The sequence below is a fragment of the Argiope bruennichi genome, chromosome 4, assembly GCF_947563725.1.
Source record: "Argiope bruennichi chromosome 4, qqArgBrue1.1, whole genome shotgun sequence".
In the NCBI taxonomy this organism is placed as follows: domain Eukaryota; kingdom Metazoa; phylum Arthropoda; class Arachnida; order Araneae; family Araneidae; genus Argiope; species Argiope bruennichi.
In genome coordinates, this window is record NC_079154.1 from 46,483,037 (window position 1) to 46,627,215 (window position 144,179).

General features: G+C 28.0%; 1 protein-coding gene across 1 annotated transcript; it reads left to right on the forward strand.

Moving 5' to 3' along the window:
• The first annotated feature begins 211 nt into the window (after nucleotides 1-211).
• On the forward strand, nucleotides 212-85,155 carry LOC129967136 (transcriptional repressor scratch 1-like). Its single transcript, XM_056081820.1, has 2 exons — nucleotides 212-572; nucleotides 79,889-85,155. The coding sequence occupies exons 1-2, from the start codon at nucleotides 416-418 to the stop codon at nucleotides 80,848-80,850; spliced, it is 1,119 nt and encodes a 372-aa protein (XP_055937795.1). The 5' UTR covers nucleotides 212-415; the 3' UTR covers nucleotides 80,851-85,155.
• Nucleotides 85,156-144,179: the final 59,024 nt, after the last annotated feature.

A 144,179-nucleotide genomic window follows, 5' to 3' on the forward strand; every position in this document is an offset into this window, starting at 1 on the left:
CCCTTCTCTTTTTTTTTATCCTGTTTTACACTTTCCCTGCGCAGGCAGAGACTCCTTTACAACCGCTTTCTCCCCAACACATCCAACGTTCTAGAGGGCGCCACCATCCAGCCTGACACCCTTCCACCCCCACCCATCGTCCTCTCTCCCCCTCTCTCGAACGGTATCACTCGTTCGACCCCCCTGAATCCACTCACAACTGCGCAAACCCCGTCGCCTGGTCGGCCAGTCCTCTCTCTATCTCTGCTCAGCCCCCCATTCCGGAAACGTGGTCCGGTTTTCCCGGACGACCAAAACCTTCCTTCCCCTCCACAAGCGAACAACGAAGAAGACCTTCTCCCGGATTCGGGAAATGCCGCCGCTGGAATCTGGAGCAGGAGTGGGGGCGTCTTATCCATAGCCGGATGCGGTCAACATGCCGAGATCTTTCCTGGTCAAGAAAGCCAAGTATCCCGTGGACCATGGTAACAGGTGGCCCTACAGGGAGCATTCTGGCCCCACTGAGGGGGCGACCGCCCCTCCGTGCTCCATGTCCCCGTCGCATAGATGCCTCACAGTCCATTATACTAACGGTAAGGCTGCTTTTCTTTTTTTGTTTGCACTTTTTCCTCATCTAGTAACGGTGCGTGTAAAAATCGAAGAATGAAGCCGAGTTTAAAAGAGAAGAAAGGGAAGAGCGTTCGTTTAAAAGCTGAGTTAATAGGTTCGCTCGCGAACGGTGGCAGTTTAAAAATGAATTTTAAAGTCTTTTTGTGACAATGCTTGCAAAATATAGTATTTTTTGGGGTAGAGAAATAAAATTTATAATAATAAAAATGAAATCAATTAGGTTAAAAACTAATATTTTTGACTACGTCGCATTATTATTTTCATCAACGAAACAAAAGTTTTTACCATAACTTTATTTAAAATTATAAAAAGAAATTTCTTAACTGATTGCTTACTAATAATTATAAAGTTAATGAATATATATTTACATCATTTTTAATTCAAATGAAAAGGTGAATGTTAATAATTTCTGTATCAAACCTACAAGGAAGGATTTTCTTACTTAATTTGTTATTTTAAATAGAAGTAGGAAGTGTGAAAGAGTAAATTACATAAACAAATTTCTGGTTCTGGCTTTTAATCCAGTTTTTATTAGGACAGATACATAAATCACTGTAAAAATATGCTTTAATTTTTCCCTAAAATACCCTGTATTTATTACATTTAAATAATAATAAATTATTTAATGAGAAATTAAATATCAATGCTTCGAGTATTTATTTAAACATGCAAAATATAAAGGAAGATTTAAATATGTTTATTCTAAAATGCGTAAACTATCAAACTAACTTCCATATTAGCAAAACATTCAGATTATTATTCAGGTAAACAAATTTATAATTTTTTAACAACATTTTTTCATAAAATCAAAAAATAATTGCAATAATATTTTATTATGTTTATTATGTTATTTATTTAACTGCAAGAAACTCCTGATATTATTGTTATTAAATGAACTAATAATTAAGTAATAATAAATTAGTCTATTTCTGATAAATAACTTTTTTATTATAATTCATTCTCCTAAATAAAAAAAATTGCTTCCCATTTTTTACATAAATTCATACATTCATTACTACAGAATTAATAATAAACTGTAATCAAGCTTTCGTTATTTTTGCATTAGTGAGATTTCAACGAAAAACCAAGTCAGACTTTTGCTTTGAATAACTTTCATCAAATTATTGTTATCAATTAAAACGATATCATTAAGTTAACTATTGAATGTAGTAAATGCAACAGAAAACCGTTACTTGATGGGAAAAAATGAGATAGTTTAATTATTTTTACTCTATATGAAATTAGTTATATGAAACTAAAGTTTCATGTCAACTAAATAAACTTTTTTTGTATTCTTTAGTCTTTACTAAAATGTCAATAAGCTTTTGCATATATTGCTGTAAATGCCGAAGGTTAAATCTTTGCTTGGATATTCTGCAATTAGAAATGTACATCCGAACTTTAATATTTGAAAATTTACCTTTTTTCCTGTAAACAAACAAATTATGAAGACTAACCATTTTCCTCTGCTTGTGTGTGAATCGATTCTTAAATGTTAACAAAAGCTGAAAACCGAGATAAATTTCACTTCAATCAATGATATAATCTAAATGTAATAAATGTTTGTAAAAAGTGAAAAATATAGGTAGCATTTTTACATAATAGCCCATGATACTTTAGTGATATACAAAACTCGTATTTCAAAAACAGAATACATCTTCTACTACGACGCAACAGTTGATTTTTGTATGCATTGACTTAGTAATCGATGTAACTGCAATAAAGAGATAATCATAATCGTTTTAACTAAATATCATTCTAGAATGCAAAATTTTGATTGATATATGTTGACTTTCATACATGATGAGTATTAACGCTTTTTCTACAAATTTTGATATTTTTAAATACTTTTGCTTTGTATCTAATTGTAACGTCAGACATAAAATTTTTCCTAAATTGGTTTATAATTTCATTTAATTTTAAATCTTTCTGTATAAAATACATTTAATTAAAAAAATAACCTGAAAGATTTATTTAATTTATCCTAAAGGTGAAATTATAAATAAATAATTGATGCATGTATAATGTACACACATTTTAAAATTTCATGTATTTTATTAAAAAAGCAAACAAAACAAATTTAGAAAACGATTTTTATAAGTAAGATTTATATCTATCTAAATCATCAATATTTATAAAATATTCATTATTTTTTATCGATGATGTGATTTGCATTAGTTTATTAGTTTTAACAATTACAGGCAGATCCAAAATCTAGTCTGTCTGAGAATTATAATTATCTGAATTTAATATATACTATTATAATTTTTAAGAATTTATATGTAAACAAAAGTATATTTATATATAAGTTATAAGTGATTTCATGCTTTAACATTAAAATATGAAATTCTCCTATTTCTTATAAATAAATAGTTATAAGAAAAAGCAAACTTTTTCGAGATGAAGATTTGAGTTAAATTTATTGAAACACTTTTTTTACATTGTTCACTCGATAAAATTAATTATTCATCAATTTTTACATTCTTTAATATTTTTTTCTAAGTTCATTTAACATCTTGATGAGCAATGCGATATTGTTAAAAATGTTAATATAAAAACTCTCTAGTGACCACCTTGTTCGTCCAGAATACTAGCTTTTTAAGATGTTAAACTAATAATAAGGAATATATGTGTTAAAATTTTACACGTTATTAATTAAAAATATAAATATGTGACTAAAATGATTAAATCTATAACAAATTATTTCTCAAGCAAATTAATAAGTGTATAAAGAACTGTTGAAGTGCATAATTCAATCATTTCATAGAACTTCTAATTATTTCATGAAATAACTTATCATATTGCATGAAATAATCGGTTTTATATTTTAATGACGCAAGTCATAGAGATAACCTATCTGACGACGGTTAAGCCTATTTTCGCGCTGTATTAAACTCTCTAACACCAGAATTGTGATTTCGTTTGCGTTTATTTTTTCTGACTTAATGGATCGAACTCTTTTCTGAGCAATTCTAATAATATTTTTTAATTCCATTAATTAGCCAAGCAAAGTGTTGAATTAAGAACAGCTGTAAAAGCGTTCAATGAAGAATCCAACAAGTTCGTACGATGGTTTATTTACATTTGACTGTTGCCATTTGGCAATGAGTAATTAAACCAATTTCTGTGCATACATTAACCTATTATTTAAACAGAATAAAACCAAATCCTTTTTCTAGTTTGATGTATTGTAAATGCATAATATTTCAGCATTATAATTTTTACATATTTGCATTTCTATTTGCAAAAAAATTTAAGAAGTAAAAAACAAACAAACTGAATTGAGCTATTTTACAATGCCAGTTATATTTGCAAATTCCTAAGCTTACTCTCAACAATTATTTTTATTTAAAAATAGGTGCAATGTTTGTTTTGGAAATAAAATCTATTATATGATATTCTCCTATTTTAATTCTTTTCTTTTATCTATAATAATTAATTTTAATGAAAACGTAAATGAGTTTTCTGAAAAAATATTTATGTAGCAATACGTTAAGCAGATAACAGATATAGGTTGCGTCAGAATTTATTTCACATTAAGGCTAATTTAGAATTAAAATGACATTGAAATTCATTTTCAATTTAAATTTTTTTACAATTCTAAGAAAGAGTCTAATTCGTTGGGGGGAAAACTGCGGGTGTTTAAATACTGTAAAAAATTACAAAAATTCTGTATCATCCAATTAGGTATCATGTTAAGTATTAGTTTTGATATTTTATACACAAATTTAAATGCAATGCTTCAGGCAGGAAGTAAAATACACTCGATAAAATAATTGAAAAAAGTTAAATCGATAATATATTTTAGGTCGTATGAAAATACTAATAAAGCATCACAATCAAAAAATTACTATCGAATAACAACAAATAATTATTTCTTGAAAAAATTATGTTCCAATTTTAATCAAATATTTTTTGATAATAACGATTAGAAAGGAAAAAAAATTTAATGACTTTACAAGTTTTAAAAATGTATTTAATGTATTGACTATTACAGTTATACATTTATGTATTTTACAGAAAATAAAAGTATGAAAAACTCTTCGAAATATTCATAACATTTTTATGGCAACAGTGAAAAGGATGAACATGTAAATTGTAAATACTCGAAAATAAAGCGCACAAGGACTAAACAATCTAGCCGTCATATTTTAATGTTCTAGACTAAATAGAATTATGCTTTAAAGAATAAATAAAGGAGGCTCAAATCTTTTGTCCGAATCATTGTGGCATTGCAATATTTTTGACAAGATTCATCTGATTTTATCTTATTTTAAAAAATTGTTGTTCCATCCTGCTATCATCCTACATAATGCAACTAATGTAGTCGGGATCCTTTTGAACTTAAAAAAATCCGGTAATTAAAACAATGAAAAATGCTGTTGCAAAATAAAAAATGATTCAAAATGTATTAATATTTTTAATATAAAAATTATAATTGTATTAAAGGAAAATTATAGAAGAATAAAACCAATGATTTTTCAAAAATCACTGATTTTTTTTTAACTTCAAAGAAGTGTAGAAATGGTTTTTGTGCAATTATATTCTCGGAAGTTATTAAAAAAAACCTGTCTGGAAATTTTGATTCAATATTTTTAATTAAATATCTAATCAAAATATTCAGAACCTCTTTGTTAATAGACATATATTTTCTAAGAAGGGATTATGCGCCAAATGTGGTAGCTGTAATTAAAATGTCCTCCTCTGTAAAGAGATCGAATGATTTAGTAATTTGCAGAGAATATGCCGAATGTTATTTTTATAGTAATAATATTTTGTTCATTCTTAAGCGTGTCCATTATTCGCATATTCCCTACTATTAAACTATTCAATCTATTCAGTGAAAAGATTGAATTTTTCACTGAATAATTTACTCTAAGACTAAGTAGAACTATCCAAAGACCTAAAATTTATTAAATTTAGAATGTTGCAACAGACATTTGCGCACAAGTTTTTTTTTTTTAATTTTTTAAAATCTGAATTGCAATGTCCGAATAATTAGATCAACAGCAATGTACAAATAATTTAATGAGAAACTCCATTTTCATTATTCACTAGATGCCTTTCTCCGGGATTAATCGTTGCTAAAAATTACAATTAAATATTTTGTGTAACAGTATCTTTCTCATTAAAATATTTTTAAGTTTCAAATTTTGGTAGTTCGATTTACAAGTCTTTCGACGTCCTGTTCATTGTGCTATGCATTTCCCTAATTTTCTGTCTGTATCTACTCAATCAGTTATATCACAGGAAAAAATATATATTTTCATAAATGGATCAACATTAGAAAAATTTCACAATCACATAATTCTGAAGGTAAATCTTAGTTCCGATCTGCATAAATTTCCAAGCTTTTATTAAAGAAAGCTCTACACGGAAAAATAAGACGATACGATTCTTCATATCTTGATCATCGATATTGTTAAATATAGCTTGAAATATTAAAATGGTGAAATCAATTTAAGTTTCACTCCAACGATGAAATGTACGATAAAAAAAGCGTTATATAATTTAAGAAGTAAAATGAAAGAATGCCGACCTCCTGGCATAGGGGTAGCGCGTCTTCTACATGATCTGGGCGTCCCGGGGTCGAGTCCCGGATACGGTATAGTTGTTTTTCTTCTATATTCTGTGAGGTGTTTGAATGTGCCCCCCTGTAAAAAAGGATTATGCAAAGGAATGTGACGCATAAATTAGCTAAGTCGTACTCTTGGCCCTAGTTGGCACTACTGAAAAAACAAGATACACTAACTCGGCTTAAATTGCTGACACATAACTGTCAGCGGGCTTGTAAAGTGCCATAAGTCACAACAACAAGAAAATGAAAGAATTATTTGGCAAAAATATTGGTACCATATAAAATATATTTCTTTGAATTTTAATTTGATATGAAATTTATATTAATAAATTCGGAATTTATCACCTAAAAATGCAAGAATTCCTAATAGTTTTTATTTTATTAAATTCTAATTAAAATAGTATAGATATCGTTTCCAGATGTATATTTTCACTCTCCGAAATATACATGTATTAATTTTGCTGAATTTAGGTCAAACTCTGTCTACCTCGCATGTGAGACATCAACACACACAGATACATTCTTCTTTATTATTAGTAGAGATATATTGTTTGAGTAGAATTCTTTGAAGCTTAGTATTATGTGAAAGATAGCATTAAGTGGAATCAAATAAAAATGAAAACGATGCAACTTTTAAAGCAAAAATATGAAAGATTCTTTTATTTGCAAAAGGCAAATATGTTATAAAATTTGAAAGAATTTAAATAGAAGTAAATATTGAATTCATATTTCCTTATGAAAATAATATCATTATTTAACTTATTCCATAGTAATATATACATCGTTAGATATATAAGTAAAACATTTTAGAAGCATTATAAAATCAACTAAAAATAGTAAAAAGTAAATTCATAAAAGTATCAGTAATAAATTGAGAAGATAATTTAAATACTTTTCATTCTTTAATTCTTATCCCGATTTCCAACTAAAGGTAAAAAACTATATAACTTAATATTTTGAGGATATCTTTTCTAAAATTAAATTTCTGTTAAAAGTGGATTTCATTTGAAATATAGCTACTGGGAATATAATTTTATAAAAGGAAAATAAGAACTTAGTAACAAGATTGGATTAAATATAGACGCTAGATGTACCTAATTAAGCTTTGTGCGTTGCAACTTAAGATTTTAAATCAGGAATCAAAAATTAAAATTAAATATATCCGTCCATTTAAGTTTAGCTTTAAATATGACTTACTAAATACTACGAATATATTTTGTTTTTACACTTTGGCTGCATTTATTATAAGTTGTAAATTTTTCAAGTTTAACAGACTTTTAATCAGAAAATAATTTAATGAAAACTCTAGTTTAATGCCTTTAACGAATTTTTTAAAGATTTCTTTATATTCTTTCCTTAATAAATTATGTAATTTTAAAATAATATTATTTAAATCAATTACAAGATGAAATAATCTTATTTGGACCAAGAACTAAATATCTGCATTTCTATCTGCATTCTGCAAAATCTAATTTTGTATTAGATATCTGCATTTCCCTTCGTTTTCTAATAAAACAAATTTTCATTTAAACAAAAAATATTATGAAATCACATTCAACAATATTTTTTCATGGTTTTCTTTGAGAACAAGTTATGATAATTTATTAAAATGAGGAATTGCGAAAATAAAACTTATTTTAAAAAACTGAACTTTAACTGATAACTGATTTTTACAAAATTGATTTTAAACTAAATTTTATAATCTTTAACTTTTTTTCTCAAAAAAAGAAAACTCTTTTCGTAACTACATATTTATTAAAATTTTAAAACAATTATAACTACGCATTTTATTGAAATGCACCTCTCTTTTAAGAAAATACAAAGATTTAGAATATAAATGATATCTCTTTTATTGGAAATTATAAATTATAAAACGTAAGATGAAAGATGAGTTATGTGACAATGACTTAAATGTAAGATTTTGAACGATGTAAGTATAAAAAAATATCTTTCATCAATAACATTAATTTCATTATTTATGTTATTTTTAAATATAATTTAAAAGCAAATATAAATTTTCCCCCATACATTTTGCAAAAACTTTCTTAAAGTATATGTGATATAAATTGGTTAAGGATAAGTATTAACTAATTTTTAAGAAATTGTACGATTGATTCGAATATCAAATATTATATTAATGCCATCAGGGATATTTTTTATTATTAGAAATAATTTTAATTGTTCTTGATTTCAATACATTTTTATTGGAATCTACAGATATTCGGAAAAAATGAAATGTTTCTAAATTTTTTTCCCAATGTTTCAGTACATTTTCACTAAAATTAATTGATAATTATTGAAAATAATATCAATCAAAAACGCGTCACAGCTGAAATTTGCAGGTGTTTAATATTTTAATGGTGATAAAGAAAAATGAAATAAATATTATTTTTACAAAACTTGCCAATATTTATATGGAATATTTAAAGCTGTCGTATTAAATCTATGATCATTAAAAGAAGAATTCTAAATTCTAACAGTACAGTCTTCTAACAATACTTATATTCCATATCCAAAAAAACAGTTTTCACAATCAAGAATATATTTTATTCTTATAATAAATAACTTCTTAATTTGATATTAAAAATAATTATAGTTTAGAAATGTCAATACAGAGTAATTTTTTGGAAAATAAACAGACACAGACTATGATTAATGGACAAAATAATCATATATTTGAGGCTCATTAATCATTTTGATAGCAACAATTAAACTCTCAAACCACACACTGATAAAATTTTATAAATGTAAGATATAAATTCGGTAGAATAAATCATATTTCTGAAACAAATTTAATACTGGAATGAGGGAATACGATAGAAATATAGCAACATTCTGAAATATAGTAATTACTGTGATATAAAAATTCGAGTTTAGATATAAAAGAAATAGACATAAATGGCAAAATATTTTGTGAAGCGATTTCATTTAATATGGGTTCGCAATTTCAATCATGTTATAACGTCATTGACAAATACCTTTTAATTATTTCAGAAATTGTATACATTACCAACCCTAATTTAATAATCCCCAAATAACTAACCTTTCCATGCAATATTAAACATTGGTGTTTTTTCATCCGTAATTTTCCCTCTTAAATGACTTTCAACTTAAACTCAGAATTGTTGTAATAAAATTTATACCTTTCGCATTGTTTAAACAAATATTCAGTTTTAGGAGTTCATTTCATTGTTGAGAACTGGAGAAGAGAGTAAAACTTATCTACGTAGTTTACATGGGGAATAAGACAATTTATTTTCAGAGAAGTGAAAGTTATGTTTTTCCGAGGTATTTTGATAATATGAGATCACGGTAATTGACTCTATTAGTTAAATTCATGCACATAATAACCAGAATAAGTATACGGCTATTAACTTTACACGACTTTGATGTCTATCATAATTTGATGCTTGAAATTACTTTGTTGTTTTAAATATTAACAACAAGTTATGCATAAGAAATTTAATAGTAAATAAACACAAGCAATACTTCCGAGTATCCAACTGTTAGTTAAAGGTGACTAAGTTCTATAGGCATGATAGACTATTATGCCAAAATAATCATGTGACAAGACAGTATATTTAACATTTCCGATAAACAGTGAAAAAAGAATTTTTCGTGATAATTAAAAGTGCAATTTTTCTCTAATAAGTGCAATTTTCAATAATTAAATTTAAATGCTAATTGGAATAATTAAAAGCAAAATTAAATGAAATTTATACTTAGAGCTAAAATAAGCGAAAGCAGTAGCAGTATCATTTTCTGTAAACTCGAATTAGTAATATCTATCTGTACTTCAGCTTTGAAATTAAGATATAATTATTTACTTATGCCGTATTACCGTGCTGTTTCAATATTTGAAAAAAATATAAGAACATTTAATAATCTTTCCAGTAACTAATTTTAATACATACAGCTTTAAAACGGCTTTTTTAATACATCTTAATACATACAGCTTAAAAATAACAAGAAAAAAAAACATAATTTCCAGATTATAAAATAATATTTGCTTTCAGAACATAGTTCATCATAGAAAATTTCAAGTAGATTAAATATTAAAATTAAACATTGCAATATTAGTGAAAATAAAAAATCATTTTATAATGTTCCATGTTTATTTTGTTAAGTAATAAAATCAGAATATGAATTCTTTTTTTCGAAATAATTAATTCAGCTGATAGTTAAAGATTGAATGAATGCTTGAAGCTTTAAAAAATAATTAATCGTTAAACACTGATTAAATCCGGAATAAATTTGGAATTACCTAATAACTAATCATAACTAATTAATAATTACATGAGAAAAAAATTTGCTAGTTATTTATAATTATTTTGTCGCCAATTTAAAGCATTAAATTATTTTTTAAATGAAAAATTAATAAATAAATACAAAATTTGAATTAAAATTATATTCATCATGAAAGTGAAAACATATCCATTTGTTTAAGGTGAAAAGATTTTTAATACATGATAAAAATTACAATCTGTGGCATCAATGGCAAATGAAGGTATCAGTAATTATTCAAAGAAATTACTTGTGATGCAGCTGATTCATTAAATTTAATGATTCTCTAGTTTTAAAAATAATATCATAATTCTTTCATAATGGTGTATCAAATATCAAATTCTCATAATCACCTTAACAATAAATGAAATAATATTTGCATAAAGATATGTTTCCATTTCCAAATTTGAGAGGAAGCATAGAATAAACTTTTAAAATCACATGCTTATTTTTGAATTTGAGAGCTAATTTCGACAAATATTAATTTAATTTCCGAACTTTCTTTCGTACCACATAAAATGTAGCTAAATATTACATTTTATATAGATATAATATAAATTAAAAGCAATTTCAAATATAATAATAATAAATTTCTGAAATCTGTTGACTTGAAGAAAATAGAAAATCTCAATTATCAAAGAAAAATATTACTTGGAAGTAAACCATAGCTTTCAAATATAATAAATGAAAACCTCCAAAAATCTTTTAAAATTTAATAAACATTTGTGCTGAAAATATATTCGTATCATACTCATGTTCAAATTTTGAAAAACATTATTTGAATAATCATGTAACCGTTTAACGTCCTTTAGAAAAATTAGGATCCTTGGAATTTTCATTCGAGATATAAACATTTTACTGTTAGAAATTTTTATTCAAAGTCAGAATCACTTCTTAATAATATCAAATTTCTATTCTTATTAATTAAATAATATAATGAAATGAGGTGAAAACTTTATGACAGTTAGAAAAATAAAGGAAAGTTTAAAAAAAAATTGGCCTTTAAACTCTAAAATATTAAGAGAAGATAGAAGGATTGAAAATAATTTAAATAAATCAAATAAATTGCAAACACTATGTCATAATAAATAAGGAAATATACATTTACGCTTATTGCTACTTTTTCATGCAGTACTTGAAAATTAAATATTTTAAAACTGTTTAATTATTCTATACTTCAAATGCTTCCTTATTTTTTTAAGTATTAATCATAATTAAAGACTTATTACAATAAAATTAAAACGAACAAATGATTTAAATTAAGATATTCTTTTTGAAGTAAATTTTTAATTGAGAATCCATTTATTCAATTTTGGAGCTAATATCAATTTAAAAGAATAGTATGCCTTTGAATTTAGATTCCAATGTTTTATTACATCAATATTTCTTCTGTTTTACATACGTCTACTTTTCCTTCTATTATATTTGTTTTACTATATATTGTTTGTGATACCTAATTTCACTTTTTTTTATCTACATGTTATAAGTAACCTTAAGCACATTCCGTTTAAGGAGATAATATTACAAATTTCGTATCGAAATTTATATTTAACGAGCCGTTTCTAGAAATAAATTTGTATTTAGAAAATATTGACTTTCTCTATTTTTAATCCATTAATGTGGAATGTATTTATTTAAAATGTCACTATATTATCCCATGAGACTGAAAAATATGAATTTGGAATCTATTCCAAATTACTACGTAAATTAAAAATATAAATTCGCTGAGAAATAAAAGTGAAAATAAAATGCTACTGGAGTTAAAAGCAATTAAATATTAAAAAGCGTGCGCTCTTCAATGTTAAAGGTAACAATAAATTAGGTTAAATTTCATCTTAACATGAAAATCAATTTTAAAAGTTTAGCGCCAAATTAATTTTAACTATAAAAAAATTGAGGTAAAATGAAACTCACATCAATAAAAATATAATGTTTTGAGCAACTATATGAAATAAAAGGTATTTCTGAGAATTAATATTTTCAAAGATATAATAATATGAAAGCATCCAAAATGTGCTTAAATTTTATCTAATATTTTGATAAACTTATGAACTTTAAAAAAATTAGTGAGACTTTTCTGCTGTCTTTAATAACATAAATTCTAAATTTCACCAATAAAAACTGTAAATTTATATAAAAAGACATTACAAAAATATTGATCTTCTTACAGATAAATTTAAAAGAGAGTACTTAAATTTTGCTTGAAAAGAATTGCATTTGACTATTTTGTTTTGTTTTATAATCTCCAGATTTTATTTTTAGTAGAAATATATCATTTGTTCAATAAAAACATTGCTGCTATTCTGTAACACAAGCCAGTTGTCTAAGAAGTCTAGAAATTCCCCCTCGGAAAATTAAACATCAGATGAGCTTTAAAAAGTGAACACATGCTACATCGACTTTAAGAAATGCTTTATAAAATCCCATTTCCTTATCATTGGTAAACAAGGTCAAAACTACATCTCCTGCAAAAGAGACTATGATTTGGAATTTCAAGTGCCTTTTCCCATCGATACCCTAAGAACGGAATACATCGGGGTACTTTTCCATCTCATTTCAAAATTCTTTATTGGCATCGGTAACATAAATCCTCAAGTGTCGTTAACAAATCCGTTCGGGTAAAAAAATAGAAATGTGAAATAGCAGACAAAAGCTGTGCATTTACTTCTGAAATACATTCAAATACATGTTGAATTCCTCTGAGGGAGTACAATATAACCCATTTTCTTATTCTTCGCAATCCAACAAGTCCTATTTTATTCATCCAGCGGTGACGTCACAGACAGACGATACATAAAATTTAGGAGCAAAAGTGGGCAACTGAATTTGTGAAAACGTTCCTCCTTTGAATAATTCAGGCGTTGTTGCATATATATTGACTGGATCCTGTTTTGTGTAACATGTGTTTCCCTTTTTATTGAATCTGAGTATTGCTTTTCTTATTGGTGAGTTTACGAACACACCTTCGAACGAAGAAATTTGTACGAAAAACTGTTTCTAAATAATGGCTGCAGTAATAGAGCATATCATTGAAAAAAATAAAATGTGTTGAAGTTGTTTGAAAAAATTATGAATTTTTAATCAGAATCTGTAACCGTATCGTGGATTCTACTAGAGCATAGATTTAGAGAAAGCAAAAGTTCATAGTATTAGGAATGAGTTCAATAAGACCTTGAAATATATTGTATATAAATGCAATTTTTTCCATTGCTCAGGATTCATATGCTGATCAAAAAGTCAGATAGATAAGATAAAAATATTCACTTTTGTTCAAATATAAAACTTTATCTGAAATGTGTTCAATTAGATCCTGTTAAATGCAGTTTTGAAGTATTAATTTATAATTAACCCTTATGTTCATTTTGTATAGTATACCATACATACAACTTTATAAAAATATACTACCACTATAAAATAATTTTTATAAAGTTGTATGTATGGTATACTATACAAAATGAGGTATACTATACAAAATATATAGCTACCTATATACATTTTTTTTATTTTCTTCAAAAAAGCAATCTTGCCACGATAAGGGTTAATTACCACTAATAATATCTGAGAATAATAAGATAATGTTAATTTCTTGATGCTTCATTCGTATAGTTTAATTCATTCAGATGATTTTTATATCTCAGTATTCATATTTGGATATGCTGATCAAATAATCAGTCAAGAGAAACATTCATTTTTGTTCACACATAAAAATTTAAAAATAAGAAAATTAAATAGATTGCATACTAAAAAAACGTTAGACTTTCTTGATGCTTCATTTACAAAATTTAATTCATTCAGATGATTTCTATTTCTCAGAAAGCATATTTGGATATGCTAATCGATAATTCAGACAGACAAGTGAAAATTGTTCAGTTTTGTTTATCTATAAATCTTTAAAAGATAGTAGATTAAACTAATTGTATACTAAAAAAACGTTAAAATCAGTTAACATTGAAAACTGTTGCTTGATTGGAACACAGCTACTTAAATATTGAGATAAAAAATGGACTAATAATGAAAGACATTTATTATTAACAGTAGATGGATTTTTAGAATTGACTTTTTTGATTTAGTCATTTTGAGTTTATATTATTTAGAGTTCAAGCTTTAGAATGGAGTATATTCGTTTAGTACAGCTTAGAAATTAATGAAAATCTTTAACAATAGTGTTTATAAAAGTAAGAATGTTTATAATTAGGTAATATTGAAAATTGTTTTATTATCAAAATTATTTTAGTAAAAAAGAATTTATTAATTATTTAACCATTGGTTAGATAAATGTAAAATAAGCATTATTAATAAATGAAAAGAATATTTCATTTATTCTTTTATTTAATAAATGAAATAATTAGATTTGAATCTTCCTGCAACACATTTGGAATAGTAAATCAGATGTATTAAATTATCATGCCCTTTTTTAATCCATTTTATTTGTCATTCCCTTTTTTAATAATAAATCAGACCAATTAAGTAAAAAAGAAATCAATCATTTTAAATATTATTCTGCAAAATTATTAATATTCCTATAATTTTTAAGCTTGGAATTGAATAAAATATTTAGTTTATCATATTCTTTAACAAGTATCAAATGTAAGAATTTTGAATTGATTTTTTCAAAGATAATTTTTTTTTCAATTTCTAGAAAACACGTATTTAGAAATTTGTCCAAAATTGGCAATATGTTATGCTAACTGCATTTGGCATCTATCTTCGCTGACACTAGTGAGAAAATTTAATGGGTTGCTTAGTTTTAACGCCCGTCTCATTTTACGAATGTAATTTTGAATTTCAAATTTCTATAGGTATTAAATCGTTCTATTTAAATAGCTTTGCGACGGTTTTGTTTTCAGCTTTAACTTAAAAAATGAAGTTATTAATCTATAATAAACCAATAACTTATTTGTCGAATCGAAGCGGGCTCAAGTTTTATTTAAGAAATTATTCAGCATCTTAGTTTCTTTGAGCGATACCAAAAATATTTCGTAATTTTTTCATCTTAAATTTGTGTTTATTGATTCAACAAGAAAACTGGATACATTACAAGAAGGTATCAAAATTTAAATCATATAGAGCAATAATAGAATTTGATACATTCCTTTATAATGACAGAAAACCGCATTACAATTTAGAAAGGGACAATTATAAAATGTCCATCATTGTTCATTTTTCAAGTTAATAATGATTTACAATTATAGTAAAAAAATAATAATCTTTTTACAAACTATAATATTTAAAAAGAAAATTTACTGAATATCCAAATAAAAGAATTTTAAAAAAAATACCAATAATGGAAGAAAAATTCCGGATAAAATATTTGTAACATTTGAAATAATTTATTAACATAAAATTGAAGTATGTATTCAAACAAAAATAAAAGTCTATCATTCGAAATCAAAACAAAAATTTTGTGTAGCACAGTAAATATAGAATTTATATGCTAAGGCTATCATATCTAGATATTTTAAAATACAAAGAAATGTTATTACTAGGAGCATTACTTTAGGTCATCTGAAAAAAAAGATAAATGATTTTTTTAGTACAAAATTGTTCCTATTGCAAAACTTTTTCTGGCAGTAATTAAGCCGAATAGACAATATAAAATTATTTTAACATTTTTAAAATGAGTTAATAAGTACAGAGCATTTTTGCAAATTTAATAATGTAATTGAAAGCTGCACAGAAAATGTTAATTTATAAGAATAATAAATTATCTATTAATTAAATTATTTATTTGATATTTATCTTTTACTTATTTGACTCTCATATTTCGAATAAAAATCATTTTCATCGCAGGAACTTAGAAGGACACCTCATGAATAAGGATCATTGTTTTTCATGCCCATCGAATACACGTTATAATTTCTTATATCGGTTGAAATGAAATACATGCAAATAGTATTAAACGTCAAAACTATATATTAACCTTTAAAAAATGTTTACTTTGATTACATATTATATACAATGAATTACAAGAACTGACATAAAAGGGTTAATCTCCTAGTGAAATCGATATGTATATTGTAAACAAAGCTTCATTCTCCTATAGTAAATAAAAGAACATTAGGCTTTTCTTTTGTACTTGAAGAAATGCTTAAAGAACTGTAGAAATTTACTAGGGACCTCATACGCCTTATTTTTTTAAAAAATTAACTTATATTAGAAAGTAATTAAATCATATAAAACATTTTGCAAAAACTAGATTAAAAACATCAGTGAAACTCAATTTAATTTAATTTAATTCATAAAAATCTGCCCTAAAATATATATTTCAAGAACCGAAAATATAAGCCAAGAATTTGTCAATGACCATATGGTTTAAAACCATTACGAAAGAGACAAGATTTTTAAATATAATATTACTTAAAGCAGAAAACTACCTTTGGCCTTTCTCATCGATGCGAGCTTTAGCTTGAAGGTGGTCCAAAAATAACTCAAAATTTAATGCAGTATCTTTTATATAATCGAAAGACTTTCAGACGTTTTTATTTCCTTAAGATACTATTTTTGATACTAAAATAAGCTTTGTCATTTTTGATGATCAGGAATATTTTATCATAAATTAATATTCTTAGCAAATTATTTTATATCATCAACCGGAAGATAGGAAGAATAGATTTTCAATCTATGCCTCACTTATTATTTTTAGTTTAACTTAGCTAATCACTAAAGCACAGTTTATTTTTTAAAAAATTATTTAATGTATAGTTATGAAAATTTTATCCATTTTGAAAAGTTTTCTGAAAGCATGAACTAAAATTTGGAGGATGAAAAAACAAATAAAAGAAAGCTAGCGAGTATGTAATAATAATAATAAAAATTCGAACAGCTTCAATTATGCTTGAAAAATTAGATTCATTTTTAAGACAATGCGGAAAGATAGTAGCATGCTGAAAATTATTTGAATTGAATTTATTATATTTTAAAAATACATTTTTTTTTTCAATTATAAAAGTCCTTAAATTCTTGAATATTATTTATAAATATAATTTTCATTTTAAATGAGATTATTAAAGATAGAAAAATTCTTTATCAGATGTTTTTGTCAAAAACTTGAAACGATATTATGAAAAGTTTGTTTCTTCTCAACTAAAATATTGCTCGTGCCTAGTTAAGAGCGGTTTTCCAAGTGTTAATGCATGTAAAAAAAAGTGCTCTGAAATTGTAGCATATAATAAATATTTAGTTTATTTTTTTATAGTTTTTGATGATGTTCAAAGTAAACTACCAAAATAGATATTCAGAAATTATATCTTTTGATTTATAAAACTTTTTCAAAATTATTGGAGTTCGTAATTTTATTTATTGAAGATATTTCCAGAATGTTCTTCTATTAAATTATATTCCGTCGAAGTCCTAAATAAATTTTTAAAAGTCGCAAAAGTCTTCCTAATGATGGGAAAACATAGGCAAGATGTTTAAGCAAGAGAAATATTATATGTGAATTATTGTCTACATTTAGAAAATAATACTGAAAAGAATCTCCTAATCACTTAAATAATTCATATGTTGAAAAGTCACAAGCAAATATCTGAAATAAATTTACAGAATTGAGTGAAATAATGCAATCATAGATATAAATTAGAATAAAATGGGCAAATAGTTAAGTCTTATCACAGACAAAATGCTAATATTCGAACCAAATAAAGAATAATGAAGTCTTATCTAGATTCTGGATTCATCAAGAACCATTTTTGGGTCTTTTCTAAATTTAAAGTTTGCCGACAGGAAAAAAAAATATTTGTCGATAGATAGGGTATAACGTCATCTTCACTGATTAAAGCAATTACTTATTGGTGAGTCATCAAATTGGCGCTGAAGGTAGACTCCGGCCTCAATAGTTTAAAAGCTTAATGATACTCGATAATGATTTCCAACTAATGACATTCAACGATTTTTTAATTATACGAAAAGCCATGAGCGCTAAATTCACCTGACATTTAATTATGAAGGTGACGCATGGATTCGCCTTTAATGACATCCACATACTGATGTTGTCTGGACAATGCTTTAATGCATGAACTAACAAATAAAAGATCAAATTCCTTAGAATTGTTGACTCAAACATGACCTCGAGATGAATTCTATTAACAATGCGGATGAAAATATAACTACTTATTCAAACACAGTTTATGGATTTTAGACAAATCCAAGCCTATTGATATACAACATAGCTTTTTTAAGTTAGATTCATTTATCATGTTAATATATGAAAGATATGCAAGACATTTTTGATATTTTGAAATGCCATTTGTCTATACATCGTATTTCTCTTAACTTTCGTAAAAAAATCATAAGAAGAAATCATTTATAAATATGAAACATTGAGATACTTTCAAATGGTATTCTATCTGAATAATTCCCTGATGAGTGAAGAAGCAAATAATGGATTGAAATGCTAAGAATGCTGATTCAAATGTTACTTATCCTGATCAAAATCCCTTTATCATGTTATATGTTCTGATTCAAATGTTACTTATCCTGATCAAAATCTCTATATCATGTTATATGTGCTGATTCAAATGTTATTTACTCTGATTATGAATTTAAGACAAATCTGAATCGAATGAGAAAAAAATCTAAGCTTTTTCAGTTAAATTTTCAATATATGAAAAATATAGAGAATTTTCATTATTTTCAAAGACAAAATTCACCAGAACTTTTATGATGAAAATGAAGGGCTGAAGCACTTTAAAACGATATTCTATGTGATTTTCTACCTGAATAATTCGTTGAGTGAAGAAACAAATAATGGATTGAAATGTTACTTATCTATACGCAGATTATGAATTTAAGACAAATAGGAATCTATGGAGACAATCTAATCTTTCCATTAAATTTATTAATATATCAAAAATATCGAAACTTTTGATTTTTGCAAAGTCAAAATTTACCAGACATTTCATCATGAAAACGAAGTTCAAGGTCTACTTTCAAACTACACCCATGTGATATTCTATCTGAATAATTCGTTGATGAATGAAGAAACAAATAATGTGTTGAAATACCAGGAATGCAGATTCAAACGTGACTCAAGATGAATTAGGTTAGCTATTCGAGAGAAAATATAGCAACTTATCCAAATGCAGTTTATGGGCTTAAGACAAATTGAGATGTATGGAAACAAAATATTATCTTTTTATGTTAAATTCGTTATAATATAAAAAAATATAGACAGTTTTGGCATTTCTTTTCTGAAAATCCATGCATCAAAATTAATCAAGTATTTTATGATGAAAATGAAGTGCAGACGTATTCAATGACGTGAAGTGTTCAATGATATCTATACAATGTTCTATCTGAATACTGTTTTGACGAGTGTAAAGACAAATAATAAATTGAAGTTTAAGGAATGTTCTTTCAGATGTGATACAAGATGAATTAAATTAGTTATATGAGGAAAAAATATAGCCATTTATCCAAACGCAGTTTATGAATTTAAGACAAATTTAAATTTATGAAGATTAAATCTAAGCTTTTTTTTATGTTAAATCCATCACAATATGAAAAATGGAGACAATTTTGGCATTTATTTTCTAAAATCGATGCATCAAAATTCACCAAGTATTTTATGGCAAATATGAAGTGCAGACGTATTTTCTATGACATTCATGTAATGTTCTATCTGAATAGTGTTTTGATGAATGAAGAGACAAATAATTGATTGAAATTTAAGGAATGTTCATTGAAACGTTACTCAAAATGTATTAGATTAGCTTTGAGAGAGAATATAATCACTTATCCAAACGCTGCTCAAGGATTTAAAATAAAAATCTAGTCTTTTTGTAATAAATCCATTAATATATGAAAAATATACATGATCATTATGAAAAGTCATATTTCAAAATCTATCAGGTCCTTCTATGAAGCTTAAGTGTAGAGGTATTTTCAAAGAGATCCAACTGGTGTTTTATCTGAATCACGCACTGACGAACGAACAAGCGAACAATATATCGAAATCTTAGGAATATTTATACAAACATAAAACTCAAGACGAATTAAATTATCTGTAAGTGTTGACATATACTTATTTAAATATAATTTATAGATTCAAAATAAATCGATATCTATTAAAATACGAATTAGACAAATCCGAAACAAAAACGAAAAATACACAAAAGGTTTTTGATTTTTTGGGGAGCCGTATATCAATATTCACGATGGTATGGTTATTTTATTTTGATCTATGTAGCTTTCTATCTAAATAATTCTATGTTAAATAACGACACAAAAAAATCACCCATAGAAAATGGGTAATTTAATTTCCATTCATCTAGAGGATACTTTAATGCATGAAGTAGTAAAGAGCATATCCAAATCTTTTATTCAAACATAATTAAGTTAACATTTATTTGTATGTATTATTAAGTTAACTATCCAAATCTTATATTCAAACATAATTAAGTTAACATTTATTTGCATGTGTTAGTTTGAATTTCAGTTTTCTAATTTTATTCTAAAGCATAAATGAAAAATAAAATATTTTTCAGTATAGAATTAAAATCAGAAGACATTTAATGATGAAGGTGGCATTTGAACTCGTCTTTAATTCCCATTTATCTAGAGGATACTTTAATGCATGAAGTAGTAAAGAGCATATCCAAATCTATGGAATGTTGATTTAAACGTAATTTATGTTCTGGTTAAATTGTCAGTTAAAGAGGATTAAAATATAGTTGCTATATATATATATATATATATATATATATATATATATATATATATATATATATATATATATATATATATATATATATATATATATATATATATATATATATATATATATATATATATATATATATATATATATAACCATGGTTTAAACACATTTCTGGGTTAGGATAAGCTTCGTTAACTATATATAAGCTTAAGTGCAGTTATTATATCATTACTACATTGATCTATGCTTCAGATACACTCTTGTATAATATAAGTTTCTTATATAACAGATTATAATATATTTTCTGAACTTAAATATAATTCAAATACTATGAGTAAGTCGAAATTAATTCAGTTCACTTCGTAGATTAAAATTAATTCTTACATTGCATTCATCATTATTTTCAAAAGCACCTGAAAGCACTTTCAGTGCGTCTTAAAACCTATTTTAAGTCATTATTAATGCATTAATGTGCAATTTAATTATGAGGGAAAAACGCAAAATAGTTTAATTAGATCATCAAATAGATTTAGATTATTTGAAACTTAAATACTTAAAATAATACTTGATGAATCCAAATAAATGTCATTTAAAAATGCATTATATTATGATTGATGAATTAACTCCACATTTAATTATGAGGTTCCACAAAGAATTTTTATTAGGAGGTATTTAAATTTATGATATCAAAAGAATGCTCAAATATTTAGACATAAGTTTTTGATTAGTGAAAATATACATATTAAAAATTAAATATAATTTATAGATTAAGTTAATTTGGTTAATCATATCAGAAAAATAAAAATCTATATGGCAAATGTATTCAAATGCGATCCAAACAACTCTTGGCTTCTTAAAAGATAGCTTAATTAGGTAAATAGAAATATGAATTTCTATACAAAACTACATTCCAAACAAAATGTTTCATTCAAATTTAATTTTGTTTGTTATATTATTAGTAAGAATAATTTTTATTAGTTAAATTACAATCTGGAATTTTCCATTATTCCACAAGTTATTGCACTAGAATAAATGTCCTCTTTAAAATAAATACGCTTGAAACAACCAACATTAAATGATGATAATAAGCCTCATGGACGTATTTTTTTTATGAAGTTTGAACGTAGAAATACTTTCTAGACAATAACTCAATGCATCAAGTTCTAAAAAAAGAATTATATTACTTCTAAGACAAGGATTGATAAATGTATTTTTAATTCGATATTACAAGTTACATCTTTCGATGTTAATAATTTTAATGTTTTGTGAAGTGATTTATCACTTCTCTATATTTGCTTAAATCCAAGAGAAAAAAACTTGTCACTTCTAAAATGTTATAAAATTTTTACATTGACTGATTTCAATACTTCTTTTCTCAAAATCATGTAGTTTATGATTACATCATTTATCTAAGAAATATAAGAAAATATATGATCATTTTCATTTCCCTTATTAACTTTGCTCTAAGAATTATAGATAAATAATTGATCATTTCCATTTCGTTTATTAACTTTGCTCTAAGAAATGTAAGTAAATATATGATCAGTTTCATTTCGTTTATTAACTTTACTCTAAAAAATAGAAGTATTTTCATTTCTTTTATTAACTTTTCTCTGAGAAATGTAAGTAAATATATGATCAGTTTCATTTCGTTTATTAACTTTACTCTAAAAAATAGAAGTATTTTCATTTCTTTTATTAACTTTACTCTAAGAATTATAGATAAATAAATGATCATTTTCATTTCGTTTATTAACTTTGCTCTAAGAAATGTAAGTAAATATATGATCAGTTTCATTTCGTTTCTTAACTTTACTCTAAAAAATAGAAGTATTTTCATTTCTTTTATTAACTTTACTCTAGGAATTATAGATAAATAAATGATCATTTTCATTTCGTTTATTAACTTTGCTCTAAGAAATATAAGTAAATATATGATCAATTTCATTTCTTTTGCTAACCTTTAAACATACTCTACTCAATCTCAAATTCAATTCATCTCATTGCTCTAACAACTTTCGAAATTAAAATTCCAAGCAGGTTGATTATAATCAAGCAAAAATTCTGAAAAGAAACTATTTTTTGATGGAAGAAGGAATTTAAATTCCACGACTGCAAAGCAAATTATGTAGAGGGGTAAGAGCATAGAAAAAAAAAAGAAAAAGAAAACTCGCCCAGATTACCCCACAAGCGCAATTACTGTGTTTTACCCTAGAGTGGAAAAAAAAATTCTTCGAATACTTAGTACATACCAAGAAAGAGGGGGAAAGGACATTTATAACTTAAATATGAACACTTACAGCCACAAGAGTGCTCAACTCCGTGCAATTAGAAAAATATTAAGGCTACAGCAGTGTGGGCAAAAAAATACCTTCCTAACTTCACATCAGAACGAAACTTGGGCAACAGTTGAAAGCAGGAAATGTAAATAGGTAGTCATAATAATAAATATAATGGGGGCAAAATTATGCACATAATAAACATGCGTTTCAATTTAGACTCGCGAGCATGTGTCTCAAATGAGGTATGAGGTAGTAGAAAACTTTCTTAAGTAGTAGAAGTAAAATATTAGGTGGTCTTCTGAAGTGGAAGCAGTCGTAAACGGTGAAATAGAGGCCGTGTGTGTTTCAGTTTTAAGCGAAGGGAGGTATTTTTTTTATCTTCCTTCCTGTAGCTTTTGGCGCTCGTCCTTGCATTGGGTTATTAAGTAATGTTTATTTATTGAAGTTTAAATAATTACTTGAAAGTACAATCTTGTTCCAGTTAGGGAGAGTAATTAGATAGGTATTTATGGGGTTCATTTTCAAAAATGTTGAAGAATACGCTGTTGCTCGAGTCAATTTATGGATAGCAATAATTTTTTTCTTTTAGTTTGATAATAAGCGTAAGGTTATAGTTTTATCAAAGCAACGTTAAATATTTTGTCGCTAATACATTTATTCCTATTCATATATTTCATTCTTAATTATTTTGAAATATTTCATAATACATTAAGCCATTTTGTACTATGTGCACGAGTTTATGTATTTTTTTTTAAATCTTAGATCTATAATCATTAAATCAATTTATCAAAAAATATTAATGCACTCCAATTACACATAATGGTTTTAACATTTCCTATAACTTTCAGTTATTTGTTTTAATGAACAAAATTCGGGCGATTCATTCAAAAACTATAATTTGATTATATCATTTTATCCCTACACAAGGGTATTATCTTTTAGACGTATAGAATATTATGTTCTAAATGCGAAAGGTTTTTTTTTTTTTTTGTATATTTTAAAATTATACAAACTTAAAAAAATTCGAATTTAAATTTTCAAAAAAGAAAAAAATTAAATAAAAACATAAATTATTTAATATTTCATGATTTTAAATAAATCAAATTTGATTACAAAATCTTCCATATTTTTAACTTTATCTTGATAATGGTTAATTATATCATTAATATCTGTGTTTGAAAATTTTATTTTCACTTCGAAAAATTCATAATGCAAAATTTTAATTTCGGATAATTAATTATAAGATGTCAAACTTTAATTTAGGAAAAAATTTTACAATTTTTAAAAAATACGTGATTTTTCCCGTTGTGAAATTTTTGATTTTGCTTTTATAGATTTTTAGTGGAGGATTTTATTTTCAGGAAGAAAAGACATATCATTTGAAATTTTATCTCTATAGAATGCAATAACAATTGCATTGATGTTTTGATTTGACAGATATTTCCGTTTCATATGCTGTATTAATCTCGGCTTTTAACAAATTAGGAACTTGGATTAACAAAATAAAATTTAGTGTCACTCATAATTCGTATAATGTATTGAAAATACGTGAACGCATATGATAGTTTTGGAACAATAATATATCCATCCATTTTTCTTGTCATACATTTTTCAGAATAAATGTTAGCAATTATTATTATTATTATTATTACAAAATGTGTTGCCATTTGATTGACCTTCAGCAAATAATTCTTCAGTGATATAGTGCCTTGTCTAAAATTTAATGGGAATTCTGGATTGAAACTTTTAAATGTTTTTAATAGAATTATTTCCTATTCTTTGAAATAAATTTGATAGGAATGATAAGTGTATATAATCAGACTATTTCTGATAAATCAAAACAATTATAATTAGCAAAATTATAAAACGCCATGTTGTTTGTGATAAATATGGACAATAAAAAATTTAATATAATGAATTTTAAAAATGTGGATTAGTTTTCTCCAAGCGTTAGCAGTAAGAAGTTAATAACTGGATTTTTGGCTTACTTACCAGTTAAGAATCATATGTTGAATATTTATATATTTCGTTCTTTCATACTGTAAATTTGAATGTTTTTTTCATTTGATGAAAAGCATTATATATGTCAGCATTCATACTGCATGATATAATATAACCAATCTAAAGTAAATAGTTTGAAAACGAAACTAAAATGAAAACAAAACAATTTCGAAATCGCAACTAAAATTTATTACCTATTCAAACTAAAACCAAAAAAGAACTTCATAGTATTTAGGGAGCGCAACTGCAGCTACTTCTAAAACACAGATGAATTGAAACAAAAGTATTAAAATCAAGTTAATAGGAAAATAAAAAAAAAACAAATAAAAATTAAACCAAAAAAAATATAAAAAAGTATCCGGTCTGAAGACTTTTTCAAGGGTCACCCTCAGGCAGGGATTCAAAGAAAGGGATTTTTTCTGTGAAGGAAATGCAGATATTAGTCTAATAATGATTCCTCGTGACCCGAAAATCCCCTGAAATTAGGCCCAAAAGATATACCATTTAAACAGAAAGGAAAATACAAAAAAACAAATTAGAATAAAATAACCACTACTAAGTAAAAATACAATAACAAAAATAACAATATAAATAAAAAAAATACCATAAAATAGCACTAAAGGAAAAACGAAAAGGCAAAGAACATACCATCTGCAGTCAAGGAAATTTTAAGCTATCAATTGTGATTCTCGCTTTTAAAAACACTAACGGTAAATTAGGTAAAAAATTTTAGGCTCCCAGCGCCATCTATTGAGTGATCCAATATGCAAGAAAAGTTCTATTTTTACTTTAGCCAAAGGATTAATCCCAAACCATACCTTGTTTAATTAAAAAATTGACATTACAGTAATTTCTATATTATATATATATATATATATATATATATATATATATATATATATATATATATATATATATATATATATATATATATATATATATATATATGCTTATAATTAAAACTGTAAAAGATTTCAAGATGTTTATTTCAATTTTATATAAATTCTTTATGTTAAAATATAAAAAAAAAATGCGAATAACAGCCGTAATTTTTTTAAAAATAATGGTAAAATATTGGTTTTGAATAAACTGTTTTATGAGATGGAATTAAAATATTTCAATAGAAATTAAGGGGAAAACATAGATTTTAATTAGATTAATAAAAGAGATATTTAGAAAGTTTTTAAGCAATAAATAAGCAAAACAACTTAAATTGGTCCATTAGCTTTATTACATAATGCAAAGTTAGAGATGCTTTACTCTTCAATGAAATATTTATAAAAAACCTCTGTTATATTTAATTTTGCATGTTAGCTTCATACTATGTAACAATTTGGATTTCTTTCAATATCTTTATTGGACTCTAGCAATTGATAATAAACTTGCTGGTAATTTTGGCTGCTGGTAATTATGCTGGTAATTTTGGAATTTCATAATGGATAAGGCATTGGACGTTAATATGGCGTGATTTTTAATTTTTTATAATTTACTGAAAGAATTATTTCCTTTCTGCAATATTTAACACGAAGTGGGAAGCTAACACCTAACCCAAGCAAGTTAATACCATATACCTGATTTTTTTAAAATTTCTACAATTAAATATACACATCTAACAGGCAGAATATCATAATGAAGTAAAGAATACTATTTTATGCAGTTTGAGTCAATAAATGTTATGAAAAGTTACAAATTTTATATTTTTATACATATCTTCGGATATATGAATTATATTAAGTAAAATGTTATTCAGAAGCTAATATTTTAAATAAAATGAAAGGTCCATTCTATTGTAATTAAAACTAAGTGAATTATAAAAATTTAAAAAATATCATAAAAACGAACGATTTTAGACTACTTTCTTGACATCTCAAAGAAGATATTCTAATCAGGACCCAGAATACCTCTAATGTTCATTTGACTAAAATTATTACATTGAAATAGTTCATAATCGAATTAGATTTGATCGAAAAAGATAGAAACGTTTGTTTTCAAATTTAAAAAGAAATTGGAGCGACAAAAATATTTCTCGGAATATGATTTCTTAGGGACAAAAGACTCTAAAATTTAGACTTCATTAACTTTTCAGAAGTAAAATTCATTGGCTGAAACAAAACATATTATCATTTATGACATTTAAATCCTTTTGAAATTAAAACTAAAATTGGAAAATAATGATGAATCAGATAAACTTTTGTTGAATAATTCTTTGAAATATTTCCTGAATTATAAAATATACTCTGTATTGCACATGGGATTTCAATTCAGATCGATTCAGTTTTCTGTAATTAAGTTTTAAGAAAACTTAATAACTTTACTAAACTTGATTCACTACGGCTTCAATTTAAAGTTACATTTTAACTCAAACTGACAAAAAAAAAAATCAGACATAAATAGTAGAATTAAGAGAACTATGTAAGGCTTCTATAAGGACATGAATTATAAGAATATCAAAATTCGAAACATAAAAATATTTTGCTAAAGAAGTACTTAGGAAATCAATTTACATAAAATATTTAATTGAAAAGTTTAGAGAGCATTAATCTTGGCAAGCCAGCCTTTCGTCAACGTGATTAGTATTAAATAAGGTAGAAAAATTTATACATTAATAAAGCAATGCGTCAAATTGCAAATGCTTCATTTAGATATTTAAAATTAGTAAAATATCACTTCTTCCTATTTCTACAGTGTCATTAGAGCAACAATATATTTACACCCTTCCAGACAAAATGGAGCTGGAAATATATCTCCCCTAAGAATTTCGGGAGCAGTTGAAGGGTTATTTTTCCTCAAAACTCTTAGCAGACGAGGAAGGAAAGCAAAATACAACCAAACGAAAAGACCATTTTCTGGGCCGCGTCATTAGGTTATCCTAGGGGAACAAATCACCCAAATGCCCTAAGAACTAAAACCAGCATTCTCCATCAGTCCTCGGTGTCTAACGATCAACAAGTTGAGCGGGATCGAATCCAATCGGTGGGTCGGCCCGAATCCTTCGAAGGTCCATCAAACTCGTTCGCTTCCTCCCTGCTTTTGGTCATTAGTGCAGTGTTCAGAGTTGGGGAAGAACTACGGAGCTGTTTATCACGCACGGACTTTGTTGGGTAGTTTGGCCACTAGGATCTCTTTTGTTAGACCCAAGGTCGCTGAGAGGCAAAATGGTTCAAGTCCAAAAGACTGCAGAAATATTGGCCATTAGATGATTTTGGTGTCCTCTTTATAGAGTTGGAACACATATAGCAAATCTGGGAATTTCAGATTCTTCAGAATGTTCTTATAGCAGTTTTTCTTGTAAATTTTTGAAGATCAATCTCTTTATCGCAGAACGATCTCATTTAAAAAACTTCTGTAAGTTAGGGAAGAACGCTTTTAATCAGAATGTTAATAAACACCATGAAACAGCACACTCCATTGAAATGTTGGTTCCTTGATAAGCAGTGAAAAGCAATATATTTTTAAATTATATTAATAAGCAGTTGATATATTCGGTGTTACTTTGGTTTTAAAACCCTTTCATTCATAATATTTCTAATGTAAAAACTATATTTGTATAAAATGTTATAATACACAAAACCCTTTTATCATCTGCTCTTAATAAAAATTAGAATATCAATTAAGCCTTTGGATTTTTAGAAACATTCAATAGTTAGTTTTCACCATAAGTTAATATCTGTTATATTAGTATTTCAAATTGTTAAAAAATTTTGAAATATAAGAAATGTAATTTTTATTTGAGAGACTGACTTAAAAGCAGTTTTAAACAAGGTTAAATCACTACTTTATGGTCAATAAAAGTATTGTTAAAAAAGTCTAAAATAAGATAAAAAATATTGTAGAATAATTTAAAGTGTATAAAGAAATTGTTAATTTCTAATTAATTGAATATTTAATAAATTTTTGCAATCTGAAAATTTAAGAATATATTTTTATATATCATATAATAAGTGCGTAAAATTCGGTTAAATTCAGGATTTCGTTCAAAATGATATATGCTTATGGTATATATATATATATATATATATATATATATATATATATATAATCAAAATGATTTATATCGAGTTTTAATATTTCGTTTATAAATAATAAAAGAATGCATAAATTCAAAATAACCAAAAGACTGCAAAGATAAAGTTTAAGAAAATGAAAAATTAAAATAATCTTGCTGCTATTAAAGCAGTTTTCAATTGTGGTTTTGAAATCATCTTTATTGAAGAAATAATTAGAAATACCAAGTCTATAGCTTTTAAAATCGTCAAAGTGTTATAATGGTTCTTTGTACTGGTGAATTTTTGCAAAATTCAAGAATTATAAACAGAATTATATTAAATGCGGAAGTCTGATAGATTAGATGTTATCTTAAAATTGACTATTTGTAATAAGCATAAAAAATTATATTTTCTTCGGTTTATGTTTCTTTTATAACCCGCATTAAAAAAAATGAACATGGTAGTTAAATAACACAGTTGCAAATTTTCAGTTATTAAATATCTCTAACATGCAGATTTAATGAAAAAGGAAGAATCAAATATTAAATGAATGTTTAATTAAAATATTTTTATTATATTTAAGAAATATTAAAATATTTTTATATATTTAATTAATTAAATATATTAATTAAAATATTTAAAATATTATTAATATATTTTTATATTAATTAAATAAATTAAAATATTTTTAAATATTAAAATTAAATTATTATATTATTAATTAAAATAATTAAAATATTTTTTGTGATCCTTGAAGGCATTGATCATTGGATAATTCCAACTATCATTTTTGCAATATTAGCAAATACAGATGGCGAATCTAAAACATTTCATCCAATTGTTCAAATAGCTGTTTTTATTCTTAAACTTTAGAAAGACGCTGCATCACTTAAGCAAATGACCTTATCTACCGAAGTGACATATAATGAAATTCAATTATTCAAATTCAGTGAAAATTTCTCAATCAAACATATAAAAAATGATTTTTTTTGAATTTATGTTTATCTTCTAATTAATGCAAATAAAGAATTTATACTGAAGTTTCATAGCAGGCTGAAGAATTTCGGTGATTGTCATATTTTATTAATACGAAAAATTAAATATATAGCTTGGAGCATTTAGTTAAACTGAATCATAAATAAAAAACGTAGCTTTTTTTAAAATACTATTCATTCAATATTTTTGCTATTGTGTCTATAGAACTGACTATTAGAAATTTTTAAAAATAAGAATGTTAGCAAGCATTATTAGTTTCCACCCAAATTATTGCTATAGCAATATATTATTGTAATTATAATATATTGTTATAACAATATATTATAGGACAAAACGCTGAATTATTTCTTTTACTAATATTTGGCAGAATTCAGTAGAAATTGTCTAAACTTAATTACCATAAAATATCACGAAAATAAAGGATATTTTATTGAACTCCCCATGTTAGAATGCGGAAATTGAAAATCTTAAATTAGTTTGTTTGATACAGTCGATTGATTAATAGGTTATTATTAGTGTTAACCATGATTCATAATAATAACCGGTAATTATTAATAACAGATCAAATCTCATTAATCTCTTGATATTTGTTAGTATATATAATCGTTTTAAATCCTTTGTAATCCAATTCGAAAATATTGTAATGTCTTGATCTAGACTGATCAAATAACGAAGCAGAATTTCCAGACAATTCTTTATTTGACAGCCCTTATATACAAAAAATAACTTGTTCTAATCTTGGTTAAATAAATAGTTATTTACACCTGTAGTAGGAGATACAACAGTCAAAGTCGAAGGCTTTCTTGAAATTCAGTTGGTTCTCGGACTCCGAACTCATGGGCGTTGTCCAACAGTCCGCCTGCAATTTGTTTCTTCTCTCTCTTAAAAAAAATTTGCGCATTTTATTTCGGCGACAATCTCCGCCTCTTAATTTACATTGGTCATTTGAGCTCTCTTTCGACCAATCGGGGTTCAGCAATATGCTCTCTTAGCGGCTCCAATGGGTCGTGAGAAGGTCCTTTTCCAAAGAGAAACATCTAGCATCCAGATGTTTGGACACCCCTTTCTCTTTGAAGGTACTATCAATACCTTTTGGACGAAGAATTCCACACGTGGTCTTTCATTGTAGTCGCTAATGAAAAGATGCGAGACCCCCCAAGTGAAAATATCCACCATCTGGCTATCTCGAGAAGTTTAGTATTTTATAACGTCGACACAGCTGGCTGTAAATGTCTTATCAGTACTGGGAAGCGGGGAATGTTACAATATCCCCACCACTTTTGTCTAAGCCTTTATCATATGTGCAAATCCCAACATCTGCTTTGACATGAGGCAACTTAGAAAGAGTTCTTAATGTTTAAAGTGACTAATTTATAAAACCAAAATATGAATAAGTAAGAATAAATAATATCATTATGATATAACAATATCAATCATTATATTCTTCCTTTATGAAAAAAATGAAGGCAATTGCTAATATTTCCTTTTAGCGTTTTTTCTTTCTTTGTATTCAACATCGCATTTTTTAAGGAGATTTCTGCTTGTTTAAAATCGATTTTAATAATTAATTTTGATTTAAGTATTCGAGAACATTATAGATACAGAAGATCCCACTACAAAAAAACAAAATATTTTTTTTATGTAACTATATATTTATATGTAAATGTACTACAAATGATAAGTTTTTTAAAAATTTCTAAAGCTTTATGCCATTGCGCATGAGATTTTTTTACTAAAATTTTTGCCAGTAATCTGTAACAATCAGATACGAGATAATGTTAATAGAATAACAGACCATCTACAATGCCCGCCTTTCAGCTAATAATAACAAATTAATTATATTGACACATATATAAATTATTTTTTCATAATTCACAACAAACACAATTGCAGTTTCATAACTCACAACAAACACAATTGCAATTTCATAACTCACAACAAACACAATTGCAATTTCATAACTCACAGCAAACACAATTGCAATTTCATAACTCACAACAAACACAATTGCAATTTCATAACTCACAACAAACACAATTGCAATTGCATAACTCACAACAAACACAATTGCAATTTCATAACTCACAACAAACACAATTGCAATTTCATAACTCACAACAAACACAATTGCAATTGCATAACTCACAACAAACACAATTGCAATTGCATAACTCACAACAAACACAATTGCAATTGCATAACTCACAACACATATAATTGTGATTTCATAATTTGCCGACATAATTTTGATTATTCATATTTTCCTAGAATTTTGGTAATCATGAGTTTAATAGCATTCAAACTTCTTGCAAATATTAGATTCTGCATCATTGCAGAAAATGATTCATAACCACAAACATTTAATAAAGATTCAAATTAACTTCTTTTTTGATAGACTGAATACATCTTTTTTTTTATTAAGTTTCTTTGATTAATGCATTCAGTCTATTTAATATACGAGAAGTGAGACTGATGAAAAACTCCATTTCCTGTTTTCCGATATAATTGCTCCATAAAATCTTTGAAAGAAATTTTAAGAACTTTCTTCCTGAATTTACGATATATCTTAGAATATATTTCAATGAAATTCTTTATTCTCAAGCATTTGGTGCCTTGAAAGAAAGGTTGTCTAATAAGGCGATATCAATAGGTTCGTGAGGCGTCTAGTCTTAAACATGAGTGATTACGATTAACAAATACACATAGAGTTCTTCAGATAAAGAAATGAAACTGGTACTAAAATTGACTTTTGTTATAGTTTATTAAATTTTGCCCAAAATTTTTAACAATTGCATTTTAAGTCTGAGAAATAACTTCAGTGAGAAATCTTGTTTGTAACAATTTAATGGATTCAAAGAAATGACCTCAAAGTTAAAATCAATGGCCAAAATGCGAATATGTGAATGTGAAAAATAAGTATATATATATATATATATATATTTCTATGTTCTTCCTTATCAGCAATATTTTAACGGTATTTATATAAAGTTTTCAATAATGTTAATAATAAATTGTGGATAAAATGCAAGTAAGCGTGTGCTTTGTTATATTCGCAATTAGTATTAATATTTTTTTTTCTTTCTGAAAGACCTTTGGATCTGCCAGTTTTATATATATATTTATACAAAGGTACCGATAATCTTAATGGTAAGAAATTAAGGGCGTTCTCGTATTAAACGTCGTTAATATCTTCTTTTTGAATATGATGATCCCAAATAACTACTCCAAAGCCTTGATAATTTTTGTGAAGTCTATATACTTTGAATTCCTTTTGGAAAAGTTTGGTTAATTCGTAAAAATTTAGCGCGGTTGAAAAAATTCTTGGACTAAAACCGATAAATGACATGAAATAAATCAAACAGCACTATCTGTCATTTCTTTCTTTATATGTAAAGGATTTCAAGATTCTAGAAATTCAAGCTAACACTATAAACATCACTATATTACTATATCATTAAAAAATAACCAATTTGCAACAAAATATTGCAAGTTGCATCAATTATCAAAATGCAAGAAGTTGATAATAATATCATATTTAAAGTGTTAGCTTCAATTAATACATAAAATGGGGAAATTTATGAATTTTATTTAAAAAAATATATTATCTCTTTACCATGGGATTTCAGAAATATCAGAAGGAGAATTCAAGCTTGATAATTACAACTGAAATGCGCTTCTGTCGAAATTATTATCTTGGAATCTATGGTTGGAAAACCAGAAATATGTAACGATTATTACCAATATTCTATGAATTTTAGTTATTCTTAAATTTATTGAAAAAAAAAATGAAATTAAGATTGTTGAATATGAATACAGTTCAGTATGAATTTTCCAAGTTTAATTTTACATTGAGATATTTTATAAAACTTTTTAAACGGTAAATTTTAGAAAATATTACCGTTCTATTCAAAAAAAGAGTAAATGATGCAATTCTTTTCGAATATATGGCATGATTATTTAGAAAATAGTTCTCGTTTTCTAATACAATAATTAAATATATGCATTATTTTATATTCACCTTAATTTTACAATAATTTATCAAATCGTGAAAAAGAAAGAAAATTCATTTTGTGGTTATTCCCTTTAGATTAAAAATAATACCCAATTTTTATTTCAGTTGGTAATAAAGGAAAAAGCAATAATTATCAAAAAAAAATCTAAAGTCTTTTTCAATAAGCAATGTACGTTTCTTTCATTTTTAAGATTGATTTGAATCGTTTCAAGTTGTTTTTCATATTTTGTTTCAATAACAAATTCAAAATAGCAACAAAAAAATAATTTTTTATGTTCAGATAGAAGATATTCACTTCTCTTAATTAATGTACCAATTTGTAATTAACGAGAAAGAAAATAGTATAAAATAAATTTAATCTCATTTAAAGACTAAATTGAATAGAAGTATTTAAATTACATTCAAAGAAATGTAAATATTAGAATTTTTTAACTGTTATATAAAATATCAAAATACCAAAGCCGAGTAAAGAAATTTAAGAGATTCATTCAAAGAATGACACAACTTGCTATTCTGGGAATGTATGAAAGACTCATATTTGCTTTCGAGATTAAATTTACTCCTAGCTAAATTTCTTTTTTTTTTTTTTACGGAATAAAAAGAAACATTCAAAAATATAAAGAGATTCATTCATTTGATTTTTATATATTTTTTATTCCTATCTTTATAACAGTGTTTTATTTTCGAATCTGAAGATTTAACTTCTATTGAATAAAAAATAAATCTATTAATTTTGTTTCGAAGTGTTTTACCTTGGAGATGCTTATACTTGGAAGAGCATAAGTAAATACCTTGGCAATTATTTTTCATTTCGAAAAAATCTTCTAAAAGTCTTTTCAACTTGAGTACTTTGTGTTTTGAAACAAATGTATTGTTGGAAAATTCGAAAATATTGCCATTAGCATTTTAAGTACAAGATACACATTTAGTCAAATTTTAATCATTATAAGTTGAGCTTTTCGTTGCTAAAAATAATCTTTATTCGAAATGCAAATAGAAATAATAAGTATTGAAAATGTAATGAACATTTAAAAAAAAAAATAGTTTCTTTCTCTCGTTAGTCGTAGTTACCAATACAAAAGTATATGTTTACAGTTTCAAATTTTGATACTGCAGTTAAATTGCAGAAAGTTAAAAGTAGAAACAAATTATTATTAAACAAAAAAGTCGCGAGCGTTAAAGGTAAAAAGAGAATTTGCAAATAGCTTTTGAGATTAAAAAAAAGTAAAGATATATCTTAAAAGTAGCAAATATATAATTTTACTTAAAGTAATTATTATTTATATTTATAGATGTAAATATTATATGTATTATATCTTTAAATGAATATAATACTATATATTTTTATAGTAAAAAATAATTAAATTTAAAATACACAAAGTGTTGCGGTTCTCATACATTTATTTTTCATTTTAAAAGTATTCAGATATATCATTAAAATCTGCATTTAAGTAGCGATTCCAAGAATTCCGAAACAGTAAGATATTTTCCTAAGGTATATAAATATATATAAAGCCTATAAACAGAGCAAATTACTTCATTCAAATAATTAAATATTTTGCAATCTATATTACATTCCAATGGCTATGTCTACATTCAGATGAATTATCGACGCTCTCTATAAAGTTCACATTGAATCGGCTCTAATTCGACAAAATGTCTTCATTCCTTTGCAGTTGCAGATATTGTGCAGCCCTAAAGAGTGGACAATGTGGATACCCAAGAGTGGATACCTTTCTTTTTTTAATAAGGCGGTCATTTCAGTTCCACATTTCGTAATTTTAATATATTACCGATTTTTAGGTTCATATTTTTATGTCCCGGGATATGTATTGGAATTTATTCATCTAGTACACTTCTCTGTTTGTTTAAATCTTACTGAAGCAGATACGTGGATTTATCAATATTTATTTAACTAAGTAATTGAATAAATGAAACATATAGAAACTGCTGCTATTATACTTGAACTCATAGAATGTTAACTAGCCATCATAAAGGGTCAATATTATCTCAATATTCTAACATTCGTAAAATTTGTATTTTTTACATAGTTATTTATTTATCAGCTAGTAAATTAAAGTTTACTAATCGACTTACTTGTAGCCTCCTAATCTTCCTTGATTAGGAAGTTTCCTTCCTAGGCAGCTTCCCTAGCCTTCCTTCCTTCTTTTCTTAGGCAGCTTCCTAATCTTCCTTGAAGGATATCCGCTGCTGTTACCATGAAATAAAATCAAGAATGTTACAAGGCAAAATGTACATATTTCATGATATATAAGTTAAAAATATTTTTAACTTTTTTCAGCACATAAAACCTAATCTGTTCAAAAATCGTCTTTTTTTTATCCATGAAATTAAACAGAACAAGGAAAATAAATGTATACTTATAGTAAGTGTTATGTTTTACAGGAAGTTCCTCGTTGTACCATGACCAAAAAATCTCTTAATTCGATAATGTTTATTAATTGGCCCACTTTCTGTAATCTTTTTTTCAAACTGTAGGTTCCGATAATTCAAAATTTTCAATAGGTCAAACTATCAGACAGAAATACATATCGAAAACATTTGATCTTAATAAGTTGGTGTTAACACAGAAAAAGACTGAAAATTTACTTTGGATATTGAAAGTTAATCAAAATGGTAAATTTTTTACTTCAATAACACCTAAACGATTTATTGAAAAAAAACTATTTTTTATTACTAAATTTAATAAGTTTTTCAGTGATAATAGATCTATTTTCAAATAGTAGTTTTATCAAATATTTTTTTTAAAATTTTAAAGCATAAATTAAAATTTTCTTTAAATACTTCTCATTACATTAATCATTATATTTATACAAGAACAATTTTACAATATTAAATAATATATACAAGCGCATTATCACTACTATATAATTTAAACTAAATTATAAAAATAAATCAAAGACAAATTAACAAGTTTAACATTTTATAATCTACAAGGTCATTCAAAACGAAGGAGCAAATTTTCATTTCTTTTTCTTCTCTTGAATGAAAATGAATGAAGACAAATGCAATAAATCATCGAATAGTGGAAATTTCATAGCTTTATTGTATGAATTCAAATAATCCTATTTAAAGTAGTGCTGGTGTTTATTCACAGGTAATGATGGCGCTTCAAAAAAAAACTATTTTGTATGCTGCAATATATAAACAGTAAATCCACTGTTGCAATACATCTTGGATTCCGTTGCACTATTAACAAATAGTTGCTTTGTCATAAACTGATTTATATTTGATATAAGAAATTAGTAGAAGATGGATGCTTATGGAAAGGTAAAAACATTGGATTTCGTCTCTAAACAAATAATTTTAAACATATCGAATGATCGAGCTTGGTATTTCGTTATCAACAGTATGGCCTGTGTTTAAAATTTAGAGGTATTGCTCTACATTTCTACGATCTGCAAAAGGGAATTCTTACAGCAGTGAATTCAATTATCAGGGATCAGTTACTTCATTCTCAAAAAAAAAGTGTACTTCCGATTCCATGTTTTTTACATAATAATTTATGGAGCTTCATAATTCATTCCATAAAATAAAACTTCGGATTTTCCTCTATTCAGTTATTTATTATATATATATAATATCTAATATTTTATTAAAAATAAGTATTTTAAATCTGCTCCATTATTTTGAACAACCCTGCACACACTATGAAATTTTAGACTAGAGATTCAAACTTCTTTTAATTTATTTGTAGTTTGAAATTCATAGCATTGAGATCAGATCCCAAATATACCTACAGATCAAACATTTGTTTGGGTCTACTGATCATAAAATCATACTTTGTGGGTAAAATGGTTACGTATTGAACCTCTCAGAATATGGCATTAGTTGAATACTGCTAATCGCAATGCAAAATAAACTATTGAAATTTCTGTCGGATCAGAATATGTTCTGAAAAAAAAATTAATCTCTAACATGAATATAGTGCATAATTTAATAATGTTTGGCACAGCAAGTCAATCCAATTTATATTTAATTTTATAAATCATCATAATGGAATGTACTTGAATTTACATTAGAAAGTCTTCAATAATCATTTATAAAAGATTATGCCTTTTAATTTATATGAAGATGTTGATAATATATTCCAAACTATAATTAACTTGCATATGATGCAAAGACCTTTTAGTCATTTTAATTCCTTAACTATTTTTTTATAATCTAATTAGATAACTTCTATTTTAGAAATATTTCATCGCTTTGATTTAAAGTGATTTGACTTCAATCAAGTCTGAAATAATTATCGATTCCAATTAATTTTTGTATTTAATAATAAGATTCAGAAATTGCTTAATTGTTTGAAATATGTGCAAGTCGATGAAAGAAAGAAAATGCAATTGGTTGATATGCACATGAAATACTTAAGAAATTCCACAACTCGTATTCTAAATCCATAATATTCTAAAGTCACTGAGACCATTTTGATGTGGCATTGGAATCTCAGTTTTGAAGTTTTTTACTTGAAAACAAAACACGGGTTTAGTTTGTTTTAAAGTTATGAGTGCTCAATCAATCTGTTTTAAAAGGTCGAGTAACTTCAGGGATTGCTCGACTTTGATTTAACTGTTCAAAAGAGGTTGCTTATAGATTTACTGTAAATAGAAGATGGAATTTAAACAAATAATTTCATCTGAACTTACATGCGTAAAAACACAATACCAGAATTATGCTAGATTAAAGCTTGATTTCTATTTATTGCACCAAGGCCACTATTTAGCCATGTTTCCCAAAGCATCAATTAGTAAAATCATAGAAAATATAATATTGTATCTGTATTTGAAATAACTAGGAAAAGTCAAAGTGTTAGTTCCAAATTACTAGCCTGACTCGCCACTTTTGATTTAATAATAAAACGCGTGATATTTAAATATGTAATTAATGTTCACAAAGCTCCCAACATTTAATAAATTTGAAATACTATTATCATGTGCATTATATATTCTCAGTGAGAAAAACAGCCGAAATTAGAAAATCAGTCTCAATTTTTATTTCATATGAAATTTACGACTTTTAGAAATATCAACAATGTCCCTCTGCTCCCTACAGCTATTTTTGAAAAAAATCCCAAATAAAGCATCGCCGTAGTTTCCTTATCAGCAAATGTTTGACAGAGTTCTCCGTCCACATCACCATACCGATTTTGCCAATTTTAATTTCATATGAATTCTCATGACTGCCGTCTTTGATTTGCCGTTTTCCGACTCCTGCCTACACCATCTTCCATTTTCGAAAGATATCAAAAATTAAAAAAAATTCCCATTTATCCCCTTTATTTGTCCTTATTCCCCATTCACAAATCATTTTTCGCCATTTTTATAAGTACAGATAATCACCCATAAAGTTCTATATGTTCAAATGTTCAAGTATAATTATATATTGAAAGTTTTACTTTTGTCATGATAGGATGTAATTCATCAAAATACGAGTAATTCATTGATATAATAAAATGATGCTGATATTCTAATAGGTAAGCAGATGACCACCGAAGTCGATTATTGTATTACGATAGTTCATTTTGTATGATTATTATTTTTCTTGTATATTATTATATATAAATTATATTATTTAAAATATTTGATAATAATTTGATAGTGAATATTTAAAGCATCTTTTCATTGAAAGTCAAAATCAAGTATTATATGAAATTATATACCGAATATATTGCTTGGGATGTTGGATGAGTACTTTAATCTTATAGATTCCAAACTTTTAAATAATGCGACCCAGTTTCTCAGAAATCGAAACTACAGTGATCTATTTTCTCTTCGGTGCATAGCATTTTCCCCCCAGGGACGAACGGTACATGTTCTTTCAGTTAAGTGAATTTTATGCATCGAAAACGAGTTTTTGTGGAGAAAAAATTGTTAAATATAATTTATATAAAAATATTTCTAATAATGTCTTAATGAAGAAATAAACGCCACATAATATTTTTGAAAACTGTAAAATGGTGCAATACTTTCAACTGTCTCCCCCACTGTTTGGGAAATTTTTCTAGAGGTAAATACTATCTTCTTTTTATAAAAAAGAAGTCTCTTAATTTTTTTAATGAAACATTCTTATTTGAATTTCCATAATAAAATATTCTTAAAACTAATAGAATATCCTTAAATTAGTATACTGTTAAGCGATTCATCTACTATTCTCGTTGGATTTACATTTATTCCACGATTTTTCCGAGTCCCAGTCAATGAAACGCAGAATACTTCCACCAGAAAGAAAACTATTCTAATAAAATAGCTTATTTTGCTAAATATTTTTATAATTATATAATAATGTCATTTATATGATTTCACTTGAAATTTTTAGAAACAATACAAGATAAAAACCGAAAATTTTGGAATTCATTTTCAAGAAGTGGCAAAATTCAATACTTTACAAACCGGTCTAAAGACATTGTAGGTGGTGATGCCAGACGAATTTTTTAATACTTTAATAAATTATGGAACAAATACTTTTTAAAATAAAATGACACTTTAACAAATTTCAATGAACTGTGCTCATTTGAACTTTGTGCAATAGAATAAATATTCTTAGCCAGAATAAAATATCCTCAGTTATGTCCAGTTTACTTTTATACGAAATTGTATGGTTGAACAATTGTTTCTAATCTCAATTAGTATAATGAGGAATATTTCCATTGAAGAAATAAAGCCATTGTATTATAAAAAAAATTTCAAAATAAACGTTGCTAATTTATTTATACAATAGTTTTATTTATATGTTTTGTTTAAATTTATTGGTTAATGTAAGAAAAATATAAAATTTTTGCATTCATTTTCATAAACAGGCAAAATTCTGTATTTTATAAAACGGTTTTGTTAGTGTTGTCAGACGAATGTTTCAATATCTTTAATACTAATAGATGCGTGCATGTATTTTGATAATTTTCTCGCTTTAAAAAGGCACTTAGTGAAAAAGGTTGGTGCAATATATATCAAAATATTTTCCTACATTTTCTACAACGTTTTGCCCATTTTCGTCCAATAAGTCTCCAATTGATTTTTTCGAATGTTTTTGGTCCTCAAGGCCGTTCTTTGGCATTGACATCGAAATCACCACTCTTAAATCATTGAAACAAAAACAGACAATTGGAATATGATGGAGCAGCATCACCATAAGTTTCTAAAAGAGTCTGATGGGCTTCGGCTGCAGTTTTCTTCAGATCGAACAGAAAAGCACTGAATGTCGAAAATGCAATTTGGAGCGTTCCATGATTGGGTTCCTTATACCCTAAATAACCCAATAATACAAATGGAAAATTTCGAAATGATAACAATAAAGTGATAGTAAATTGCTAAAACCCAAGACCATTATCGTTTATATAGATATTTCGCATGTTTACCAATACATGTCGCTGATTAAAATATATGCAAGCACCTAATGAATTGCAAAACCAATGCTTTTAAAAATAAAATGAAGCTTCAATAAATTCCAATGGAATATCTTCTTTGAACTTTATGCAATAGAATAAATATTATTAGCCAGAATAAAATATTATCTGTTATGTCCAGTTTACTTTTATACGAATCATCTCCCATCCCTGTCTGGTTGACGTTATCCGGCGATTGTTCCGAATCCCAATCAATATAATGACGAATACTTCCATTGGAGAGATAAAGCGCAAAAGCAAACAGCATTTTCTTCTTGGCTGTCCGGTAACTCCGGCGTAAGTGGTCGAAAATCAGCAACTAGCCACGGCTGTTGCCCGAACACTTTTCCCATGACTTGCAACAGAACAAGTAGTGGGCTTACATAATAACATTAATGCTTCCGTCGTAGTCTCCTCTCAGTAATGCAATACCAATACACCAGAACCAGAGGGGTTGTGGAAGGGGGTGAGACTGAACCGTTAGTCAATTTGAGCCACGGAAGCGAGAAGTCATCAGGAAATCCCTCCGCCACTGCCTGGGCAAGACTGCTGGCAGAAGGCCCAAGTAGAGCCCGATGATCAATAAGTTCCATTGGTAATTTTTTTCTTTTCCTCTCTCTCTCTCTCTTTCTCTCTCTTTTTGCTTCGATCCCTCTACAGGTTGCATTCGAAAGAGATGGATAAAAAAATAGAAATAAATACCATGAAAGAAGAAGAAAGATAAAAAAATGAGTGAAGAGAAAAAAAAGAAAAGAAAGAAGAGTAAGAAAAGGCGAGATTGATCACCACTCGAAGCCGAATGTCACGCCTCTAACTTCGGCTGCAGCGTCGTTTATAAAAAGGAAGGGACGTCGAAGCACATTTGCTTCATGCGCTACGGTGCAGCGGAGATTCGGTGGTCGTGTAGAAATATAGTTCCGCTGAAAAATCGGGCCAAAGATGACACGACTTCCAGTTTTTGAGCTCTAAACTCGATAAATAAAGATAAACACCCAAGTTTTGAGCGCATATATGGATTTGGAGGAAACGATGAAGATTTGAAGTTTTTTTTTTCTCTGTTTTTGGATTTTATAAATAATAAAGTTTCGGCAAACAAGATCCGGAGTAAACAAATTCGATTTGTTTAATGTTTTGGATTCCGGTTTACAAAATAAATAAAAATATATCATGAAGCAAATTTCATGAAGATAATGTTAACATATTATTTATTACTTAATAATATTCTTTTCAATTATCAGTTTGTTCCATATATTGTGTATTAATGGTTTTTTGAACTTCTGCATAAGTATCATCGCGACAAATTTGAAAACTCAAAATTTGAGAAGAATGTATTATATCAACTTTATGTTATGTTTATGAAAATACATAAACAAGCTTTTATAAAGACAATTAAAACTTAATATATTTTTTTAAAAAATAAAGGCATTTTTTAAAGATTTTTTTTATTGTGATGTGAGTGAAGATAATATAATTAAATTCGTTTTAATGCAATGCATGTGCAAATACACATTGAATTTGCTTTTTATTAGGATTAACCCCAAAGGATATCCTTTAACATCTTCAAATCAGCTTCAGTAATGAGATTGGTAAAATGAATTTTTTGGATATCTAATCAATTTTACATTTTTACCGGTTAAATATTTGATGAGAATTTACAACAAACTGAAAATTTAAATATCTTGAAATCTTTAAATTCATGCAAATACCTGTTAAAATATTCTGAGAGTAAATGAATAGTATGAAAAATAATCATGTTAATGTATAGTTCTGATTTTAATTGCTCTTTTATCATCATTGCTATGATAAAGTAAATTACTACATAATTATAATTTTTTTTTAAAATCCTTTCCCGCAATTTGTATTGACGAATGTGTATATAATAAAAAAATAAACAATTGAAATTTTAAAGAATTATTTTAACGTGTTATATTCTTTATTTACAGTTATTTTAAATATTAATTTCGCATATACTTTGAAGCAATTCGTAGAATTTTGCCATTTATGATTAAAAGAATAATGCGAAATAGAGTGATAAAAAAATCACTTAAATGAAATAAGATACAAATTTTTAAGCGAAAAGTTTAAATTTAAAGTATGTTTTTTTCTGATACAGCTGAAATTGTTATAATTAAAAGTTGCCGATACTCACGTGGTTAAAAAGTCAACTCGATAGTCATTTTTAAATTCGTGACTTTTCTATGTTTGCAAAAATGGCATTTTGTATTCAATTCTTTTCTCCCTTCCTAAAGTGTTAGAATTTTGAAATATTGAGTGAAATGAACTTTTAATTTCTTGAATACTGTAAACAAATATAATATTTTCTAAATTTGATTATCAGTTAAACGAATGAAATAATTAAATTTCGATTTTTTATGCATGACACCACTAGGATATAAATTTAAGAAAAAATTTTAAATATATATGCAGTAATCGTTATAAAAACGAATTATAAAGTAAAAATAATAAAAATTAAAACAAACAATCTACTTTTCAGTTTATTATTAAAATTTCTTTTAAAAAATCGTTTATATTAAATATATTTAGTCATAATAATCCTTTCTATTATTTCTTCGGATTTACATATTCGTTCTAGTGCTACTTTCGATCGTTTTTTCAGCTAATTTTTAAATTTGCTATTAAAATAATATTTATTTCTAGCAATGTTTCATATACAAATCGCATTGCTGCTGCGCGCATATTATGTAGAAATTTTGCCAATAAGCTCGATAACGGATTCGACAGGAAAATCCGAAACAAAGCACTGAAAAACGCAGCATAAATGCGAGCAGCAAGTCTTTATTAAACAACCGCAACGGCATAAAGCACTTTAAAAGAACTCTTTGAGATCAACTCACTCAAGACAGAATTCATTCGATTCCCATTACTTCATATGTGCAGGTCACCGATAATATATATGCGGCTGCAAAGTATGCAAACTTTTAGAATCTAAAAACAGATTCTTTCTAATTGTGATGCCACCAAAATTCGTTTATTTTTTGCAAAATCTATATTTTTGTCGCCAATATCACCTATTCGTCGTCAAATACACACAATATCGTCAATTTTTCCCATCAAAGCCGACACTCTTTAACACCCATTAAAATATCCGCAAAACTGTCTTCTTTACATTGAAACTAAGTATCCAAGGAAACGATATTGCAGATTATTAACAATACCATTATTAATTCTTTTTTTAACGAATTGAACTTCGAATTTTCTTTGAAAGATTTACGGTTTCTCTATATCTTATTGCAAAAAAAGATACAAATATTAGGTACTTGTCGGTTTTAACTGCGACTAAAAAGTATTATGATTTTTTTTTTTACTTATTTCGTGATTTCAATCGTCAAACTATATAGCAGGTGATTTACACGTTCAAAATTTTTCATAATAAATAATAATGCACTTTAATATATTTTTATAATTTGGCGAAATTATTTTCTTAGTGTTTTTTGGTCTCTGTTAAAACCAAATTGTGTCAAACATTAATGAGAATATATTACATCATTCACTTTTTTCTAGTGCATTCCACAACAAAAGATCCTTATTAAAAACGACTACATTATTTTCAATAAAATAACAGAATAATAAAACCTTAATTTAAGTATACCTTAACTGACTACAGATTGATTTTTAATGAAGAATAATAAATTAAAAGAAGAATACAAATTGCAGACCTCAGACATAGATTATCCGTACAACAATAAGTAAATCATTCCATTCAATGAATGGAATCGGATAATCGATTTGCTTTAAAGATTCTTATCGTGTTCTCGCAGCATTCTTGCAAATATTAGTGTTGTAGGTGCACCCCTCCCCCCCCCCCCGGCAAGTAATTGCAAGGAGCTTTTGAGCAGTCAAATACCTCATTCAGAAAGTTCAGAAAACTACTTTCGGAGAAGAAATAATGCTAATTTATCAGATTAGAAGATAAATGGGGTGTTTTGTCCTTCTCCGAACAATGCAAAGTATTTCCGAAGCACTTTAATTGCAGTTCGAGTTGATCCTATAGTGGCACTTTCTGAATTTCTGCTTTGTGCTTCCCGAGAACAGGATATTAAATTCGTAGCCTTGAACAATCGTTCTTCTTCCACTCAAACATTGCAGCAGTCAAGTTCGTATCTTGGCATAAACACTTCGTGTTTTATCATTTTGGCGACAGTTTTTTTGGCTGCCTTTTTACTTTCTTGTATACGCAGTATAGTGAAAGTAATAATCGTTAAAAAATTCGAACTCGACATTTTGAAGAATCTCTAGGTTTTAGATCTCCCTGAGTTCGAAAAATACAATTTTAAAAAATGTCCGTCTGTCTGTCTGTTCATCAAAAACATTGATGGCTGAAATTTGGTATACGGTCTTTACACTAAATTCGCAGATTTCTGTCAAAATTTTGAGTAAAATCAGTTCAGAGGAAATCTGCTTGTCGGGTTGCTCGAATATAAGTCAACATGACAAATACAAAACGAAGAAAATTAGATAAAAATCAGTGCATCGATTTACAAGCTATAGTATAGACACCTGTCAGACTTTGAGGCAAATCCAAAAACAGATTCTCTGTCTGTCGGTGCGTACTTTCAGAAACATAAACACAATTCAAAAACGCAATTATTTAAATATATCAAATTTGGCATGAGATTTTGCGATTGTTTGCAGTTTTTTTGCCAAATTCTTGTTTCAATCAGTTGAGAAAAACGTGTCTAAATCATGAATTCGATTTTTGAATATCATTAACACATGCCAGGGATCAAACGTCAAATAATTCGCCAAGAATGACATGATAGATTCAATAAAAATGCTGAATTCACGCCAAAAGTTAATATTTTGCTACTACTATACGCCTATGCCATGCACGGCATTCTCTGGCGAGAGAAGTTTATTAGGGAATATGCGAAAACGATTTTAGGAAACCATTCCAGCTGGTGTTTCCGGTAAACAGAGAGATAAATTAAATCGACATATATAATTTGGTTATCGTATGCATATACGGCATGGTTGAGGAGACGTATCATTAATAAAAGTTATTTGTTAGTAATCGCATCATGAAACATTTTAATTACCTTAATACAATTAACATGAAAATTTCAGAAAAATAATTCGATATACAAAAATTTCCCTTTAGATATTTAGAAAAAACAATAAGAAATGACAAAAATTGCGTCATTCACACCTAACATTTTGTTAAATGCCATATTTTTTTTTTAATTATTCGAATACAAAATAATTCGATACACAAAAATTTCCCTTTAGATATTTCGACAAAAACAGTAAAAATTAGAAAAATTGCACCATTCTCACTTGACATTTTCTTAAATGTCGTATTATTTTTTAATTATTCGAACCATCCAGAGTTCTCAAAAGCTGGATATTCTCGATTTTGCAGTATATAGCTACCAGCTCCTTCATCGAATATATATTCTTTTTTAATTAATCAAATATCTTATTCAATACTTGTTATTCATAATTCTCAAAAAAGGAGTAGTATATACCTAATGATGTCGATTCCCATGACATTAAAAAGACAATAAAGATTAAAATGTCTAGACAATCTATTTCAAAATTTTCACCATCTCTTGCATTAACCCTTTTGCTGTCCTATCCTGTCCGCGATAATTTCTGTTTTTCCTCTGTTTTTTACCGCATTGAAGCAAATAAAAATAAAGACTCAAACAAGTAAACATTTATAAAGCGTTTTAAACGCTTTAGAGTGTATAAGAACACTTGACGCTCATTAGGCCGCCTGCAAAAGTTTCATTTCAATTCCCTAGACGCATTACGAATGACGAAAAGGTTAAAGAAATTTCACTTTCTAATTACTCATATAAGCCGCTCAAGAAATTGACAGAATTTTCTTTAACTTCCAACAGTGGCAGGAAATCAGGCGATTTAATATGCGAATAAACAATAAAAACAGATTCATTTCTTGCAGTAACAAAATCACTTTCAAAACCGTGAAAAAAGTTTAGAAAAACTGTCAATTTAGAAAAATAATACATGGCAGTTAAATAAGAATAGTTACAATGAAAAACTTTTAATTTCAAAATTATTTGGAAGTTAAGTTTAAATTACAATATTTTGGAAGTTATAATGTGGAAATGTCAAATTTTGACTTTAAAAAATTAAAATTTCAAAACAATCATCTTGAATTGAGTATTTTTTAAAGCATACATGCCAAATCTAGTAGTTCAAGGTGTAAAGGGATATTTTGCATACGCACAATGTCTTGTACAACGATCGTTGATACATGCTTATTCGATACATATTTGTGTTTAAATGATCAATACTACAGCTTAAAAATTTAACTATTCCTTCAGTTCTTACAGTACTTTCAAAGGTTCATAATCACCAAATTTCCGATGCTCAGTAATTTCTTGCACTGTACTTATTGAAATTTCATATATTTTTGTTTAGTGTCTTTATATTCTACCCACTTTCTGCATATTTAATTAAAGTGAACACTTATCGTTCTTTTTTTCTCCAACCGAAAGGTGTTGCTTAACTATTAAGATTATGAGAATTCATAGCTCAATTAATGGGAAAGTGATTTGTAAGATTTCTCCTTTTTCTGATAAATACAAAAATGTCTTGAAACTGATACAGGTGGTTATCAAAATAATGGAAACACCTTAGATTTATAAGGAATCCTTTATTAGTATGGTGTAGGATCGCCTTTGGCGTGTAATACAGCTTGGATCCACCTAGGAATAGATTCATACAAGTATTGGATAGTTTTTAGAGAAATATTATACCATTCTTCCTGGAGATATTGTGAAAGTTCCGAGAGAGATGCCGATGGTAGATACCAATTCCGTGTTGAACACTATAAAATAGACCATAATGGTTCAATTATTTTGAGGTCGGGTGACCGTGCGAGTCAAAGCAGATGTTTAACTTCATCCTCGCTTTCTTCAAACCATGGTTGGACACTTCTCGCTGCATGGAAAGGTGCATTATCATCTTGGAAAATTCCATCTCTTGCAGGAAACAAAGTTTGCATCATAGAATAGACCTGGTCAGCTAATATTTCTCTATACTTCTCCCCAGTGATCTTTAATTTCAGGGTTACGATTGGTCCAGCAGGAAAACACGACATGGCTGCCCATATTATGATAGATCCACCTTCATGCTTGACAGTTGGAAGGAGACAATCATGATCATACGCTTGAGCAAGGTTCCTAAAAACATACACTCGTCCTGTTGTAGGGAAAAGTGTGAAACATGACTCAGACCATACTACTTTCTTCCACTTATCAATCGACCAGGTTTTGCGAATGTGACACCACTGTAGACGACGTTTACCATTAACATCTGTGACAAGTGGCTTGGGAATCGCTGCTCTGCCATACATATTCTGTTTATGAAATTTCTTAACTTTAATCATTGTCTCTGGAGAATCCAAATGGGTATTGAGCTCCGTTGTTCGCTTTTTATACATTATAATCCACTTCAGTACCATCAGTCTCTCACTCAGCTTTTCTTTCCGTTCATTATTTTGCTTTGCCGAGATTGTCTTGCCGCGCTGTGTGTATTCTGTCATGACTAGACACCGTACCTCTAGAAAATGCCTAAAAGTTGGGACGATTCGGTCACACTTGCTTTAGATAGACGAGTTACTACAATTTGGCTTCTGAAAATTTGAGAGGTCCGACATTTTATGCTTTTGAAAAAATTCCAATAATTACAGAACTTCAATAAAGCTAGCGCATACTATCTGAATATATACATTGCTATTTATAAGAAAAACTGGTGCTATTATTATATTTTAATGTTTACGAAGCGCTTTCAAAAATGTCACTTTTATACACGTGTTTCCATTATTTTGATAACCACCTGTATATCTACTGATAAGTGTCAATATCTTTGGGCGAGAGGTGGACGCATGAGCCCCTTCCTAATGGAGAGAGAGGCTCTAAGGAGCTCACCAAAGTTTCGCTTTAACTTCCGAGGAGATTCAGTCTTTCAGAATATTTGGAATTCAAAGGCAAGACCAGGGGAGCTTCTTGAGAGTCTTTTATACGCTTCCTATCAGAGATGCTATTATTATTTAAAGAAATCTAAAAGTAAATCGAATTTAAAGCAAAAAATAACATATGTGTTAGAAAAAGGAATTGTAGAAAAAAAACTAAGAATAACGATAATTTTTTAAATCATTTTTCGTAAATGGTTCTAATCTTCGGTGAATTTCAATTGCAACGATATTCGGTGAAATAGTATTTTATTTCTTATTCAAATGCTATTCCTTCTTTTGAATGAAATCCGTGGGTTTTTTTTATCTTCAATTTTTCTTACCTTTTTATCATTTCCCAATTTTTCAAGCAAAAAAATTTGTTCCTTATATAGAAGTTTTATTCGATATACAGAAACTGTTTTCCTATTGAAAATTTCTTATTACTAAGAAAAGTTCATTATACTGATATTTTTTTATGTATAAAAATTCGATGTATAGGGATTTCAATGTAATTTAAAATCAACTGTTAATTTCTTGGAACTTCCTTATTATAGTTCTTCCAAGATTTAATCCTCAAGCTGCAGAAATTTCTCTCCAAGATTAATTTTACTCAAAACCTCACTAGAAAATGCTATAATTGTCTGTAATGAGGGTGTTCAAAAGAAAATTTCGTTTAATTTCTTAAACTTCTCACTTCGAAAATAATTATCCATCAATATTCTATTCCCTATTCTTTATAACAAAAAAGAATATCGTATTGTTTATAATGACTTAAATATTATTTTGATTCAAAACTAGTGAACTAAATCTTATTTTTTGTAAATAAACTAGAAATAAGCAGTATTTAGGGTGAAAAAATGAGCCAAGATTTCATTTTTATTCCCAGAAATAGCCCGAACAAATAAGAAAAAAAAACATTTCCCAATTTCAAAGAAAGGTGAGATATGCGTTTCTGTTTAATATCCCTTACGGTTATGAAAGTAAGCATTCATTTTACAATTTAATAATTACTCTACAAAGTGATAAGAGAGATTTTAATTGTATAACAATGACAATGCTCCCACAAAAATAAATGTATTTAATATCATTGTGAGTATAAACCTAGTTATTAGTACAGTGTAGAAGTTATATTATACATATAAGAAATATTTAAAAAATTATTAGAATTAGAGAAATAATTCTACAGATATAAAATCGGCATAGCTAAGAACTTGTTTTTGGAATTTTAAAAAAGTAAATTGAGCTTTTTGCGATAATTTGCTCCAAAATTATTGAGGGTAAAAAATACAGAATTGAATTATTTTGAATTAAAATGTCGATATAATTTTACTTCAACTTTTCTTAGAGAGCACTCACCATCCAAAAAAAAATAATAATAATAATAATAATAACTGCCAAATTTGGTAGTTTTAGGTCCAATGATCTGCCCTATTAAGCGTTTTGAATAGTTTTCCCATTTTTATTTTATATATGCAATTTCAGATACAATGTCGCTTTATAAAAGTTTTCATATCAACCTAAAAAGTGTGGAGTTAAATTATTTCTTTATTATTTTATTTAGATCCAGAAGGAACAACTGCGAACTTCTTTATTAGAAAATCAGTGCTAGATATTGGCGCAAATTTTAATTCACAGTTTCGGTTTGAATTTAGGCATTTCTCTACGAAGATGTCAGATTCGTGCAAAATGTCACCTTAACACAACTTTAATTAATAAGTGTCCCCATATCCTATTCTTTTCAGAGATTGAATCCTATTCTTTTTATTGATATGAACGTTAATAGTGATCTAATATTGTAATACTTATTCACTTTAAGAAGTCACTCTTTTTACAACATAACTTCATCCTTTCATAGCCTAAATTCCACTTTGATCAAACATCTAAGAGCTTTATTTCGTGCATCTATTCAATTTTACTAATAAAAATGGTGTATGAGTGCGTGTGTGCGCGCGAAGTTAGTGATAATTCTGCAATTGTGGCACATCTCGAAACTACTATAGAAGAAAACTAATTTTTATGCCACTTTAAAGTTTAAAAAATTGTTTTTGGAGGTACTAATTTAATTGCCGTTTAATTTTTACCCTTTGACTTTAATACATTTTTATTTAAAAAAATGGGAATAATTTTCAGCAAAATGTTTCATTCTTACCAAGAAACTCAAATGATTTTAATTATTCATTAATTATTTAATAGCGTAATTTCCTTCTGCTGTTGAAAGTTAAAGAAAGTTTATTAACTGTGCAGTTTTTAGAAAGAAGAAAGTGAAGTTACTGTACCGAAAAAGACAATGGGTAATTAAAGGAAGGATTACTTAAAGTGTTAGTTTTCTAAGAGCAACCTGATATCATCGCACAAGAATCCTTTGAGATTGTTATTGAGCGTAATATGTGTAAGACAATTAGAATAACATGGTTTTAAAGTTTATCCTAATTTCGTGCTTAAAAATGTTTGTAGAGAATGTGATGAACACACTTTAATAAGAAATTTGATTAAAATTAAAAATAAGTTATATTTTCGACGGAGTAGGTCAGCGAAGCAACTTCTAAATTAATTTTGAAATTTTTTTGTAACAAATTTCGGATATAAAATAAATATTTTCATAAAAGGTACGTTGCTATGCTTTAGATAACGCTTTCTTTAAAATACTAAATAAATAAATATAATGATCTCTAATAATAAATCTATCGTAATAATAAACATAATATATAATAAAAATAAAATCTACCGCAATAATAAACATATGTAAGTAATAAAAATAAAATCTACCGCAATAATAAACGTAAGTAATAAAAATAAAATCTATCATAATAATAAACGAATGTAAATAATAAAAATAAAATCTATCATAATAATAAACGTATGTAAATAATAAAAATAAAATCTATCGTAATAATAAACGTATGTAAATAATAAAAATAAAATCTATCGTAATAATAAACGTATGTAAATAATAAAAATAAAATCTATCGTAATAATAAACGTATGTAAATAATAAAAATAAAATCTATCGTAATAATAAACATATAATACATAATAAAGATAAATATATCGTAATAATAAACATATATACATAAAAATAAATACTTCCGTTATCTTCTATTATCTCAAGTTAAAATTAAAATTGCATACTATCTAATCACATTTCTTATTCTTACTCGAGACGCGCATTTAAAATGTTTCATTGTTTAAGTTTACCGCAAATCATTGAACACAATGTTTTAATCTTCACTCACACTTTTGCTTTGCATTACTGACTTATTTGTTGTGTTTTGTTGTCAGCATTTATTCCTCCATAAATGAAAGACAGTGATTCTCAATTAGTGGGAAAGTTTAATCTTGCAGATCGAAAATATTCTTTCAAAGAACAAGTATCACTGGCGCTCTAGGAAAAGGTGCCATCGCAGAAGGCTAAGGTTGTAATTATGCAAATTTTGAATCTGCTGGGAAATGAGTGACAAATGAAAACTTAATTGGATATCTCTTCTAATACGATGCAGATTAGATTTATTAACGCTCCGGAAGATTTTATTGCAGAGAAACCATTGTTATTTAAATGAGAACTGGTGGAAGTTTGCAAATTTTAAAATAAACCTCTGTCAGTTCGCGGAAAGCCTTTCTGTTATTCTTTTGCTTCGACAGAAAAGAAAAAAAAAAGGTTTGATTCCCTGAAAAAGAAAGTCTACCTTTAAAGATTTTACTATTCGGTGTTATTTGAAATAATGGAATAATTTAAACAGCTGAATTGGAGGTTGTGACATTTTCATGACAATCTGGTTGTCAATAACGCTTTTAAATAATCCATCCCGATTAGATCATATTTTATTTGAGTTACTAAGGCAATTTTCAACAAAACCCGCCTCGCTCTTTTATTCTCTTATGTATTGGGGGCTTATTGTTCATTGGGATTAAAATTTATAGGACAACATAGAAGATTGGTAACTTCCATATAATAAAAAAGGAATATTCAAAAGAGACAATTTAAATGAATAATTTCAGCAAGACTTTTTTAAATTGTGATAAAATATATATTTGCTTTAAAAAGTTGAAAACTCCGTTATAAAACAAAATTATCGGTTAAAAGCGAAAAGTTTGAGAATCTGAAGAAATATAGTTTTTTCCAAAATTGATGTAATGAGAAAAACCTTTTAAGTTTCTTGTTTAATTTAATTCTTGCAAATAAAAGATATATTTCTTAGTCCTTAGATTAAGAAATAAGTCATATTTCTATCTAATGTTTAAATATTAGAATTTGACTCTTAAGTAACTAGAAATTCTCAAATTTTAATATTATAAAACATTAATACAATTGCAGCAAATTTCTACAGAAAATGTACATTTGATTTTCATTTATGATATTTTATCCAACTAATAATAAAAAATAAATTCTATTTCATTTGGTCTTTAAAACTTAATACATTTTTTAGAAACCAATATTACTTCGTAAAATCAACTCCGAGACAAAATTCAAATAGTTTTATGATGAAATATTTTCTGAAACTAAGAATACGGAAGGAAAAAAAATTCAATATTTTCGACAAGAATCGATTTTTTTTTATCATGGTTTTAGTTTTCAGCGGACCAAAGAAAAACTTAATATTATAATGTCATAAATAAAAGACCTTTCTATTTCTAAGGTTAAACCCAGATATTAATTACAGGCACGATTGATTATTAATGCTCATTAATTTTGATTTCAAAATCAACCAAATTGTAAAGCAGTAATTGTGATTTGTATGTAAAAGATATCGAAAGCGTCGCCTTATGTAGCAAATAAACTCATCTAAGACAATTAGTTGCTTGAAATTAATTTTGACCATAATATTTAAATTGCCAGTTATAGTCGACTCGTAATAATGCCACTCCTTTTCTGAATTTTTTTCTATAGAAAATATCAGATTTCATTGATTCCAAATGGGATTAAAGTAATAAGAGCGTCATCTATACTAATAACGAAATGTGTGCAAATACTGTCGTTCTTCAGACTGCATTGTTTGACCTAGAAAACTAAAATTTGCTACATAAATAATTTGGAGGATGAAAATACATACTTCTCAGAGAGGGCTTTAAAAAAATTTTATTAAAATCTAATTAACTAAAAATTATTCTGAATACCTGAGGTTTTAATACAATAAGTTTCGAAAAATTCGCAGCAATTTTGGCATTTTATTTATTTACTAGCCGCCTTTGGCGACCAGCCGGTTCACCACTATTACCGCTCGCTACAATTTTCAATTAAATATTTTAAGTAACTTGTCTCTTAATAGCTTTTCAAACAAAAAATTTTTAATCTTCAAATTTTGATAGTCATACCAAACTTATACCGTTGTTTAGATCGTTTCGTTCAATTTACTATATATATTTTGCTAATTTGTTGTCATTTCCGGTAAAACTTCAACTTTAATTTAAAGTGGAAATGCTGAAATTGCAATTAATGTAAAGATATTTTTGAATGAAACCAAGCGTTTTATTTTATTTATCATTTTTGTTGTTATTTATTATTATTGAATACGAGTACTGCAAACAGAATCGTTCGGTATTGAAGTCTTATGTGAACTACAAAATATTTCATAATTTGCGTATTATCTCAAAGAATAATTCAACAAAAATTTCTCAGATTCAGTATAAAATTCAGTTTTTAGTTTTGCTTTCAAAAGGATTGAAATGAAATCAATAATATTTTGTTCCGGCCTATAAATATATTTCAAAAATTATGAAGTCTAAATTTTATGCAGTAAGGTATCGTATTCTGAGAAATATTCTGGACACACCAAATTTTAAATGAATAAATGTTTCTATTTTCCACGATTAACTAAGACTGATTCATGAAGTTTTGAATGTTAAAAATTTAGAAAAACTCAACATTTTCATAATCTTAGGCCAATTAATCTTGAGAAACCTGCGCGCTGATTGGCGTATTTTCTTTAAAACAATCGATGGAAAATCTAAAAATTATCCTTTTTTTTTTTTTTTTTTTGAATAGTGATATTTAAATTTTTATAAATCAGTCAGTTTAAGTGATTGATTTAGTTGATTGGAAATTAACTCTTTTTATTTAAAATATTAGTGTTTCAAGAACATTTTGTTAAACGTGACTTCCACAGCAGAAGCTTTATGTAAAATCAAAAATTCGTTATATATTAGAGTATTTATTGGATCAAGTTACATAAAATATAATCATTTTCCATTTAGACCATTTTAACAGATCTGGGTCTATTACTAAAGATTTACAAATTAGCTGTGTGGCCCTGATTTGAATGGATATCCTGTTCATATTAAACAAAACTTGCCTTAAAATAAAACTGATTTATTGGATTAATAATACAGATAGTGTAAAAGATCATAAAATAATTTTTCTTGAATTTATTTTTTAGAAAAAAATATTTCGTATTTGTTTCATTTCCTACAGACACGTGGCGAAAATCATTTTTGCAGATTTCATTTCCAAAAAGATTTAATTTATTTTTAAATGGACCTTTAATCCATGTGATGGCAACACTTTGAAAAAAGGTAATTTTTAACCGAAAAGTGAATTTGCAATATTAAGAAAGTTAGATCAACCGCACAATTACGTTTTTAATAGCGCTATGATATCATGGGACTGATCTCCATTCGGAAAGTTCATGTGCATAATGAAGGGTAAATTGACAAGATTATTAAAAAACACGCTTTTATTGTCAGATCATTAGATAAAACTATGAACATGAAATTACGTGCAAACGCTTAAATGAAATTAAATGTAATCTACATTCCTGAAGAACTAATTACCAAAATTGGTTAGAAATTTAATATTTTGAAGATGCCCATTTTTTATTTCCATATACAAAGTGCATAAAGTATTGTTATTGTTAAAATAATTTCAAATCAATAACTATATTACAGAACTCCTCGAGTAAGAAAGATACAATTCTGGAATCATGTCTAACTGCTATTCTGACTATCTACGAACACTACAATTCAAAACGCTTCGATCTGCTTTTTAACAGATGAAATATAGCATGGATATGACGCCAAATTTGATATTTCTATCGCTAAATAACTCGATAACTAGAAATGTAGAAAGTTAGATACCAGGTAAAACATTTAAAATGTTATCCATATCAAATTAAGAACCAAATTTCTCAAAGGGTTGATCATTTGTCTTCTATTTACATATGCATTTAAACGCGATAATAAACACGCATGTAAACGCAATTTTTAAATATTTTTTTATGTGACTTTGAGGTAGATCTATATTTTTATGGCATAAGAGCCAGAGTTGGCTATGCTTCGCCAAGACACATGGTATGAATATATTACCATATGATTAAGAATTATGTTTCCTCCAAGCTAAAAATTGATATAACATTTTGTTAGAAGCATTTATAAAAAGGTACGAAACTTTAAATAAGAAAAGTCTATGGCTAAAACAAATGTTTTTTTAATAAACAATGATATTTAAATAAAATTAAGTTAGTAGCTCTTAAAAAGTCAAACATATTACGGTGAGGCTGTTCTCCAACCAGTTCACACAAATCCAACGATGATGAATTAAAGAAATGTATTCGGTAAAAATTAAATGTTGGACATTCAATTAAAATGTAAAACTGTAAGATTAATGTTACAATCCGAGCACATTGGTATCCTCGCCAAACAAAAGATGTTTGTGAGTTAGGCGGGTGTGACCCATTCGTAGTTTAGTTCATTTTACATCCGTCCATCGAGCCGAAGCAGCAGGCTATGTGACTTTAAACTTCAAAGTCAAATTTTATTTTCAGTCAATTGAAAAAGCAATGTCCAAAATAAAATTTGTCTGGTAGTTATGTATTAACTATCAAATAATCGCTAAAGATCGCATGCCAGTTTCATTAAAAATGCTGGATTCACCCTAAAAAGAGATCTTTTGTAATTGCATGTTGTAGGAAAACAATAATTATAACACAAATGCTGATTTTCTTTACTCCACTACAAAGTACAAAACTTTAATGTGTAGAAATCTGAGTAATAAAACTTTTGTTTTAAGGTAATAAAACTTTTGCTAGACAGTATGCAAAAAAAATTGGGGGAGACAATTCTCGGTTGTTTAAAAAAATCTTAATCCTTAGACTTTTCTAGTCTGATAACTTTCTAGATTAATGCATTTTTGTCAAGAAATAGCAATAAATGTAGGTAAAAAATTATATTTCCATTAAAATCTAAGAATTTCTATCACATATATTCAGTGCTGTCGCAAAATTTTACGATTAAAAATTGCACTCAGTGGTCACATCAAATAAAGAATACTCACAAATGGACCTTAAGAAACCATAATTATAGTTCCATGTTTCCTGAGATATACAATGAAAAAGCAACCTTCCATGAATTGTTAACATGGAAACGGGCTGGCAATAAATCTTACATCCGATCATCCGCCGAATCGGATTTCTGCAACTGGTTTTTAGATTGATCGCTTTTAGAAAATCAAGCGATTGCAATGGTTATTCTCATGCCATGACATCTGGAAAATGTATGCATATCTTTTCCGATGTTATCTAGCGAACACGATAAGTAGAGTAATTTTTATTGGATTGGAACCGGCAAGAGATATGTTATACGAAGGTTAAAAATCTCGAAATGAGTTCGTTGATAGGTCATCCTACTCAAAGCGGGAGGGAATGAAGGGTAGACTGAAATTTCATTTTCCTATAACTTATTACTGTAGGTAGAAATTTTATTCAGATTACTCGAATTATTGCCTGGCTGTAATAAACAGCTTTTGATTTCAAAGTTTTTTTTATATCTGCCACCTGTTAGAAGTACAGAATCAGTTAAGTTTTGATTAAGTATGATTAGATTTTGGTGCCGGTGATGTAGTGGTATCGTAGTGGATTTCCAGCTTCTTAAACGACAGGTTAGGAGTTCGACTTCAGCGATAATTTGTAGTTGATAGAATAGTGTATCTTCATTTTAATCTAGATCTTGCTGGGTGGGTTTTTTTTCCCCAATTTATTTTTTCCCAATTATTTTTTTTTTCAAAGAATTATCTGTCAGGTCCGTTTCTATCATTTTACAGGATATTTCATATTATTGTAAATATTGAGAGCTATCTGGGTCGTTTTAAAAGTTAAATAACTATTGTACTTTAGGCATCCAACTTTAACATAAATTCTAAAATTTGCTTTGCATAAAAAATCTGCACTAAAACATTGCCAATTGCAAAAATAGAGAAATAATTTTATTAACGATTAAAAAATTCTTATTTACTGTGGAAGTACGGCATTTAAAATAAATTCTCAGTTACAAGTACCATTAGCAAACAAGTACAAATGTTTTTACAACGAAGATTGTTGTTATTTATATCCAACGATTAAATAGTTGGCGAAATCTTCGGAATAATCAATATGTAATTTCTAGAAAAATACTAGGAAATTTTTAGGATACAGAAGTTAAACTATTAAAAATGCTTATCTTCTATTCCAGTCTTTTTACTTATTTGTAATTCTTAAATTAGATGTTTTATGCACAAAGGAACAAATCTAGCGTGTCGAATACGAATTTATACAATGATGTATATTTAAAAAAATACACAGTAGAATGAGTTTGATCATGCATTATTAAAATTATTATTCACAATTCATTTTTTCATCTAAGAAATTTGTCGACTAAATGTGATGAATGTATATAGTAGAGAAAGTGAAACGATTCTAAGTTAATCTTTGAAAAAGCAGCGAAATTATCAGAATCTATAGACCGTCACATTTCTTTTGAAAGCAAACAATCTTTTCCCATCATTAATTTCCTTTTCTTTTTTACATTTGGTATATATCTATATGATTATTAGTTATAGTAATCTAAATAGTGGGATTAAACTTTAATTTAAAGCTTTCTTATTAAAATTCATCTGTAAGAGTATCAGTAATTTGCTATATGAAGCTGAAATCTCTACCAATCTCAAAGATTGCAATTGAGTTTCTCTCCCAAAAATAGAATAACAAGCTGAGGTATAAATAAATTTAATGACGTATAATGTTTTCTGTTTAAGGTATAATCAAATACGAAAACAGACATAATACGCAAAGAAATTCAAATAGCATAAAATAGGTAGACTCCTCATCTCGTATTCCAGCTCAAGCATAAGTGTTATTTATATCAAATCCAAATTTACTTACAAATTTTCAAATTAACAAATATTTTTTTATATAAATCTATAACGAAACAGAAAAGTAACAACCGACAATTATTTAAAACACTTACTGTATTACATTTCGACAATATCCAACAATTGATTCTCACCTTAATTTACTTGAACTTGAGAATTTTTCAAATTTTTTCTTAAGAACTGTTGCTAAGAGTTCCATAAACGTATTATATTCAAATTTTCCATACTTTTCTTGAAACAGAAAATGCTATATACAAAAGAAATATACAATCATATTATTAAACTTTGATGTTAACTATATTCATATATGGACTAGATAAGTTTTTTTTTTTATTTAGAGTCGCACAGTTGCATTTTCTGGTCAATTTCCAAGAAAGCATTAATAATATTACTAAGCCCTTACACAATATGAATATTCTATATTTGCAATCAAAAATACATATTTTTTTATTTTCAATATTCATCATAACCATCCGTAATTTCAATTCTATTATCTATTTCGCAGCAAATATCACTTTGTAGTTCCTGCAATTATTTTCGAGGATAATGCAGTTCAGTCGACACTTTACATTAATAATCATTCTGTATATTCAACTTTCGATAATAATGTTCATTTACTTTTTAGATACATTTAATCTCGCTTACCTGCGATCGAGGCATATATCCTATTAACAAAGGAATCAATTAATCTAGCCGTACATCAATCCACAGTTACATGGCAATAAACTTCAAACTTAGCCATATAACTGCACGTGACAATTGAAACATTTTAAATAAAGAAATTTTAAAAGTATATGTTATTCCTCTGAGTAAACTCACCCAAATTTTAGCAAAGTTGACAGTGAAATTTTATGTCTAGGAGGCATAAAGTTGGAAGCAGTTTCCTTAAGATAACTTATTTTAAAGTATAAAGCCAATGTGCTCATTACTGAAGCAATCAAAATAATACAATAAATGTTAAAATCAAAGTTCAAATTAACATTACCAGACCTTAGTCAACAGATTCGAACCATTCAACCTTTCGGTCTAACATTTAAACGAACTGACAAAAAAAAATCTTGAAATGGTGATGCAACAAACCAGTTGCAGACAGCCAACTTTTCTTCCACCTCGACCGAAGTGCTTAAACCACTTCTCATATTCCGTCTAAAAAGTACTTAAACGAGGCGAGTTTAAATAGTAGCCAAATTTGCATTGCAATTGCTACCAACCACAAATCACGAAACTTTCAAAAAGGTCGGGTTCGAATCGGTTTGTTTACTTGAGATCATGGCGTGGAATTGGAAAAACACAAGGACACTATAAAAATTCGGATCCAAAATAAATTTCTGTATGGATATTTTCCAAATGTCCAACAATATCAAAAGAAGAATTTCACGTAAGCAGAACAGACTTTTAATGAGCAACAAAACCATACATTATGTGCCACAATTCTTGGGCATATCATAACTGTATTCACTATATGCAAGATTCTCAATTAATGGATTTGATTTCTGTTTGTTCAAAGAGCATGAACGGACTTTTAATGAGCAACAAAAGCATATGAGATAAATTCCTGAGCATATCTTGCATGTGCAAACCGCAAGATGCTCAATAAACGTATTTCAAAGTTAAATCAAAGCGACACATTTCCGTAAGCATGAACAGACTTTTGGTGAGCAACAAAGACATATTATGTATCACAAATTCCTGGGCATCTCGTATCTCTACAAAAAAAAAACTGCAAGATGCTCAATAAATAGATCTGATTTCAATCTTAAATTAAAGCGACACATTTCAAGAGATCATGAATAGACTTTTAATGAACAACAAAAATGTGCCATAAATTCCTGAGCATTTATTGTATGTGCACACTTCAAGATGCTCAATAAATGTGTTTCAAAATTAACTGCATTTCACGTGAGCATGGCCGGACTGTTAATGAGGTCAAAACGCAGGCATGCAATTAGATCGAGAAAAGTATACTTTTGACAAAACAAAATCACTATTATGAAGTCGTTAAGTGCATTCATATACTATAGATTTACACTCCTTTTTTAATCCGATAAATATTTCATCGATGCTCATAATTCTGATTCACAGCTTCTCAATTCAGTTTATTTCTGCCTTTCCCTCTAAATTTTCCCCTTAAAAGTTATCGGCAAAAGCGCCGTTAACTTGTTACATTAAACCGAATTCTCCATAAATCTCGTCAAGCATGAAGCTTCCCCAGAAATAGAAGAACAAGAGAGAGGCAGGGAACTCAGGCGTGAAGCCTGGGCGATGGACACGAGCCGTTTACTGAAGCGTGGCCCATTGCGAAAGGCAAAGGTCGCTCGCTTATCGAGCGTTTCAGCCCCGCCGCCAAACGACTGCCTGTGCTCAGCCCTCGTGGACCCTCTCCAGAGGTCAGTCCTGCCCAATTTCTTTACTGCCCATAGATTTTTTTTTGTATTAAATTCTGGGAGATGTATTAATTGAATCGCTAAACACTAAATGGGCAAGTGATTGATTTCTGATGCGTTAAATACAAAGATTCAATTCTCGTAATTACAATCTAATTGTGGGATGTCACTGAAGAATCGTGGTGGACGATTAATCGATATAAAGGTCCTTGAATAATGTAATGAGATACCTATGCCTCAGTGCACTTTGTTTTCTCAACTTCTATTGGTTGGTAAGAATGCTTAGCAACGAGAAAAAGAAAAGATTGAGCCTAGATTTTATATTTCAAGGCAATATACAGGAAACAAATAGAAAGAATATAAATTAGGGATCATATGATTGATAATTCAATATCTATGCGACATAATAATCCATTCCATGAGCTATATAGTTGTAATACTTTTAGCAAATAATTGAAACGTGTTCTAGTATTTTTTTTTCAACATTTTTGGCATTTTTTGCCAATTTCTTTTATTCAATGAATATTGCATAGGTAATTAATGTTATTAGAATACTTAAGCAAGAGAACGTTCAATTTAAATACGAATTATGTTGAAAATATTAGACACACAAGCCATCTGATACAGTTTTAAGTAATATATTATGGGTTATTTTAAAAGTATGAAGGGATATGTGACAGACTCAAATAAATTCTCTCATATCATATGCAATTTTAAGCCTCAAACTATTGATGACAGGATTTTAAATTTGAATCAAATTATTGAGATCTATAAGGATTTCAAAATAAAAATACATTACATTTTAGGACATTCATGCCTTTTAATATTATAGTGGAGTTTATTTTGCTGGAATATCATTCTCATACTCATTTTAATGAATCATACATAAGGTAAAAATGATAACGTTTGAAATTTCTTATATGTAGTGCAAATTTTACAATTAAGAATCAAAAACAGCATTTTAAATAGATCTTATGCTTGTACTGCCATAAATAGCGCAGTATTATCTATGGAGTAGGCTAAAGCCTAAACGATAAAAAACCAAAACGTAAAGCAAGAATAATTTTATCAACTTGCTCTATGAATTATCGTAATCACTGCTCTCCACAAATTATTTTCTTTTTATATTCTCATCCATACAACTCATAATTCAATTCATTTTAATTAGCAAATGTCATCTTATATGGTCTTGTATATGGAAAGGTTAGTTTAAAAGATGCATTGAGATGGTAAAAATCGTAACTTTACAGCCAGAATAAGAAGAAATAATGACATTTGAACGTATCGCATCACAAATTTAACATGATAGTCTCAAGAAAAGAAGATTAAGATTAGAAGAGTAAAATAAGAAAAGATTAAGAAGATAAAAGATTATTCAAAATGTTGCTATCGTTCTATACTTAGAAATATTTTGATCAATTTTTTTATGGTTGATTGATTTAGTTGTGTTTTCTACCGCAAGAGCCATATCTGACTATGCTGCACCAAACACGAGATAATAGGACCACTTGATTCTTTAATTGTCAATTAAAAAGAATGATGAATTGTATGAAACATTTTTAAATGAACTTCCAATGAAATTCTAAAAAGAACTCATTTGAATTTGTCAATATCTGTATCTTTAAGAAAAAGAAAGAGGTTCTGATGAGGATTTTCTCCCACCAAGTCTTTTAAGGTAATATCAGTCTTACCAAAATGGTTGAATCTGCTGATGTCAAAATTTGGATATTCTATTTAGACACGTTTTGTGGAAAGAATACATTGGCATAGTAGGCTTGTAGGAATGGCTTCTGAATAGAGTAAATTCTTATGTGTCATTCTGGTATGACCAATTCTTAGACGAGTCAATATAACCTCTTTTTTCCCGATATAAATTAAATTTATTCGAGTGTCTGATAGAAAGATGAAACGCTTGCAATTTATTGGATTGCTGTTCATCCCGTATATTCTGCCATTTTTTCACTATCAAATTCCTAACAATCTCTAGAGCATCGTTTAAAAGGACAACATTTTCACGTACTAGTGAAGCAGTTTTTGTAGCTTGGTCAGCTTTTTTGTTGTCCAATATTCCTTCCTCCAACAAAAAGCAATACGCTTTCCCTTGTTTGTTCAATAATGGAACATCTCTGCACACTTAAGCACTAACAATTTTTTTTATGGAATTGATAACATTGTTTCCCTGAGAACTTAGAAACGTTCTATTAAAATTATTTCATAATGCATATGAGAAGAATTCATTCCAATGCTGTTTACTTTATGCATTTTCTCAACTATTCTCGTATAAAATATTTAGGAAAATTTTTTTTATAATAGTTGTCAGTATTAATATCAGAAACAGAATGAAACAAAAGAGTAGATTGTTTGAAATATGTTTAGCTGCATACGATAAAGCAGATGGTTTTCAAGTGCATATACTAAATCGTTTGAATTTCGCTCAACTTCTAGCTCAAGAAAGATTAGCAGTTTTATTTATTTATTTATTTGAAACTTCGTATGTACAATTATTCAATAGAGTATAATTGTTTTTCATTTCCTGAATAAGATACGAATAAATAGTTCTATGTGAAATTTGGTGAAAACTATGAAAATCTTGAATAAGGCAAAAACTTTTTCTTGAAATAAGGTTGACAATGTCTCTTCAGGTATTTAACTCTCGTTTATCTTAAAATTTAGTTACAGAAAAAAAAAATCTATGAAAAAGATTAAATACGAAACTCAAGTTTAAATTCTGAAAAAAAAATCGTTTTCCTAAAATCTTGTGATTTTTATCGGTATTTAACTGCTCAAATTTATAAAAAACGAAAATAATAATACATAAATAGTTAGGCATATCTCTCCTTTTAATGCTATTTTCAATAAATACATAAACAAGAATAAATGTGAAACACATTTATAAATATTGCCTATCATTTTTTTATCTGTTTGTCATTTTACAAATAACGTTGTCAATGACCGATTCAAATTTTTGTAATTATTTTTACATTTCTGATTAAGTACTTTGACATCTATCTACTATAGTGTTACAGTATTGAAAGCAGTAGATATTAATACAGGGTTTTCTTAATAATTATTGGTTATTAATTAGGTGGTTGAATGGTTATTAACTGTCTGGGATTTACATCTACGTTCTAATTAGATGAACACTTTTCTCATACAGTTAAGAGATAGGAAAAAAGTTCTCATCCTCCAAGATAGACGGTAGGGATGAATCGTGGTCTTGTAACTATTAAAATATTTCATTCATTCTTTCTTTGTGTTATCATAAACAAATAACTCAATGTAGAAAATTACCCCTACGAAGACAAACTGAGTAATTATAAAAAAAATCATATTCAATTATGATTATCTTTATTGTGGCTTAACTTTCTATAAACTGATAGAGATTATTTTATATTATCATAAAAACGTTTTTTAAGTTAGCAGACCCAATTTACATATATGTTTCCGTCGATCAGTAGTTCTGTAGATTTAACGTTAAGCAAAAATTGTAACTGCAAATCACGTTTAAGCTCTAGCAACGAAAGATCAAACTTGAATGCTGTCAAATTTTAGATCATTGTTATATATATAAACGAATTCTTCAGAATTCTTAAAAAATCTAATACGAAAAAATTCTTCATAAATGTTTATTTTGTAGAATTTTTTTTTTAATTAATGACAATTGGAATTTATTCAGATGCATTACAAAGTTTGGTGCCTCTTCGTCAATTCATAATTTTATGACAAATTCAAAACTTAATTTCATGAAAAAATATAAAATGCTTACCAGAATTTATCTGCACTTCAATTCTATGTATGTTCAGGTTTATTATATTTTCTTTAGAGCAATCAAAGAATTATTCTATAAAATGTTTTCTTCAGGTTTAAAAAAGAAAAATTTGCTAATAGATAAAATTAAATAATTAGTTATTTAAACAAAAACGCTCTCGGTGGACATTAATTTCATAGAATTGCTTTTCATTGCAATAAACACTTAAATGAAGACACTATCATTCATTTCATTATATCTAATTCAATTAAATGAAAAAAACGAATCGCTTGTTTATTTTATATAACAAATAACATACATGAAATATTAATTTAACAAGTTAAAGCATTGAAATAAATATATTCTAGAATTGAATTGAATTGAAATAAATATATTCTAGAATTGAATTGAATTGAAATAAATATATTCTACTATGCAAGGAGAGTATCGTTTCGAATCATAGCATGATATTTGAACATTTTTCTTCTAAAACTAGTTTTACAGAATCACTGATGATTAGATCTAAAATATGGGCCTCAGAGGCACCATTTCGAAATCAAAATGGAAATGATCATTAAAAAATAAAAATTTTCATGAGTTCGATACGCATTTCGTTAGACGACTTTAAGCCCTCTCTGCAGTGGGGTATGAAAGCTTGGAGAAGCGCTTTGCCATTTGGCAAGGTTTAAAAATCCTAGACCCATCCCAAAATAATCTTCATTTAGCTTTTAAAAGGAATGTCAATAGACCATAAACCACTAAAAGTTATCCGTAACCAGTTTACACCAATCAATCAACAAGTAAAAGCTATTCGCAAGACATTTTTTGAAAGCAATGCAAAAAGGGAGTTAAATATTTTTAATGAAATACCATACGTATTTCAGAATCTTTTTAAAAGGATCTTCAGGAAAGCAAATTTTGAAATTGTAGTAACAAGGAAATCAGACCTTCAGCGAGCAAATCTGACAAGAAAATATCGTTACAAAAAACGCTTGTTTAAGTTTATTCGTTTTAGAATGCCTCCCATTTCAATATACAGAAAATTTACCGCTGTAAATGGAAATATTATGTTGGCAAGGCTGCTCTTCTGAAGTAGCTCTTAACTTTTAAGATCAAATAAATACGAATACTAAACACAGCAGTCACTATAAAGTAAAAAAACAAAAGAAGCCGAAATATTTTTTAAAATAATAGTGACAATAAATTGGATGTATTAGTTTAATTTTTGTATTTAATTTAGATATATTTAAATTTGTTCCCTTAAACATTTTTCCTTTGTTTTCTTTTTAAACTTCAAATCTTTATTTTATAAAATAAATGAATAAATATTTAAACTGTTCCCTTCATATCTTGAATAAATGAGTGGAACTTCCATTTGTTCCATTTAACAGCATTCGTTTTGCAGTACTAAGCAGAATTTCCCGATAATAATTTTTAATTAAGAATGTATTTGTTAAACTTGATTGTGTTGATAATTTCTTTTTATGTAAATTTTAACACATCATGGGCCATAGGTGATGGAGTCATAGGTAATGTAGAGTCGTCTCTTTGCCGATCACCTATGACTCAATAAAATAGAGTTCAATGCTGTTGCGTACGCTCTGCATATTTCACTATATAAAGTGATCAATCTGATCCTTTCGCTTATTGCTGCGATTTAGCCAGATATTATTATTATTATTATTTGAAAGAAACATAATATACGCTGATGTATAGTAAAAATATTTCATTATTGTCGTGAAAAGTACTGTAATCGCACACCAAAGAAGTGTCAAACATTTTTCAAAACGTTCGAAAATAATAAATACTAATTATTTTTTATATATCCTAACAAGAAACTTTAAATCAATACCCTTTTTTGTATTATTCTTATCTCAGCTTTTGTAGAATGCTTTAAAGTATTACAATCCAAGTAATTTTCCATAAAACATTTTTGTATTATTCTTATAACAATTCAATAATTTTAATACATTCATACGGAATATGTTTCTAAATACTGAAGTGGGTCTTCGGTAAGTAATCAAACAAGCGTCAACCGGGTGACACAACCTGTTGAGAATTTTTTCTGTCACCCCAATATGGATGATACGGTAGTCATTGTGGTTAAACTTCCAAGTCATATTAGTGGTAAGATTACGTTCGAATGCAAGCATCCACCACAAAAACAACATAGCCTTAATTTCTGTTACAGTATAATGCTATGCATACTTTACTAAAAATACATTGAGCATCGAATTACTGTTGAAATTAAGTACAACCAGTAGTTAGAGCGAACCAGCTTATGCACATAGATTTTTTATTGGAGTAAATTCCCATGATATTAAAGGCGACATTAAAATTTAATTGTCCTAATAATTCATTTCCTAATTGCACGTTACCTTTTGTAGTTACTGACCTTTTCCCTATTGGAAACTGTGCAAATAATAAACAATTGTTCTTTATCTTTTAACAATTGTCAAAAATCATACGATTTACTATTTAATGCAACAATAAGAGTGGTTTGAATTTTATTGTAACAGCAAAATTATAATTAAAAATCATCAAAATAATTTTTTTAAAATAATTTACCTGACATTAAAATTACTATTATTAAATAGATTTTTTTAAAATTTCTGAAAATGGTGTAAAAATTAATTTTGCATTATATTTACAGGAATTAAAATGGAATAAATGTCTAACGTTCCTTATTTTTTTAGTTAACTAATATTTTCAACAACAAAAAAGGGCTCCGACAACACAAATCCGAACTTCATATCATATTTGCTCTGACTATGGTAACTCCAGGTCAAATGGTCATAGCGTGCCATAGACACATATTCCTCTTCATTATCAGAATAAACAGGAATTTTATACATTGTTATGCACTGTTACCTTTTTTTCATCGCTATGTCCAGAAGAGTCATCTCAAGTCATGAATAAGAAGTCTTGTGATAAGTAAGCGGATTTTCGTTTATCTTCACGGTGTATTATTGGTCTGAAGTTCAGTTAAATATATTACAAAGGCGAAGAGATCTTACTGCTAGAAGAATCGGGCCATGACTTTTGATAACTATTGGACTCACCCTCAATTCTCATAATAATGTCATGGTAACGGTCATTCATTTAAGCCTTAAAACTATGGCAGGACGAAATAATTCTTTCGTGTTTATCTTATTAAAGAGTAATAGCTGAAAATCAATTAATTTGTCGTTATCCATAGTTGCTGGTGACAAAAATTTGCATGCCCGTAAGGGCAGATCATACATTATCTTTCATGATAAAGATTTTTATAAACCAATTTGTTTGAAAATGGCTGCGACATTGATTTAAAGTAATTTTTTAACATTTTTATTCACTTCAAAATGGATGTCGAAATAGGAAATCGCAAGTATTTTGATGACTAATGCATACTGTTACAGCTTACTATACATAGGAATTAATACGAATTCAATCAATGAAAATAGAATTATTTTTTTCTTACAATTACTTTTTACACCAATAGTGGAAACGTTTGTTCCAAGAACAATTAAAAAATATTAAAACAATCATAAAATCATATAGAAATTTCACTTATATATTATCACAAAGAAGTTTTGAAATTATTGTTATTATCAAGTTCTTCATTATATGAAAGCAATTATATCTTACAAAATCTACTTTACAAGATAAATTAATATTTATTTGAAAAAGTTTTAAATTAGTATATTATAAATTGTCATAATGTTTAACGTTATTTTATTGCATGCATATCTATACTATGCTACTGAACATTTGACATTAGCTGGAAGATTTTAATTTCATTCCAAAAGGACGAATAACTCAAGAATACCCCTTTCATGATATTCTGATTAAATAATAATAGAAGCATCAAAAACGCTAATTTCCAAAATAATTTTGAAACTTTCTAAATATTGCATTGTTTATGTGTCGAATGTATTCCTTCAATAAAATTCAATTCTCCTTAAAAAATTACCCTCTGTTAAATTTAAACATGTGAAAATGATGAAACATAGGCTCACAAATTCACCAAATAACCACCTGAATCATTTATACTAATAATATGAATTCAAGGAAACACTAATGAAAAATCCAGAAAAACACCGCACGTTAAAAATAATGGAAACCAAATCGCAAAGGCATTCCGAAATGATTACAAAGTATATGCTGCGCTGCTATTTCCTCACGTCTTCCGAAACGCATGACCATAGAAAACTGTTACATTACCAAAATACTTCATGAGCGTAAAAACACACTGGCGATTCAGAGACGATGAATCATTTCAGTCTTTAGAGCCACCAAAATAGATCCCTCTGCACAATGCCATCACACATACTGTATGTATTGGCCGATACCGTATGTATGATGGCGAACTGGAGCATAGAGCAACCTGCTACAGGAATCGAAGCGTAAAGGGTTTCGTCGCAACATGCTGGAGAAGGGCGAGCTATTAATTCGACAAGCTCTTTCGCACATGTATGGAGCAGGGCAGTGATTAATATAGCACTGCACGGACTGCATAATAATTGGATAATAATCGGCCATTTAGGTGATGGAGCCGTGCTCTACGTAGACGCTCAGGCTGATTTTTTTTATTGTGCGCTGCAGGCCAGCTGGGGGAGAGGAAGCATTTGCTTGATAATCAAGGCTAGAGGTTTTGAATATTTTAACCCGTCATTTTTCGAAATTGATGCTTGGATGACGTATTGCCCGTTTTCTCCACGGCGTGGTAATAATTCAGTGTCAATAGCACTCGAGATGGTCTGTTAACGGAATGCGTTGCTTAGTATCTAAATGAGAGTGCAATGGGGTGGGATGGGGGTTGAGTTTGAATGGGGTGGATCTATAAAAGCATTCGCTTTCTACCTTCAGTTGTGATTCATAAATGGAAGCATTTTAATGAATGATGTAAATGTGGCAATATATAAGGCCATTTATATGCTTGCCCCATTGTTTATTTAAAGATGGCCAATATTGCCTCTTCGCTCATAAAATTATTAAAAAAATACTTCTAAGAACCTAGGAAGAGATCGAAACAAAGTTATATTATGAAATGTTCGCATTTAATACTAAATAATTCTTAACAGTGTAATAGATTATTTAATAATGCGTTGACAAATTTTTTCAAGTATAGTTTACTAGATTTCGGTAGATTTTAAATGTATATCATTCATCTTTAATATTCTATCTCAATTGTACTACTCTTCCACTTTTTTTAAAACCATTTTATCTTTATTACTGTAATAGCAAAATAAAAAAAAACCAATTACATGTATTCATTTTTTTAAAAAAGAAAATAGCTTTTTTTACAGATAGTTTATAATGTCTTGATCTTTTCTAATCAACTTCATGATAATAAATGTAAACATGTGTTATAAAAATATAACGCTTTACGAAAATCAGTACTTTGAAGATACATCGAAATCTATCATTTTAACTTATGGTAAAGTAAATAACTTTAAACGATAATATCGTTTGGTGTTTATACTTGTTTTAATAAATTAAGATGTAATATAAGCAATGAATATCTAAATTTCTCATTCATATTATTATGATGGTTCCACAAAAAAGTGGCATGGTAATTTTCAAAATTTATAGGCTAATAAAATAAGCAATAAGATTTAATTTATAGTATTCAACAGTCTTCTGTTGTTGTTGTTGTCGTCGTCGTCGTTTCTGTAGAAATATTTATTTTTTTCTGAGAAATGATACCTGTGTTATATTTCAAAACAAGAAATATACTGTTATAAAGATTTTTCAGCAAAATAAATAATAAAAAAAGAAACTTAAAACTAGGGGGGAAAAATCCATAAAATTGCTGATAAATACATTATTTTCTAAAAAAAATTGTAGAAATTAAATTTAGAAGAGCAAAAGCTTATAAAGCTTTAGACCTTTAATTATTCTATCAAATTATTTCTTTTTCAAATTCATATTCCTTTAAAATAAAAATAAATACAGAATTAAAGATGAATTCATACTATCAACAATAACTCATTACAATATGTCCATGTATGGCGTCATGAAATTTCCTTATTGTAAAGAAATAGATAAACCTATGCTATAAAACGAATCAAAGTAAAAGAAGAAAGGTTTCAGAACTAAATAAAAAATGTTCTATGGCAATTCAAAACCTCATAGCTAGACTCCTGATTATTCGATCAACGAGATACCCTTATTAAGTTCATATTCAGCACTTTAAAATAAAATGCAGGTACAGCATTAAACGTAACCTAATATTATCAGCAATGAAACATTCCACTCATATTACAAGATGAAGTTCCATTGTGTTGAAGAAATAGGTCAAATTATGGTACAACAGGGATCAATAAATCCTCAAAAGCATAAAACTAAAATAAGAAAGAGAATGTTGAAAGCCTTAAAAAGGGCCAAGGTTTTTGCAAGATAATGCTTCTTTTTTATAGAGTTGGCTTACTAAGGAGAAAATGTGCTTTGACAATTTTTTTATATATTTTTTTATTTCATTTTTATTTATTTATTTATTTTATTTTATTTATTATTATTTTTTATTTTATTTGTTATTATTATTATTATTTTATTTATTATTATTTTTTATTTTATTTGTTATTATTATTATTATTTTATTTATTATTATTTTTTATTTTATTTATTTATTTATTTTATTTCTTATTTTTTTTAATTTTATTTATTGATATTTTTTATATTATTTATTGATATTTTTTATATTTTTTTTAAACCTATTCGCACATTAGTAAGCCAAATGTTGCACATGATATCATTTTTAGATCGTTTTTGAAGAAAGAAGTGTTTATTTATTAAAAAAGTTATTGCTATTATTGTTCTTTAGAATTCGAAACAAGAATATATATGTTTTACATTTTTAATTTCCAAATAAATTTTTGAATAATAGGTTTTCTATAGAATTCTTTTAAATTGATAGTTAAAAGGAAAGGAAATAAAATGTTGTGGTCGCTTTGGAAAAGTGGTTGAATCTCGATTCAGAAAACTGCCATACTAGACTTTATTTCACGGAGACTTCGCTGCATGTGTGTGAATCTGCCATCTGTTGATTCTGTCTTTGGTTAAAAGCCTTACATAGGTTTGTTGTGGGAATAGCGAGTCCTTGACATTAGGATGAACATTATTTGAGATATTGGTATGAGTTTGAAAAGACTTAGCTCGCTTTTAAATATCCTTTGTGTAGTCTCTAAAAAGACATTATCCAAATAATCAAACATAATGAATATTGAATTACGGAAGATTTAGCATCTGCAGTATTTCCAATGATTGATCAAATATCTCTAATTAGTTGCATTTATCTAAATATTATCTATTTATTATCAATAAAGCTGAATGTGTACGTGACGCTGTGCACACTAGACCATTTGAATGAATCAATAAAGCTGAATGTGTATGTGTGTGTGACGCTGTACAGAGCTACGAAAGCTAAATGTGTATGTGTGTGTGGCGCTGTACAGACTAGACTGTTTGACCCAGAGCAAGGAAAGCTGAATGTGTGTGTGTGTGTGTGTGTGTGTGTGTGTGTGTGTGTGTGTGTGTGTGTGTGACGCTATACAGACTAGACCGTTTGACCCAGAGCTACGAAAGCTGAATGCGCATTTGATGCTGTACAGACTAGACCATTTGACCCAGAGCTACGAAAGCTGAATGCGCATTTGATGCTGTACAGACTAGACCATTTGACCCAGAGCTACGAAAGCTGAATGTGTATGTGTGTGTGACGCTGTACAGACTAGACCGTTTGACCCAGAGCTACGAAAGCTGAATATGTGTGTGTGTGGAACTTCTTGGAACGGTTTAATTTTTTTTTAAATTTTTTATATATTAAAAATTAATTGTAATTGTGATATGGAGGAAATTTCCAAAAATATTACATTAGGAAATAATTTTTATTTATCTAAAACTTCAAAAATTCCCTTTTTTTTTCAATAATATAAATTTTTCACATATAATTTTTTTTCAATTTTTAATAATTTTTTATAAATAGCACTTAAAGTGCGTTTTACAACAACGATGTTTTGCAACTATATATTTCATTGTTGAATTGAATTTCAAAGCTTTCTCATTGTTGCTATTATTATACCCTGCCTTTTTTTTTTCCGTTATTGAGGATTAAGGAATAATGCATCAGTTAATTTTTTCATGTTGAATAAGTTTCAGTAAAAGCCAACTTTTCAAAAATTTTGTATTTTTAAAGATTGATTTTAGATCTAAGCAAAAATGAGATTTTTTTTTAAAGTGCTTCCATTTTTAAGTACGCTACTCTTTTCCGTTTTAATAAAGATATAGAGAAAAATTAAAGAAATACATTGAATAATGAAACGATGTAATCCTTCTAAAGGAGTGCATGTTACGCGTCTAACAAAATTTAGTAATATTTTCTTGAGAATGTCATTGACACCATGATAATACAAAATATTTAATTGAAATTTTTAAATACAAAAATCCCAGCTAAGCAACTGTTTATCAGGAGCGTTCATTAAAAGAATAAATGTTTTGACTTTCAGAAAATTTAATTCCATTTATGCAGATTATAAGATACGTATAACAACGTCATTTTATAATATACACAAAATCTATAAACAACTATTAAATCACTTTTAAAGCGTTGTGTATCATAGTATATATAATGCCAATAAATGAATTATAATAACTCAGTTTATTTAAACTAAGGAACAAGTAAAGGGTGTACCAAAATTAACGCAAGATTTAAATTTGCACTCACTTGTAAATTACAATGTTGGCAACCCTATTTTTTAAAAAAAACATTTGATAACTGATAGTTTAGTGTTAGTAAAATATGGAACGTTACACCATAGAACAGCGTATTTTTTTTGTTGAACAATATTTCAAAAATTATGAAAGTTTAACTGTCACAGTTCGGAAATTTGAGAATTGGCCCCCTAGATCGTGTGATTTAACACCATTGGATTTATTTTTATGGGGTTATTTGAAATCAAAGGTCTATGCCAACAAGTTCAGAAACACGAGTGCATTAAAGGAGAAAATTCAACGCTGTATCAACGAAATTCAGCCATATTTATGCAAAATGGTCATGGAAAATTTTAATAAACGAGCCATGTAGGCCATTTGCTTTATGTGTTGCTCCATACATAACCCTATCTAGTAACACGTTGTTCTATCGTGTAACCCTCCATTTTTACTAACCCTAAACTATCAGCTGCTAAATGGTTTTTTTTTTAATTCTGTTACTAACACTGTACTGGACAAATAGGGGAAAATTCAAATCTTGGGTTAATTTTGAGACACCCTTTTATATATATAAGGTGCTCCTTATATTTGTGAACCGCCATCTCATTTCTGAACTGTTAGGCCTTTCCCTTCAATCTGAAGGATATTTTTAGATTTGGTAGGATTGCATAAAAAAGTATACAATGTTACGAATCTGTAATGCTGCTTCCCAGCATAGTTGGTCCCACCATCGGAAAGAATGTTTTACAGTCATCTGTATTGGACGGAGTCCGGTGACGCGTCGGAGATTCAAGAGCTTGGCGACAAACTTGGCGACCATTTGGCGACTTAACGACGAATTTGGCGACTTTGGCGCCAAAATAGATTATACCCGAAACATCAAAAATTTTCCCGATCCGTCCAGTAGGAACCGATATACGCCTCGAACGTTCCTGATTGGTTGAGAGGCTTCTAGCCCCGCCTCCTGAGACCTATAAAAGGAGGCGGCCGCAGCTGCTAGGGTAGAGTAGTCAGAATCGACGCTAAAGAACTGACCTTCCAGAGATAAGCAGAGCAGCGACGGAGTGAAGCTAGTGCTGAACTAAGCTGTGCGCTACTGTCTGCAGTAGAGTCTGGTTGTATGCTACTGTTGTATGCTGCACGTCTCGGCTGAAGATAATCGTCTTTTGTGCTGTATATAGTTGTCGTCTTTGTGCTGTCCTGTGTGTCTTCGTGTAAATAAACGTCGTTGTTTTATTTTCTACTGCCGCCTGCTGATTGAGCATTCTCCACACCATATAACTCCCACTATCCAAACGAACCCCGTAAATATCGTAACAATATTATACTAGAGGAATTACATCCCTTCCTGCTCCTTCCGCTCACCAACCTGAGAATCACGTTGTAATTCTTTTAAGATAATCACATGATCCCTGCTCGCTTTGATATATAGTTAAGTATATCCGCTGGTAATAAAAAAAAAAAATTGAAATACCTTCATTACTAAAAGTAAAGTTCAATCGTATAAAAATCTAGCATTAATTTTTCATCAATTACTAAAATGTAAATCATCAATTTCTAAAATTAAGATTCTCTGATAGCAGAGAGAGATATATGTAAATGTTAGAAAACCAAAATATATCATATTCAAAAATAAAAAATTTAATTTAATTTTTTTTCATTTCCTTTATTTTTATAAAATGTATTTCATCAAAATATGTCGACATAATTTTAATAACATTGAAATAATCACGGTGAGTAATAATAAAATTAATTTAGTCATGTCAATGATGAATTACATCTTATCACCGTAACCATGTCGTTTTAAACGTTATTTTAAATTATACTTGAGCAATAATGAAAAAGCATTCTAAGCCTTAATAATGTACCAAAAATGCGACATTAATTGGCGATGAAAACTGGCGATGCTCGTTATTTAGGAAATTTCTATTAGTACAAAAAAATAATGCTTAAAACCTCTATTTTATTCATTCTGACTGGAATTTCCTATGAGTGATTCTTTAACACTTTCATTTGCTTAAACTTCTCATTTTTTGAAGATTTCGATTAATAATAGAAACTCCTAGAATTAAGCATACTTTTTTCTAGAACATACAGACTTAAACACAAATCCAAAATATATATATATATATATATATATATATATATATATATCGTTTGTGCAAACGCGAACACGTAAACAATCCGTATAACGAGTCATTGTGAAATGAGGGTTAACAAATTCGAATGATTTTGAGTACACATAAGAGTTATATATATATACAGATTATTTCCGTGTATAAATGGTCATCACGAAGTCTGAATTTTAATAAAGTAGAGTTTTTATACATTAGCAAATAATCATGTTTAGTAACATATTCTTTTCACACTATAGGATACTTTAGAATGTTTCACTCTTCTGATAACAAACTCATGCCTATATGAAATGACTATAATCATTATTTCATAACTGGATAAACTTCAGTTTTGGAAACTGAATTTATTTTAATTAAAATTAGCAGTCTCAAAAAATGGTTCATTAAATATGCATAATAAGACGTGAAAACTTATAAAAATTTAAATTTCAAATCTTTTTATTAGTCCATTTATTTATTTATATATAACGAAAAATTAAAAAATTCATGTCACTTAAAACACTTTTCCAATCGGAAGTATGCATTTATCACTAACAGTTTGGAGATTAGCTATTGGACGAAGTGCACACACACTGTAAAGCAAATTATTCCACTGTTTAGATTTTATTGTAAACGAAACAATTTTTCATTTTTTTTTCAATAGATTTAAATATTTAGGATCTATTTCATTAATCAATGTAATACTGATCATAACTGTGTATGAAATCTTAAACTCGAAAACAAAAAAAAAAATCTGCGATCTCTAAACTTTGTATAAACCTGGAACTTTCATTCTCAAAAGGAATAGTTTTCAACCATTCTCTTCGAATAAAACAGGCCAACTTTTCGTTTCTGTAGATCTTTCGTAGACTATAAAACAGATCTAAAACAAACATAAAGCTTAAATATAGAGTTTCATCAACAGAAAGAGGCACACACCTGTTTAACAGCATCTTAAAACTGAACTTTCTCTCAAAGTTGCTTTTCAGTAGATGAAATCCAATAAAATGGGGTGCCTTTTGAATCGAATTCACGAAAATCACGAAAGTATAGTCTAGAACTTGAAATAGCGGTTTGATGGGACAAAATACTCTTCGAGAATGTGATTTTAATAGAGTATATTTCATAGATGGAATTGTTTAAAATAAAATAATTTTCATTTTAACTTACCAAAGGTGACATGCATCTTATGCTTTCGATTAGAAGAATCTTTGCATGCCATATTTTACACACCAAGCAAATGACAATGAAATCATACAAATTAACTATTTAAAATATTTATGATAAGAAATTGGTAATTTGATGATTTGCCTACTGATTTTAATAACATTTTTACGAATTTCAGTCGTGACATTTCCAAATGAGATGAAATATCTATTATTTGCATAGAACACAAGCCCAACGGAAATAGATTTCCTAAAACTTTCTTATGTACTTTTTAAAAAGAGTAACTGTGTCTAATTAACCGTATGCCATTGACGAACAATAATTGCCAAAGAATCCATTACACTTTTGGCGATTAATTGGCGGAATATGATTAATACCAGCACACTTAATGTGAAATTTGGATGCTTTTTTGTCCATCTAGTTCAAACTAAAATTTAACACAGAACTTCAGTTACAAAATCACAAACCAAATTTCATATATTTAAGCCAATATATTTTTTATTCATTTCGTTTGCATTCTTGTGAATATACCGAAAGAAATTATCTTTGGCGAATTTCGTTTCAAATGTGATACATACTACACTTTAGATTTTAAATATGTGTTTCAAATTTTAACCATTTAGCTATCTCTGTTTTTTAGTTGTGTTAATTTATATTCGTACAGCTGTATAGATAGACTTCCTCAAAATAAATTTCGTTCAAACTTTGAATAGAAATCTGTAAATTTAGTGACAGACAACATCTTGAATTTCATTTTTCTAGTTCAAAGAGTTTTTGAATTGTTATACTGACAAATTACAGACATATATTCATAATTGCAAAAAATGTGAGATTTTGCAAATGTGTGAAAATTTGAAAAGGGCTGAATCATTAAAATTTCTAGTTCAAATTTTTTGGCGAATACAATATTTTCTCTTTGTATTCGAAATATACTTTATATACAAAAAGAAACGAAACGAGAAATCAAAAAGTAACGAATGATTGCGTTTAGTAGTAGAAAATATTCCGAACACGCTTGTAAAGCAGATTTATATATGATTGAATATAACTGTCAAAAGATACTACACCTACTGTGTCAATAAAACCTATTCAGTCTGGATGGAAGTGAGTAGAAAGGGAAATTAGGAAAGTATCATTTTTAAGCTTTCTTTTTAATAGAAAAGGCAAAATGTTATGCAAAATTATAGGAAATAAAATCTACAGTCTGGAATTGTTTTTGCATGCACCTTCTAAAAATTTTTATTGAGCTAGCATTTCATATTATCGCTTTTCATTTGATGAGCTGCCACCTAGTGAAGGAAAAAAAAAGTTATTATTGAGTTTTCAGATGGATTCTTACATACAAGGTATTAAATACAGAACCGAGAAGGAAATTTAGCTACACATAATGTATCAAAATACCAATTTTCACCTACTTTTTCAATAAGTCTTCTAGAATAACATGACGTTTAAAAATGTAAAATTAAATTTCAAAATCCAAATTATAAAAAGAAACCAAAAAATCAGCAAATAAAAAGTAAAAGGAAGGATGAAATGCGCAACACTTATTTTCAAGGTTAACATGGTAAATATCATCAGTTCAGAGCAACAAAGAAGTATTTGTGATGTCAAAGTTTCATCATCTCGGTAGCATGCTTCATGCCATAAACGCGAAACGGAGCATCATTTCGTCCTCTCCTCATTTCCGAATGACAAAATGTGCTCAAATATAATAAAGGCCTTAATAAAAATGAATGGATGCCATAATTTTATTCGTGTAAAAGACAAATGATAAATGTATTGAATTGAATTAATAAATTCAAACTGTATTAGACTCATTAAGTTAATTGCAAGCTGAAATTATTAGTTTATTTATTTTTTATTTTAGAAATTTTCGATAGAATCATAAAAAAAATTAAACTAATCATTTTTATTATTTTTCTAGGATATGTGTATGACTTATCTTCCCCTGAGACTTCCCGAGACTATGTGTACATCGACAAAGTGGTGGGTGACGAAATTGTCGGTGACATTGAGATCAAAACGACGATTCAACCGAGTAGTCCGACGGAACAAACCAATAAACAAATCATTTCCTTGGAAAGATCCGGTCCTAGTCCATCAGGTAGCCTTAGCGACGCCAGCGCCAGCGATGTCAGCAGCGACGATGTCAGATCCGTGACCACACCCCACTTCCTCTACAATGAACTCGAAACTGAAGGCACCCCACCCTCGACGGAAACTCCCAGTGGTGTCACAGTGGGGTACACTTATGAAGCGTTCTTCATAACGGATGGAAGATCCAGAAGAAGAAAGAACCCAAAGAAAGAGGATAGCAACCATGGTACTACAAATGCGCCTCTGGCGGAACGACCTCGTTATACGTGTGGCGAATGTGGCAAACACTATGCGACATCGTCCAACTTGTCGAGGCACAAGCAGACCCATCGCAGTCCGGACTCCCAGCAGGCCAAGAAATGTGACACCTGTGGCAAAGTGTACGTGAGCATGCCAGCGCTGGCAATGCATCTCCTGACGCATAACCTCAATCACAAGTGTGCAGTGTGTGGCAAGGCCTTTTCGAGACCATGGCTTCTGCAAGGCCATATGCGCTCTCACACTGGAGAAAAGCCTTTCGGGTGTGCACATTGCGGAAAGGCCTTCGCTGATAGGTCGAACCTTCGGGCTCACATGCAGACCCACTCGGCCTTCAAGCACTACGCTTGTACTCGGTGCAACAAATCGTTTGCACTCAAGTCCTACCTCAATAAGCATTATGAATCCTCCTGTTTCAAGGAGGGGTCTAAAGATTCGGCTAACGAAGATTCAAACACCTGTCAGCTTGTATTTGAACACAGTGACAATTCGTCCGATCTCATGGAAATCGGCACATCTCAAACTCCTTGAACACAATTCTCGTCGACAATGCACAACTTTCACTACATTACAGAAAAATACTGAAGTGATAGAATGGCTAAGTAAAGGACTATTTGAATGTGGATTCATCCTAGGTTGTTTAAAATAGAGTGCCTCCTTTCACTAAATTTTATACATTTTAAAAATAAGAAAAAATCTCATCGTGAGTTATCTATCATTGAACTAAATTTTAAAAATATTATTATATTCTTAACTAAATTTAAAAATCTTTCAATAATAAATCAATTAAGACAAAAATTATTAGTCCTTTTATTTCTACTATATTGATATCGCAAAATGGATTTACAACAGTTATTCTAATTAATAGAGATTTCCAAATTATGTTCAAATAACTACAGTATATGTAACCTTGAGGGTATTTTAAAAAGGAATAATACCAAACATGGATCATACCGTATAATAAGTTCTCATATACATAGTAGAACTATCGTATTTAACCTTATATTCAAGTCTCTATTAAATTGATCTGTCTAACTGAATAGATATTGACCTAATTTCTCATCCTATATATAGCCCATGCAGAAGATTATTCAGATAATTAGGCAGACTAAATTGTTGAATTCTAAAATTCTACTTTAGAATATAAGGAAAAAAAATGAAAATAATGTGCATTTTACCATGTATATTTTATTCATTTCAGAAATTTGCAAATATTCTCTGTCATATTATTGTAATTTGCAAGATTTTAGAATTTACTTCACCAAATGGAATTTATAAACGAAATGAGTTTGAAATTTAATGTACAGAACTTCATTTATGTTTGAAATTGGGGTTGTAGTTGCATATCCACCGATGGATGAACATTCCACATTCAATTAGAACGGTGTTGCAGGTTGAGTAATGTGATAACCGACATAAGCAATAAGTAAATGGTATATATATTAAAGTTGGCGTTTTTTATAGTTTGCGAAAAGCGCCGATTCACAACTGATGCAGTGCCTACAAATCTAAGATGTGCAACTGTTACTGTTCTGTGAATTTACACAGTTACTAAAGCGTCTAACTTTACATCTGCTGTACAGTCACAACGAATAGGAAACTATTTTATTTGTTACATTTGCAAAAGTATTCTTCAATTTAGCCGTCATATTTAGGTATGTAAAGTTTGGATACGTACAGGGACTCAAAACTATTATTTATATCGCTATAAAAGAAAATATCTCTTTATGTGTTTAGTCATTCAAGAATATTCTTAAAGTGTTTTACTATAATATTTATAATTTATGGATCTGTCAATTAAAATAAGCTTTGCTACCGGAACAATTAAACAGTCATTGCATATCTTTGAATCAAATTCAGGGGCATGAATCTACTACATTTTGCATATCCAAACACAAAATTGTTATTCATGCTCGAATAAAGCAATAAAAATAATATAGCAATAAACTATTCTAGTGCTTTTTGAATTGAGGGTTGAAACCCAAAATAGTGTGATAACAAATATATTTTGTAGTGAGAACTTATGCTGCCTTCCAGTTTTTTGCAATACTTGTTAGCAAAGAGGATTAAAAAATCATCTTAACTATAAAATTTCCTTGGAATTGACATTCCAATATTTAATTTATCTTTAAATAAACTTAATTTTAGTATTGCTTTCATAAACCTTCATTACTGTAAGGTATGAAAATATAATTTTCTTCCATTAAAATTGTAATCAAATCAATTTTTTTAAAGAAATATTTTGTTCATAGCAATTATAAATATTAATGCTATCGAATAATTTTATTTATTATTCGTTCTTTGCTACATAAAAGTTTTTCATCTCTTATAACTTACTCTCTTTTTAGGTCTAATAACCGCAGTATTTTCTCACATCCGAGTTTAGTGCAAGAATATCAAATTTCTTTTGCACTAAAATAAGAATTTTTGCCTCTAGAGCACTTATTCTCCGTTTATAAGTGCAGAATAGACAAATCAGGCTCTTGTGCCTTTAAATCATCATCTACAACAAAATGTAAAATCCTCTCTGCAATAATACAATATTAAGGGGGTTAATACTGATTAAACAAAAATCTTACAAATGCAAAAGCAGAGAGGATATTTTACCTATTATAGTATGTATTTAAAGTTTTTGATAATTTTTTCATCTTTTCTTAAATATCGATTAAGTTTCGATAATCATAAGCAATCATTCGGAGTTTTAAAAAAGCTCTTGCTTTAAAATTTACTATGCGAATATCGATATTTGAATTGTGAAGATTTTTTCCTGAAATCTTCTAATATTATTTTAATCTTTCTAGAGCAAAGCTATATATTCTTTCGTAATACTTCACACTTACGTGAAGTTTGTAAACTTTGTAAATAGTTGTTGCGCATTGTAAAAAATTGTTTTATGGTGCATTTTAATAAGAATAATTTTAAGAAGACAGAGATGGAATATTCTTCAAAATAATTAAAATGTATTTAATTCATCTTTATTTTATAAATATTGCACAAATAGTCAATATAGATAAAAAGATATCAGCTTTCTTTAAATTTGATATTAATTTTAACAAAACTATGTTGGCCTACATTTAAGACAACGAAAAAGGCGTTTGATGTATGCATTTTCAAATAGTTTAATATTGGGAGATATCATGAAACGAGTTATTTCCGATTCCATTTCAGAGGCGACTAAACAAAATTCCAGTGACACAGAATTAGGAGTACTGGAATCTACCCAAGAAGATGCAATAATTCATTTGATATTATCCTTTATTCTAAAAATTCTATTTACAAAAGATATAATCTGACCTTAGCTTAAAGTTGTCCATTCGCACTATTGTTTAAAAGGAACTAGAAATTCTTAAAACACAATTGCTATAATCAGTAATGAGAATAAAAGTAGAATTTCAATAAAAAGTGTTATTTCAAGAGAACAATACAGACGAGATCTTCAAATAGAGTTTTGCTAATTCCGAATGATATAATTGCGATATTCGTTGGGTGTTTGGAACACATAATCTAGAGGAACAAGTTATTTGATTAGGTTTAATACAGCCAATTTTAAATTTCATCAAAGGTAAAATTTCCAATAAGAAGTTTAAAATTCCAATTTTAAATTTCACTAAGTCTATTTTGGTGCAGGAAATATTGACATGAATTATGTTCAAATTATGTGATGATATTCGAATGTTTGACATATATATTTGAGATTTTATTGACGTAAAGTTGCACCAGACTTACACTTAGAATTTTGGATTGGATCAAATTTTGAATCGATGATCCTCATGTTCAAAATCTTACATATAAATCAACGAATGTGATTGAAACAGTCACAATCTAAATTTTCATAAAACTGTGATAAATACATTTTAATATTTTTAACATACTTAATAAATTATTCAAAAATAATTATAGTTGCCGTTATTTAAAATTTAATTTGTTTCCTTTTAATGTATAAGATTTAGATGGCATCATGTTGTAGAATTATCCATCTCTTGTCATCTTTAATTATTCAACTATCTTTGCTATAACAGTGAAAGTACGTAGTTTGTAGTTTATTAATAACTTAATCCAGTCTTCAAGAAAACTAACATTCTTGCCGGGCATCTTATGCAATAATATTTATGCCAGGTGCTCCAACTTGGAACTATACTTCCAGGAACATATTTTCTGAATCTCAATTTCAAGTCAGCATTTGTTTCATGTGATTATGTGTTTTAAGTTATTAAAATATGTTTGTCATTTGATTATGTTTTTTTATGTTTTTGAAATATTTTTTCATGAGATTATGTGTTTTATGTTACCGAAATAACTTTTAATGTGATTATGTCTTTTAAGTTATTGAAATATTTTTTTATGTGATTATGTGCTTTATGTTACCGAAATATCTTGTCATGTGATTATGTGTTTTACGTTATTGAAATGTCTTTATTTTGTGATATGTTGTATATCATTGAAATATTATATTTATTTTCCAATACTGTGACCTGAAAAAAAGTTTTGAAACGTATTGTATTATTATATTATTCTAGTCATTTTAACAGTCTTTTCCTTGGAATAGTTCAATAGTACAAGAGAACTTATTTTTCTTAGAACTTATTTTCAACTTGTTATTTTAAAATCCATGTTTGAATTACATTATTTTATGTTTTATGTTAGTGTCATCTTATTTATTGTACCATACTGTGACGTGAAGAACATTTTTAGTCATATTCAGAGTAAAGACGGGTTTGAGTCTCTAGTCAAATTAAGAATAATGCATATTATTATAAAAATAAATAATAATGTCAAATTGTTTAAATAATATTTTCTGTTATTATAATTTTCACTTTTGGGTTTAATTTTCTATATTTACGGGTTTTAAATTATATTAATATTTTGTATTCTTCTCTTGTATATTGTATATCTATATTTTGTTTGAATTCAAAATACGTAATTCGAACCCTGATTGTAAAATATTTTTGTCATATGGAAAATTTGTCATTTTGTCATACGAAATTTATCTATACATAGACTTTTTTTTATTTTCTCTCAAAGTACAAGGCATTCAAAAAATTAGATATTCAAAATATACTTAAGAATTACCTTTGTACGCTTGCAAAAAATAATAAAGTACTAAAAATTTGATGTTTGTAATATCAAAAAAAATAATAATATATTTTAATAAAAAAAATTTAATTAATGATGAATTATCTATAGAAATAATATCGTTCGAATTAACTGAGTTTAATATCATTTTAAAGTAAACAAACAAATCTGATTTTTCATATATCATTGTAAATATTTCCAATTTGATTAAATTATATATTTTTTTTAATTTAAAACAAGCTTTTTGGTTTGTAGATGAATTTAATTCCTCTAATTTACATGTTCGTGACTATTTCATAAATTTTACTTTTCTATTTATTCAGTTTCATATGACTTCAGAGTTCCACATCGGAATTTTAAGATATATTTTGTAAAAAAATTATTAATGTTTAATCAGCAATAAATATTCTATAGCAATAACGATAAACATATTTATTATTCATATATCTAGTAATGTCGATATGTTCCATTTTATGTGGAAATCTGTGATTGTGCTGTATGTATTTTTAAAAATTATTTTTTATCTATATGTCCATAATGTGTTTGAAATCGTGATCTTACGTTAAAGCATACTGAAGGATATATGCTTAAATTTATGTGCTCTAAGTCAATTTTGTGTGAAAAATCAACTGTTCAAAGTACTTATTTTTCCATCGTGTATGTACAAAGGAAAATTTCTTCAACGAACAATGGATTTTATTAAGTGTCAATGATATACTTCCAAATAATTTATAAAGGACAAGTGTATCATAAATCAAAGCAATAATTTGTAAAGAAAAAACCTTAGAATAACTAATGTAATCTCACTGTATGCAATAAACATTTCTTCAAATCTTTACTAAAGCAATAACAAATTGAAGTTCTGCAAGATTTACGAGAAACAATATATTTTATTTACTGTATATTCTATACTTCCATGCAGCAATAATCTGCGAAGATCATCCAGTTTAAACTAATGAGTTTATATCACTATAGACAATACCTTTTTCTGAAAACTATTATTAAAGCAATAATAACAAAGTGTTTGTGAAAAAAATGTGATTAGAGATGATATATTGTCTACTTCTGTATTTCAATGAAACGAATGGAATGTTCAAGTTTTAGATGGAACGAGCTCTGCTGATGTATGATATAGAAGTGTCTTGATGACTTTGCAAGGCACAAATGCATTCCGATGTAAGATAATAATAGTTATTAGATGCCTTTAATGCTAGAAATAGCAAAACTGAAGGAGTCTTTGTACAAAAAGCAATAATAGAACTAGAGCAATAAGTGTATCATAAAGCAATAATTAGGAGACTCATGGGTGAGGCACTAGATAATAAGGTGTCTCATCCTGGTTTTCTGCCGCCATATAATGAATGAGGTGAAGAAGTTGAATCTATGCAAAGGTGGATTGCACCTGTAGACTTGAAGAAGTGATAGATTTTTGTAACTATTTTAACGATTGAGGATATTTGAACTTTCTCAAATTATACATATATATATCTCACATTAATTTTTTAGTGTTACTTAGGTACTGAGAAGTGCTAGAAAACAATGAAGCAATAAATTATTGCCTTTTCTTCGTTAAGCGGCGATATGCCTTGCACATAAATTGACTATCAAACATCATCACGAGTGGTGTAGTTGTGTATATTATATAGAAATAAAAATAAACTTGATAATGGCAATAATTAAAAGAAATATTTAAATGGAAACGCTACCTGCAATCTAATCAGCGTAGGCATTTATTTTTCGAACACGAACAGGAAATGATCAAAACAAAATTGTCGAGAAAAATGATAATCTGTGGTCTTTTAATAATATTAAAAAAATTAATAATATTAAATATTAAAAATTAAAAAATTAATTACTTAATAATAATATTAAAAAGTTAATTAGTTAAAAATATTTAAAAAAAATTAAATGTCATTAAAAATTCAAAATTTTCAAAAATATGTCAAAATTATCAGAATTAAATATTTGCAAATCGATAAAAATAATAAAATTATTTTTTTGGATTAGTGATTTCAAAATTTTTGAAAGCAGTAAAAGCAAATTTTAATTTAAAAAATTTAGATTGTAAAGGAAATTTTTCTGCTAAACTGCAGCTTCCAAATACATTTTTCTTCGTATTGTTTTTTTTTTAATTTTGAATTATAAAAAAAAATCATGTTGAAGAAAATTTATAATTTTTATATTTTCTATTTTTAAACTTTAAACAAAATTGTTGTTAAACAGCATGAATAGGGCCTATATTGTTTACTTTTCTAATAATCTACTATTTTGTCATACTAAATAATAGATCCTTCTACTATACTGAACGAAATAAGAAATTTTATCTATGCATTTTCGTGTTCTATGCATATGCATTCTTTTATCTATGCATATAGATATCGACAATTCTTATTTTCTATACAACTGAATCATTTGAATTTCCTAGAAAGTAATGGAAACAATAAATTATTTTAAATTTGACCATTGTAAAGGCATTTCAAACAAAAATCGGAATTGGATAAATAATTGAAATCTGTTAAATTTCAAAAGTTAATTCAATAACGAATTGGTTGTAATTATTCCTGTTGAATGCCTAATAAATTTCAATAATTCAATCATGCAATAATAGTGTTTATTCATGAAATAATGACACATCATTGTTGTTTTTATATATTTGTTATGGCTTTCTCTTGTTTTCAGTTTTAGAAATATGTATTAATTTTTATATAAAAAAACCCCTTCAAATCAATGTTGTATTTTACAATATCTGATTGATAGCTTCGAAGTTCGTATATTTGCTTTGTAAAATGAAATTCAATGCTTTCTACTGACGCAGAATGAGATCGTTTATATATGCATTTACATATTACAAACAAGCAATAACTCTAGTCGTTCATTCTGTATTCATCTGCTCATTTTATGCAATAAATGCTTTGAAATAAATTAGAATATCTGGAATTATTTTCTTATTCATTAATTAATTATAACCAATTCGCCATCTTTATCACTATTTTTATTAATAATAAAGAAGAACTTGTGTGTGTGTGTGTGTATGTGTGTGTGTGTGTGTGTGTGTGTGTGTGTGTGTGTGTGTGTGTGTGTGTGTGTGTGTGTGTGTGTGTGTGTGTGTGTGTGTGTGCGTGTGCGTATGTAGTATGTCTGCACACTTTTTAGCTAGCTCTCTACAGGTCAGACCAATCGAGTTAGACTTATAAATCTTAGTGCAAATATACAGTTGCTTACCTTGGAGTGATTTCATTCAAATTAAGGGATATTTTCGCATTTTACCACAAAAAACATGATAACTAAAACTATTATTTCATAAAAAGTATTTTTATTAAAAAAATTAAACTTTGTATTAAAATTAAATGAAATCGTTTTTTATAAAACTGTACAAAATGGGACGATATATTTTAACAGTCGTTTGTTATTCCCTTAATAGATACTAATAAAATCTATTTTCATAAAATGGTCACTTTTGGCGACCTGTTACTCTGTCGTGTATGTTGTTGTATTCAATTTCAGTTAAAATACTGAGGTATAATTTCATGACCATGATTCTGTCAACAAACTACTTTTAAGTATCAAATTGTCAGACATCAAAGATATGTAATTTTAATAGTCGTACATGCGTTCTATTAATCGGATACATGAATCGTTTAAATGGAGATCAGACTTATGACATTATATAGCTGTTAAATACGTAAATGTCTGGTTCATATAATGTAACTGTTTGGTTCATCTAATCTGGTTAATCATCAGGTTGAAATTACATTTTTTCCGTCTTGTAAATTAATCAGTATTCATCTTCTTTAGCTTTCTATAATGCGAAGAAATTATGAAATATTTAAAGAACAATGATAATGCTTTGAATTTGGGGAAACAATGTAATCTATCGTTGAAAATTAAGCAAAAAATTATTTTTAAAAAAATTGCTAAAATGAGAAATAATTTGCACATTTATTAAATGTCTCGTTAATTTTTTTTTTTTTTTTTAAACTTTTGAAACATAGTAACATCTTCTTTTGTGCAGTAATATTTTTGGATATTATCATGGAACAACGACAAAATTTTGCCTAATTTTTAATCAATTAATATTTTAGAAGGTCTCTCCGAAGTGCTCATTCCTACCTTCCAAAATCCAATTTTAGTAATTCGATGTCAAACCATCTGACCTATAGCCAGCAATGCACACATACACATATTCAATTGCATTATTATTAGAGATCTACAAGAGTCATTATAAGGATAATAATATTTGAATCTCATAAGAAATTTCATCAATTAAGTACTTTTCCTTTTTATTTGATTTGCGCTTGTCTAGATTCTACAAATGCTGTTATAAGTGTTACTTCAAATTAGGCAATGCGTGTGTATGAATGGCATTAATCAAGACAATACAGTACTAAGTTGTACTCTTTAACAAAATCGATGCAAATATCGATAGAAGTAACATACATTTCTGTTCTTTTCGCTTTTGAAGGAGAATATTTAAGCAGATGGAATGACATTTCACATAGATCTATAATATTGAACATCTCTGTTAGGGATACTTTCCACATTTTTAATAGTTTAAAAGATATTATCTCTAATTTCAGCGCTTCACAATTAGGAGCACTGTGAATGGCCTGTCTGTATAGCGTATACTGAAATTCCTTTTTTTATGAGTTTTTAAGATTAACAATGTAATATTGAGCTAAATATTATAGTTAAAATACCCTAGATTTAATAAATTTTAATTTTATTAAACATTTAACACAGTCAAGTAGATTAGTGCAGATAATTTATTTTTTCTTTTTAATAATATTATATTTGAAAGTATTTTGCATACTTCAATAGAAGATTCTTTGAGTATTTGTGGCAAAAGTTTTTCAGATCAGAACATTGCTGTGTTTCTCCGAATCTAGAATCATTCGTATCCCTGGTCTTTTGAAGGGGAACGGAGTGGTAGAAATAGTTGTTACAAAACTTTAATTGAAATCCAAATAAATATAGGAATGTATAACTGCTATGCAGAATAAAAAATAATACAATTATACAGCAAATATAAACATGAACATTAAACTTCAAATCTAAATATATAGAAAAGTAAACAGAAGATGACAACTTAGAATATTCGACATATTAAAATGTATAAATGCAGGAGACAAATGAGTTAAAACAATGACGTAAATGAAAATAAAATGATACGATATTTAAAAGAAAACAACTGAAAAATGGATAAATTGCTTAGTTGTTTAATCGTATTTTTATTCAGTCATTTAGATTTGATTCAGATTAGTTGACTGTTTTTAGAGGAAATATTTTTTAAGTAATATGGAGAAAATATATAACATATAATATGGAGAATAATGAATGTTCATAATGTAATCATTCTTTTTCTATGCACCAAGATTTCGGAATATGAGTGCTGATTTAAATATCTCTCGAAAATGGAAGGAAAGTTATAAAGACATTATAAGAGAGTTACAAGCTAAATTAAAAAATAATTTTTCCTATATATGAAGCAATTTGAGTTTACTTGGTTTTTCAGAGCAGCTATCATTTTTTTCTCGTTTCTTTTGCCGTTTAGTTCGCTTACTTCTTACATTGAAGAAATATAAAGCAATATTGAACATAACGGGGTTTTAAATTGGGTTAATCCTTGCTGTTATGAATATTCTCTAAATATGTATAATTCTTGCACAAGCCAGAAGAGATATCATCAAATGCAAGAGAAGGGAAATATAGACATTAATAGCAATAGTATCTGTATGCTGGTATTTCTTATAAATCCATAAATTTATTTCTTGAAAGATTTTTCTGCATTTCCCCATATGCTTTTGGCGGGAGGCTCATAATTTTTGACTGGTTGAATTTTTGTCAGCATATTGAAAAGCTTTTAAAAAAAATTTCTTGAATTTCAGTTATTTCAGTTATTTCAAAGTTATAATGTTTCCTCCATGAAAATAACTAAATTGTGTGTTTTATTTTTTATTTTTGAATAAATTGAATTAAATTTCAGTAAGAGAGTACTTATAGAACAAATAAGAAGATTACTTACACTAGGTATATTTCACACACAAATAGAACTTTCGCAAAAGGAGGTTCTAGGAAATTTTGAATTTGAAAGGGAAATTAGAAGTGAAATAATTTCTCGTTCAAAAAAATGAATAGGGTTATAATTTATTTTTATTATTATTTTTTTTGGTTTATTTGAACTAAAACTCAGTAGTGAAATAAAATTATTCTATTGAAAAAAAAATAGAAAAATAGTCGAATTACCTACATTTGATATATTTCATACACAAATAATACCATAAGTAAATCAAAAGTAAAATAATATATAATTAAAAGTAAAATAATATTAAGTATCAAAAGTAAAATAATATTTCATATATAAAGTAAAATAATATATTAAAAAAAATTTGAATAGGACAGATAATAGTAATGACCAATGCCTTACATTTTTTTCAACAATAAAACATCCGCCGTAACCTTTATTTCCCTTCTGCTTCCTTTAATAAGCCTTCCTGCAATAATAACTAAAAGAAGACAAATAGCACTAATCGTGATTTGTTTTACACTCTCTGAACCACTCTCTGAAACCTAAACATGAAGAAATATGCATAAAAGGATATTGTTAACGTAGCGTTTTTCTACATAATGTGAACTATGTTGTCATTGATTATTTTCAAATCAGTTTTAATGTGCATTTGATTCATGCTCTATAAAGAATTTTATACTTCTCTTTATATTTCTGATTCTACCTTAGATTTGCCATAAATTTGAAGACTTTACGACAAAAACTAATTCTAAATCATTTATCCATCGATTTCTTTATCTCTAAGAAGCAGAAGTTTTTCTGAAATTTGAGGAATTTCGCCTAAAGTCAAGGAAAGCTGACTTTTATTCACATTTTGTCTATTGGACTGAAAAGATTCATTTGTGCTTCGAAAATAACGCATTTTATGTGACTCCTGTTACAGACAAGACAAACTGTTGTTTCCAATAATAAAATTTAAGAGCAAGAGGAAAAAATAACGCTGATATATATTTTTATGATGGATAGTCGTCGAGGACAATCTTTGAAATTGTTTGAGATAAACTGAAAACGCAATTTATGAATTGCTGCAGTCTTCCATTTTATTTTTACGGAACCGAAATTCAGGAGCAACAACTCTTTGTTTTTGCTAAATTAAAGAGGAGTGACTTTAACTCAGTTTTAGAATTCAGATCAAATATCCTGTCGGAGCCCTGAACTGGATGATTCATTATCAATCTTCGTTTTATTTTCAGAGATGCGCCGTTACTTTTATATTCTTTTTCATCATTGGCCATATTATACTGAAATTGTTTGGGCTGCATCAGGGTTATTGCTTTAGGTCGGTCCCAAATGATTTAAAATTTGATCTAGGAACATCTTTTGTGGAGTTTTAAAGTTATTGGAACGTGCAGTGGTATGTACGAAAGATAGAAAAAAATATTACGTCGTCTTATTTTTATATTTTCTTTAATATTTTTAAGACTTTAAGGAATGAAATTGAATGAATGAATGAAATGAATTCAATCTAAAGTTTTTATATTGCAATGAATTGTTTAAATTATTTTTATTTAAAGAAAGGAAAGGGGGAAAAAAATAATTTAAAGTTTTTCAATCCGAATGTAGTTTTGATATCATTGATTTAGATACAAATAATAAGATATTGAAAAATTAAATTTTATTGGATGTTTAATAGACTTTTAATTTTTTCTGCACATAAATTGAAAGTAAAATTTCTTTTATGCTGTTGTAAATAGCAATTAGTCCATAAGATTGTAATATTGAAGTTATAAGAAAACTCTCAAACATAATTTAATAAGAATTAGTCATTGTCAAATGACAGATACATTAAACTTTAAATTATATCTTTCTAAAAAAAATATCAGACTGATTGCAATCGAATTGTTACTGCGAAAAGAAAAAGAGATGTGACGTAATCATTATTGTACAAAATAAGATGCAATTAGGTGCCAAATGATAAAAACTGTTGCTTTTCAAGCGAAATTGTATGAAAAAGATAGCATTCATAAAATAGCCTCTCTTTCATTGCAAATATAGGAATTTCGAAATAAAGATAATTATATGATGTCATGGTAAATTTATTTAAAATTCCACTATATTTAATATTTCTCAGTTATCAGTTTTTTAAAAAAAATTTCGTTGAAATTTTGTGTTTTATATACACTAGTTGTAAAACTCTTTTAGTTAATCTGTTCTTAATTTCACTTATAAAATATATATTTTACCTTTGCATTTTAAATTCACTTATCCAGCGTCCTTTAAAACCTTTTCCTAAACTAGAAAATTTCAATACCTGATAAATTTTTAGCTATAAAATACATTATTCTGACACATCTCCTTTTAATTTCATTCCATTGATTCCATTCAAAATTTGCAGAAGAGTTAAATCAAATGTCAAATGACCTCTTAATCCCATGATAAATGCAACAGTTCATGTCTTCTGCTATCAAATTGTGTTTTGTTTTACAAAGTTGCTCTAAATGAACTGTGGACAGCATATATGAAGTGTATCAGGTGACTAATGATTCGCTGATTTTAAAGGTTAAAAAAATTAAAACTGTGTTTATTCTTTAAATATTTTTTACGAAGTTTTTGGTATTTTTTAAAAAAGCCTAATCGTGTGAAACTTTTTGGAATGCATATACGTTATGGTATATGGGTTAGAAGAAGCAAGATTTATAGATGATAATTTTTTAGACAGATTGAATCTGTCTTTGTTTTTACTGTAGAAATGAAAAAAATTCCAATGGTGTCTACATAATTCTTTGGGATTTGCTATCAAGTTTCTCATGGAAAAAAATTAATTCACTTTCGACTAAAAATAAAAACATTCCATGTATCATTTCTTCATAAAATTTCCATAGCCGTTATTTTTACGTAATTTTAATACAAAACGGAAAGTCTTTCTGCTTATTTTTGTACTAAATAACTCAGCCAAAAATAAACTTGTCACTAAACGTAGAGATTTAAAGTTTTTTTTTTTTAATCGTTTGTTGGAAACATTGAAAAGGATATTTCATTGCTTTTACGCGCATAACAGTGACTCAGTGAGCTATGTAAGCATGAAAACATTGAGTCATCTGTGCAAATATAATTTTACTATTAGAAAAATCTGTTTCTGGTGAAGAAAGTATTTCGATAGAAAAGTCAATAAACCTAAATTTCACTCTTGATTATCAATTATAGTGGTTTATTTGTATTTAATTTTTCTGATATTTTTATTTTTACTAAAAATAAGAGTTTCTTTGCATCATAAAAATCTGCGGTACGAAATAAGACTTCCGTATTTGTTTTGTTTTTTAATTAATTTGTTTTGTAATATTTAGTTTTCATTTATAGCAAGAACAATGTTTATAAGTCGTGCAGATATGCTCAGAGTGTAAAAAAATTAGAGGCTTCTAAACAATGAATTACTCTCCAGCTTAGAAGCTTAATGCCATCTCATTAGGTTATCATACCTATAAAGAGAACTCAATAATTTTTGTAACATCAAACGATTCATTTCATGATGAACAATATTGAAAGTCCCTAATTTACTCCAATAAGGAAGAAAAGATATTTTCTGCCATAGTCAACCAGGGTTTCCAAAATGTTTATCTTAAAATATTAATACAGTCAAACCTTTCTTAAAAAGCGTTTCCCATAAAGAGTGATTTGGATGGCAAGCAGAACAAAACATAAAATAGTGAATCGTTCAGCAAGCAATGTTTTTGCAGAGCGAGTCACGAGGAGGAGTCACGTACTGGATTAGCTAGTATCAGTTTGTACTGAGAACTTGTTTGAAGACAACCCTTATATTTACATGGAAGAAATTTTGGCAGAATAGCGTTATCGAACACGACTGGAAGGGATTTGAGCAAGTGTTTATAAAGTCTTAATGAGATTGCGTCTCTGGTCAAGGTTATGTAGCTAGATGTGGATAGCAACGACATCGACGAGCTGGTGTAAGAACATAGCCAAATATGCCGAAAAAATTATGAAGCTGCTTTCTATGTCACAGTAAAAATCTATAAAGGAAATTAGGTCGAGAGTAAAAGAAATAATAGACTTAGTAAAGTAGCAAACCTTTAGTGAAAAAAAAAAGGAAACACTGAAAGCTGGGAAATTATTGCATCCTACTTTGAGAAGAACCGCCCTAATTAGACAGTAGCTATGGGAGCTACAAATTCATTTAACGATAATTCAGCATCTCATTTTTACCAAATTTTGAATCATAGCCAAACATAAAAGTTTCTGCACAATTTTGTGGAAAAAGCATGTATCATAAATAATGAATTACATTTCTATTAAATTTGGGATTTCTTACTTGGAATGTCTCATTTTGCATTGATTCCTGTGAAAAAAATTATTCAAATTAATATGGATCTCCCTTTTTAAGAAAAAATTCGGGTACAAATTATATTCATTAAACGAGGTAATTCTACTTTAAATGCTGATCTTAATAAGATAGACATGGCAATATACAGATTTTTTTTATTAACGCACAAAGTAATGACTGGCTAAAAGGAATTCTAAAACAGAGTCCAAATTTCATCTCGTATAATGTTTTTTAACAAATTATTATAATCCTTTATTTATACAATTCCTTAAATTTTGTGCTTTTATACCAAAGAGTCAAAAATAAATCTAATAGAGTGATTCAGTGAGTTTGTTAAAGAAATCAGCTGAAAAAAGTAATCAGCATAATGAATCTCTTTTAAAAAAGTAGCATTGTACAAAATTTTAGAAAAAAAATTATTTATAATTGATCGATTTTGATTAAAATTTTGCTTTAAACAATTCTACAGTGCTCATACAATAAGGAAAAAAAGTCAGAAAAATCCTTTACTTCGAGAATTGCTTACAAACAAACTTTAAATTCTTTTTTTAAGACCATGAAGTTATCTGATATATCTCATCTAACATGTCTTCTCAAATGCGTCAAAAAAATAAATTTTGTCTTAAGTTAAGATAATTAATTTTAAAACAAAATTCCCTTGGAAAATAATTGATAAATATTATGATTGTTGGTACTTAAAGCACTTTTTGATAAAAATTTCTAACTGCAGCATCTATCAAATATTTTTTCCAACGGAGGTAAATCTTTCCACACTTAATTTTCATAAAATTGTGACCATTTAACTAGGGGGATCACTTGAGAAAGATTTATTCCATTGGTTTGAAGAAGACGGGGACAATTAGCCCGGCTCGCTTAAATACAAACTTCCTGAATCTCTTTCAACATTAAATCTGGAGCACTTAAACTGATTACGGAATCTCATTGAATGCATTAAAAAAAATGGAGAACTCTTTTACCTTGCTGTTGTTACTCATTATTTCGTTTACATAAAAAAAGAACTTCTAAACATCTAAAAGATGCGTTTAAAAAGAGCTCGATTCACGATCTAATTCTTTCTTTTTAATTAGAAGGTCTAATCCCTTAAGTTCTTCAGCTTCCTTTCTTGAACTGTTTTCGTCTTAAGTGGTCAATTACTCTGTGAACGGTAAGTACGCTTCCATGGTTGTACATTTTATTACAGAGCATTTTTTATTCTTTATTCCCCATTTTTTTGCTTCCTTATTCATCTCTCGCTTTTCAGTCTTTTATATCTTTAATGTTTCTTTCCTTTTAAAGCGTTTTAACTCCGGATTTTTTATTCTTAAATCGCAGTATTTTATCTCCGCCAGTTACAAAGTTATTGTTTCTATTTTTAGGTCGTTTCTTTAGTTTGATTCCTAAGATTGTAAGTAGTAATCATTTGCATACCGTGTATTTGGATTTCAACTGCGATTTCGATTGGATTTTATAACATATTTTTTGTTGTTACATTATTATTAATTATTGATTATTACGGATCTGGAAATGTGTCAACTGGCAGCAGGTGAATTGCGCAGCTCCCCCCCCCCCTTTCCTTTCTTCTTCTTTCTTATTTCTTTTTCCTCTACCATTTTTCAAACATTTAAAAAAAAATTGAAAGTTTCAAACGTGTAATTATTTCACTGCTAAGTGAAAGTGTATTTATCAGTTATATAGATATTGCAATTTAATGCATTACAAAATATATGATAAGAAGAAGGAATTAAAAATTAATAGGTATCAGAAAAATAAAATAAATGCATATATCTCATTCTTCGAAGAATTAGCAAACATTATTTCTTCATTATAACTCAATTATTAAAGTTTTACAAATACAAATTTTAGCTAAATGTGAATAAAAAAAACTTTAAACATACTAAAGATAATGATTATAAAGTTTAATAACACTAATAAAATTATTATTAAGATAAACACTGATTTTTAATTCCTAATTAAACAGCAATAGTAATAATTGAATAATAATTCCAAAAGTATTTTCATCTTAAATTTTTTTAATTATGTTAAATCAATAAGTAAATATCTTGAGATTATACAACAAATTTAAATATTGGATGTAGTCTGCATAAAAATAAATATTTCCTCATTCAAAACTGCTTAAAATAATATTATTTAATATGATTTGATAGTTAGGAACAAAAATTATAAAAGTTTTTATATTATTCTGAATTTACGAAAAGAGTGAATTAAGTTAATTAAGTTCATTGGGAAATAGTTTTAAATATTCCAAAAATTTGAATGCTATTGATTCTAAGCATAATGATGTTCAAAATAATCTCATAGATATTGTATTTTAAAAATTATTTATTACCAAACATTACGTAGAATTTGAAACAACGGCAAGATATGAATGCGAAAATCGCGAATTAATGCGGTTTTTAAGAACATCGACAGTTTTTGGAAAATTTATAAAGATAAAACAAAACTATTGATTAGATGCAGGAAACATGGTAATTAGATGTACATGATCACTCTGATAATTAATTTTAAAATCACTCAAACTCTTATTTGTTTTTCAATATGTGCAACTTTGTTTTTCTATTGCTTGCCTTAAAGTTCTTTTTTCCCGTACGAGATAAAGAAGCAAACAACACTTGAAGAACCCTTCAGATTCACTTTGTCAAAAAACTCATTGAAATTATTCAAAATATAAAACTGAACCAAACACAGAAGCGATCAGAACTATTCAACAACTATCGAGAAGGCAGCAGATAGATAATCAAAGTTTTTAAAAAGAATTTTCCAATTTAATTGCACATCTGGAGTAAGGAAGAAGATGAGAAAAGAGTAAACAAAAAAAAGAGAAACATTTCTTCTTTTTCTTCGTAAAAACTTTACTTTAAACTACCTTTAAGTGCACAGAGATCAAAGTTAATTTCCACACCATCCCTTGCGGTGGGTCATCACTTGATTGACTAAGTGGCCCTCGAAGAAAAATAAGCCAGAAATGCCCCCTCCCTCTTTCTTTTTTTCGTTCGAACGACGCAGTTTTAAAACGGCAGCTCTCTGCGAAGGAGAGGAAGGAGAAGTATGCAAACGAAGAAAGAAGGAGAAGAGGCAGGCAGAAAAAGCAAGCAAATAAAGAAATGTATTCGGATACAGAGAACGCTTGAAAGAACAAAAGAAATAGCTTTTAAAAAGAGGAATTAGAAACGTCACACTGTGCTCTTTACGCGTGCAAACACCCTGAGGGGAAAAGGATGGGCCCCTTTCAGGGGCTATCTCCACATTAATGAACAGCTATTCTAAAATTTTAGAAGCAACTGGTTCTAAAATTCAAACCTGTACTCGAAAACTGCCACAAATAGGCATGTGAAAAATGGAATCGGGCATATAGTTGATTTAATATCTATTCGCAAACTTTTATACCACTTTGCGAAATCAAACCCCTATCCTCTATATATATACAATAATTATACAATAATCCTCTCTATATATACAATATCCTCTATATCTATATAAATCATCTCTATATATACTATATATATACAATATCCTCTATATCTATATAAATCATCTCTATATATACTATATATATACAATATCCTCTATATCTATATAAATCATCTCTATATATACTATATATATACAATAATCCTCTATATAATAAAATAATTAAAAAACATGAAATTTTGAATTTAATTTAAATGCAAGCTTGAATTCATGTGCCAACTATTTCTAGGTCTCCATATTTAATTTTATTTCGGAAATATCTTGAACTGATTTGCACGTGCCAGAAAATCATTTTTAGTAAACAAACAAAAACAGGAACATCATTCATTTGTATACATTTTCCATAAATATCATAAAGCATTGTAAGGCTTTTATCTCAAAGATATATAATCCTTGATTATTATATTTTATTTTATTATTATCGATTTCATTGATGTTTCTACTACAAGGTTTAAAACCTCCCACGAATCAGAAAAATCAACTCCCGTGCGATTGCTTGAATATAATAATAATCAATTAAAAATAAAAGTTTAAAGAACTCAATATAAAATAAATTGTTAGAAATTTAGGTTTTAAATCTTTTTCATGAATATTTATCTTTTAAACTTTTATGTCAGGGAAAAATAATCAATTTAAATAAAATTATTTCTGTTAAAAAAAATTAAAAAAACATTCGCATGAAGATAAAATCATAAATAAAGAAGACCGATCTGTAAACAGAATTCAAATCATTTCTTTCTAGATTACACGATAACTTTTAGAACATATATTAAGAGTAATAGAAGTTAAAAATATTATACTCTTTTTTACAAAGAATGAGATTTTATGAAATTGCATTTTCTTTGCCAAACAATAAAAGTTTCTGAAATGTATAAATAATTATATTTTTAAAATTCAGAATTCATAACGCTATATTATTTATAGCGTAATTATTTTCACAACTTGCAGATTCTTTGATTTTGGAATGAAAACAACTTGTATTTACTTACTTAAATTTTAATAAAGGCAAAAAAGCTAACAATTCAAATTCAAGTTATTTCATTTTAAATTTTAAAATACTCATATATGAAATAATTCACCAGTATCTATATATACCTAATTTCCATAAAACAAAGCAAGATTAATTTAAGCTAACATTTGATTAAAAACTTAATATTTTGAAAGCGTGTGCAAAATAATGTAATGTAAAACTGGGTGAAATGAAAATGTATATAAATCAGATTACATTATCTGCATAATTTTTGCATCTTACGCATTATTACGTTATCTGCATAGAAGTGAGTTTTAATTTATTGGTTCATTTGAAAATGAAATTACTATCAGTCTACGGCAAATCAATAATTCTCTTGTGTATCGCTAATAATTACTGATCTTTTTTCCTGAAGGAGGAAACGGATTATGTTACAGACAAACAGTAAAGTTAACATTTCAACCATAAAAGAAATCGTGCTCAGTAAATATTTTAAAGGTTGTTAAGAATAATTTATTGCAACATATTTGCTAGCAATTTAATCAGAAAGCTCATGACTGTTATTTTCACCTGAACATAAATTAAGATAATTATAATTTTAATATATAAATTATTCCAGATGGACATTTTTTAAAATTTTATTCTGTCAAAAAGTACTGAATGTCATTGCAAGTGAATGAATTATTGGAAATTTTTAATAGCTTGCACTTTTTCGACAAGTTACCATCAAAATTTTTATTATTTTTTTAGTATATTTAAAAGAGGAATTTGCATTTGTAAACGCAATAAATTTACGATAAATTTTGAAAGAAATATTAAAAAATTTATTTTTAAAATGGGATTGAAACGATTTTCTTTCACAACATTTTATATACATCTAACCTGTCAGTGAATAACAATTTGTATTAAGTTTTTGGACATATTTAAAAGAATTTTTTTTTAATTTGGTCTAATGAACAACAATAGCACGAAAAACTAGCATCTGATTCTGGAAGAAAGATTTAAATATGTATTGTAGCAAAAAAAAGAAAGAAGTTAACTGTATTTTTAATTAATCGTTTCTGACTTAGAGCATAAAGCAATAAACGATTTGTTTATTGAATTTGAGATCATATTTAAAAGATTTTTGTAGAGTCTTAGATCATATTTAAAAGATTTTAGTTAAACCTTACATCATATTTTAAAGATTTTAGTTTATATTAATGAACATAATATAAATAATGATATATTTTCAATGATAAATAATGAGATGCTCATACATAATAAATGAGATACTTTCAAAGAAATGTCCCCCAAACTATTGTAAAGATGAAACGGAAACGAACTAACTAAATTCCTTAAGATCCATTCTTACTTTCAGAATTAGAAATCATTTCATATTTTGCAATAAAATGTAACTAAATTTTAAGGTAATCGGTAATTTTTATTCGGGTAATTTTTTTCAAAGTAGAAATTCAAAAAAAAAAAAAATTATGTTCCTTTTATTATTGATATATGAACAGAGATTAAACTCTAAGTATGGGAATATTTTTTTCTGACTCTTGTTTTTCTATTTTCCATTTTCATTTCATTTCAGAAAATGCATGTTTTAATTTTATCTTCATGAATTTCGTTAAAGACAAAAACCTATACGGGAGTTTTTAGATCTTAGATTTTTCTTATAATCTTTCCTTGGAAATTAAATTCAAACTCAAAATCTTTATTGTATTTAGAGTAACTATGTATAAAAAACAAGCTTTTATATCCGAGGATTTGTCTTCGTTTATTTGTTCTAGGTTTATGTGAGGCAAAGCAAAACACATATATTTATAAATTGTGCAATTTATAGTCCTATAAAAATGTCATTCATAAAACCGGAGTTTGAAAAATTGATCAAAATTCAAGAAAAATTATACGGTAATAAAACTAACCTTACTATAAAAATAAATTTTTGAATTTTAAATGGCGTAAAATTAGTATTTGTGCTGTAAGGTTTTCAGAATATATGGCGGAAAAACTTGAAATCTTCTATCTCTCAATTAATTCCCCCTTGGAGGGGAATAAAAATGTTTAAATAACTCTGTTATACCTTTTATATGTTTCATTGGAAATTTATAGTTAGAATCGTTGAAAATGGAGGATTATATGAGTTAGAGCAAACTGACAACTAATTTTATGTATATAGATTAAAATGAATAACTTCGGAGAAGTTTCTAAAATTTCTATACATGCCCTTCATTTGCTAGAGATATTTAACAAGCATAGACTTTTTAGGATCCTCTTTTGTCTTTACTAACGAGATCGAATTAAAATAAATTCTCTAATCAAGGAAATAATGCATCATTTTGAAATATCTCTCCCACTTTCACTTTGTACCCCATCCCTCTTGCACTGAGTGAGAAGGACTTTTTGAGGCGTTTTGCTGGAGGAAAACTACCTGTTAGTCGTCTTGAAGAGTCATTTATCGATCTTAGAGCCCCTTGACAATCGCACAAAACGCTGGGGAACGCACACGACCCCAAATAAATAGATATACCAGGAGAAGTTTGCCTCGCTAGAGCCTATACTGGAAACAACCAAGAAAAGAAAAAAAAAAAAAATAGAGAGAGAGAAGCGACAAGAAGAAAAAAAAGAAGCAGGGAAGGTAAGATCTGGCTGTCAAGATGAAATTAATTGAGCGCTTGAACACAAATGATCAGTTGCAGAAGGCTTGAGACTAGTGATTTATTTTGCTTCCAAAGAAACTTTTCCTTATTAGCCCAAATATCTATTCTTTTCTTTCTTTTCTTATTTCCGAGAATTCCTAGAGATTTAAAGTAGGCTGTTCCGCTAATGCAGTTAAACACGCTGTCACCCAGATGTGATGCATTGGATATGAAATAATGAAGGCTCCTTTTTTTAAAAAAATAATAAGATCCACTAATGGCATATCATGAGGATTCTTTAATTATATTCGAGAATGCTGGGTTTTTTTATAGAATGTTTTTAAGTCGCATTAGAATTTGCAATATAAAATAATTGATTTTATTTTGAATTAGAATAGAATGAAATAGATTTCATACAGTATAATTGAAAAGCAAAAACGTATGAAGTAGATTCATTTTCTTTTATGCATCAAAGAAAAATAAGATGAATTTTTTAAAAAATATATGAAGTTATTTTTTTTTTTCTTTCTTTCCTTTAGAGCTACAAGAAAGTTATTTTATAATTTGTTCTACACTTATACAATTTAAAATATTTAAATAATATAACATATATCATTAATTATTTTTCTCCAGGAATAAGCCTAACTTGATAGAAATTCATTTTGCCAAGAAGAATTTTAATCCATTGTGACGTTTACTTTAAATGATCATAATATAGATTATTATTTTTGCAGACTTGAAAAATAATACATTTTTTCTCCACTCCTTTGAAACTGAGCGCTGGCATAGGCGAATGCTTCGTTCTAAATATAAAAAGCTTTTTTTTATTCAAAATTCGCTGCAAATGTTTAAAAAATTGATTAGATTCAAAACTATCATTAATTTCAAGTTTGGTTTATAAGGAGACTTGGATATCAACTTAGTTTTCTTTTCAAAATAAAAAGATATTTTAAATAATTATTATTAACGTAACCCATTTCATTCATGATTTTAAAAAATACACAATTTTTACAACGAAGATCATTTTGAATAATTATTATTAAAGACACACATTCCCTTAATGACTTTAAAAATATATAAATTGTGCAAAAAAGGTGATTTAAATTAATTATTATAATAATGTATTCTATTAATGATTCTAAAGTGCTTGAGAAAAATACCCTGATGGCTTTTTTTTCTTTAGGAATCTGAAGCACATTGTACATTACTTTTGCATGCTGCATTACAATAAACGTTTGCTTATTTGTTTTTACGTTTAAAACTAATTGCTGTAACATCTTTATGCCAAATACTTATTCAAGATAACTAATTATGAGATGCTATTAAATGCAAAATTCCCTAAACATTTCAATATAGAAACACAAATTTTGTGTTGGTCTGTTATCTGCATAAACCAATGCAGAAATGTCTTTTTAAGCAGCATACCTCAGTAATGGTATAAAGTATGGTAATGGTATAAGGTGTGTATACAATAATTTCATAACAATTAATTATTCAATTTTAATTATTATGTGAATTTTGTAGTTAAATAATGCAATTTTACTAAATTTTTCGTTAATACAAATTTTAAGAACTTTCTATATAATTTATACTTATTAAATATTTTTATATCTATTTAAGATACAAGTATATCTTTAAAATATTCAAAAAAAATAAACAGAAATATTTCAGATATATGCAAAAATTGAAATTTTAAGATATTCGATTAAAACCAATAAAATTTTTGTACCATACCTCTTAAGGACATAAATTTTTCAAGTCTTAGTTATGATGTCAATCATTAGTTAAAAGAAAATGTAAATTATATACCAAGAAAATTTCTATTCATAAAATTTGAGAAAAGTTGCTATGAAATGAAAATGAAAGAAACCAACAAAATAAGAATTATGTCTATAATGCTCTATTATTATCACAAGCATCTGACTACAATGTTTGAAAAAGTCGATCATTTCGAAATCTACAAGAAACAATAACGTAGTTTTCTAAGGAATTTTCAAAGAAACAACAAAATAATATATAATACATTTTTCGATGATTTAATAACAGGACAGGAAATCTTTCTTTTTATCTTCCTAAACCTTAAACAAACCGAACGCTGATCCATTAATTTATCTTAAACCAATATTATTGTTAAAAAATAAATTAATGATAAAAGACTTACACATAGTCAACATTATATCAAATCATCCCACCACACATACAGTCTTATATAGATATATATATAAGAACAGCCTATACTGTTGAAGCAGTAGTAAAAAATTGGATAAAAATTGCCTATCCATTTATATTTCGATGCCTCAATCCCATACCAATATCGGTTTAATGCCGGGGCTCTTCAACCTCTCCCCCCCCCTTCCACACACGCACAATAACAAGGTAGGGGGGATGAGGGAGAACAAAACAAACAAATCCAAAAATCGCAGTTACTTTTCAATCTCTCAGGGCATGTTATTCGATGCAATTTACTTCATCCCAGATCGATTTTTATTTCAATTTTTCTTCAATCTCCTTCAACTTGGCCTCCGCGAAAGTGATGGAAATAACAGAGGTAACGTATCTTTACGGATTACGGGGTTTTCCGGGCCGTATATTTACGGGGGGGAGGGCAGGCAGAGATAGTTGTAACTGTTCGAATCGATTCGTAATTGAAGAATTATTCTGGATGCGGTCGATTGGGTATCCGTCGATTATCGAGGTTGCTTCCTTCCAGTAGGAAGGTTATTTGCTGCTTGTCGAGTCAAAGTCGCCTCCTTCATTGAATTTCGATTCATGGCTCAGTTTTACTTCCTTTTTAGAGGATGGCGGAACGAGTTCGTTATGCCTCTGGAACCATTATGAAATGATGATGAAATTCAGAGACTTGTTGAACCACCCGCTCTATGAGAAGAGTCGCGATGTTAATGGAATTCATGTTAAATATTCGAAGGTTGATAATTAGTGACATTGTTTTATTGCGTCGTGTGTAATCAGTAATATCCTTTTACGGTCTCTTGCAAATTCATCCAAATCAATCTGCTTTAATTGAATCCACTGAAAATATCTCATAATTAAGCTAGTCATTACTTTTATATTCATTGTCAAATAAAACAATTTGTCACTTCGTCGCTTAAATATCTCATAATCTTTTCCTATTCCATACTTAACATAATTATCTTGTAAATAAGGCAAAAATTGTAATGTATTCCCTACAAAAGGAATTACTGATAAAGAATAAAAAGGGAATTCTTCATATTGCTCATTTTTTTTTTTTTTGATAAAAACAAAATAGTGAAAAGTAAGAAATGCCTGGTGTTTTTGTTTTTTTTATACTAAACAATAAAAGTGAACGAAATGGAATTCCTGATGTTCATAATTTTTGATACTAAACAATAAAAGTAAACGAAATGGAATTCCTAATATTCCTGATTATTAATACTAAACAATAAAAGCTCTACATATGTTCTCTTCATTGTGTGCATGTACCTTTCTAATGCAGATCAGCACCATTAATAGCATAAATGAGGATTTCATCTATCCTCTAAATTTCACGATATTGTAACCATTTTTTCTTTCTATCATGTACACTACAACAGATATAAAACAGAATAATTCTTTTTTAACTTTCAACAACGAAAAAAAATCACAAGATTAAATATTTGATAATATAATGTCAATGAATTGAGTTTCAAAACAACAATGTAATTGATAATTAAAAATTATGCAAAGGCAATCTTTTTAAAAAAATTCCCAAAATTCAGGATGCAAGAAAAAACATATGCACGATGATTAAATTAGTATTGTTAAAAAAAACATTTTTTTTAATTTTAAAAAGGTGTAAAAATAATTTTTTACAATAATATTTTAGGGAGTCATTGAGGAAGTAACTGTAAAATTCAACTTAATTTTTAATTAAATGAAATGATTAAAAAAATCGCACCAACGGTCATATATAAAAATGAATGCCATTAATTTCAATAAAAATTTGTTAATAAACCGTTACTAAATACAAAGAAAAATGTCTACAGAAATCGCCAAATCTCATAATCCTGCTTCTTGAAATAAACGGGCATATAGTAAGGTAAGATACCTTATATAAACGGGCATATAGTAAGGTAAGATACCTTATATAAACGGGCATATAGTAAGGTAAGATACCTTATATAAAATTTGATAAAAATAAAGGAAAGACCTTTAGAATATCCAAAAAATCGTGTCAATATTCAATATAAATTCAAATCAAACGGAACCCACTTATTTTATTTCTTAAAGCAATCATAAATCTATCGATTTTTTTTCAGTGGAATTTTTCCTCGAAATGAAGTATTTGCATGAGAAACTCGAGGATTTCAGTTTTAAATAAGGTCTAATTATTGAAACAAAGTGATTCTTTTTTTTCTTCTGATTTTATATTTATACGCATAATGAGTTATTACATTTTAATTGTGATTACTTACTTTATACATAGGTATAGAATCAGAATCGACAAAATTTTAATATTTAGCTATGAAGTTGTTTTAGAAGAATAACTGTGATATTTAATGAACATTAATGCTTTAAGCCTATGAGTCCTGACTGTCCGATATTGCAGGTAGGAGCGATACATATAGGAGCCTGACTCAGGTGCTTTGGAGCGGTTAAATGAGTTTAACGGGTGAAAGGTATTTCACAATGAGCGCTCATTTAAACTCATTTAAATTCATTTAACCGCCCCAAAGCACCTGAGTCAGACCCCTGTCGAATGAAGCGATCAGGCGGTGAGGGTTCAATAGGGTTAAAAGATAATTTTCATCTAAAGAGATTTTCTTTTAAAAAAATTCTTCTTCTGAGGATAACAATTGTGAAGCATTTTAAAATAAATTTATGTATATATATATATATATATTTTATCGTGAGATATGTAATCAGTTTGTGTTTGACAAAATACTGCCAAGTTTACCATTATATCAAGCCACATTAATCTAACAAATTTTAAAATAGCTGTATTGGTCTCAAAAATAACTTACATTATTTAAATGTGAACAAAATTATTGAAATGTTTCAGAATAATGTAGCAAGCCCCTGTTTAATTCTCACAAACCATTAGAAAGACATTTCAGCCCTTTAAATAAGTCAAAACCAATATGCTTCATTAAAAATAGAGAGAAAAATTTCCCTTGAGTGCCGTGCGAAAATTCCTTAACAACCCCACGCATTAAGGTAAGATACATTGGACTTTAATTCTGTGTCGAAACAAGGGAAATCTCCGTTCCTCTTCTTCCAGCACCCTGGAGACCATTTAACTCCTCAAGCCCCGCGTCCAAATGCGCGAAAGAGACATCAAATAGTTCCCTTGACCTTTGCGCACCTTATCTTTTCACAACCTCGGCAGGGAAGACGGTGGGTGGGGTGTTCGCGAGCACGTGACGGTAATTATAAAATGGTCACGTGACTAAGGGGTATTGGGGGACACGGGTGTGGTGGATGGATTAATGGAGTCCATTCTCCGCTGCCCCTGGATCGTCAGTCACGTGGCAACTGTCGTGTGACAGTGATTCCGTCACTTGACGAATTCGCCTGCTCCACATTCCACCCTTTATACTGCACCACAAAGAAGAGAGTTTCTTTCTTTTTTTGTCAAGCTCCTCTCTTTCGTTAGAAAGAGAGTGGTGTGCGTGTGAGTGTGATATCAATGAGCAATCAGTATTCTTGACAGTATACGAAGTTGTTCATTTTTCTAAATATAATAAAATAATCAATTTAATTAAGTATTTGATTGAAAGCAAAAGTCAAACATTCAAAATAAGTTTGTACTTTTCTTCTTCAATGTATTATTCATAAAATTTTCCTCAAGGAAAAAAAAAAATCGAAAACCGCAACTTGCGTGTTAAGATGAATCAATTATATAACAGTTACTGAATTATGCTCTTATTTATACATTTAATGGATTACAAAATTTTCATTATAAGGAATTGACCATACCAAGGAATATAACGATAATCGAATGAAATCTTTTCAAAAAAATTTTGATCACATGATTTATAGAAATGAATCAAAACAACAAAATTGTCTGGAAAACTGTCTTTTATCAAAGCAATGAAGGGATTGATCATAAAATATTCTGATTAGGAGGCGATGGTGGTACCTTGTACGCTTTAGGCAACTTAATACTCTATAGACAATACGGTAAAAGGTGTCAAAATTGTATCAAATTTCAGATCAGTTCTTATGCCATTTAATTATTTCCTTCAAAAAAATCAAAAAAGAAATATACTGACGATTCCTGACAAATGATTGATATGTATGGAGATGAACTCCTAGAGAACCTGGAGTTTACTGGAAATAGAAAAACAAAAAAAGAAAAAAAGTTGCCACAAATAAAAGGGATTTAAATTACATTAATTTCAGAAAACTGTTCATTCATCTTAAAAATGAAATGAAAATTATGATAACAAAATACGCACTTGGTGTTGGTATTTTAAAAATGTCAAAACCTAAAAAACCCAAGAAGATTTTCTTTTAAACCAATTCTTCTTTACCATAGGGTTTTTAAGGCTTTCTCATTTTTTTGACAAATACCTTTAAGTGTCCCTGTAAAAAAGGAATGGACACAATTCGCCATGTTATCAAAGCGTGTGGGCTTTGGACTAACCAACGTGAACAATGGCCTTTCGACTGAAATGAAATGAAACCAAATGGCTTATTGAAATTCCGCTTATCAGGATCATTGTCATCTTTATTGTTAAGAAACTATTGACTAAAGAAGTACTACAGAACTTAGCCAACTTTAACTGCGGGTATCATTTTTTTCCCCACATTCTTTTTAGGTTATTTTATTTATTTATTTACATTTATGTTTATTTGTTTTCACTATCTACTATGATGTTGTATTGTATGCAATCCTGATGGATCTGAGTTTAAATAAATTAGTTGCCGCTTGTCGGTTTTGCTTTCCTGTGATCTGTTATTTCTCTAACACACACACACACACACACACACACACACACATATATATATATATATATACCAGGAAGCGAGAACCCATTTACAAATATTGCAATTTCTAACCCATGTACTTGTGGTGCATTTCTCTTCCCAGGAGAAATATACATAATTTGTGGAAACACTAATGAATATTTATGATAAAAGAGCAAATTTAAAGCTAAAAGTTTATGAAACATAGTAATTTGAAATTAAATGCATAGATCATACAAAAGAAATCAAATTGTATCGGTATCGTCTTAATTTATTTTTATCGATTTAAAACTTATAAATTATTTTACATAACTATAAAATAATTTACAGAGCAATTAAAATATTCGTAAAGCACTCTTAGTACTATAAAACCTTCACACAATAAACGTTAAAAAAAACTTTCCAAAAGTAAGTAATATTTCACTGTTACAATCTTTAACACAACTGTTTCAAATATTGTTTCTCATACTCGTATAAGTCCTACACTGTGTGCTTACCTACTGAAACATATCTAGCACAAAATATTTTAACAGATGAAATAATATATAAAAAACAATTACTTAATTGTACTGGTAAAAATGTGAGAGGTGTTCCCCTATTCTTATTCTGTTCTACTCTATAATCAACAGAGTACTTTCCATATTGCTTTTAGCAAAATTTACATCAAACAAAAACGTCTTATCCTATATTTACAGTATATTTCTTAGTTACTAGTAGTCCTTTAATTATTTTGGAACCTCTATAATGATAACATACAAGGTGATGTATAAGTAAATATTATTTATTGATTATCGATTTTTCCCTTCTACTAAAGTCTCGACGCGTGTTGAGTCACTTCTTGTCATCAAATATCCAAAAAATTGCTCGCTGAAAGTCGTATGTGACAGAAAAATATCAATCATTGCCACATGGAACATTTTCATACATCGCGAGACTTCCTAAATTTTTTTTTAGTGAAAAGTGGTACGAGTTTTATTCTACGATATTGCGTGAAATATACTGAAAATAGATACGCTTTTATATTCTTTTTTCCTAGTACATTTTCCCTGCTATCAAATTTTGAAAAAATATGCAGGATAGTCTTGTGAATAAAATACATAAGGAGAAAAGTTATTACTTAACTGAAATAAAAGAAATACCTCGTGAAGAACTATCCGAATGTTGAAGGTGCGCCAACTTGTATCATCATCTCTCGTTTGGCGAAGAGATATAGCATTAATTTACAAACTCCTGATGTTGTATTTTTACTTTCTCGTACTAGAAATATGCAAAAGAAAGTATTGTAAAGTTCAAAAAATTCAAACTTGAGATTTGGATGAATCTTTATTTTTCAGGCTCCCTTAATCTTAAAACCATTTTTTTTTTTTTTTTTTTTTTGAAATTTTGTCTATTTGTCAAATGACAACTCAAAATCATTTTGAGGCAAATATGTAAAATTTGGTATAGGGCCTTTTCATGACATTTGTATAAATGTAAATGTCGGTCAATGCAAATGAATACGACTACAATAAAACACAGAAAGCTTAAGCAATAAAATTCAGTGCACAATTTTAGCATCAAAAGAATAAAAAATTTTAAAAGTTTCAACCAAATCAATCAAGAAGAAAAAAAACCATTTGTTGTTCCATATATTCCCATACATGTAAGCTCAATAACTTAAAAATTTTGCAATTGGGATAAATTATATTTAATGTATGGTCTTTTTAGATGCAATTATAGTTTTATGTCAAATTTTGATTTTAATAGGTTAAAACTAAGGTATTCACTATGGATATACAATGATGACACAATGTGAAAAATAAAAATAAAAATGTGAGTATTCATGAGGTTTACGATTTTGCACAAGCCCATAATTTTTATAAGAGGAGAAAAAAAGGGATATCATCTTTATTAGAAAATATGCAAGAAATTTCTCGATAATTGGTTAATTATTAGAAATCTTTGAATAGCCGAGCCTCGTTTGGCAGTTTTATTTAATGTAAAATTGTGCTTTTTCCAAAAAAATATTTAGATACGAATCACATACTGGTTACTTATGACATATGAATATCTTACCTTATCTCACAAAATATTAAAGGAGTCAATAGGTTATCTTTCTATGGCAACAATGCATATGCCACAAAAAATTACGAGATGGAGCTATAAGGTATTAGGTGGCATCTAATTAATATCTTGTGACATCTAGGTTAGGTGAAATCTATTTAATTTTGTTATTTGATTGTATTGTACGTTAATTCCAATAATACTGAATTAAAAATTTGAACGACAGCTACTACAAATCGTGCTAGTTTACCACATATTCATTTGTATGTTTGACAAAAAGAGTTTTTGAAATTTTTTCTATTCCATAATTTAATAAAATTCTTAAAACTTAAGTAATTAATCAAATATATGATATTTTAGCTCACTGTGATATTGTTTTCGTAATTAATTCGAGAGTTGAATAAGATGTGATATTTTTATTATATAGTTTGGTCTTTCTTCTGTCTCTCCTTTATTATAAACTCGTTTATTGATAATTTATATTAACAGCTGATAGTTTATGCGTACACCATTATGAAAAATATGTTGCAACTAGAGAGTACGATAAACGGAAAAAAAAATCCTATCTGTTCCAACTTCTGCATTAAATGGTTTTGTTTTATTATTTATAAATTTATATTTGTAATTTCTTTTTAATTTTTTTCTTTTTATACATACAAAAAAATCATCATTATTGGAATTACATGGGGGCTTCAGATTAATTCGAATAATTGAATGAATTTCTGAAATTAATTGAAAAATACATTATCTAGAAAAAAATTACTATATGAAGTTAAGAACTATGTGAATGCTATAAAAGCTAGGTTTAAAATAATCACAAATTAAATTACGTATGCAAGTTCAATGACTGTATGCAGATGTATTAATATTACATAATAATAGTACAAGTTTTTATCCTTATTTTATTCCGATTTTAGGTGAAATACATCGAAAAGTGTGTTCCGTTATTATTTTAAATTCTTAAACACACATTCTTAATTTTTTTTCTACCAAAACCGATTAAGATAAATTGAGATTAGTATGATTCGATTGAAGAATAATATAACTAAGTTTTATGTAACTGTAATTCTATTATATTTATGTTTCATTAATTTTTAAATCATATAGAATTTATTATTTATAATTTAATTATATCTTTACTCAATTTCAATGTACTTTCATTAAAAAAATTGACAGTAATTAATTTATTATTCTCTTGAAACCAGTCACCTTTTACAGCTCAATTATTCTCATTTTTTTCCATGCTTATATACTTATTTTCGTGGACAGAATTTCCTCTAAAGCAATTTCAGTGTTTTCGAAACACATGAATTCATCGTTCTGGCTTGGCGCCGAAAAAATCGGTCATCTCTTTTTGGCAAACCTTCCACTCGCACGGGGGCCATTTATTTAAGAGCAGAGTACATCAGGAAGAAACAATGGATGATGGCAAAAGCTGGGCAAGAAAACCGTGTTGGAACACCCGACCACGTATCTGGCAGATTCAAAAATCAATCTTCTGGCTGGACAAAATTGAAAATTCGGACATACAGACAGACGTATTTCGGAAACAGTAGAATGGTGTTCCGCTTTGGAAGGAGTGGTTGAAAAGTGAAAGCGAAATCTTATATTGCGTCCCTAAATTTTGTCGTATGAATTCTAAAGATAATGTGGGTTATATTTTACAAATAATACTGTTTTGTAACTATAGCATAAGATAAAATAGTTAAAAAACAAGATTAGATAATAAGTTATTAGATTATAAAAACCGCTTAGATAAATTATAAGACATAACATAAAATATATCGTAGAGTTATATTGTCTCACGCATTTTCTTTAATCATATTCCTAACAGATTTTATTTCGGATTATTTTTACCAAAAAAACACACATTATTTTAAAGAATGCTTTAAATTTAATTCATTCAAGCTTTCGGTGTTCGATAAAATGCAATATAATTAGCCAATGAATATAAGCATACTTGAGTCATCCCGGCTCCCTCGAAAGTGAACGCAAATGATTGAAATTGAATGATCGTAGATAGGAACCATGACTGAGTGCTTATGACCATTACCGAGCTCAGTACCGCACATGTTGTAGAAGGTATGTCCCGTCAACAACAGGAGGTGACTCAATCCTAAACCATTACTATACTCATAGGATGGCAAAATTCAACCATCACACAGGAATCTTCATCTTCATTTGTAAAGTGCCCTCCAATGGGACAAGCTTTGTTGATATTGCTTCGTTCAGTGACGATGAGGTGATCCTCTGTACACAAGAAGAAACGGATCAACCAATATAAGAAGAGTTTCTTTTGTAATCAAAATTTAACGTCAATTTTAAAATAATGGGAAGACTTTTAAGGATATACTTTGCAGTTAGGGATTGCAATACCGGTATACCGGGATACCGAATACCGGTATTTTGAGCCATTTGTACAATTTTGTAATACCGGTATTCACAAGTTTAAATACCGGTTTTTCGGTATTTATTAGAAATTTTTTTAATTGTCTCCACTATATGTTCAGGGATCACCAACATAGCAAAATAGTATAAGTTTTTGTTTTTATGTCTCCCTAACGGACGAAATTAATTAGCTAATTAATGGCTTAATTAATTGCTTAAATCTAAATTAGCGAAATATGAATTATCCCTGAAAGAAGATATTGCATCCATAACGACTACTGGAGAAACAGTTATGAAAAAAGTTGGAAAGTTGATTGGTGCAAATCAGCAATTGTGCTATGCTCATGGAATTCAGTTAGGAGTAATAGATGTATTATACCAAAAAAATAAAGAACAGAAGAACACAAATACTGTTATATATAGAAACTTCGGATTCCAACTTTGAAAAGAGTAAGAGTGAGAGTAATATTGACAATGAAGATAATGACAATGTAATTGTTGAAGAAGATATTGCTAATGAGGATGAAATATTATCCTATCAAGAATTGCTTCCTATAATTTATAAAGTTCGAAAAAATGTTAAGATATTTAAACGTTCCCCTACAAAAAATGCCATATTACAAAAATATATACTAACTGAAAATAAAACCGAATATATGTTAATAATAGATTCTAAGACACGTTGGAACAGTTTACTCCTAATGATGGAACGATTTTTGAAATTTAGAAATCAAATCCAAAAAGCAATAATTGACTTATACCTGTAAATTAATTTTTCAGATAGTGAATTCGACTTAATATCCAGAACTATATAAGCTCTACTTCCAATAAAACTGACTATAGAGGCATTATGTCGGAGAGATTTTAATTTATTAACAGCTAATGCAACAATAAATTTCATGTTGCAGTCATGAAAGAACAGCACACATCACTATCTGAAGAATTATATATTACATTGAAAAATCTTACAGAAGAAAGGCATACCGAAATAGAAAATGTCTTATGGTATTTACATAATTATAATGATTTTAAAATTGAAAATGAAAAAGAAAAGAAAATAATCAATTCAAATCTGATTAAGTTTATAGTAAATTTTCTGAAAATTTTTTACCCACAAACCTATCCACATTCAGAAGAATTCGGTTCAGTTATCGAAGATTATGATGACACTAATGTCGATAGTAAAAAGGAATTGTCTCTTGAACAAAGAATGACCGACAAATAAAAAAAATTCAACGAACCAAAATACAATACAGAAATCAGCTATATCCAAAACCATCCGACGAGAAATTTTTTTATTTGAAGATGAGGGATTTAGAGGTAAATGCTTAGAAAAAGTGTATCGTGCATTGCTAACAGTATCACTAACTAGCGTAGATGCCGAAAGAGCGTTTTCGGCAGCTGGAAAGTTTTACACAAAATTACTTTTCAGGCTTAATAACAGTACAACTGATGCATTATGTTTTTTAAGATCACATTTCAAAAATTTGTAATAGTACCACAGACTGAATAGTGATATTTGCACTTTTTTTGTGATTTAAATAAATTAGTTGTCCCTTTACTTTTTTATGATTCTTTATGTACTGTTATAATTTATAAGTTACATATTATTTTTGGTGATATTTACATTCTTTTATAAAACTGATAAATAAAACAAAGAAACACCTGTGTTTTCTTTCTTTTTCTAAAATTTCTAATACCGGTATTAAAACCGGTATCCCGGTATTAAGATCTAAAAAATACCGAATACCGGTATTGAAATTTTGGTCTGGTATTGCAATCCCTATTTGCAGTTTTGAGTTTCATTATAATCACTAACAACTTCATTATCTGATGTGAGTTATCGGTCCTACATTTCAACATCTGCCGGTACAGTCTCAACTTTAGAATTGGTAGGTCATAAGATTGAAATAAAATTCGACAAAGAGCAGATTTATAAGGGAATCTTGTGTGGATTTTGTCTGTTGTCAAGTGTAAATCATCCTCATAATGTTCTTCTATGGAACTTAAAATTATAAAATTTATTTCATTGATCTAGGAAAAATACATTAGAAACATTTAGAAAGTGGTTTAAGTTATAGCTCTCTCGCAAGCTGCAATTTTGACTTATCCACAGTAAAGTATATCTAAATACCATATTTATTACATCGATGTTGTAAAAGAAGTGAAAATTTTGGTAGCTATATTTGAAAATTGTAAATCTCATTGTCTTTTATTAAAAAGGATTTAAATAGCGAGTCTCTCTCTGTTGGGTAGAAAGAATTTCCGTACAACAAGAGCTTCAGCATTCATCCAAGCGAACAAGAATTACGCGATTTGTTATTTAAAGCGAAAGGCAAACTTCCAGGATAATACTCGCCCTATGATCCGAATCGGCAGGTCCTACGGAGATTAAAGGAGTCATCATTGCTGATTATCCCGTGGCTCCATTCCCCGAACAGCGCCTTGGAAAGCCAGTCTCGGCTCAATCAAGTTCCAAGAACACAAGCTACTTCGATTTGCCTGAGATAAATACCCCACTCATCCGAAGGCTATTAGTTCTTTCCGTCATTCTGCTGGAAAAGGAGGAGTTTCGCGTGGATTTAGAAGGCCACCGGCGTAGGAAAGCAGTTCCTTAATATTCCACTTTGCTGTTCTGCAGGAGAAAAAAATAAAGGAAAAGAAATGGCAAGGAAAAGGAAGAGGAAAAAATAAAGAAAAACAACGTGAAATTGGAACCGGCGTGGTGCTTTCTTAATCTAAGTAAAAGTGAAACGACAAAAAGAAGGGAAGCTAAAATAAGAAAGATTTTTCCTCCTGAACCACTTTCACTTAAGCGGAGAACAATGACACTCAGTCGCTGGGTTAGGGAGAAGAAAAAAAAAGTAAGGTACGGAAGAAGCTAAAAGACAACCCTATTCCAAGAGTAAATTAAAGACATGTATCATGCCCAAAACTCAGTACAAAGATTCTGTAATTGAACTGCTTTGCGAAAAAGGGTTGCAAATAATAATAATACTAATAAAAAGAATATCTTTTACTGCCCGTGCTCTGCCCGAGGATGGAAAAAAAATATTACTTTTCCCCTATCTAGGATTGCCTGCCATTTAGCCAACAACCCAACGAAAGAAGATGTCAATTTGCAGCCAAATAATTAAGTTTTTCGCCAAACAAAAGCTCATGATAAAGACTAAGTACGGGATATTTAGCTTATTGCAATTGGCTGGCTCCATTTCTTGCTGCATCTTCTAACGATGCCAATGCTTTAGTTAAAAGAGCAGTTTAATTAAATGTGGATCAATAAGTTCTAATGTTGTTTAAGCACCTAAGACGGAAGCGAGTCTCATGGCTGTTTATCTGGATGAAGTTCAAGCAGACAGAAATTTTTCGACCAGCTTTTTATTTCAAATTCGCTATTGTGTTTGAACAGAAAATTAAATCACTTCGAGGAGCTCGAAAACTGCATTTCCAGTGTAAAATATGCACGTTATTGCCTAGAGTCTGAAACTTTTATATTTGTGATCTTTATTACTCCTTGTTAGACAGTGGATTTGGGAAAATCTAAAATAAACTTCAGAATCTTTCTCAATAACTTTCTGGATATTTAGATTCTTTCCGCCATTAATTTCAATGACGGTTTATTTAAGATTACATAAATTTGATCAAATATTTATTCTTTTAGTTTTATCTTCAAACTTTCTAATGATATTATATAAAGTTTAAATAAACTGATCAAACTGAATTCGAATGTAACTCATTCAAAACATCATACAAACTGTTTATTTACAGCCATACTTAAAATTAAAACATATTTAATAACAGATAAAATATTTAGAAAGAAAAAATGACATTAAGAAAAAAATCTATAAATATGCGCATAACTGCATCGAAGATTTATATAACATTTCAGTCGCGTAAGTAATCACAATTGCACATGTCACCAACTATCCAAACTGAAGAGCAGATACGACTTCACATCTTTTTTCCCTCCAGCAAGTTTTGCAAAATATTCAAAAATTGGCATGAACACGGATATATCCCATTAATATATAAATTTAATTCTTAATACTGTCACTCTAAAATTATTGGATTCTCAGTTCACTACAAAATTGATGGCTTAATTGTGAGATTTACTTTCATAGAAGAAGGACTACAAATAGATAATAATTTGGCTTATCCTTTTTCAAAGCTTGCCATCTCTTCTAAACAGATGAAGATACCAGAGGGTTAATGGATCCAATGTTTATTATACAAACAAGTAATATATATATATATATAAATTAAGTCAATTCCTACTTAGGTCAACAATTTTTTTATTTTAATTACTTTTTATTAAACAATTACAATTAATATAAATATATACATATGACAGAATTACAATATTAAGTGGCAAAATAGAGCTTGGCGACCATTTGGCGTAATGGCGAAGGATTTGGCGATTTTGGCGACTAAATAAAAATTACTGGGCAAATTTAATTAATTAATTAATATTTGAAAAAAATTGTATTAACATCAAGTGTCATTCACTACAAGTTCAAAAAAATGTATTTGAACTTGAGTGGATGAATAAAAAGTATTTTATTAACGATTGAAAATTAGAACAAGATATATATAGAGAGAGTGTGAACTAATAGTAGGAATTGAAAAATGAGCTAATGTAGCATCCATTAATTAATCTAGTGAAAGTAAAATGTGCAATTTTTGCAAAAATTATGCAATATTCTACATTCTTTGTCTCTCTTATAAAAACTATGGCTTAAATCAAATATTTTAAATTATAAATATATCTTCTACTACGCGTATTACAATATAATAAAACATTTTATTCATTTGTATTTATTTATGTTGCTTCATTGTTTACTTTTTACTTATTTCTATTAAAGATTTTTAAATACTCTATATTCCTTATCTGTTTAGAAATTTAAGAATTTTATGCACTAAAAAAATTTCAATGCTATTAATTTTTTTTGAAACTACAATAAAACTATTTTTTTACAGTAAGTAAAAAAAAATTGTCTAAAAATTTCAGCACAAGCATTTTTAAATATCAGTATTTCTAGTCATAATTTTTTCAAATGCGAATAATATTCAACATTTATGCATATTTCTCTAAATGTTGCTGATAATTCATATTTATTAAAATTATAAGGAACATGTGTGGTTATATCATATTTCACATTGCAGACTTACTTTGAAGTATAAATGGTTTAACTGTTTAATAGTCTCTGGTTTGGTAATATCATTTAATAGGAGTAATCTGCTTTTAATAATCTACAAATGTCATCACATGATTTACATGTTCCTAAACTGTAGCATTAACTAGAGATGAATGAATAATGATCAGAAACTACCATTATGCTCAAGAATTAACTAATTATTATTAATAATAATAAATTATTCTTTAATTATTTGTCATTTATGCATAGTTTTATGAATATTATTTTACTAATAAATAATAATTTGTGCCTCAAAACATTAATATTTTAAAAATTTTGTCAGTAATGTATTTCAATATTTCGGATATTCTTCACAAATATAATAACATAATATTTATTTAACTATAAAATAGATATGCAGATTTCTTCACATAAAACTACTAAATAGATAAAGCGAATGCTCTGGATTAAATTCTGCATTTAAAGAAATGCCCAAAACCTATAAGAGAAAGTTTTTTTTTTATTTTAATAAGAGATGATTTCCTCCTAAAACGTGAATATTTAATATTAATTCTTTTAATGATGAAAATATAGCTTCCAAATGCATCAGTTAAGTAATAAATCAAACTGACAAGGAGAAAGATTTTTCCATAAAAAGAAAACAATCTCTAACGCCCTCATTAGTCTGATTGCTGCAATATATTCATTAACCATAACTAAGAAGTAATTGTAATGCTGTGTTGCATATCATTTAGAATTGTAGTCAAAACATATTCGAAAGATATTCCCCCATTTAATTCTAATTTTTTTTTTTTTTTTGCTTTAATAACAAACAGTAAAAAAATAAAAAATAAAAATAAACAAACATTTAATTATTTGTATACTAGCCGCCTTTGACGAGCAGCTTTTTCCCAAGAATTTAAATTGTATTTACTTTAAATTAATTTTGCATAACTAAAATATTCGTGACTACCTAAAAAAATTCTTTAAGCAATAAAATTGTGAACAGCGGAAATGAATTAATTTTGTTTAATTTTTAATTAATCAAAAATTTTATTACTTTTTAAAAATCGATATGATGTGAGCATTCTCATCGAAAGTATATATGTGGCACCTTTCACAGCTCTAAGTCAAAAGGTCCGGCTTATAAAGCATCAACACACATACAAAAACCACACATTCGTATTTATTATTAACAGAGATATTTTCAATATGTTAATAAAAATTGGATTTATGCTCCAAACACATAAAAATCAAGGAACATTTTTTTTTTCATATCAAGTTGAAAGTTGCAATATATTGAATATTTAAAAATTAGGAAATATTTACATTTTTGGAAAATTTATGTTTAAATTTAAATATGAATCATCTTAAAGTTGCCATTAACCCACCTCTTATGTTTTTTTACTATTTATAATGTATGATTTTAAAAATTTCTCTATTTGTTAGGATTTTTAATTCTTAAAATTGAACCAATAAATTGAAAATCAGAAAATTGTAAGTATATCATTCTGATTATATTTCGCGTCTGTTGAACTTAATTAGAGTCTTTGCCTAAATGTCCCAAATATCAAATATATTCCTCTTAAAAAAATTTAATAAAATAATAGCGAATAGCGAATTAAAATGATTTTGATAAATTTTACTGAAAAATGTTCTTCTGCATTTATTAGTATGAAAATATCGATAACTTCATTGCTTGAATGGCATAAATTAAATTACATATTAGACTATGCAAATCTAATTTCTCATAAGACAAAAATTCTGTTTGATTTAATCAGTAAAGTCTTTTGAAAAAACTTTTCTTTTCTATTATGTTCCAAAGATTAATTTCAAAACAATTTGATTTATCACAAATACTTAATAAATATTTAAAAAATAAAAAAATTTACACTGACAAAAATAAACATTTTAAAGCATTTAAATTATTTTAAAAGTGCAATGAAAACAAGAATTTATATATTACAAAAAAAGGGAAAATTCATTCGGTTCTACAAAATATTACACTTTTTAGATAATAATTTAATTTACAGATATGCGCATGAACCTACATTGATCAACAAAAAACGCAATTCAAAAAATAAATAAGTAAAATATTTTTAACACAACTTAAATAGCTTATATGGCGGTTGTGGTTCATTTCTTCCTATAAAAATGATCAATATCCAAGAGTCATAGAAATTTAATTTATAATTTCAGATTATTAATTTATCTTTTTAACAAATATAAAGAGAAGAACAAAATTAAGCTGATATCAAAATTTTCAAAAAATGTGAATGGAATAATTACAAACTCTGCCAAACACAAATTAATAAATGAAATAATTTTTGAATATTTTTATGAACGATATTATTTTCTTTAAATTGCTTATTATTCGCCAGACGATTTTTTCATCATAAAAATTGTGATAAACGAAACATTTCTTTAAAAAAATAATTGAAAAATGGCAGTAAAATATCAGTATTATCGATTATGCTGATGATATCCTTTATAATATCGATTATAAAGCAATAATATTTGCTACTGGCAATAAATTTCCTAACATTTGCAGTACTGAAGTAAAAATATTTTAATTTTCCATTTCTTGTTGGCACGATAATTTATTCTTTTCTTCTTGGAAAAATTCTTATGTACATATTTTATATGCATGTATTATTTAAAGTATTTTATACATGTTCGGATGTATTGTTTTTTTTTTTTTTTTTTTCGGAATAATCATCATTTTTTGAACTAATTTTTCATTGCTGTCTGCTTAGTTTTTGCAAAAACCTTTAACAAGATGAAAATAAAAACATTCACAAATAGTAAAGATTCCGTTAAAAATTTGACACTGAATATCAGCGCTTTCTATGAAACTACATAGATATTTTTCAAAATTAAAACCGCCACTTGTATTAATAATTTAAGAAATTTTTAAACATTATAGTATGTTTGTAGCATGGTGAAGATTCATGAATATTAATTTAATTAAATATAAATTAAAAGAAAGTGCCAAAATATTAAAATAAGATTCTTTATATATTCTCAGAAGAAAAATATACGATGTGCAATTTTAAATAATAATTTTGTTAAGCGTAGAATAGACCGCAAAATGATATCCAGAAAAAGATCGAATATACATATTGAATTTTATTAAGATTTTCTAATACTTCTTTCAATAAAAGCAATCTGTTTCTGACAGTTATTTCATGATGGAATTATTTAAGACTTTATAGGAATAATTTATTTTTTGTGGTCTGATTTTTTACTTTTCTGTATACATAATGAAGAGAAAGTATAGTAATTGTCAAAAACTTCAAACTCGAAATTTTGACGAATCTCCGAGTTTTAGACCTCACTGAATTCTAAAAATATTATCTGTGACAAAGATAATTAAAAAACGCTTTCAGCTAGACTTCCTGGAATTTTGTATACGGCTTTTACACCAAATTTGAAGATTTTCCAGCGAATTTTGAGTAAAATCGGTTCAGAGAAAGTTCATTTATCCAGCTGTTCAAATATAAGTTAAACGAGAGCTACAAAAGGATTCGGTACGCATATTTAACATCTTTGATTTGAAACCTGTCAAAATTTAAGATAATTTCAATTATGGAATGTCTGTCTGTTAGTCTGTACTTTCAGAAGAATGTAAACGCGATCATTCAAAAACACAATGACTTAAGTATATCAAATTTGGTATGGGATTTTGTGACTACAAATACAATTTTGTATCACATTTGTGTTTCTATCAGTTGAGGAAAAAGTGTCTAAGACACAAATTCGATTTTCGAATGCTATTAACGCATGGTAAGTATTAATCACTAAAGAACTCGCCAAGGATCACGTGATATATTCAGTAAAAATAGGAAATTTAAACCAAAAGTTAATATTTCATAACTTAGATTTTGCAAAAACCTTTAAAAAGAAAAAAATAAAAACATTCATAAACAGAAAAGATTCCTTTAAAAATTTGGCTCCAATGCCTTGTAAGGCGCTCTCTGGTATGACACGTTTATTAGAGAGTATGCGAGGAAGTTTTAAAAAGACAATTCCCACTGATTTTTTTCTCCTTCATTGATTTGAACAGCGAGTTTTTCTATTCAAAAACATGAAAACACTAATATTAAAAAAATAGACCGATTGAAGTTATGAAAGCTGCTTCTCATATTTACATTAGATGCAAAATTAAGCGACAAAATGCAATTTTCTAAAATCAAAATACACTTTCTTCATATCAAAGAAATCTCAATCTTATGACTTCCATAACAAGCAAACAAAAACGGTGTTTGATAAACTTGGGGTATAATTATTCGCTGTCATAGCAATTGAAGAATCTAATAGGTATTTATTTTTACTAAGATCGTAGAATAATTTTTTTCAGTAACAGAAGACTATTTCTGATTGTTATTTTTTAATAGTATTGTTTAACACTTTATAGGGATAACTTATTTCTTGTGCTTTCATTTTTTTTTCATTGCTTCGAATTGTAAGATTTTGTTATTCAAAACCATGAGAATAATAATATCAAAAAAATAGGTCAACAGAAGTTGTTTGGTAAAAATATCATAATCTAAATTTGTTAATATATATTTAGCAGACGATTCCTTTTCAGATATTTTATAACTGCTACTATTTTTATTTTTTTAAAAATATCATTAAAAAGGGAAAGCAAACGATTTTTTCTTTGATAAATATATTTTGTTAATATTATTTCGCTTATTTTTTTGTATAATAGCTGATGATCAATTGTAAACCTTTTGGAATCTGGCAATGTTTGTAAGATACGCTGTTAAGTTGAAAGAATAAACAAGCCGATGGAATTCTAAAGTGCTTGGAGTATTATTTTAGTTTTAAAAATTTAAAATGCTCTGTGAGCTATAGTTTGAAGCTAAAGAAAACGGGTAGTTTTCTAGAAAGCATGCAAAAGAAGTTATGAAAACTGCTTCTCATATTTACGTTAGATGCAAAATTAGGGAGACAAAATCCAATTTCTAACGATACATTCCTCATATCAAAAAAATCTCTTTCGCATGATTTCCTTAATAAGTAAGCAAAAAAGAAGGTTTGATAAACTAAGAGAATAATTGTTCGCTGTCCAAGAAAATTACAAATCACTTAAGAAACTCGGCAAGAAAAATAGCTCCTTTATTCCAATGAGATCATTTCCCAACTTCATTCCAGAAACCTGTTAGTTGTTTCTTTTTAACCCAACTCATTTAACAAAATACCTCTGGAGGAAGAGGGAGGGAGAGCGGGCAAAATAAATTGATTCGTCGCCGTGTTTTAGCAGGTAAAGGTGAACTTCCGGATCTAACGAAGTTCAGATGCCGCCTTCTTTAACTCTGTTCGCGGCATCATCCATTAAATAGCTTCCCTTCCACTAATAAGTGCCGTGGAACAACCACTTTGAGCACCCAGTCTATAATAACTGTCGCCCAGTGTATCTACCTGGTGCGCCTTTCCTGAAACAATTCAACTCCGCTCCGTTCCTATTCGTGTTCATTAGAGCGTACTAAATGTTGTAGCGTCATTTATTTGCAGCACTGTCTGAGGCAAGGTGGTGTGAGACGTTTTCTCCGAGAGATCTGGTGCAGAAGGTTGGGTCTTCTGCCTCAAAAATGAAATTCCAAAAAGGTTAGATCTGATCTATTCTGAAGCAGAATTGGGAGAATTATTTTATTTAGTTCTGTAGTTTTTCTGTTACTTCAATTAAGAAACTGCGAGTAAGAAGTTAGGTATCATTCTAGTGAATATCCATTCAATTTTTGACTAATCTTCGATGAAATTTTGCTTTCTTTTAAACATAAAAAGATGTTAATAAGGTCTGAAACTTCGAGATATATCGGGAATTTCGAAGTCGAATTTTAAGATGACCATACAATTTCGTTTTGTATACTCAGTAAATCAGCGGCAGTGGCCACCTAGAGACTTTCTCACATACACTTCAATAGACATCATATCCTTCTACTTGTGATCCGTAGGGTTTCAGGTTCGAGACCCTATTCCGCCGTGTAAGTAGGTCTGTCGCACGTCAGATCCGTCAGGGCCAAACGTCCTCCCGTTGGTGTGATGTGGTGTGGAGAGGCGGGGTTACCAGCTCAGGTGTCGTCTTCGTCATCTGACCGCGGTTCAGAATTACGAGGTCCATCCCAAAATAGCCCTAGTGTTGCTTTAAACGGGACGTTAATATAACTAAACTAAACTAAACCTTCTACTTGTGGACCTTGGTTAAGGCCGCGAGTGCCTTAAATGGTATTGGCAAGAGTTCAAATTATATTTCGTAATAGTAATTACGAATATTTAGTAATAATAGATATATATCATAATAATAGTTAAGAATAGTTTAGTAGTAATAGTTATATCTCGTAATAATAGTTAAGAAATACAGATCTTTGGCATGAATCTATAATTTTCGAAACTCTCTATACTCCTCACATGCTCTCTAGTAGAGATCTTATTCCTCTATTCTCACATAAAGTTGTGGACATTGGGTATAGGCGCGAATGTCTTAAATGGAATTGGCAAGAGTTCGATCCATATTTTGTACCAATAACTCCTAAATACAGATCTTTGACGAGAATCTAAAATTTTTAATAAGTCAATTTTACAAATATGTACATTAAAATTTTTTTCAGACTGACTAAAATCAAAATATATTGCAAAACTACAGTGATAGCTATAAGATAATATGCCGAATTTCATAGATTTAAGTTATTGCGTTTGCGAGTTATAGCGTATACATACATGAGAAAGTACAGATTGGCAGACGATCAACCTTCAATAGATTTAAGTAAAATAGTGATAAGAATACATATTTTAGATAGTAAAAATGTGTACCAGATAATATGCCGAATATGTATAAGATAATATGCCGAATTTCATAGATTTAAGTTATTGCGTTTGTGAGTTATAGCGTATACATACATGAGATAGTACAAATTGACAGACGATCAACCCTTCAACAGATTTAATTAAAATATTGATAAGAATATATATTTTAGATAGTAAATATGTGTACCAGATAATATGACGAATATGTATAAGATAATTTGTCGAATTTCATAGATTTAAGTTATTGCGTTTGTGAGTTATAGCGTATACATACATGAGAAAGTACAGATTGCAGACAATCAACCTTTCAACAGATTTAAATAAAATATTGATAAGAATATATATTTTAGATAGTAAATATGTGTAACAGATAATATGCCGAATATGTATAAGATAATATGCCGAATTTCATAGATTTAAGTTATTGCGTTTGTGAGTTATAGCGTATACATACATGAGAAAGTACAGATTGCAGACGATCAACCTTTCAACAGATTTAAATAAAATATTGATAAGAATATATATTTTAGATAGTAAATATGTGTACCAAATTTTATTTGTAGTTATCGTATTCATTTGTACCCGTAAAGCCAGCCAGACAGACGGAACTAAAAATGAATTTTGTTCAAAAGTTGATAGAAATCTACTTCTTTGGTCGAAATAGCATATGTCAAATTTCATCAGTCTATTTATGAGTTATCGTGTTCACAGACAGACGGAAAGACAATTTGCCAAAAATGTATTTTTCAAACTCTGAAAGGTCTGAAACGTAGAGATTTGTCAAAAACCTGAATTCGAATTCTGTGACGATTGCAATATTTCCTCTATGCTTCGTATTTGGGAAAGTTAAAGGGAAAAACAGAGCATCTATTTTTCCATAATATGCCATATATATGATAAAAAAAATCATGTAAAACCTTCAAAGAAGTGATGACTAGGGGTTAAAGGATTCCAAGTTCGAAACTCTTTTACACCGACGAATCATTGCGTCTTCCGACCTGATACATCGGATCTCAGATCAGTTATCTTCCCTTACCAAACTTCCTTGCTTGTACGTTTAATATGGGGAAGTCGACTAAAGTATTATCTTTGTCTTTTGACCATAGTTCAAAATTCTTAAGTCCGTCCATAAATAGCCCTAGTGATTGTTTATTCAAAACCATAAGGAAATATAACTAAACTAAATGAATATGGAAGAATTATCATTAATTCTAAAATAAATGCTGATGATTGACACTTTAAAAGTAATTCTCAAGGTTTATAAAAACAAAAATACTATATTGCAAGATTGATTATTTTTCACATATTTCATCAAAAATTAAATATTTTATCCATACAATATTTGATTAGAAGAATAGTAAATTTCAAAATGTTATTAAGCAAATTACGTTAACAATTATACTAGATTAAAATTTCCATTGCCAATTTACTTCAAGGAATCAGCATAGTATATTTTATGTCAAAAATAAATCAAATTGGCTTTCGAAGTGAAATATTTATAAATACCCACGGAAGAAGTCATTCATATTTTAAAATAACTTAAATTAAAGAAGTTTTGTTAATAAAATTTATTTCTGAATACGGCATTTATAAAGAAAAGATTTTAAAAAAATCAAGAAATATTCAGAGCTTTGAGGAAAAATTTCTCAATAGCGTGCAATTTAGAGCTTTCAGCTTTGTAGTCTATTCTATGAAAAAGTTTTTAAAAAATAAGCATAATCGTTTAAATATACCTTAAACTTCATACATTAGATGCAGTATAATTTCTGGTACGTTAGACCAAAATGTACACTTAGTGCAAAATGATAGTCACATGTAAAGTATCATTTTAATTAATTGTAAAGGGAATTTTTTTTAATTATTTTAAACTTCTCATATTTTTGTGAGTATAATATTACATTAATTAAATATAAAAAAAAGTCTTAAAAAAATTACAATGCATGCGTGTCCAAAATGCAGAACACTACTGTTATTATCGTAACCATAGCAACTTAATGCTCCTAACTTTTATTGAATGAATCTTAAACTGCTCAGTTTCGCGTATAGTTCTATTACTCAAATGTTACACAATAACAAAAACTTAATTAGATTTGCGTAATGTTAACGAGTAAAACCCTGTGGGGTTTGCCAGCCATTACTAATTTTATATACATTTTCTTATTGTCAAATAAATAATTTTACAATAAAAATTTTTTGAAAGCTTTAACCTTCGCATTATTTCAGTATTTTGAGAAATAAATGAAAAGCAACCAATTCTGGTTCCGAAATTTCGGATTATGTCGACTGCTGACTTAACTATCTAAATATGTCTTTTAATATAATCATTTGTATGTCCAATTTATAATTTTATTGGCATAGTTAAACTAAAATAATAATACTTTAAAATGCTTTCATTTATGTTGGATATCAATAAATGCATTCATTTCAAAAATGACATCAAAATATTTGTCACATATTTCATGCAAGCAGAGATTTACAATCAATTCAATATGAAATAATTTCGAATGAAGATTCTGAAATATGATAAAGCTTTGAATCTGCCATTCATCCCACAAATAATTATACTTGTTATAAGAATCTGAGTTAATTGAATCATCCGATTGCTATGAATAGTAATATTTCGATATCTATGAACAATAATAATAGATCACATTACGAGCAGCACGAACAAAGCTTCCAAATAAAGTAATGATCAGTTATCAACAATGAAACTTATTCGGAATATACATTATCAAGGATGAGTCAAATATTATCAAGTAATCGAGAATCTTCTTACTTATCATCCTCGTATTTGAGGTGCTCTTCTATTGAATATTTTGTGGGTGATAATAAGCTTAAAAGTGTTTTTCTGGATCTTTTAGTTTTTTCAGCTGTTAACTTAAAGCAATGGATATGCCCTTTTGCATCTTTACAAGTCAAGATTTTATAATTTGTTATTCAACAATGGGATTCAGACAGTTTCGATAAAAGATCATATACAATCAAAAGATCATACTTTTTACAAAAAACAAATCACTTATCTAACAATATGCATTTATGATTGAGCCAAAGATGCTACTATTTCCCTTCTCCCCCCCCCCTCACTCCAAAAACTGTATTTAAAATTAGAAATCATGAAAAATCAGTATACATAATATTTATCTTTAGAGAAATTACAGTAAACCTATACAGCTGTTTAAAGAAAAATTTCGATAAGCAGTACTTTCTATACAAAAAAAAAAAAAAAACTGTTATCAAAGTTTCTTACAATTACAAAAAAAGAATCGAGACTTATTTGAAAAAAAAAATCGGAGCCTGACTTAAGAAAATAATCAATCGATCATCAAAATTAGAACTTCAAAGTTGATATCAATTCTTTAAAAAAATCATGCAGAAGCACAATACGAAAGATTGTAAGAAATATTCTATACAAAAGTCGTTCCGAAAACTTGCATGGCATCTTACTGATGAAAAAAGGAAAGCAAGTCTATGTGAAAATATTCCACAGAAAATATAACTGCTGACCCTTACACATAAAATAACAAAAAGCTGTGTTCAAGAAGAATGAACAATTAACATGGGCCATCAAGAATAAAGAAAAATTTGATAATAAATTTTACAAGAATTAGTGATTATTTTTCTTTTTGTTGTTAGTAAGTTGGTGTAACGTTCAAGCATTTATTTTGAGTTTTTTACTTAATACATATTTTGATCGCTTAGTTAGTCTTATTATAGTTGTTTGTGTCATTTTCATTTAAAATATAGAGAGAATTCCTTACATTGCTATAATAATACACTTTTAAATATATATATAATAAAACAAAATAATTCAATTTTTATAGCTTTTTTTGCCTTCAGATTTTTAGCGTGTTGTTTAATCTATAACTTTTAATTCAGCGGTAACAGTTCAAACTATTTTCCTCAAACGCTTCAGATATAATTTGCTATTGATATAAATCCTACTAACTACTTCGGAATGAATTTGTTGGCTATAATTCCTTTATTTATACATCATAAAGATTTTAATATAACAATTTTGCTTAGTTCTCTGATGAATACCATCAATTTGATTTCTAAACATCATTATGTCCAAATTCTTATGAAAAGTCGATTTATTTTTGCTAATTAAAAAATTGGAATTATTTTAAAACCCTCGGAAGTCAATTTAGCGAATTAGTACTGCTAATGGAAATTTTGAAAACCTTAATTAAAGCAGCTATTGGATTTTTCATAAACCAATTAAATTCTTCTTGAAAATTTCCATTATTCGACTTTCATGGTTTTGAGATTACAAAATGACAAAAGAATTGGAATTGGTTTAAAATATGTTCATATTATTTTTAAGAAAGATATGAAGATTCTGTTGAATCTTCAGAGGCTATAAAAATACCTATATTTTTAATTGTTGCCTTATCTTTGAAAATGAATGCGAAATTTAAAAAAATATTTAATATTTCTTAAGACAATTATATTAACATGACTTATTTTAATTTCCAGACTGATATTATAGTTTCATTCTAGAACAAAAATAATGAGCAGAAGAACAATGTATTAATTAATCTAATTTAATTCCCTTTTTACAATTTATGTGATTTTTTTGATTTCATGATTATATTTTGTAGAGAGTAGAACATTTAAAATATTAATTGCCGTTATTTGCTTATCTGTATAATAATTCGATATATTTATTACGTCTTTATTCGACTTTTTTCATTTTAAGATAAACTCTTTTATTCCTACACGATAAAAAAATTTAGAATGCAATGTTTTCATTCGAAACTTATATTCAGTTTCAAAAACAATCTAACACAGACATTATCTGTTCCCTTGTGGGAAGTCCAATTCAACGCTCTGAAAGGCAAGTCTATCTCACTTGCGTCCCAAATTTTTACAAATCCTACCAACATACCACTATTGCACAAACTTTAGGAAGGCAAGCATGACGGGTGTATCCATTTAGAAGCGTCCGTTCCACTAATTTAGAAATTGCTGATTGCCAGCTAATGCCACCACCGGTTGGTCTGCGCCAGAATCGAAAATGAGTTGCGAAATTTTTAAAAGTGGCCAACCGAGATTTCTCCCAAGTACGTGAGGATTTTGCTGGTAAACGAATTTCTCTTTCCGACTCTCTCGGCACAGTCATTAGTCCCGAGGATTCGAGCTCCGTGATTGGTTTATGTACATTACGCCTGGTGCATGCTTGTTGCGTTCGCTTGATTCGGTTAGAACTCACACCAGTTCGTTTGCCCAAAACTCACGGAAGGTTTGTGCGTTCCTTGACATCCAGCATCGCTTGCTTTGACATCCCGCTGCCGTTTGAATTCTTAATTCATGACGATTTTAGGAAATTATCTTCGGACACGCGAGGCAGCTCTGGATGCAGCGGATGTGCCGCTGTGCATAATTGTGATACGGTGTTTGCCAGATAACGTCGTTGAAGGCAATTGTCTTTGTGGACAGTTGCAGATTTGTTTTGGAAACTCGGGTACTGACAAATGCATGAGAAGGAATTGATAAGGTAGTTAGAGAAAGAACAGGATGCAGGATGTCGTTCTTCGCATTTCCTAACACAGTTGTAATCCAGTGGTTTCCATCTGAACCAGATGTGCATCATTGAGATGTATTTCGTACCAATGCTATCAAAGATGCACGAAGCTCATCAGTTGTTTTTAATATCAAAAATAAATAAAATAATGAAAATATGGTATGTAAATATAATCTGTAAGAAATTTCTTTGCTAATATTTTGGGTACAAAAAGGTGCAATAATCAAAGGATGCGAGCTTGATATTTAAAGAATCATCACGCTTCAGAGTCTCTGAACCCCCCCCCCCCCCCCAAAAAAAAAATTATGTATATTTGTGAATAAAAAAAAAATCAAAACTTTTTTATGCTAGGCAGGTGAAACTTTGTAAGTAATTTTGATGCCAAATTTATACATTTCTTAATAATTTTGTAGCATTTTTTCCCTTTCAAGAATTTTTCTATCCGGCTATCCAAGTACAATAGAACACTTAATTGCAAAATGTAAAAGCTAGATAGATAAAGTTTGGCACACGGGTTTAGCAACTATTCATCTGTGCCAGCTTTGGGACAAAATATGTCAAAAGGTCTGTCAGTCTGTACTTTCGCAATAACTCAAAATTGCAACTTCTTAAATAAAGGAAATTAAATATCTAAAATTGTTCTATGTCAAAATCTGTTTCGATCGGTCGAAAAAATGCACCCAAAACACATTTTCAGTTTCTTAATACCTGGAACTTGTTCACATGCTAGTCATTAATCATCAAAAACAATATTCCTTCATTAACTGAATGGCAATGATTAATCGTCGAAGAATGCAAAGTAATAGGCCATTTCACAATTATTGTTTGCCAATGGCATAAAATTAAAATTAAAGTTTGTCAGTAGCATGCAATTAATACTAGGTAATAACAGTTTCCTCTACTATACTATGAAGGACACACCTTTCAAATGCGGGATTTCCTGAAAATAAAAATCAGAACACTCGTTGAGTTCACGATCTTGTCCAAGATCCACAATTTTATGGTGGGAAAAGGGCAAATGACATCTTTTTTAGAAAATATGGGATGTTTCGGGAAGAACACTACCATTGGTTTTAGGTATAGTTTCTATTTAAAAACATATTTACACTATTACAAAATACCAGATATTTGTTAAGAAACACTAAGTGCCATTCTAATTAAACATTGAGTTTATAATATGTATTGTCTACGGTCATCAACATGACATTAATGCTTTAATTTTTTTAAGTTATTCATCTTAGAATAAATTTTCTTACGGGGCAACCAAATATGACCTTAGACAATTCCTTATTTAAGGGGACATTTTACATTCTTTATTCATAGGTTACATATATTCCTTTATTTTAAGTGTTGTTGAAAAAATTTTGATATTATTGTGAAATGACATTCAAAAAAATTTCATATTAAAACTTAAAGAAAATTTTCAATTATATTTTAAGCTAAATCTTTAATAGAAAATTGATTTTTTTTTTCAATTTCCTGACATATTTTTAAAGGGACATTCATGGTTCAAATTGTTCCCGTAGATTTACGGTATATTATAGATGTAATACTATAGATGTATACTGCAAGATATGCTGTACTGAAGTGTGCATAAAGTGAAGACGCATCTGATATCAATTTTAATAAAATTCTTTTATTGTTATGTATAAAGTAAAATGAGAAGATTTATCACTACATCATTTTATATCTTGTATAGTATCGGCGTTTCTATGAAGTAACATCAGATGGCGCTACTAGTTTGTTTATGATTTCTTATTTTTAAATAATTTATCTCACTTCACAATAATTACAATATTATCGATTTTTTTTTAACTTGTTCTCACTTTAGTTATCGCTGTCTTGCACTACGCAACATATGTTTATTCTTTAATGGCTTTTTGTACAGTTCATAACAACGCAAAAAGAAATATCTGTAAATATTAGAATATAATTTTAAAATCAAGTTACATTATATTCATTGGAATTTACCGCATATATAATAAGGAATTTGTTATCAAATTACTTATTACTACTTATTTGTTACTTTCAACTATTGCAATATCAATAATATATAGAAATGAAAACTCAGTGCCTTAATACTTATTGTATGAATAGCTTTATCATATCCATGATGATAACGAAGCAGAAATATATTTTAAGATATATCTTAAGAAAGAAAATTATCTTAACAAATTTAAAACAAAATGGGGACGGAAAGCTTAACATAATAAAAAGTCCTTTGTATTTTTCAATGTATTTTGTATTTTTCTTGCTATTGCAAATAAAAATCTAAATGAAATATTAAATTTACAGCTTTGAAATTTTGATATAACAGCTAAAAAAGTAAGAGCAAGGAAATAAGCTCGTAAAATTTCATATTTCAATCATTTTGAAGAAAATTATAAAAATATACTAAAACTTTAAGTTAACACAATTGCAGTTTTTATGGCATATTAAAAATTCCCAGGCACAAGTCACTTAGTTGAACAGAAATCAATTTTAATATAATTAGAGTTATGGCTATATAAAATTTCTAAGGTCTTATTTTTCCAATAAAAATGATTATTATGTTAAAATGTGTATTGTAAGTCATCATCATTATGAAAAATGTTTAAAAGGAAAAGAATTTTGAAGTATTTTATGTTAGAATAAAGTAATGCATGCAACAAAAGCAATGCCAAAACAAAATATTTAGCTCAAATATTATAAGGCAAGATAAAATACATAAATATTCCACCATTTTCAAATATTTTAACACTAAAATCCCTAAATTTCTGAAGAGGAGACTATAATATTTGTCTTAAAAACCCTTTCCTTCCGATATAATTTAATCTCGGTGTCGCTGCCACTCTGCACAAAATTTGCAGACGGCTTGAATTTTTGAGAGGGGTGCAAAAAGAAGAGAAGAAAAAAATCGCTGCTTTGTTGGGTAGTCCTTCACACATACGCTGCCTCGCGATCATCGTCGTGTGGAAAAGAGCCGCGGAAGATGGCGGTTTAATGTATTGGAAAAAGCTCTGATCACATGAAAGATTCATGGGACCCATCGGTTTCCAAGCCAAAAAGGCTCTAATTACAATGCCTGGTGGCATTTGTTTCTGCTTCGATGCTGATGGCTTTAGTACGTTGTTTTTTACCACCCTTCTTTTCTACCGCCACTTTTTCCCTCGCCACTCTTCTTCTTTTAAGAGGGGCTTCGTATTTTTTGGGCTTTGGGTTTTTACTTATATAGCCACCTGCATTCCGGGAGATGAGGATTATTGCCGTGACCTAACTGCAAAAGAGGTGAATTTGTTCATCTATTGGCAGAGTTGTTGACCGATCTCTTTTTCCCCACTGGAAAGCTGGGTGATCGCTTGTTTTGCGATTGTTGGCATTTGGGAGTTGGTGGTCAGTTGTTTTGTCGGTTTGAAGTATTATTGCTTCATACTTTTTTCTTTTAAAGATTTGAATATTTTTTAAAAGAGTCATATTTTAATTAAAGTAAGCGTCAATTGAATAATTTAAAGATTAGAGACCAATATTCTCTTTATATTATTGGTATTTTCTAATTATGATTAATTATTCTGTGAATAAAATTATTACGCTTGCATATACAGATTAAATGGCTTCAAAAGTCTATCATGAATAAATGTATATGCATTTGCGAAAGTATTTCTTACTATAAAAACTATCAATCACTAATTTTTATCAATAAAGTTGCTGATTTTTTTTTATTTTGATCACATTATCATCAGATACAAAACATAAAAATTGTAATAAGTAGCATGTATAGTCTAATTCATATAGAAAAGAAGTATAGAAATATAGAAAGAAATAGACCAGTATAGAAAACATACAAGTAGAGAAGAACAGTAAAAAATGATGTTTTCAATAACAATTTAAATATTTCATATATCATATCAAGTAATTGAAAAAATTCCTCAGTTCACATCAATTAATTCCTTTTTTTCAATTAAAAATTGAATTTATGGCACACACACACACTCATATATATATATATATATATATATATATATATATATATATATATATATATGGAGAGAGCGAGAGAGAGAGAGAGAGAGAGAGTGATTTCTCGGATGATTGCTCAAATGATTCGGCAGAAATATATTTACTAATATATGAGTACGAAGTTTTTATCTGTTTCAAAGCAGTTCTTAATTTAAAGTAGTTATATTTTCTTTCAATTTGATTGAAAAAGAGAATTGTAGAGAGAATTATTTTTTTATTGAATTGTAGTAGAGTTTTATAGTTCGGAACAATTATTTATTTTTAAATAAATTACCAGCGACCAGAAATTACCATTAATACTTTTTATCTAATTTCGATTTTTTTTTCACTTGCTTCAGTAATACAGCAATATAAATTTCCTTAACTCCATGCCAATGTTTTTGTTTTACTTGCGGGAGCTGAGCTTTAAAATTACCTAAGCAGCCTTAAATGTCATTTTACCTGCTAAATGATTTTAGACGCATCTAGAAAAATCGTATCGTTACAAAATGCGTACTGAAAAAAACAAATTTGATTTTAAGAAACATTTTATGCAAAAAGATGGCCTTGAGCTTCAATAGGTAGAATCTAATCGCGTTTGTATTTATTAATTAAAAGCATCTACGTAATGAAAAAGTTTATTAAAAAATAATTTTCTTTCTTCTTCTTTTTTTTTTAATTATAGATTTGTAAGAAGAGTAGTGAATTTCAAAAAACATTCTAGTGTATCGCATTTCTCCTCGGGGCCTGGATTTATTAAAAAATAAAGAAAGAAAGAATATACTAATGTAGGAATTATATCAAAAATCTAATTTAAAGAAAGAATTCAAACAGTTGGTATCTATATTTTTAGATAGCGTTTGAGGCACGTGCAAAATTATTTGAAGAAAATATATCAAAATAATTAACTGAAGCTAAGAGTTTTTGTATTTCCGAATATTTATTTTTGAAGTTTATGAATATGAAATATCAATATCTAACAGCTAAAATACCAATCCTAATAATTTATATTATTAAAAAGGTCAAAATAAAATTAGTCTAAAATAGCAATGTTGTATTTCAGTGGTGTTCAATTTAATTATATTTTCTTTATCTTATTTAGAAAAATCCATAACTATACTTGAAACATATAGGCTCAATGTTTCAAGAATACCCAGAATACCCAGAGAAAAATGAATACCCAGGACATTCATAAAATAATATCTCATCTTTACAGGGCTATTAAAAGTAAACAAAACAAAGTACAACCTGTTGGTCACCGGAAATAAAAAGTGACAGTTGAAAGTTTAAGTCGATCTCAGTTTATGTCTCTAAATGATCGCCAAAGCGGGAAATGAGTCGTTGACACACATGTAAAACTGTCTTCCTTACTATAAAAGTAACTGTGCAGGAAGCAATATTACAAATTTTGAAAACAGCAAGAAATGAATCACATAGTTGAATCTAAAAAGTCTGGGCAGATTTATCGTTGGAAATCGATATCCTTCATATATATACTAAACGAGATCATATTACATTTCAATTTTCAACAATTCAACTAAATAACAAGATTGTACTTTATTTATTTTTCTTTTAATAGCCTTGAAAAGTTGTGTTACTCATGTATGCACACTCTGTTTATTACATTATACATAATCATTATTATTATGTTCCGATAGAATCATTTTGTGCCCAGTAGTAATCAGTGAAGAATATTTGAAATTTATTTTTAGGTTTTAAGATTTCACTATTCAGTGATAATTAATCTAATTGGATATTAGAAATGCTGGAATAAATTATTTTGCTGCATATTCCTATAAGGAATCACAATACTGAATACTGTATACTGAAAGAGCTCACACTGAATTTAAATTCTCAACAGTTCAACTAAACAAAATGGTTGTGCTTTATTTTGCTTTCTTTTTAAAGCCTTGCAAAGTTTGAATGCCCATATTTACACATCTTACACATCATCGTTCAATATGTTAAAATATTAAAAATCTTTTTGTGCCTAATAGTAATCAGCTCAGCAGATCTGTTATTTATTATTAGTTTCTGTGACTCGAAAATCCAAGGATAATTAATCTAATTGGATATTAAAAATGCTGGAATAAATGGCTTTGCAGCATATTCTTATAATGAATCAAAATACTGAATACTATATACTAAACGAGCTCAAATTGTATTTAAACTTTCAAGAGTTCAATTAAACAAGTTTATACTTTATTTTGATTTCTTTTAATAGCTGTGTAAACTTTAAATACTCATTTATACAAGCCCTGTATATTTACAAATCATTGTTCAATACGTTAAGATAATAAAAATAACAAAAATTTTTACCATAGAATCTTTTTTGTGCCTAACAATAATCAGTGAAGCATATTTGAAATTTATTATTAAAATTTAAGATCCCAACATCCAACGATAGTTAATCTAATTGGATATTACAGATGCTGGAATAAACGATTTTGCAACATATTCCTCTAAGGAATCACGATACTGAAAGAGCTCACATTGAATTTAAACTTTCAATAGTTCAATTAAACAACAAGGTTGTACGTTATTTTTCTTTCTTTTAATAGCCTTTCAAAGCTGGGATACTCATTTATACATGCCCTGTATATTTACAAATCATTATTAATATGTTACGATAGTAAAAATAACATAAAAGTTTTGCCATAGAATTTTTTTATGCCTAACAGTAATCAGTGATTCATATCCGAAATTTATTATTAAGTTTTAAGATTCCAACATCCACCGATATTTAATCTGATATTAAATATGATGTAATAAACGGTTTTGCAGCATATTCCTATAAAGAATCGCAATACTGAATACGGTATCAACAAGATCACATTTAAACTTTCAACATTTCAACTGAACAACAAGATATTTTTGTTCTGTATTGTTTCTTTTGTTTCCTGTTTTTTTTAATAGCCCTGTAAAGTTGGGATACTCATTTATGTGCATCATTATTATAATTTTAAGATGATAAAAATAACATAAAAGTTTTGCCAAAGTTTTTTTGTGCCTAAAAGTAATCAGTGCAGTATATGTGAAACTTATTATTAAGTTTTAAAATTCCGGCATCCACCAATAATTATTCTAATTGGTTATTAGAGATGGTGGAAGAAATGGTTTTCCAGCATATTCCTATAAGGAATCACAATAATCATCGCATTTCTCCCCCCCCCCTGCGTTGTTGATACAAACTCCTCATCTCACAGAGATAAACAATACCCCCTTTTAACTCACACATGCAATGCATACAAATTTTTTGCTTGGTAATTTCATACTTCAAGTGGAGCTATTCCCGCGTAACATGAAATGAGAGGGGGCACAAAAAAAAAGAGGAAGAGAGAAGAAGAAGAGTGAGAGGAAGGAGAGGGAGGTTGCGGAGGGATCCGTGGACCCGTTCCCAGTTTATCCCAGATGCGGGAGAGGAGGTTTTCTAAATCCCTCTTCAACAGTTAACCGACACCAGTGGGATTTCAAGGGGCGAGAACCAGTTATCAAAGCGCCACCTCGCATTCTGATCATTCCTCTTCCTGGGCCTCTTGTTTCTCTGTATTATTCAGAGTTTGTTTCCCATATCCTCCTTCTCTTGTGTTATTTGCCGTTTTTTGTTTGCCTCCTTTGTTTCTTCTTCTTCTCCTTCATTCTTAGCCACTTCTTCTTTGCCAGTATTGTTTCCGTGAGTTTATATCCTGACCTCTCTCTCTCTTTCTCTCTTTTTCTTGCTTTGGAATCTATAAATGAAATGAGCCCGAGGCGTTATAACGTCAGTTGTGTTGAAGGAATGACTTAGGTGAGGCTGTTTTTTTGTTTGTTTGTTTTTGTGTGTTCTTTTTCTTCTTCATCTTTTATTCCGGTGGTGCGAAAGGTTTTCGTGACCAATTTCTCAGTGCTGGAAACAGTGTTTGGACGAACTTTAAGTATGAGGATGTAATTTTGCAAAACAAAAACTTTAAAAAAAATTTAAGTAGTATAAGCATTTTTTCTTTTGTCTACACTAATGCCTTGATAGTAGCAGACATATACTAAAGCAGCGAATAATTTTTTTCATTACTGTAATATTATTTCAAGCTTGATAAGTTTTCATAATTTTATAAAGCTCCCAAATGTTACCTATAATAGTTTTAGAAAAGGCTAATTTTAGATAGGTATCCTTGTAGATGATTATTATGGTGTTATCTTTAAAATTACACTAGAAATATTCGGTCAAGGATCATGAACTTTTGAATGGTAGAATAGAAGTTGGAATATCATACAGTGCCAAAGAAAGGACTTTTTTTATCATGACTCGTTTATATCTCAATGCTTTAGAAAAGCCTCACAGTTCTCAATCCAAGAATTAGCCTCCTACCCCAGTAAATTATGTAAAAATGCCACTAAGAAATGTAAAATAAATTATGCAAAAAGTTTTAATTTCTGATATAACGATAATCTATAAAATTTGCAAAACTATCAGTCAAACTATAATGTTTCATAATGTTTTGTCCGTTTAATTAATTAATTAATGTATTAAATATATTTAATTATTATTATTTTATTTGCTATTTTATTATTTTAATATCAATTATTTTATTTATTTATTTTCATGTGAGAACATGATGTTGTTTGGTTAGGGGCTTTTGAAGCCCGAAATCGCTTAGGCAATGAATAAAGCATAAATGGCAATTTTCATCATCATCGTTTAATCGCATATATTTTTTCACCTGCTTTCACCAACATTGCATTATTATTATGTATGCTTCTTTGAAAGCAGATGTGTTTTTAAAAGGTTGACCTGCTTTTACCAGTGTTGCTTAATTATTACCTATGCTTCTTTGACAGCAGATCCGTTTTCAAAAGGTTGATGTAAAACTATGACATCATAGCTGTTATTTCATCTCAAAATAGGTCGAACTCCAAAACTTTGTTTGCCAGATAGAAAAATTGAAAATGAAAGTTTAAAAAAATTATATATATATATATATATATATATATACAAAAGTATTAGAATCAAGTTAATAGGAAAAACAAAAATCAAATAAAAATTAAACCAAAAAAATTATTAAAAAATATTAAAAAAGAATCCGGCCTGAAGACTTTTTCAAGGGTCACCCTCAGGCAGGGATTCAAATAAAGGGATTTTTTCTGTGAGGACATACAGACATTAAGTCTAATAATGATTCCTCAGACTTAATGTCTGTATGTCCTCACAGAAAAAATCCCTTTATTTGAATCCCTGCCTGAGGGTGACCCTTGAAAAAGTCTTCAGGCCGGATTCTTTTTTAATATTTTTTAATAATTTTTTTGGTTTAATTTTTATTTGATTTTTGTTTTTCCTATTAACTTGATTCTAATACTTTTGTATAAATTCATCTGTGTTTTAGAAGTAGCTGCAATTGCGCTCTCTAAATACTATGAAGTTCCTTTTTGGTTTTAGTTTAAATAGGTAATAAATTTTAGTTGCGATTTCGAAACTGTTTTGTTTCGTTTTCATTTTAGTTTCGTTTACAAACTTTTTCTTACTTTAGATTGGTTATATATATATATATATATATATATATATATATATATATATATATATATATATATATACAGAGAGAGAGAGAGAGGGTAGGATATAGATCGATAAAGAAGTCTCGTGATTGTTTCAAACCGGTTTAAACTGGTTAATGACTAAAAAGAATAATAATATTCTCACATGATAACTTGAAATTTGCTATTGTATATTTCATTTTAATTTTTCACCAGTTTTTTATGCATATTTTATTATTTTCTATATGTTTTATTTGTTTGTTAAGAGGGAAATTTTTTAATTGATATTTCTGTCCTTCATGGCATGTTAGATTTCACATCCTGGTTTCCACACATATGTTTTTCATGATAATAGATTATTTTAATTCTTTCAGGATTTAAAATGAATCACCAGACTGATTAATTATTAATGTTTGATTCCATACAGTGTTGCCCTTTTTTAGTGAATCCAAGGAAAAATGTTTGCATGCTCCCATAACATTTTAGATATTAATGTTACAAATTTATATTATTGTTTTGTATTATTGCCTATTTGCATTTGTCCCTGTGAAATAAGTCTTCTGATAATATTAATGATTTTATAATACTAGGAATAATACTAAATACTAGGAATCATATGTTATATGCTGCTATATATTAGGAATCATATGTTTTATGTTACTACATATTAGGAATCATATATTATATGTTACTAAATATTAGGAATCATATCTTATATGTTACTTAATATTTGGAATCATATGTTACTAAATACCAGCTTAATTGAAATATTTTTTCAAAGAGATTCATTCGTGGATATCACATATGCTGAGAAAACGTTTACTCCACTTTTATTCTGCTCCCATCAGGCACACATATAACAATTAATCACTTATTTTAAACACCTGAATTTTCTGCGATTGCATTATTTCTATTATTATACAAATATAACATTTATTATTATACAAATATTTCGATGCAGTATGTTGTTTTATGCAATGCAGTTTGAATCTTATCCCTTCATGCACTTTATATTACGATTTATTTATGTTTCCAACAGCTTCTTTCTTTCAAAAAAGGAAATATTTAGTATATATTAAAAACCGTTGTAAATATTTTTCTATAACAAATATTTAACAGATATTCAAAATAAATTTAGTATAAGTTTATTTAAATAATTATAACATTTTAAGATGTATAAGGCTTATGCTGCCTTTTTTATAAATTTCAATATAAAAATATATAACATATTTCCTAAGGAATCTCTGACAGTGAAAGCCATAAGAAAATGTCAATGAAATATTTAATAAATTTGGATAAATATACGGATAAGGCAAAGATTGATTGACATATGGAATTTTAAAAAACTAGACCAATTTCTAAGCGCATACTAACCATTCTAAACAATTTTTATGCAGAGAAATTGCGAATATTGAATATATGACAAGAGATTTAATCTAAATTTGAAACATGATATGTATAATCATCTAAATACGTTACTTGTCAGACCCTTTAATAACTCCGAAGGATGAAGTATTTTCTGACAGTCCAAGCTCGATTTTTTTGCTGATTTAGAAAAAGACATTTAGCCAATACTCACGATTTAATTAAAATACTACTACATGAAAACCTTATGCATTTATGTTTCTTATAATTAAATATTGATTCATGCAAATGGATCTCTGATAGGGAAGAGAATTATAAATATTTCAAATTATGACCAGGAAATAAAGTTATTGCGTTCATTAAAATTGGTGACGAACAAAGATGAACAAATGAGCCGAAACTAGAATCTTACTGATCACAATATCCCAATAACTTATTCCTCAGAGATCTAACCCATTTCTTTAAAAGGATAAAGATGATATATGTAAATAACATTGCGCGCATTCATATATATATATATATATATATATATATATATATACGTGCGTGTGTGTGTGTGTTTAAATGAGAACGATTGAACCAAAATACTAAAATAGGCGCTATTTTAAAAATAATTTAAAACATTCCTTATATTATTAATAAAACCTTTTGCCCAAACATTGCATATTCAAAAATAATGGAAGAAACCTAAACATATGATGCATGTATAAATGTATAAATAATTATACATGTGCCATAGATTCAGTTTTTTTAATAAATATTAAATGGATATCTTTTATTTTTATTTGCAAGATGAATGAAATTAATTTAGTTTTTGAAATGCAATGCGGTACATTAAAAAAATTAAATTATTAATTATATATGGTGTAATATCTATCATTTTTTTCACTTTACAGTATGTTTCGCCATTTTCAAGATATCAAGCATTCGGTAACCATAGAGATTTCGCTACAACAACAAGTGGAATTAATGGCTATACAGTACGTAAAAAACCGGTAAAAATAATAATTATAAATTAATGGAATGTTTAGATTAACCAAAATTCAACCAGTTCGTTTCTCTTTTATTTCCTTTCCAAACTAAACTTAAAACAAAAGAGTAAATTTCATTAGTTAATTCTCCTCTTGCTTTAACATTGATAAAATGCTAAGCTATTCATCTTTTTTAAACACTGCGCACTAAAGTAGAGATAAAAAAATTGAACGCCGCCTTATTTTTGAACACAGTTTAGTGTGATTGATTAGTACTATATATATAAAATTTGACTCCTCCCATTTAAAGTAAAGTATTATTACGCCATTGGCCTTAATACCGTATTTTAAAAATACAGGTATAGTTTAATATTTTTTGGTTGAATTTTGTCTGGGTAAGCATATTTATATCTGTATTTTTTATTTGTTTTTATATAGCGGTTTTTATCGCTTATTTTTTAACACAGAAGGGAAAAATTAATGTTTATGATTTCACAAACAAAGCGTTTTTATGTATCAAATTTGGTTGACATATATTTTTATAATATTTTATTAATTTTGAAATATCGAGTTCCAAATAAAATAGAATTAAACATAAAATCAATTTTAAATTTTGTAATGCAGAAAGAATATGGAAGCCGCCTCTCCATCCGTGAAAACATAATTTTAAATTTTGTAATGGATTCCAAATCGCTTTTATCGCTTATTTTTGAACACA

What these genes read in the sequence shown, in the direction of transcription:
- LOC129967136 (XM_056081820.1), top strand. Translation starts at nt 416, where the DNA reads ATGCCGAGATCTTTCCTGGTCAAGAAAGCCAAGTATCCCGTGGACCAT. An exon ending in CACAGTCCATTATACTAACG is followed by an intron (nt 573 to 79,888) that starts GTAAGGCTGCTT and finishes TTATTTTTCTAG; the next exon opens with GATATGTGTATGACTTATCT.